This window comes from Equus przewalskii, chromosome 26 (genome assembly GCF_037783145.1).
Source record: "Equus przewalskii isolate Varuska chromosome 26, EquPr2, whole genome shotgun sequence".
In the NCBI taxonomy this organism is placed as follows: Eukaryota; Metazoa; Chordata; class Mammalia; order Perissodactyla; family Equidae; genus Equus; species Equus przewalskii.
The window spans coordinates 5,759,926-5,903,199 of NC_091856.1; the positions used below are offsets into that span (position 1 = coordinate 5,759,926).

The 143,274-nt window shown below is 44.5% G+C and overlaps 3 protein-coding genes across 7 annotated transcripts; 2 read left to right on the top strand and 1 right to left on the bottom strand.

Moving 5' to 3' along the window:
- The first annotated feature begins 236 nt into the window (after nt 1-236).
- On the top strand, nt 237-67,611 carry TGFBR1 (transforming growth factor beta receptor 1). Of its 5 annotated transcripts, none has more exons than XM_070595951.1 (10): nt 238-416; nt 25,692-25,937; nt 28,864-29,106; nt 33,985-34,215; nt 38,015-38,182; nt 40,391-40,547; nt 42,236-42,360; nt 43,386-43,516; nt 46,684-46,805; nt 65,297-67,611. In XM_070595951.1, exons 1-10 carry the CDS (start codon nt 332-334, stop codon nt 65,298-65,300), a joined length of 1,512 nt encoding a protein of 503 aa, XP_070452052.1. In that variant the 5' UTR covers nt 238-331; the 3' UTR covers nt 65,301-67,611. The 5 variants fall into 5 exon arrangements, with proteins under 5 accessions (XP_070452050.1, XP_070452052.1, XP_070452051.1 ...); XM_070595952.1 differs by having other exon boundaries at nt 239-416; nt 28,876-29,106; XM_070595949.1 differs by lacking the exons at nt 46,684-46,805; nt 65,297-67,611 and adding an exon at nt 43,698-44,008 and having other exon boundaries at nt 237-416.
- Nucleotides 67,612-102,695: 35,084 nt separating this feature from the next.
- ALG2 (ALG2 alpha-1,3/1,6-mannosyltransferase) lies at nt 102,696-107,008 on the bottom strand. The gene is made up of 2 exons (XM_008526692.2): nt 106,634-107,008; nt 102,696-104,191 (listed from the first exon to the last, which is right to left on the bottom strand). The coding sequence occupies exons 1-2, from the start codon at nt 107,006-107,008 to the stop codon at nt 103,289-103,291; spliced, it is 1,278 nt and encodes a 425-aa protein (XP_008524914.2). The 3' UTR covers nt 102,696-103,288.
- A 221-nt stretch (nt 107,009-107,229) lies between these two features.
- SEC61B (SEC61 translocon subunit beta) lies at nt 107,230-115,561 on the top strand. Its single transcript, XM_008526690.2, has 4 exons — nt 107,230-107,450; nt 107,637-107,734; nt 112,289-112,390; nt 115,278-115,561. Exons 1-4 carry the CDS (start codon nt 107,448-107,450, stop codon nt 115,363-115,365), a joined length of 291 nt encoding a protein of 96 aa, XP_008524912.1. The 5' UTR covers nt 107,230-107,447; the 3' UTR covers nt 115,366-115,561.
- Nucleotides 115,562-143,274: the final 27,713 nt, after the last annotated feature.

Here is a 143,274-nt window from a genome sequence, read left to right on the forward strand (position 1 = left end):
CTGCTCCCAGCTGCGAGCGGCTGGGGCTGCGGCCGGGCTCTGGCGGCGCGGCCCGGGGGCCTGGGGGCGTGGCCAGAGGCCGGGCGCCCGCGGCTCGGGATTGGCTGCCCGCGGGCCCGTGGGCGGGGCTCCGGTCTGGGCCGCGCGCGGCCGCTCGCCGACGGCCGGGGGCGGGGCCGGCGGGAGCCCGGCAGCCAATGGCCGCGCGGCCCCGCCGCAGTTACAAAGGGCCGGAGCGAGGCGGCCGCGGCGGCGGGGAGGTGGGGCGAGGCGAGCTTGCCGAGGCGAGGCGGCGGCCGGGCCGGGCCGGGCCACGGGCGGCGGCGGGACCATGGAGGCGGCGGCCGCGGCTCCGCGCCCCCGGCTGCTCCTCCTGGCGCTGGCGGCGGCGGCGGCGCTGGCCCCGGGGGCGACGGGTGAGCGCGGCGGGCGCGGCGGCCGGGCCTCTGGCTCCCTCCGCTCTTTCTCAAACATGGCGCGGGCCGGGGGCGCAGGTGGCGGCGCCGGGCCGGCGCGGGGCTCTCCCGGCCGGGCCGCCGCCACGCGCCGCGGCTGGGCGGGGCGGGGGCGTGTGTCCGCGCGGAGGCCGGCCGAGCTCCCGGCTCGGGGAGGGGCGTCGGGCGCGGCGTCCGGGGCGGGGGCTGCCCTTGAGGAGCGGGGGGCGCGGGCCGGGCGGCGGGGCCGGGCTGCTCCCCGCCCCGAGCGGTGGGTGCGCGCGGCCCGGGCCGGGCGGGGCCGGGGTCGGGGAGGCTCCCGGGCGGCCGGGCTTCCCCGCGCTGGCCTCGGGCGCCGGCCGAGGGGGGCCGCCTGGGGCCGGGGCGCTCTGGGAGGGGGCTGCGGAGCTTTGTGTGAGGCGGCGGCGGCGGCACGAAGATGCGCGGGGTGCGGCGTCCTTCGTGCGTCTGGGGGTGTTGAAGGGGATCCAGGAACCAGAAGGCTGCAGATTGTTTTCGTAGTAGAAACTTGAACGTTTGCTCACTCTGCGGGGTTTGGAGAGTTTGAATGGGGACGACTCTGTGAAGTGATCAAACGCCTTTATTTCCTCGAAGGAACGTCGCTAGTGACGGTCCTTCTTCTTGAGTGACAGTAGTTTGAATCAGTCGTCTGTGTAGCTGGTTTTCAAGGGAGAATGTCTGCTCCGTTGTCCAAAATATTGAATCAGGACAGGGTACGTGGTCCTCACCTACCCCCGTGGAAAGAGGAGCGAAAAACTTTGTTAGCATCCAGACTGAAATCTTAGAAACTCAAATAGAGAACCTTAATGTTAGCAACTAAAATACAGTGCCGGTACGTTTCTGTTTATGAAATGAATACCAAATGTTTTAAAAAACAAAAAGGTCGAGACTGAGCTTGCCAGTTGTTACTAGTAACTCTTGTCTGTTGAGAGTTTACTGTGATGTGGATGCATGAAGTACACCTAAGTACATTCTCTGATCCTCACAAGGAAGCCCTCAGGGCTAGTGGCATGTGCCCCATCTCACAGATGAGAAAACTGAAGTGCGGAGAAGTGAAGTACTCAAATACTAAGAGCCAGAGTTAGGATTTGCACCCAGGGTTCAGTGTTTCCGAAACCTACACGCCTTAGTGTATACACCTAAGTGTCTGCCATAGCCCATTTTTCTTTATCAGTCCTCCAGTGAGCGGTTGATCTTTACTATTCACTTTTAGGTTTTGCCGTTACAATTTGAAAATCAGGTTGACTTCTTTGTGACACGTAGTACATTTATGGAGTCCCTTCACACTGGGCCTACATTAGAGGAAACAGTGGATTTTTGACATTGGTCTAAGGAGAGGGGCAAGATAAATGTGTGGACAGGTGGGAGAATCAGTATAGTTATGAGTGAAACATAAATAGCATTTCCACACCACTCTTAAATAGCATAGTTCACTCTTTTCCACCTAGCCTAGCACCGAAGTGTTCAGGTGTTCGAGTAACAGTATTCGACTTAATTGATGTACGGATTGCTCAATCCATGCCCTGGAGGAACTTACACATGACAGTGGCATGCAGACAATACGGAGCTGATCCAGGTGCTGTCACTCTGAAGTCTAGACTGCCTCACCTGGTCTGCCTGGCGTCGTTGGTTGTGCTGATGCTTCAGGTCATCTTTTCATACATTGTGAAGAAGCTCAAATGCTTGTTTCTAATTTGGCTTCCTTTTTTAAGAGCTTGCAGTTGTTCCTTGCTGTCTGGGTTGTCAGTTTTGTAGTTCTCTGCCCAGCTTCTGCTCTCTCCAGTATCGATTCTTTAGGGAAATTGGTTCCCTCTCCCTGGGACACAGTTTAGTCTCACTACGTCTGCATATATAACCCATGTGAGAGGATGCTGTTTGCTTCCTTTCTGCCATTTCATAACTTTTTTCTTTGAAAACATGCCTAAAACCCAAATCTTCTTTATAGTAATGCCTCTTGAATGTTTCTCTTTGTATGCAGCCATCAGTTTAGTCCTGCCTCTTATCCCTCAAATCCAGTTGCTTTCCAGTGTTTCTCTCATCTAGGCTTTTCTATAGGCTGCTGCCAAGCTAATCTTCCTCAGCCACCCCCACAAAGGGCTTACGAGATTTCCCATGTGTGTTCGGCGCTCAGAGCAGCCCTTGAAGCTTATGATTAGGGCCGCCTCAGAGTATCCACCCAGAGAGCTCTCTTCTCACTACTGCAAACCCGCAATTCCAGCGCTTTCTGTTTTCCCACTGGCTCGTGACTTTTCAGCCTTTCACTACATTCTTAATTTTGCCCCTGTTGGGAGTATGAGGAGAGAAGTTCTCGGACCCGACCTGCTGTACTGGTTTAGTTCCTGAACTTTCTGTTCGTCTGAGCCATATAGCACTTACAGTTTGTGCTGTCCATTTCTACCGTCTTGCACTGTTATTTAACTATACTCTTGAACATGTTATGGGTACCCAGAGGGCAAGAGCCATGCCGTTTATTTCCTTTTTGCTCTCAGAACCTAGCACTGTGGTTTGTATTCACTTCCACTTAAATGCCTGTTGAGTAAATGAATTCCATTTGACTGAACATTCCTTTAGTATTTATACTGTTGTATGTACAGTTTATGCAATATTAATTGATAATTCTGTGTATATAATCAAGAAAAGTTGTGTGATGTGGTGATAGAAGCAGTTGGTTATTACATTTGGTTATGAGTCCTGACTTTACCTCGAGTTATGCAGAAAATGGGGATGTACCTACGTTTCCTAATTCGTGAGCTGGTCAAGGTCAAATGAGAAAGTCCTATTGGAGTTGGAGGTTGCTCTTTGTATTGGTGATAATAGGTTGGACTGACGTTCACGCGGCGATTCCCACTGAGCCTTGTGTGTGTGATTAGTCAGACATCCTTTCTGATTGGTTTGCCATCGTGGTACCAGTTGTTCAGTATTTTTACTATTGCCCTGCAGAGAGACCTCAGGCTTCAAGGAGGGAAATGATGGATGGAGCTGAAATGGTTGGGGGAGGCTCCCTGGACTCTTGAGGACTGGAACCGACTTTGAAGGGTGGCTGGAATTCAGAAGGACGGAGATGGGGGTTTGATGAGTGTCAAGCGCTCTCTCTCTAAGCTGCGTCCCCTGCCTGTCCTTGGGCCTACCCCAGGGCAGGAACCAAAGCTTTTATTGACTGGCTGGCAAGTTACTCTTTAGAGTTAGTCTTTTTTCTATACTGTGGAGTTTGGATGTATTAACCACTATTATTTTTTTTTCAATTCTAATAACTATAGTATGTGACTGGAAATAAAACAGAGAGGTAATCTAAGTGGGGTGAGTGGGGGAGAATAATATTATGGGATGCCCCCCAGGGCTGGGCATCCTAGTGGTGAGTTGTAAGTCACTTCAGTTTACAGTTGGGAAAACACGACTCAGAGAAGTTAGGGGAATTTCTCACGGTTAGGCAGAACCCAGACAGGAACTTTGATTTTCTGATTCCAAATCTTGTGCCCTATATGGCCTTTTAAAATGTGAAGGAATTGGGAGCGGGGGAGGAACAGGGTTAGTGGAGTGACTTACCTAAGTGAAGTTCTCTTGAGTTTCACAGAACTTAGGAAAAGTGACTTCTGAAGGTGGGAGGGAGAGGGAGTGACTATAGGTTTTAAAGTCCTCAAGAGAAGGTCCGTATCTTTTTTTATATTGCTCATGAAAGGACCTGGTATAGTGCTCATTGACTGAGAAAAGTAGGCTTATAGTACTTTGGAAGATGGTGAAACGGTTTTGGGTTTAATTAAAATGAGACGTACTTGAAAGGCCTTGCAGTACAGGGTTAGGTTTAGAATTTTAGGTCTACTTCGTTGTTGAAATTAATGGGGAACTGACATGATCAAAATCAAGAGGGAGATAAATCTTGTTCCTGTGGGGAGAGCCTCTCATGTGGAGAGGGCCTTTGTTGAAATGTTCTTCTCGGCCTAGCTGAAACAGTTATCTGAACTCAACACCATTCTTGTAGTACCATTGTCTTGCATCAGACACGTTCATGTCTAATGAAGTGGGTTTTGAAAATGCCATTATCCTGTGGATGGCCCTTTTGATGTGACGACTTGTCTCCTCAAACCGTGGAGCCCCCCACACATGTCGACAGCCTGTGTGCCTTTTGCCGTTCTTTCCTGGTCCTGGCTTACGTAAGGCAAGTTCCCTGAACAGATGGACTGTGGTTTGATATCATGTGATTGGGTCACATCTTCGCTTCCTGCTTCTGGAATTGAGGGCAGATGCTGGCATGGTTCTCAGGGATTTTCATGCTCTGTCCCATAGAACTGGCTTGAGCAAACTTTTGGAGTCTTCTCAAAATTTATGATGTGTCTTGACTTTCCCTAACTCCAATGCTAAGGATAAAATATAATGCCTTTCTTAACTGAATCTTCTCAAATCAAATCCAAGCAGTCTGCATAGACATTAAGATTTGCTTCCTCTCTGACTTAGATCCAGTTTCAGCTGCACAGTTGGGGCCCAGATAGCGCAGGTGGGTTTCTTTTGGTACCTTTTTGGCTGTGAATTTAGGATTGGTTGACTAGCAGGGTTTTTTGCCTTAAACAAACACATTCTCAAACACTAGTGGAGTAAGTCTGATTGGTTTAATGGGTCCAGCTTCATAGATCAGGTCTGGCTTTTTGTAAAGCTGGTCCCTCATTTTGGCAAAGCAGTACACGTTATAAAGGAGGATTTCTAACTTTGGTTACATATTGGTTGCTTTGACATTTCTTGAAGGTTCAGTGGTCCTTGCAACATTTTATCAATCTGAAAGGAGTACACTATAGGAAGGTACCAGGGATTCTGCCTGCTTTGTCTTACTTAGTTCTGGGAACCAGCCCTGGATGGTAGTTGTTATAATGGTACAAAAGCTTCTTACTTATGTACCAGTTAATTTCCAGAAAGCTCTTTTTAAGTCTGTTTGTTCCCAGGTCTAGGTGACCAGTGCTCAGGAGATCACTCTAGACTGTGATGACATTGACTCTAACCCAGGATTCTTTTCAGCTTTTTTAAACATTATCCAAAGATGTTAATATTTTGTCTTTCGTTTTTTAATTATAAATGTATTTATAAAAGGAAGACCCTGCTTCAGATAGAGCAGATCCCTGTAGACGACAGCAGTCCAGCCGCTGAGACTCAAATGGTTGTGCCTCACCATCGACTCCATCCCCGTCCCCCTGGGCAGGCAGAGTTGACAGGATCTTGCTCAGGTTGCAACTTGGTTGTATCTATGGAAGTTTGTAAACAGAAGAACTTGTTTCCACTTTACAGAGGAGGAGGCCAAGGTCACCATGTTAGTGGTGGTGGAGCCTGCGTCTGGGCATCCCAGAGTGGGCGCTCTTTCCCCTCATCATGGTGCTTCATGTGCAGTAAATATCTTGTTATGGTCGCTTCATCAGGAAGGTTTTCTTTTTCTTTTCTTTTTTTTTTTTTTACGCCAGGAGAATTTGCTTCAGCTCGTCTTAGTGACACTGTGCCTCTTTGTAACTGCAAGTTACTCGTGCGTGCAGCAGTCAGAGCAGACCTGGTTTTTTAAGGTAATTTGAATCTCTCCAATGAGTCTAATTATAGTTGATTACTCACTATTTGAATTAATTTATATATATTTATAGCAAACTCCTTGCATCTCAAAGTAACATAAGCACAGACCTGCAAACAACTAAAATTTTGAATTAGAGAAAAGAAAAAAGCTATCACTGTTCGTTAGTAACACTTTGGCTCATTCTACCCCCCATGCATTTTTTTTTTTAGTCTAATAAAATCATTCTTTAACCATTCTGTCTCTTTCAGTAGTTTATCGAAGCTAATAAAAGTGTTTTTAAGTTGGCAAAGAGCTTCAGCGTATAGAAAAAATAGCTCATTTAATCTTAGCAGATCTTTAGTAGTGATCAACACAATGAGAAGTACAGAGAAAGAGACAGACTCGCTCTCAAGAAATGTGATGCTGGGGAACTGTGCTGAGTGCAGATTCCATGATAGCAACCACAGGGGCTCCTCATGGGGGTGGTGAGGCTTGATCTCTGTGCCCTGCAGGATGGCTAGGGTTTAGCGTGAATGAGGGGCGGAGGAGAAGCATTTCTAGGCAGGGGAGAATGTGTGTGAAGAAGGAGCGTGCTAAGGTTCAAGGATATTAAGGGGAGGAGTGGAAGTTCGTGATGTAAGGGGTGCGTTCAGAGAATTACGGGCCTTGAAAATCAGCTGGATGGTTTTAATGTGGAAAAAGAGCGTCTAACCGTGCCATAGAGGAAGTGGAGCAGGGCGGCTGCCTAGGAGATTTGGAGTTGGTGTGATGGCATCAGAAATGGAGTGGAAGGCGGCTCGGTGACACTTGAGACAAAGAAGTCGGAGACACTGGTGGCCAGGTTTTTGCATAGCTGTGTCCCTGGCTGCGTGCTCTTCCCTCAGGTGTCTGCAGGCTTTCTCCCTCACCTCGTCCACGTCTTTGCTCAGATGTCCCCTTTGCTCATCGAGGCTTATACTGACCACTCTTTTGGAAAAAACTGCCATTATCTTACTCTGCTTTTTCTTTTTTTGTAGCGCTTACTACCTTCTGAAATACTGTGTTTACTTATGATATTTACTTATTTACTATGTTTACTCTCTCCTTCCTACTAGAATATAGCCTTATGAAAATAGATATCTTTGTTTTGTTCACCACTGTACCTCAAGTGCGTAGAAAGTGCCCGGTGCCTCCTAGGCACTCAGTAAGTATTTGTTGAATGGCAGTAGCTGTTGTCTGTCAAAGGGTGGAGTACAAAAATTAAGAAGGACTCCACGAAATAAAGGAACAACTCCAGGGGCCAGCCTCATGGCATAGTGGTTAAGTTTAGTGCACTCTGCTTTGGCGACCCAGCTTCACAGATTTGGATCCTGGGCGTGGACTTACACCACTTGTCAACCATGCTGAGGCAGTGACCAACATATAAAGTGGAGGAGGATTGGTACAGATGTTAGCTCAGGGCTGATCTTCCTCAAGCGAAAAAAGAGGAAGATTGGGAACAGATGTTAGCTCAGGGCTAATCTTCCTCAGCAAAAAAAAAAAAAAAAAAAAGGCTCCAGGGTTTTTACACCTGGAAAATGCCTTTAACTAGTGAGAAATTTAGTGAGTGAAAGATTGAGGGGAAATGAATACTGGTTTGAGCCTGTTGAGTTTGAGGTGCGGGATAGCCAAGTGGGATTGTTTAGTAGGCAGCAAAGATCTAAGACTGAAACATGGTAGGAAATGGGAGAGAGCCCGAGGCAAAGAAATGATTATCAGCATTCACCTTCTGCTTCATTCTCTTTTTCTTTTGGATTCCAGTGCCCTAAAAAGCCGTCTTAAGTGGAGTAGTTATTTTGGCCCTGAACGTCTAACCTAGATCTGGAGCCTCGCTGTGTTCGCTGTGATGTTCCCCCTCCCAGTTTGCAGGTCCGTGCCTTGTTTCCCCCGCCCCCTCCAGCCCCAAAGAAGAATGTGTTCGGAATTGTTTGAGATGTTCTGGCTGTGCTAAAGCCGGCCTTCAGGCTGGGCCGCTTTCTCTGCAGCAGTGTGGTTGACCTCTTGGGAAGCTGCTCTGGTTCCTGGCTGAGGTAGAGGAGAAGAGATTTCCTGTTTGGGGCCCGCATTTACACTGCTGGCTTCCGGTCATGGTTGCGATGTTACAGGTGTCACCTTTTCTATCTCCTGAAGCTCCCTGATGGCTGTCTTGTTAAATACTTCCCATGCTGCTGTTTTTCTCCGTGAACCAAACACCGGCGCAGTTGTATCTCTAGGCCATCTTTATTTTTCTCTTTGGGTTGATCTAACTTGATTGTTTTCCTTCTGATTTTGAAGGCATTCAAATCATGTGACTTGGCTGCCTGAAATTTAATAAAATCTTTATTTATGGGAGTAGATAAAAAATTCTACGTATTTGTCTGGAATTGGATTCTAATCACTGTATCTTTCTGGGACTCACTTCTCAAAGGAGGATAGCACCTAACGTAAATGATGGCTGTGAAGCTAGTGTGTAGTAGTGTTCATAAAGTGCCCAGCACATAACCTGATACCAGCAGATATTCCACAGGTGAGAATGATTATGTATTTAAATGAGTGCAGGGGTGTCCTTTGGAGGAGGAAAGCTGTGTCTCTGTAGTGAGGAGCCACGGTGGGTCGGTGCCCAGACATATTTCACTCACCCCAGGAGGAGCTGCTGTCTCCGGGAGCTGCCGTGAAGTGCGGCGTTAGAAGGCTGGAAATACTCAGGCAGAGGCTGGATCGTCTGCTGTCTGAGAAGCTGTAGGAGGAATTGCTTGCGTTGGGTGGGAGGATGGAATTGGTTATCGCCAAGCTCTGTTTCTGCTGTAGAATTCTGTAGTCCAAGCTTCCTTGCTCCCTGTTTTTAGCCAGCGTACAGGCTCTCAGCCTCCCCAGCATTCACGGCTTCCAGATGAACACTGTTTTGTAACTTTCTTATTGTAGTGCAAACATTTATTTATTGCTTGGCTTGTACTCTGGCCATTTTCCAGAAAAGAATTTAGGAAGCTTGAAGTAAACATACGTGCAGTAAGACCCAAACTAACAATCAGAAAGGGAAGAACAGGTAAAAGGGGAAAGAAAGAGAACAGTCATCTCTAACTTTAGCTGAGGAAGCTTTAGTCGCTGAGCACAGTAGTTACCTCCGAGTTTTCTGGCAGTCAGGGCAGTAGGGAAGCTGGCAGTGTGCGTGGGTCTCATTGGCTGTTAACTGTGAGTTCATGAGGAGGGTGCCACCTTCCTTGGTACTGTGGAGCCCCAAACTCGAAGATTGCAGTGCAGGGAGAATCTGCAAATGGTGAGGGCTCCTGGGGCTGGCAGCCGGCCGTCTTATTCAGGCTTCCTCTTTAACGTGTATTGAGGCTTCGCTTCAGCACTGCTGCTGCCGTTTTCCTTTCCTCACCCGGGGGCTCTGCTCCCAAGTGTGGATGCACTAGTCTTACCCTAATGCTGATGGAACAGCTGGTGTAAGGCTGGGACATTTGAATCAAGCTTTGTAAATGCTGGAGGATAATGAATAGGGAGCAGTATGAAACTGTTCAGCCTGGCTTACAGAGACATTTTCCTCACGTCCTTACCTCCTGGCCTGTCTCCATTTGGCAGACATCATCTGAGTACTGCCACTAAAAGTGTCCAGAGCCAGACGTTTACCTGTCTTCCAGCAGGCCCAAGATAGCAAGGTCCGAGAGGATGTCTGCTTGGGCTTCCTGTCTGAAGAGCTGCCGCCTTGCCGGGTAACGGACATTGGGAATGATGACTTCCTTTAGGAAAGACCACACTTACTCAGAGAGTGACCTGATATATGTAGGTTGCATATAAAAGATACTCACATGTGTTACCATGGTTCTTTGGCTAAAGACACGCTGATTTCATTGGGAAAAAGAAGTTTCTCCCTGCTCTCCAGCAAGATAGCAGTCTTTGTATAAGGGGCATCCGGTAATACAGTGAAGAATTTGGGTTTATCACTCTCCATGACTCGAGTGGATTCACTTTCCTGCTTTATTCTGCAGGTGCTGAGCTACTTTAAGCCTCTTCTGGGGTTTCCTTGTTCTGGCGAGCAGGGCTGAACCTCCTTATTTCTGTTCACTTGCTTCAGGATAACCATTCCGTGTAGCTTGCCTAGGTGTGAACCTCGCTGATTACATAATAGTCTATATTTATAGTTCCAGGACACCTTGTGCAGGCTTCCTGTTACATTTCTGCAATATCAGATCTTGAAATATGCATTGAAATACAAATAGCTCCAAAGGAACAAAGCGAAAACAAATGGCGTTTTCTACTTGAAGTGAGGACTAATAGACATGTTTGGGAGCACTGAACATGGAGGAGGTCGTTAAACCTGAAGACCAATATAGACGTAGAACAGCGATAACTGTGGCTTTTTATTTATACAAACACATACAATATATATGTATGGGGTTTTGGCTGTTTTTGCTTGATGTATTCATTCCCAGATCGAACCATAATGTGCTCTAATTGAGTCTCTTTGTTTAGCACATGGCTGTTGATTTGAGTACTTTCTCCAATTGAAAAACTGACATTTTAATTTTGTTATTCAATGTGCAACAGATTTAAATAAAAACACCAAGATTGTGTATTGTAGATTTCCTTCAACAATAATTATGTGTAATTATTTTACCAAAATAAACAAGTTAAAGTAGTTTTAGCTATTTTATCTCATTTCACATTTGGAAAAAAATGACAAACCAGGGGCCAGAGTTTGCTCATGTTTCTCAATGAGGAAAGATAATTTCTGATTGCTAGTTCCACCAAAGCAGTGTCAAGTTGACGCTGGTAGAGAGCACTGGAGGTGGGGAGGGGCAGCACGGCCAGAGCCGAAAACAGCTGCTGGTTTCGTGAAGGCGGGCTCTCAGAACGGTTAAAGGAGCTTTGAGCATTCGGTGAGACTGCACACATAAAACTTGCAGCATGCTTCCTGGCACATAGAAAACACGAAGTACATGAGAGTTATTATTAAGAAAATTGTTTTTCATAGACATTTTAGACTAGAAAGGACCATGACTAAGGGGACCATGGTTATCATTTTAGCCCACTTTATTTTACGGGCGAGGAAACGGGCTCAGAAGTTCTGTGGTGTTTCAGCATAATTTCAGGATAATAGTTCAGCGAATGGCTGAACAGGAACCTGGCTCCCTCCTCGCTTAGAACTTCATTTAGCATCCCTTTTCTGACCCACGCCTCCATTAGGGGGAAGCATTTTTTAAAAATCACCTAAACTTATGGGCGACCTCTTTAAAATCCTTTCAAAGCAGACCCCTGACAGATAGATGCAGACTTGATAAATAATGATAAAATCAATATAGCAAAATAGTAACAATTATAGAACTTAGGTGGTAGGTATGTAGGCGTTCACAGTTCTGTCAGTTTTTCTGAATGTTTGACAATGTTAAAATGCTGGGGGTGGGGGCGGATAAAAACCCTACAGGATCTTCTCACCCTAGGTGTGTTTCCGTTTCTCATCTCTGTAGACAGATAGACCAGCAGTACTTGCTACCACCAAGGAAATAAGACAGCCTGGGGCCCAGAGCCCCTGCGGGATCCTGGGCGCACATTCTCGGCCCTCCCCTTGACATTCTCCAGGGACTGAGGACCATGGGTTGGTCTTGACATTCTCTTTTCTTTTCCTTTCTTTTTCCTCTCTTTTTTTAAAAAACAAATTACAAATGATAGTTGTGCATTGCAGATTTGAAATTCCCTAAGCACAAGCAAACAAGCCAATTAACACAGTTAGCACTGTAGATCACTTTCCTATGAACAAATGCTGTTTTTTTTCTTTCCCTTGTTTTGCTTTCTCCCTTCGCTTGGTAAATTTTACTTTTGTTCTCTTCCTTCTTGTTTTTCATGGGTTTATAAGCTGGAGTCTTTCTTCTCTCCTGTAGTCTTTCTCTCCAAGATCACAGTGGTTTCTTCCACTTTATCCTTTTTTTAAAAAAACAAAGCCACCTAAATATTCTTTTGGCTAGGGCCCTTCCACCCTTTCTCATCAGTCCTTTAAGTCTTGTCAGGTCCAGCGTCCCTTTCCTTATCATGGGAGAAGGGGAGGGAGGGTTTCAGTAAATTGGGTTTTCGGAGTCAGGCAGAAACCTTAGGGGATGCTCTTCAGGGACCACCAGGCTCAGAATTAGCTGTTCCATGCAAACAGATGGTGCGCCCTGAGGAAATAGCTGCTCTCAGCAATTGGGGGCTTGCATATACTTTAGCTTAGAGATCCTGGAACTGGGAAAAAAGTCTCCTGGAGCAACTGCGTATAATCACCTATGAACCATTCTAGATTGTAGCTAGGGCCTACTAATTACTGACTTGTGTCTAGATGTCATAATTCTGTGCTGCACATACATATGCTACATAATTCTGTACAGCGTCTCTGCTGTATCCTCAATTCTCTGAAGGATAGATAACATCAAGCCCTGTCAGACCCTTATTTTTGAATAATCGTCCTGCTACTAGAGGCCTTCTTCACTAAACACAGTGCTAGCATCAGTGCTGCCAGCAACTTGACACCCGTACAGTCCTAATGCTAAGTCTCTGGACATCTAGATCTTGAGGTCTGGAAGGAGTTCAGACAGCTCTAGATGCTTGCATCCTCACGCCCCAAGGGATGCTGTGGATTCAGTGGTTAGAAATCTTATAAAAATATGAATATTGTAAAATAGTATAAAAGTCCTTCCATTTTCGCTGGGCTTTTCCCTGGTTGGTTTGATTTAGCTATCACCCTCCAGGAGACGGCAACCAGAAGTGAACTGCTTGCTTTGACATATTGTTTGACAAGGGGATGAACATTTCAGACTAGGGAGGGCAAGAAATTAAAGCTTGTGTAGTTCACCGAATCTCGGAGATTTCTAACGGTATCATATTTCTTTTGGCTAAATTCAGTAATTTTTTCTTTGTTCTCCAGAGGGGTGGAAATGACATAAAGCTAGACAGCAAGAGACTCAATTGAGTGTAGAAAGTGTGATTGCTCCTTTAGAGCAGGAAATAGGAAGGGTGAATGTTGGGGACCTGCTACCTTTTTTGGGGGGCTAACAGTCTCGTAGAACTGTTTGATACCTTAAACTCTATACATATGTAACTGGGATAAAAATAAAATCTGAGTTAAAAAAATTAATGTTAAATATATGGCGGTTGTAAGTGATGAATTCTTAGTAGATATGAAGGATTGAAGTCCGCTGTTGAAAAGACAGATTCTGGGGCTGGCCCCACGGCCGAGCGGTTAAGTTCACACACTCTGCTTCGGTGGCCAGGGTTTCGCTGGTTCGGATCCTGGGCGCAGACGTGGTACCGCACGTCAGGCCACATTGAGGCAGCGTCCCACATGCCACAACTAGAAGGACCTGCAACTAAGATATACAACTCTGTATTGGGGGGATTTGGGGAGATAAAGCAGGAAAAAAAAAAAAAAAGATTCTTAGATTGCATTAATAATACACAGAGGGGCCTGCAGATCTAGCTGTTTTTTTCAAGAGCTACTTAAAGTGACATCCAAAGGTTGAAAATAGTGTAATAGAAACACGCAAATCTGACAAAACAAAAAGGTAGATATGGTAAGATTAATATGTGACAAAATAAAATTCAAGCTACAGAAGGAGTAAAGGGAAGAAAGGGGTGTATTTGTTTTTTTTTTGAGAAAGATTAGCCCTGAGCTAACATCTGCTGCCAATCCTCCTCTTTTTGCTGAGGAAGCCTGGCCCTGAGCTAACATCCGTGCCCATCTTCCTCTACTTTATATGTGGGACGCCTACCACAGTGGCTTGTCAAGCGGTGCCGTGTCCACACCTGGGATCCGGGCTGGCGAACCCCGGGCAGCCGAAGCAGAACATGTGCACTTAACCGCTGTGCCACCCAGCCGGCCCCTCAAAGGGGTGTATTTTATGTTGATGTGGTAGCCTCTCTCAAGACATGTCATGAATCTTTATTCGACTAATAAAGTAGCATCAAAATATATAAGGCCAGAACTGTTAAAAACACAAGAAAAAGTTGATAAATTCACTGCTTGTAGATTAAGAAAGCAGTATCGGAGTAACATAATAAAGATTTAATGTATTCTAATTTTGTAATCATGAACAGTATTCTTTTAAAATACTTCTTGAGTTTTCTAGGAAATTGATATGGAGGTTTATAAAGAACACCCAAATTAGAAGTTAACGACAATCAAGAAAAAGCCAAAACAAATAATATATCTACTTGGAAATAGAAGATGATTATTCTGAATGATCCCTGGGTTAAAGAATAAGTCACAGTTGTAATTACAAACCGTTTAGAAATGAACAGCAACAAGAGCCCTACGTATCAAAACTAGTGGGAGTTTGCTACAACAGTTCCCAAAGGGAAATGTGAAAGCAAGAAGATTGAAAATCAAGCTAGAGAAGGAACAGCTAAGTAATACAAAGAAAATAGGGATTTAGAAAAAAATTTAAGAAAAATAGATTTGATCCATAAAACCCCAAATTGGTTCTTTATAAACAAACACGTTATTAAAAGGGACAAATATTTGGCAAATCTAAAAAAGAAAAAAAAAGACGCAAATAGCAAAATGGCAAAGAAAAACGGTGTCTTTTTGATGAACTTTAATGTAGTCCAACTTGAGTTTTGTTTCATTAAAGTTAGTGGTTTTTGAATCCTATTTGGTTAATTTTTCTGGACCCAGTGTCTTGAAATGTTTTTCCCTTCTTTCCTCTAAAAGGCTTTGTCTTTTACCTTTCACACTGAGATGTGCAGTCGGTCCATCTGGAGTTGATTTGATTATGGTAGGGGATGTGTTTGAGATGCATTTCTTTTTCATTTTTGCCCAGTTGATCCAGCACGATTTGTTGCTAATATCTTCCTTTTCCCAGTGCACTACAGTGTCACCTTTATCATACATCAAGTAGTGCTATATGTGAGAGTCTGGAATCTCTATTCCGTTGGTCTGTTTGTCTTTGGGCCAAAACCACACCGTCTTAATTGTTACAATGTTATGATGGGACTGGATCTCTAGTAGTGTGGGTCTTCCAAAAGCATTGTTTTCCAAGGTTGCTTTGGCTATTCTTGGGACGTTTTTCCCTAAAAATTTGAGCATCAGCTTGTCAGTCCCCCAGCCCGTGCAAACCTGTAGGATCTTGATGTGGTTTTGTTGAATCTGCACATCACTTTGCAGAATGTTGACATGTTTACAGTGGTGAATCTCCCAGGGAGGAGGCTGGCATGTACCTCCATTTATAAAAAAGAAATTTTATTTTCTATCCTTCATAGTTTCCATCAAGTAAGTAACGCTTTGAAGCGTCATTGTAGAGATCTTGTCTTTTGTTAGATTTACTCCTAGGTATTTGATTTTTTTGGTGCCTTTGTATATGATATATTTTTGAGTTTTTGTTTTCTATTTGTTGCTGGTTTAAGAAAAGCTGATGACTTTTTTTGTATAGTGACTTTGCTGTTTTATCATGAATAAGTGTTGTTTTATCAGTTTGTTTTTGTTTACATCAAGATGATTATTTGGTCTGTGTACATTTAACTGCCTAACTGCCTTATCCCTCAATCTGTGTACAATACCTTCATCATCTCCCTGGAACCACCATCCTTTCTTCTGTAGCCTTCCTTAAGCCTCAGTTTAGGTGTCATTTCTGAGGGTGCTCCCTTTCCTGTGCTCTCTCTGCACTTGGTCTGCATTACCCTTTATCTGTGACATGTTCTCTACGTTACATTGTGAAGTCCTTGACAGGAGGGCTCCCGTCCTCGTCGTCTGTGCTCCCGAAGGTGGAGGTGTCTTCCTAGACAGGTTGTGCATACTGTTCTTGTCTGGTGAAGGGTGTTCAGGCCTTACTCTCTGCTTGTAAAATCACTAACCACACAGTGCTGTCGGCTCACTTCTTCACCTGGGGCTCCGGTAGGTTGTGCTGTTTGTTGGCCCAGGTAACTCTCCTCTGCCCTTACCTCTCAGGCAGCTGGTGGGTGGTTCCCAGGTCCTTCTCTTTACCGTAGTTCTCTTTCATACTTCATTCCGCTAGCCCAGAATGATCTGCCACTCTCATTTGGCATCATCACTCTACCTCAGTATCTGTGCTGCTGAGTCACAATGTCTCCTGCTGCCATGCTTGCTTACAGAGGGAAAGGCTTGAGTCTTTTGTCATCTACTTGGGGGAGATCACCAAAGATTATCTAATAATCCCTTTTTTTTCTTTCCGTGCTTTTAGAATCAGTGTAGATTATGTTGATGTGACTCCTAGGGCATTTCTGTTTCCTTGTCCACAAAATGAGGGGTTAGGATCAGGTAAGTATCAGGTTCCTTCCAGCATGAACTGGTTTATGGTTAATGAGCTGTGATTCTTAATTAGTGAGGGGCATTACATATAAATATACACGCTGGATGTGTTCCACCAGTTTGTTAATTTCGGTTGGAACTGAAAATATACTTCCCTGTAGGTACCTCTTGTGCTAATACAGTGAGGTTCTCCCGCTGTTAAGTCGTATTGCTGAAAAACTCTGTATGGGCATCGGTGAATGGAGAGAGAGAACCCGCTACCGTGACTCTTCGCTGCTTTATGCACACACTGTTTACTTTGTATTGTGTGTCAGCCTTGCCTCCCACAGCTGGATAAAGGTCTGCTCTGAGTCTCTGTCCTGCATCTAGAACAGGGACTGGCACATAGTAGGTGCTAAATAAATACTTGCTGACTGAATGCATAAATGAATTTTTGAGCATTTTATTATGTGCCAGGCACTATGCTGAGTATTCTATGTATATTACCTCATTTAACCCTCAAACCTTCATTTGTAATTTTGGCAGTGTTGGGTTGCCCTCTGTTTAGATGGGGAGAGAGGTTATTCTGGACAATGGGATATTTTACGTCAGATGGGTTTGAGGGAGGTACCTAAGTGGGAATTTTGGATAGTTGAAAGGAGAGCACTGAGAGATGGGGAAAGGACTTCAAAAATGAAGATAATAAAGGGTAAAAGAGAAAATTTGCTTGCTTGGCCATTTTACTGAGGACCCTAGTGGTAGGAACCACCCACATGATAAAGAGATATTCCTTGGATATTTATGCAAGAAACACACATACTGCATCTCTCCTGTTTGCCAGGATCTAGAGATGGAGAGATGCGTCAAGCACTAAACCAGTCTCTGATCTGAAGGCGTTCACAGTTTAGTGGAGGAAATAGATAAATAAGCAGTTGTGAAATGAGGTGCGTTGCTGTAATTGCTGTACGTTGAAGATGTTAAGTTGAATTAGTCAAAAAATGGAACATGGATGTTTAATATTTGATGTAACTTGTAAAATAACAGAATCTTGGTATTGTACAGTTTTAGACCAACCTTTCATTTAATGCAAGATATCCTTACTTCACGAACTCTGACTGTTGGTCCTTAAGCCTCTGCTTAAATATCCCTAATGACAGAGAAGTCATCACCTTCTGAGGCAGCCAGTTCCATTGTAGGGAGGAGCTGTAGTTAGGAAATGAATTTTGGTGAAACAGAATTTACCACATCCTGACCTCATGATTTGATTTAGTATTGGAGTAAGATAAATTGACTCAGTTGCTGCGTCTATAAAATGCGGTGATTTTGTCTTCACAGCTAGGGTACCTTTCAGATCAAACTTTGTTGAATTAATTCTGTGAATCTCTGACTTATATTTACATGGCAGATTGATATTCAAGTAACACTTGCCGATTACATATAGGACATTTGTGAGATTTTGTACCCAGTTCTCCCTCTCTCTCCCCCATTGCCATGGCTACAGTTAACAGTAAATGCTGTTGACTCTCTTTAATCTGTTGTTAAACAGATTCCCCAAATCTGCTAAGCAATTATCCTGTACTTGTGCGGTTTATTTTATTTTAAACCTAAATGAAGGCCTTTGTATTAATTGCCCCTATTAAATCTCATTTTGCCATTTAGGCATCCTATTCTTAGTGTGGTTTTTTCTGATTTCAGTTAGCATTGTATCTGCCAATTCCGTGGAGGTTAGGAGACTAGGAAATGGAGGTATTGTGGAAAAACAAGTGATTGAGAATTTAGGAGTGCCCCCATTCTTCCAAGATGGAGGTGTCTGTTGAATTATAAATGATGCTGCTTAAGTGTTTTAAAGATGATAGAAGTAAATGGAATTTATCTGGAGAAATGTCTGGGTAAATCAGATTTTTGTTTTGAACCCCAAAATTTGGGAGTGAAATGTTACCTGGGCTAGAGGAGAGTTTACTTTCGTGTTGTCACGTTGTGTGGTGCTCGGTATTTTGACGCGCTCACTTTGATGTTACTGCCTCGGGGTAACCCCAAGTGGGTGGAGTTCAGAAGAACCGCTGAGGCGTTTGAGGAACAAAACCCAGGGCAGTAGGCTGGGGGGAGCTGGTGGTCAGGGTTTTAGCTTTGTTCACAGAGATATGCAGCATATTTTGAAAAAAGAGGAAAAGAACCTATGTGGTATGCTTTCCCCAGAGGCAGAAGAGGGAGAAGAGAAGCCAGGCCTCCTTGAGAGGGCGCATGGTGTTCGGGGTGCAGAGGACAGAGGGAGGCGGATTACTCAGGAGAACTGGAGTGGAGGAACAGACTAGACGGTAGATGTTAACGGGGGTTGACATCAGTACCGGAAAGTCTTTGCTCTAAGTTCTGACTTTTGCCTTCGCCATTGCCGCAGTGGTGTGATCTGCTAAGCACACTGAATAAAGGGCATGTGCACCTTAGGCCCTCTCCCTACATTTTGGTGCGTGTTTGTAGTATTTGGAAATATTCGCTGTGTAGGAAGGCATAGTTGTGCTATAGTAGGCAGGGTGAGGGAGAGAAGGGTCGTCACCAGCAAAGTCGGATGGTGAAAAGACTGGAATTCAGTCTCTGTGAGAGAATCTTCATCCCCCTCTTCCTTTTTCACTGCTAAGCTGTCTCAGCAAGAAGAAACCTAGGAGTTCTTCCAGGATTCCAAGGGGCTTTTTTTAAAATCACAGATACCACTGTTAGAGGAATGCTGCTGTATTTGGTTTGAAAATGTTGACTTTGCGCTAAAAGGCAAGTCAGGCAGAGTGTTTCCTGGAAGGCAGTTACAATAGGAGTTGGGAGCACAGGTGCAAGGCCGGGAAGTTTAGAGATGTAGATCTGAGAGGGAGCAAAGGGCTGAGTGTGGAAGTCGGTTGGGGAAGTGTAGTGTCAGGTCCACTCTTAAAGAAAGAGGTGTCAGTGTGTCTCAGAGCCTAAGCAAATTCAGAAAGAAGATTGAATTTGCCCGAAGGGCGTTACTAGTGAATCTCAACAAAGTGTTTCAGTTGAGTTCTTGATGGGGGGCCGGGGAGGGAAGATGGGTGATGGAAGCCTAGAGAGACCAAGTAATAAGGGTTGAGAAAGGAAAAGAGTATTGAAGTGTATGCATAAACGGGGGCTAAGTTGCATAGACGCTGTCGCTCTAGGCCTGGGAAAGCAAGGTTTCTGGTACTAATGTTTATTTAGTCAACAACGCTAATAGAAATGTGTGTTCCATGTACTATTCGCAGGCTGTCTACATTTCCACTTCTCTAGCCAGATATATGGCCTTGTGAATCAACCCTTGGTTGCCCTGGCATGAGGGAGAAAAATAGTGTTTCGATGTGTGACCTCCAGACACATTGAAATGAGGCAAAGATGGAAATTTCCCTTATTGTTGGGACCAAGAGCCAGAATCTCAATTTAGGATTCATCACTCCGATACTATTATACAGCAAAGATGGTAACCCCAAGGGTCCTGCTGTCCCTTTACTGCTGTCACTTCCTTTGACAGCTAGATGTTTGGTTTCTGACCGTCCTTCACATCCCACCAACATCTTCAAACTTTGAAAATTCTGTGATTTATTCTGCAGGCTTTGGGAATTTCTACTGCTAGTAATTGTATTTCCTGGCACAGAACTGGCAATTTTCTGTGAACACAGTAGCGTTTCATCGCAGTGCTAAATCATAGTGAAATCTTTGTGAAGACATTTTAATGGGGCTCAAGCTTAGGTTAAATTTTAGTTGCAGGAGAGCTACCAATGCAAATGATTCAAGTGATGATTAAATGAATTATACCTTCCATGCCTAGCCAAGTTTGCACATGCATAGGTTGCAACAACTACATCATGTCTTACCTTTCTGTCCAGAGGCTGGAATTTTCTTTTGACCTTGATTGTGAAATGTATTCAGATTTCAGAAATGTTAAAGTGTGGGGGAAATGTGCATCTTAGAGTTGAAGACGCTGTGGCCACCGGTAGAGATTGGGGCATGGAAGCAAAGGTGGCCAGGGTAGGACAGAGATACTAAACAGGGAATCTGGTTCTTACCTTTACTATCTAGCAGGACAGTCAAGCTCTAGAGGTCCATCCAAACAAGAAGCTGTGCTATTGAACCACCAGGGAGTCTCGAAAGGTTGGAGTCACTTACCATAGGGCGCAAGTGCAGAAGAGAGCCCACATATAGTTTATTAATAGTGAGAATTCATATCCAGCTCTAACCTGGGTGGAGTATTGTTGCAAATCATTTTGGTACTCTTAAATTTTGGTTTCTTCATTAGTAAAATGATAGAACTGAATCAGAACCAGCTCATGAAGATTTCATGCGGTTCTGTCAGTTTAGGACTCTAGTGGAATTTTAGGCAGTCTTTTTGGAAAGAGGTGTTTTTCTTTGGTGGCCTACAAATAAAAACCATGTTTGGAACAATGCCATTTATTGTATGCGATAATTCTGTATCTTCATATAATTTTAAAATGTGTTAATGTACAGTATCTTGTTCGACGATTTCAATGAGGTGTTGAAATAGGTCAGGAAGGTATTAACGTTCATGTTACTGGTGAAATGAAGCCATTGTGGTTAGCATCTTGAATAGGTATATAAATCTGATGATCTTATTAACATTTGGGGACGCCAGCCACCAAGGAGGAAATCCTGCTACTGAGGAGGAAAACCCTGTCAGGATAGCTTTCTCACCTTCATCCATCTAGCAAGTTGACATATTCTCCAAGTTCTGAAGTTCTGACTTGACTGTCCTGTGAAGCTTTTCCTGATCTGTCTTCTACCTGGGCAGAGGTGAAGCCCTTTGATTAGTTTCCCGAAGACTCTGGATTTTAATGATCTGTTTAATGTCTTACTCGTCCACCCTGGCAAACTCCTTTAGTCCAGATGCCTTGTCTTCTTCGTTCCTGCACCCCGTAGCCCACATAATACCTGGCATATAGAGAGCTCGATGAAAAAGTGCCGAATTAAGTGAAAGAATCGAGTGGCTGGGCTGGTGTTAAAAGATGCAGCAGAGTAGGGCATGAAACTCGGGCTCTGGCGTGGGAGGAGCACATCAGGGTATAGTGCTTTTAGAGATGGTGCCCTGTGCGTGCATTTAAAAGCTAAAAAACAACCCCTAGTTAATAAAAGAGAGGTAGCGAGGGGTCAGATCTATTAATAAAATAAATTTGAATTTTAAAAAAATGGTAATTAAAGCACATGAATTCATGGGAATTTTTTAATTCCTGTTTTATTTTACCCTAAACTATATTACTATATCATATACATTTAACAGCAATCTTATATTCAATCATGACTCTGATTTAGAGTGCTGAAATAAAATTTTTAAATTCCCGCAGAAAATAAACCCTTATTTGGTTAATTTTTGTGTTATATGATGTTTATATTTGTCTAGTAATCTGTTCTTATTGAAAGACTCTTGTTAACAGAAGCCCTTTGGCACTGACTTTCTCAAACTTGCCATAATGTAATGGCCCCTTTGAAAGGAAACGTGCAAAATGTCTTTTTCATAATGTTACTTAAATTGTATAGACATGAAACTAGATATAAAACTTTTATGTTTTTGGCTCATTTACAACTATAAATCAAGTCTGCAAATTAAATACAAAGACAACTACAAAACTAGCAGAATTCAAATTAATACAGTTATTCAGCGTGACAGATGATGTTTAGGTTTCACAGTAGGCAAAAATAGCCGTAGGTCTGATTGCATTTTAAATCTGTTTCTGTATTTTAACTGCAGTGAGCCTGAAAGCTGCAGTGCCGGGTCCGTAAATGCTGTTGTGCAGAGTGCTGTTCACGACGTCAAGGCCTTGTTTGTAAGTTCAGGATGGTCAGACCTCGTACCTAACCAGAACACTTGCCAGCAAGCCTTCCTCAGATACCAGGTTTTATGTGGTGTCAGCTGTTGTGTTCACTTGAAGATGAGGTTAACATGGTGACATTGCTGAAATCTTTATTAAATGTTTTTCTAAACCAATTAAGGCTGGAAGTGAGAATGGAAAACTGTCATTGCTTACTTACAGCCGCATTTATCGCTAATGAACTTTTTCAGATTTACCTCAAAGATAGGACCTGTGTAATACTTGTAGCTTGTGTATGGTATTGGCTGTTAGACTATTGGCTTCTGAATATACCGTGAATATACCATGCCTGTATCACCATACGCTCTGATGATTCAAGTTCCCTGTGGTTTTCACTCTTTCAATTACAGTTACTGTGAAGCCTTTGCTCACGCTGTGCACCGTGAGGACCTTTGGCCTGTAGGAGGTCTTAGCACAGCTGGAGAAGCAGCTGTGGAAGCCTCCTGACAGTACTTGTTTAGATAGTGGTTACTTATGTTCCAATTTCATTTTAGATTATCTTTTAAGTGAAAATATTTTTTAAAATTTGTACACAGTTCTCAGACTCCCCTTCTCCCTCATATTTGTGACCCCCTGTTTGGGAACCACTACTTTAACAAATATTTTTCTTATCACCATCTAGGAGCCCAGGAGTCAAAGATGGGAAAACAAAACAAATTTAATAAAACTTGGCCCTTCTTAATACAATGAGAGACATTTTTTTTTTTTTAAAGATTTTATTTTTTCCTTTTTCTCCCCAAAGCCCGCCGGTACATAGTTGTGTATTCTTCGTTGTGGGTCCTTCCAGTTGTGGCATGTGAGACGCTGCCTCAGTGTGGTCTGATGGGCAGTGCCATGTCCACGCCCAGGATTCGAACCAACGAAACACTGGGCCGCCTGCAGCGGAGCGCGCGAACTTAACCACTCGGCCACGGGGCCAGCCCCACAATGAGAGACATTTTAATAGCAAACTATAAGTAGATTGATTTGTGCTATCCTAAGGTAGATTGATTTGTGCTGTCCTGAGGTATGGAGAGAGGGCTGTGGGACCACTGAACCGAGCTGCCGAGTTAGCTTAAAGGCAGGGAAGAGGTTTAGAGCACATGATGGAAAAGCGTTTGTTTGCATAGGGTCTTAAAGGATGAGAGGGTGGGTCTAAACTAGGCAGAGAGATAGTGTGTGTAAAGACCAAAGTCATAAAAGACGTGATTTTCATAGTGGTGAGAAGTGTGTGGCCCTAGATGGTGTTTGTAATATGAGTGGTAAGCTGGAACCCAAAGTGGAAGTCTTAATTGTTATACCAAGTGTTTAGCTCTTACTTCGCATCGTCTGTGGGAGCGGTGAAGATCTTAGCACTGGGAGTGTATTCACGGCGGTGTTTTTATATAAAGCAGTCCCCACAAGGTATTGTGACATTCTCCTTCACGAGCCATTGGAGCTCTTCGAGGGCCGTGACCATGGGTTAGTAACCTCTGTATGTGAAGCTTTGGGTAGAGTAGCTGATAAAGCTAACGTTTGGAAAACATTGGTTGAATAACTAATCATGAGTAAAGAGGGTTCAGGAGAGAAGGATGACAATCTCCTGTGGTGGTGGTGGTTTTAATCTTTTGTGGGTGACAGACCGCTTTATGGTTCTGTTGAAAGCTACACACTTTCTCCTTGAAAATCCAAATACGTACAACTTTTGGCTTACAGTTTCATGGGATTCATGTACTCCTGAAGCCAGTTCATAGGTTTCTGCTTCAGAATCTCTCCTTAGGAATTATACCCAGGGAACCTATAATCACAACCAGACCTCACCGTGAGTAACTACTGTCTCCTTTAACAGTCTTTAAATGTCAGATTATGATTGTGTCTCTTTCTTATACTTTTCTTGAGTTCTTGTCTTGCTGGAGAGGAGTTAATTCAAATAGCTGAACTATCTATGAAGAAAAACAAATTTTTTATAATGATCAAGGTAAAACTTGGGTGGTCTGTAAAGATAATAGACAAGTGTGCTAATTAAGCCAGAACCAAGAAGCAGCTGCTTGAGGAGGTCCTGGCATTCCTGAATTTGGGTTTAACAAGTCAGTGGGGGGTCCCCAAGATCACCCTCAGACTCGATGATTTGTTAGAAGGACTCAGGAAAGCTGTTATACTCATGATTATGGTTTATTACAGTGGAAAGATACATATTAAAATCATCAAAAGGAAAAGGCACATGGGACAAAGTCTAGGAGAAACCACATGCAAGCTTCCAGGTGTCTTCTCGCCATTGCTCAGCAATAGTGTGACACCATGCGTGAAGTGTTGCCAACCAGGGAAGCCCACCAGAGCCTTCATGTCCAGGATTTTTACTGGGGCTCAGTCACACAGCCTGGCAGCATTCTTATCAGGGAGAATCTTTCAAAGGATCAGAGCTCATCTCCTAGGAATTGGCCAAGGGCCAGTCCTGAAGACAGGCCTGTCTTGGGAATGCGCAGGGTTTGAGCAGTTCAGGCCTGCTGAGTTAACCCTTTCCTGCACACAAGTTAGCTGTTCAGAGAGTTAGCTTTCTTCTGGCCTGCCTGTCTGCCTAGCCACTCTTTCTAGATAGAGTAGACCTCCTTAGTCTCATCGTACATGGCTGTTCCACATACCTGGACTCGTCCCTGTTTTTCCCAAGTGATTGGAAAGTTTGATTGGAGTTAAGTACATATCTGTGCTTTGCAGTTTCCTGAGATCATAGAGCAATGTTAACTGCCCATTCTGTCACTCATTCAGCAAGTACTTTTTGAAGGCTGCTATGTACTAGGCTGAGTGCTAGATGTGGATTTACAGAAATGATTAATATGGGTCTCTACCCTCAAGGAGCTTAGAGTTTCATAAGGAAGAGAAAAACAAAAACAGCGATTCTGGTAAGCAGTGTGTGTTTTGGGGAGCAGCTACCCTCGTTGGAGAGCATGGTGGAGAGTGTGTGTGTCTGTGTACGTGGGAAGGCGTTGAGGATAGTTGGGGAAGACTTCCCTAAAGGAGTCACTCCATGAGCCGTGAAGATCAAGTAGACACACGTGGGCATGGAGCTAGTGTTCTCTAGTCATTTCTGTAGCCAGGTTGCCTGTGTGGTTGGAGCATGTGTGTGTGGTTACTGGTACAGTCTTGTTAGCTTGCTGAGAACTACCCTCAGCTACAAGATACATGTCTTTCCAGGGTTTGTACAAAAGAAAAGAGTGTCTAGCTCAATATGTATCTATTTCCGTTACTCCATTGCCATAAATCCGCCTAAATGACATTTCCAACCTGCGTTGAGTAGGTAGTAGTATTTTCACACGTTGCTCCCCGGGGTGGAGTATGTGAATGCACAGTTTTGGGCTAAGAATGAGTGTAATCATTAAAAATTTAAATGTCCTTTTTTCAGATGGGAGGGCAGAAGCTTTCCTTACCTTGATGAAATTGTATGTAACAATTTTTCTATACTTAGAAGCAAAAAAGTTTTAGGAAAAAACCTGGGTCGGAATTTCATCATGTTTGGCTCCTACATATGTATGCTCCCAATAGAATTTGGAATTTCTAAGAGTAATAGAGTTTTGTTTTTTGAAGAGTACAAAGAAATTGTATGATTATAACAGGATTAGGGATGTATTATTGTAGTGAATATGGGGTAATTTCAAATTGTTAACCTTGAGAATTTTTTGTAATAGAATCTTGTTCTCTTTTTCCAGCATTACAGTGTTTCTGCCACCTTTGTACAAAAGACAATTTTACTTGTGTCACAGATGGGCTCTGCTTTGTCTCTGTCACAGAGACCACAGATAAAGTTATACACAATAGCATGTGTATAGCTGAAATCGACCTAATTCCTCGAGACAGGCCGTTTGTATGTGCACCGTCCTCAAAAACTGGGTCTGTTACTACAACGTATTGCTGCAATCAGGACCATTGCAATAAAATAGAACTCCCAACTGTTGGTAAGTTGTTGTGTAAGGTTTTTTTTCTTGACACTATAAGAAAACCTCTTAGACTCTGACTATGATTTTAGTTATGGAAGGGATCTTAGAAATCATCTACCCCAGCTTGTTCAGTTTAGAGGCGAGAAGTAACTTGTCCATAACTGAGAGTTATAAGAGCAGCCAACATCCTGACTCCTGGGTGTGTGTTCGAGAATGTGGGTCCAATAATAGGCCTTCTCTGAGATCTGGAAGGCTTAAAAGAGGAGCCTCTTCAAAGGGAACCCTGACAAAGCCCACCACCGCGGGATGTCCTCAGAGTGTCCCTACTTTGTCCTCAGAGTGAATTTCTTCCTCCTTGTATAATGCTCCAGCCTTTTAAAGCGATCGATTATGGGTGGGAATTGAGAGCAGCACTCAACAGTCCAAATGCCTTCGTTTTGTAATTTCACCTTGTCTTATGACCTTTATGTCTAAATTATTGTGTATGGTTTGTAGGTTTTTGGTCCTTCACCGTAGTTTACATTTGAAAATGTCTTGACAGAGCCAGGAATTTGGTGGCTTCATAAACTCTCAGGACTGGATTAATTTTAAGATTCTGGTTTAAGATGTTAGTTTGAGCTCATGTATTTAACCTTCTATCACTTTCCTCAAATCCCAAATTCCTAACGTAATAATCAAAGCAATATAAACATGGGGGAAACATATTAGTGCTAGGAGAATTAATGGAAGAATGCCACTCACACACCTACACTCGTAAGGAACTTTTCCAATTTATAGTGCAGATGACGTCAGACTAGTGGAGAATCGAAAAGAAGCGTTTTAAGTATTTAAGTATTTTAAGAAGAATTTTACTATGAAAAGAAGTGAAAGGACCTCTTACAACATCCCACCAGCACCTTAAGCTGAGAGGCTGTGGGTGAGATTAGGTTACAGGGGCCCAGTCGCACTTCTCCTTTCGGAAGCACCTGGTGTCAGCGCTCCGTGGGCAGACCTCAGCGCTCACTTTTCTTCCACTCAGGCAGGCAGGTGTCGTGCTCTTCACGTCGGAAGCACCGCTGTAGCCCAGAGGAGAAGAGCCTGCCCTACCTGTTACAGAGGGGAGGCAGCCCTCCACCTCCTGCGGGGGCCACAGCGAGGGAGAAGCACATCTTCAGCATGGGGGAGCTCCCCATGGCAAGGCTCTGTCAGACTAATTTTTCTGATTTTGATGTAGGCATCTGCAGTTCTCATACGACAAAGAAGATGATAATTCCAGAATTTCCCATTTCTGTTATTTGGCCTTGAAATATCTGAAAGGAGACTCATGGACCTTGTGAAGAACGCGCTTCGTTGCTAATGCTAAACATTTATAAATCCCGCATCCCCAGTTCCCTGATAAGCAAACAGCAAAAAAATTACCAAATGAAAAGATTGAGTGGTTCAAAAGGAGTGAACTGAACTGGATAAATCAGAGTAGATGTCATGCTATGAGACAGGCCTACCACATGATAGGGAAGAACTTTCAGGCGGCCCAAAGTCTGTTTTCAGTTATTCACTGTGAAATGAGACATTTCACAGTTGTTAAAGATCGCTTTCAGATGAGAAGCGCAATTGATGAATTAGTTTTGAAAAGGCAATATTGAAAGTGAGCAGCAGACTGGATCCTGTAACTTTATAGTCAAGCGTGAGACAAGCTTAAGGCAAGACAAGCTCGAGAAATTGTGTTACAATTCAGAGAAAAAGACAGTTGGAGAGAGAGAGGACAGATCGAGGTGATCCAATATGCTTAGTTTAAAAATTTCAGAAAAAAACACAAAAGCAGACAGAAGAGGGACGAATACTATGCAAAATGAATGAAACAATATTTAACCCAAATACATATAATGAAAAAAATATCAATTTCAAGAATAAAGAAAAAAATCAGTATACGCATTCAGTACGAGTGAACACTGGTTACCTATACAAGGGGAAAAAAAGTTAAGATGTTTTTGCTTTTTTAAATAACAGAAGGCAATGGAACATCATATATTGTTACCCCAAATTCTTTAGATAAGCCAAGGTTTTTCATATAAAAAGGCAACCACCAGCCATCTTTAGATAATTATTAAATGTGTAAGGATCCATATACTCTTTCTGAAAGAAATTGCTAGAATTAGGATTCTGTATCATGAGAAATCAATCCAAATAAAGATCTCAAGAATGGCAAAGACTTGATATGAAAGAAATGGTGGTGAGCAATGAATCTTCAAGACTCAAGATGAATGCCAAAGTAGTTGTAATTAATGTTTCTAAAACAGTGCAAAACGTTAATTATTAAAAGATTATAAGAAAATAAATGATCTTGAATTAGAAGTCCAAGTAGTTAAAATAGACTAGAAAGTATACACATGCAAACTCTATTAAAAAAATGACAAAGGATATATTTTGCGTGAACAAAATTGATGGAGATATATATACACACACACTAAAATATGAGCTGTTTTGGGGTGGAGATTGTTTATTTTTTTACTTTTGCTCATCTGAATTTATACTTTTTTTTTTTCCTGCTATGAGCTTATACTGGCCTTGGAATAAGATGACAAGCCAAAAGTACTTAAAAAAAAAAAGACAACTTAAGAAGATGTTAATAAGACTTGTTCCAGATGATTGGTTCCTTCATTAGTCACCTGAGAGTGACAAATGTTGCTAGTCCTAGAATGTTGCTGGGAGCTGACCTTGTTCTTTAGACGAGGGCTGAAGAATACAGGAAGAATAAGTGGATACTGACAGAGCTGGTGGTCTTAAAAGGAGGGCGAATGGGAGAACTCTGAACCATTCACCTGTTTTGGGTTAGAGCCCTTTGGGCTCCTGTAATGAGGCTCTGTCACTAACGGTGGTGTGGCCAACTGCAGGAATTGTGGAGGCTTAGGAATTGTGGATGCCACCTACAGTGTCTTTATTGTTGTTGATGTTTATTTCACTTGAGGCCCTTTTTCAGGAAAGCCATCATCTGGCCTTGGTCCTGTCGAACTGGCAGCTGTCATTGCTGGACCAGTCTGCTTCGTCTGCATCTCACTCATGTTGATGGTCTATATCTGCCATAACCGCACTGTCATTCACCATCGAGTGCCAAATGAAGAGGATCCTTCATTAGATCGCCCTTTTATTTCAGAGGGCACTACGTTAAAAGACTTAATTTATGATATGACAACATCAGGTTCTGGATCAGGTGATGTAATTGTTTTTCCTTGTTCCTAAGAAGCCTTGTTAAAATTAACTGTATTATTTATTTTATTAGTTGGCTAAGCCAGTTGGCTTAGTTCATTGAAACTTGGGATAGAGTGAATACTAATCCAGCTTTGAGCCTAATCAAGGTCTTTAAGCTTGGTCTGTATCTGACTGTGGCTAGTTTAGACAGATCAGAACTTTTACTGTTGAAATAAGTCAGTAAGTCAGCTTCAAGTGTGTATAAATTTCAGAGCATTCTCACCTTCTCATGACTCCACAGATAGTAAGAATAAGGACAGTTATTCTCATATAGGTGAGGCTGAAGTTGAAAGATGTTCAAATGATCTGTAGCTACCCATTCTATTCAGAGTTGTTTAGCTGCTTTATTTCTGTGTTTGAAAGCAGGCATGACAGAAAATGTGTTTGCAGTTGTGAGGGTTGTTTGCCTTTTTAACAAGAAATTGCTGTCTTTTGCTCAGGGCTAATTTTTTATTAAAATAATGAGTTTTTAGTTATTTTTCTCACTTCAGAAAAAAGTCTAGCCACCTTGTTATTTCCTGTAGCTTTATGGGTCCACAGCCCCTGTGGTGTTGCTCTCTGCAGTTCCGTTTGTTGGGTTTTGTGGGGTCAGAAATAGCCCGGTGAACTGCCGGCATCATCTCCTGAGGTGCGTTTTGGCATAGCAGGGGTTCGCCTGTAAACCGAAGGGGATTTGTCTTTTACTTTTTCTTGCCTGTGCTTTGGAAGGATAGTAAGAGAGGAAGACCTCTGTCCTTTACAATGTTGTAATTTGACACTCGGCTAGGAATCAAGAGATCTAGATTCCACTGCAAGCTTTGTCATTGATTGGCTGTCTGACCTTGGTTAAACCAGGTTTCCTCTTTGGGCTTCTGCTTCCTCATCAGAATATGGAACAGGTAGTGTTGGTAATAATACTTAAAGTGGTTTGTTAGGACTTTTAAATGAGATATACTGTCCTTTGAAAAGTATAAATCAGCTTCAAATAAGGGGCTAGATTCATGGATAAAATGAAGATTTGAAAAGAGAGATAATGAAAATTTCACTAATTTTATAGTCAAGTGACTAAAGGAACATTAAAGCAGAAATTGTGACTGGGGGAAGAATATGACTGAAGCACAAGGTCACATCTGATCAAACAGAAAGTTCACGCAGTGACAGATGTCTCTTTGTTTTAAGGAAATGACTATATATTGATGCATATCATATCAGTTCGTTCAAGTGTGGGGAAGCCAGTTTCCTGACCTGAAGTCTTCTGTGGAATTCGGCCGAGTATATTCAGTAAGGGAGTTCTGTCCGTGACTGCTGGGACGCAGACGGGCTGGCGCCGGGGCCTAGGTCTCTGAAGGCAGCCTTCAGGGAGCCCTGAGACTGGTGTGAGGAGGGAGGCACTGAGAGGTTGGCTCGAGATGGAGCAGCCTTAGTACTGAAGGTGTGAGCCTTTGGGCAGCAGTGGTGGAGGAGTGGAGAGAGACTGTGGAGGGCTTCCTGAGGTTTCCCATTGATTCTGCGTTAGTGCAAAGGGTTCCCAGAGAAGATCGGGCCCATCCTATAAGTCATGCTGGACCAAAAAACTATGACAAGCAAGAACCAAAGTCACAGCAAATCACGGTGGCTACAGACCATTTGGAATTAATTCCCTAGACCTGTTCTCTGGTTGCCAAACTTACATCCAGGGAAATCAGAGCCGCTCATGCCACTGGGCACAGTGGTATGCATGAGGCCTCAGGGGAACAAGCCTACCTAAAGAATTAAAAGGGATTACTGTCTGGGTGGCAGTCGACTTCTGAATAAGAGCACATTCATTTACCTTTTAAGATATAGACATGAAGTAAAGAATGGAATTATTTTTCCATTTTATCTGTATCTCTAGATCCATCAGGGCCCACAGCTCTGTTGTCTGAAAGCGTCTCCCCCTCCTTTGTGCCTTAAGCCCGAGAAGCTTGTCCCTGTGGTTTGCTGGCTCTCTGGCTTTGCACAGTTAGCTGATGCCTCTTGCCTGAGTTCTCTCATCTTTAAAATGAAAGTTATGGACCCTGTCCTGTGCTCGTCGTCAGACTGTTGTGAGCTTCAAATGGGACAATGTTCGTGTGAAAGCATTTGGTAAATTGTGAGGTTATGTCCAAATGTCAGATGTCACTCTTTTTTTATTTTTTGAGGAAGATTAGCCCTGAGCTAACTGCGCTAATCCTCCTCTTTTTGCCAAGGAAGGCTGGCCCTGAGCTAACATCCGTGCCCATCTTTCTCTACTTTATATGGGGGACGCCTGCCACAGCATGGCTTGCCAAGCAGTGCCATGTCCACACCCAGGATCTGAACCGGCGAACCCCGGGCCGCCAAAGCGAAACATGTGCACTTAACTGCTGTGCCACCGGGCTGGCCGCAGAAGTTACTCTTATTGAAAAGATATTTGGAAGAAAAATCTGATCTACATTATCAATTTACTGTGTTGTACAAAAAAGCTTAGTTTAAGGCCTCCTTTCCCTGTCCTAGTTCCTTGTGTGCTGAATGCCTCCAGATTTATCCAGACAGAAGCTAGCTTTTGTTGAATGATAGCAGAAAATGCCGTCTCTTTCCCTTCTATTCATTATAAAGCCTTCACACCACCTTGTGCGTGGGACTCACGCCTGTGAGTGAGTACAGTGTCTATTCATAATACCCTTTTTAGTTCTTTCACTCATTGAGGGAAAAGTAAAAGTAGACGTTTCGTGTTGTGAATTCACATATTTAGCTCAGTACCGTGAGCATAATTGAGGAAAAGCCGTATCTGCAGCTCTCAGAGACCGTACGTTTTAACTCGGGAACTGCAGGGAAGACGGTGGGGAGCTGGGGTCTGGCAGCTCAAACCTTGAAGCTAACCCATGCCCATTGCACTAATTTGAATCACAGGTTGTGCATGCACCTTATTTAAGCCGCCATTAGATTAGAAAGTGTGTGTGAGCATGCGCACATGTGCCAGTTTTTGAACGAGAGTGAGTCTGCCAGGCCAGTGTTCGTTATGTCTTGTTCATGCTTATGATCTCTTATAAGGTACACGTGGTGTTCAGGTTTTATTTCTGTTCACTGCATGTGAAGCTGCTTGGACTGTTTCCCTGTTGAAGTTTTCTCTCAAGCAGTTCTAAATGTACAAAAGAGTAAAGCGGAGAATATAGAGATATGAATTAGGCCTGTTTATTTTTGTCTTTAGAAGAAAATTTACTTTTAAAAAATGCCCAGGTATTCATGTGAGTTATATTAACCAATTATAGATAATATGATGAATCTAGATTTGGCTTTTAATTTTAGTTCTGCGTCTGGAATCCAGTGGTGGGGAAGACAGGAACTTTCCTTGTCCTCTTGGCCTTTCTTGACCGTCCCATTTTTGGGAGTCCTGAGTGTGTCAGGCATTTTCAGCCTCCAGTCTGCGATTCCTCTTGCTGCTTTATTCCTTGCCTTTCTAACTTTCAGGGTAGCCTCCTGAAGTTAACTGTTAAGTGTACGTTAAATCTTTAAGTACATGGTGCGGCCCTGTTCAGTTAGCGAATTAGTGTCTACGCTCAACAGCATAATTAGGATTCAATTTATTAATACAAAAGAGTTCCTTGATTTAAATAAGGATTTTTCACAAATCTGTTATTAACTAGCAGTCTCCTTATAAACATAAAAATAATTGTTTATAATTAGACTGCTGATTACTTCATAGGAGATGGGGAGGAAAGGACCCATTTGAGAAACTTAAAGATGAAAAGAGAAAAACTTCTGATCAGTTTGAAGACTTAACATTTGGATTTATAAGCGTTTCACATCAGGGAACCAAAGAGAGCTGATAATTTCATTTACTATCATTGGGTTAATTTGATCAAGCAGGGAACTCTGAATTATGTCTAATAGATTGTATAAGTGACAGACTAGTGTGGAACATGCTATACGCTAGTATTTTCGTTGTCATCATTAGTATAATTTAAAATGTCAGTTCCTTAGTCCTTGGGGGTATGATATTAAGTTAATTGGCATAGTCCCAAATATAGTGTTACTTAAATGTTGTAGGTAGTTAGCAAATTCTTTTCTGTAAATGAAATGTGTGGCAATATTTAAAAATATGTATTTAAGAGTAAGGCAAGTTCAGTTGGTGAAAAAATGCCAGTGACCCGTTACCAAGGTAAGTTACTCGGCATCATTCTTTGAGCTACTAGTGTTGCCTAGGCCTAGTTCCTAGCACGTAAATTGCTTGTCTTGAAATGGTTTCTGTGATAATTTTTACTGATTAAAAGTTAGGCCAGAATTTACTTCTGTGTTCCTGGTGTTCACATATTTTCTCTTTCCATCAGTAAAACCGTTACCATATTCATCTTTCTAAAAGAAGACTTTTAACTTTCTTCTCATTCGTGGCCCCGTTTCAGAACTCTTTACTGGTTCGTCTTTTACCCACAGCTTTCACTCGTTGCCTTGCGCCTGGCATTCACTCTTCGTATTCTGGTGATAGCTTACCTACCTTCTGTTCCACTGCTTTGCCACATACATCCCTTTCCTGTTGATCTTGCTGGTTCCCTAACCTGTGTCCTTCATTTCCTCCTACCTAAACATGTTACTCACCTCCTCCTTTTCTCCTTCTGTAAAAGACAGGCTAAATTCAACTTTACAAAGCCTACCTTGCCTGTCAAGGCAGGAGTTTCTGGATTCTTTTATTGTATTTATTATTTTCCTTTTGTCGTGAGTTACTGTTTTCGCCAACGTAGTCTGTGACTCCTCAGTGAGGTTGTAAATTCCTTCCGGGTAGAGCTTAAGGGCTTATATGTTTCTAGTCACCCTTTAATGCCTGTCATGGTGTTAGAAATACCATATTGATTGATTATTATCGAATACTGTGTATTTTTATCTTTAGGTTTACCATTGCTTGTTCAGAGAACAATCGCGAGAACTATCGTGTTACAAGAAAGTATCGGCAAAGGTCGATTTGGAGAAGTTTGGCGAGGGAAGTGGAGAGGAGAAGAAGTCGCTGTTAAAATATTCTCCTCTAGAGAAGAACGTTCATGGTTCCGTGAGGCCGAGATTTATCAAACTGTAATGTTACGTCATGAAAACATCTTGGGATTTATAGCAGCGGACAATAAAGGTCAGTAGCGTTCGCTTCTCCTCTGAGTATAACAAGATCCACTGAAGGCTTTTTACAGGGATGGCTGCTAAAGCCTGTCAAGTTTGATGAGAAACAGATGTTTGTTATGTAGATTAGATCCCTCAGGTCGATTAGGATGTCTTAGGAGCCTTTAGAAACAGGAACTTCAAGAGTTTCTTGACTCTTGATGCCGTGTTACTCAATCTCTAATTGTTTTATAAAATGTGAAGAGCTTTAAAAAGCCTGTTTCCTTCTAATCTCTTCCTGACCGTTAGGGCATTCTCATGTACACTAGTGACCCTATTTATATCGAGAGGAAAAATAACTTCTTAGTGTATTCTATGTTTTCAGTTGCCTGGGGCTTCGTAGATTAATCTGTTAGGTAAACTCAGTTAAATTGAGAAGTGGTTTCTCCAAAACCACCTTGCCATCGGTGACCACGTGGACACTTTCTTGCCTGTGGCACAGATGCTAGAGGCCGAGGACAGCTCAGATGCCGGGGACGGTTCAGATGCCGAGGAAGCAGGGAAGCTGAGTGAGCGTCAGAGCACGTGGGGCCTGAGCAGTGGCTTCAGCCTGGACTTCGGCTGCTTGCTTGCTTCCTTACTGCCTTTGTGCCCACGATTCCTGCTTTGATAGCTGCTGTCGGAGACTGTGTCACAACTCTCCTCATTGTCAGCCTGAGTCAAATATATTTCCCAGCTTTCCTATTTTTAAAAAAATGCTATTGTTATCTTTTGTAGGTTGGCCAGACCATAGTCGTGTTTTTTCTTCTGTCCCTTCCCATTTTCTTCAACAATGTTTATTGCTTCAAGATGTTAACAGTGTTTAATCTCAGTGATTATGGGTGATTTTATGATTTTTCTTTTTGTTTCTCTGTATTTTCAAATTTATTTACAACGAGCATTTATTATTTATTTTTTAAGGTTTATTTATAGAAAATTTCCAATATCTAGAAAAGTAGACACTAGTATAATGAACCCCCATCACCCATCTTCACCAGTTAAGTTCACTGCCAGTCATATTTGATCTCTGATTCTACCTACACTGCCCCAACTAAATTATTTCAAGCCAGTCCCAGATAATGTATCTTTTCATCCATAAATATTTTCAATTTGTATCCTTAGATTATGAGGAATCTTTTTTATGAAACAACCGCACTACCACTGTCAATTTTTAAAATGACATCAAATATCTAGTCAGTTTCAAATTTTTGCAGTTGTCTCCTATTTTTTTTTTGTAAACAATTGGTTATTCACTTTAGGATCCAAAGTCTACACATTGCATTTAGTTGATATTTATCTTAAGTCCTTAAAGTCTGTAGGTTCCTTCTCCATCTTTTTTTCTTCTTTCAGTTTATTTGTTGAAGGAACTGGATTGTTTGTCTTGTCGGGCTTCTCACATTCTGGATTTTGCTAATTGAGTTCCCATAGTATCTGATCCTACTCCTTGTATTTGAAAACTGGTAGTTAGAGACTGAATCTGACTTAGTTTTCTGGTTTCCTGAAAATATTGTATACTTCCGATCTGCTGTGTCCTTTCTACCGTGTCACACCAGTAGGCGTGTAGTGTTTGGTTACCTCTCTTCTGTGACTTGGGGCAGTGACGGATGTGACGGATGTAGGCAGCGATTATCAATGGCTGCTACCAGTTCAGTATTACTTAATTTAAAAACAAAACAAACAAAGCAGTGATCCTAGTCTGACCAAGTCTTCCGTTTTCATTTTCTTCTGTCTTTGAGACTAGGTTCTCCACCTCTCAAAACAACCTTTATTATGTTCTGTGACTCTAGGCTTCCTTTATTTCGTATTTCTTGATAGTCGTCTTTGTTTTCTGAAACTCTTCTTACTGATTCGTGTAAAGTGTCTAATTCTACAAATAGTCATTGCTCCCTTAAAGAACTCACCCACATTTGTGGCTTGATGCTCCACCGTGGTGGCAGACTTCCAAATCTGCATTTTGAGCCTCAAACCTCACCCAGGCCCACCATATTTTAGGCATGTTTCATGTTGCAAACACACTAGCACAAAACGGTCCTGCTGCTGTACGCGGAACTTTCTCTTCCCACTTGCTCAAGCAGCAGCCGAGCTGGTGCTGTCCTCTGGTGGTCACCGTGGGAACCAGCTGACCCTGCGGGCTCTTCCCTCCCCTCTCCTTTCTTCTTTGTCAGGGTTGGCAGACTTTGCCCAGAACCTAGCCCCTCCACCGCAGTTCCCTTTTCCTTTACCCTCCGGACTGAGTTAATTCCACCTCAGACGACCCTTTCTACGTGCATAGCCTCTTATATCTCCTTTCTCCTTCTGCCTCTCTCGTCAGTTACCTCAGTCTCCTTTCATCCATCTGCCTGTGTTATTTATTTCTTGTATTTGTGAGCCTTGCACAATTCAGTCCTTGTTAATAAGCATGCGCATAAAGCCAGTGATGCACCTGTCTCGAGGAAAAGAAAAGGTATATGTTTGAACAGAATCAGTTTATAAGGTTTATGAAGAACAAGTTTATAAATATCATGAACCTCTAAATTCTTTTGAAAGTACCCAGAAATCCCCTCCACAGTCTTCTGAGAACATCTTCTTCCTTAATCTCTTCTGATCAGAGTTGCTTTCCTTGAAGTAAAATAGAGACGTTGTTTTATGTCATTTTGGGTTTTTTCTTTTTCTTTTTTTTTTTAGAATAATGAAGGAAACAGCACATTTTAAGTTCTTATGTGCCATGCATTGTACTAAATGCTTAAAAAAAATCTATTATCCTCTTTTTTAAGTCTTCTGAACTGTCTTGTAAAATAAGGTATTCTTGTTACGTAAGAGAAGAAACCGAGGTTCGTTGGTTAAGAAACTTGTCTGAGGTCCCGTAGTAACAGCCAGACCCTGATTCCACCCCAGGTCAGAATGACTCCAGGTGTGCATGTTGCGCTGAATTGTGCTGCTTCCTGCTATTGTCATGCTTTTTTTTTTCATGGTTTCATGAAATAGTAGGTTTTCCAGCTATTTCTAGGTTAAATAGGCTCTTGTGGACCAGCCTAGCCTACAAGCCTAGCCGGAACCTTTACCACGATTCCCATGGGAAAACAAATTCACGTATCCACTTAGAAACGAACTTTTGGAAGGTGCATTCCTAGTTGTTGAAGTTCAAAATCACCTTGTGTAAAACTGGGTTCACTCCCAGCTTTTTCTCCTCCTGCCACTTAATTTCCCTTCTCAGCTGCCTCATGTGTCAGGGATACCCCACTGTTGTTACATTTTTCTAAGCTGGAAGCCTTGGAATCATGGTCGTCTTGTCTGGCTTCTTTGTGAACTATATACAGAGTGTGTCATTAAAGCTTGCATTTCTTCATTTAAGCTCACTTTCAGTTTTGTTCCATACTGTTGCATTCCCACTGTGGCCACACTGGGCACCACATACTTCTCACCTTCCTCCCTCCCTCCTTCCAGAAACAACCATTGAGCACCTAAGCTGAACCGGGCATTTTTCTAGGCACTAAGGAGTCCCAGCTCTGCTACTGTCTGTGTGGACTCAGGATCGCCGTCTTTGAACTATGATGCCTTGTCTCTTAGATGGTGTTAGTTATCCTTGCCTTATCTCAAGAATGAGGGGCTTACTCTGAGGATCTAAAGGATATGTATGTAAAAGTATAAGACAAACTGAAAATAGAAGAAAATATGAAGGAAATATATACAAACTTAAAGTACTATCATTTTGTAGTTGTGAGAGTCAAGATTGAGAATAAAAAGTGATCACTTTTGAATACATAAATAGTAAGTGTTCTCCAACCCATCTGAAACATTGTTATTCTACTTTGTAGACAACGGTACATGGACTCAGCTCTGGTTGGTGTCAGATTATCATGAGCATGGCTCCCTTTTTGATTATTTGAACAGATACACAGTGACTGTGGAAGGGATGATAAAACTCGCTCTGTCCACAGCAAGTGGACTCGCCCATCTTCACATGGAGATTGTTGGTACCCAAGGTAACTTACAGCAATCTTGTTATTTAAGCCTTAAATTCCCATGAATCTAATGTCTGTTCAGAAAATTTTTGTAGGAAGTTAGCCTAATTGGAGATGTTTAAAAGTTAGAGGTTTTAGATGAGAACATTTTATCTTTCTGTTGAAAATCTCAGGTGGAGTTAGGAATCTGGGAATTTGTTTAGAGCTTCTCTAGTCATTGTAACAACACTGGTATTTTTGTGAGTTCTTAAAAGTAGCATTCAGTCATGGGATTTTGAGGATCTTGATTTTAAAATTCGAGTTTAAGAGAATGTATTTTTATGTGTAGTGTCAAATGAAATGTGAAAATGCTTTGTAAGTATCAACATGCCATATAAATGTTATCTGGTCATCTGACAATTATATTTGTCCCTGAGATAAAGAGACTGCATGAGATACTTTTGCAGTTGAAAAATTAAATACTAAGTCTTAGTTATGGAATTCTTATGCTGTGGCTTCTGTGCTGTGCAGGGGAACAGATGCTAATGCCTCTCCACTCTTGTCGTTATCCACCTGCTACCTGAGGGCCCCCGCTCCCCACTGCACCATACATGTGCCATTTTGTGTCTTAGCCAGCCCCATCTTTGTAATTATTATCATTGTTGATTATAACAACTTTATTGAATTATAATTAACATATCATATAATACACCCACTTAAAGTATACAATTCAGTGCTTTTTAGTATATTCACAGAGTTGTGCAACTGTCATCACAGTCAATTTTAGAACATTTTCGTCACCCCAAAAAGAAACCTTGTCCCCATTAGCAGTCCATCCTCCTTTCCCCCGAACTCCTCAGCCCTAGGCACCCGCTCATCTACTTTCCATCTCTAAGATTTGCTTATTCTGGATGCTTCATAGAAATGGAATCATGCAATATGTGGTCTTTGAGACTGGCTTCTTTCTCAGCATATTGTCAGGGTTCATCCGTGTTGTAGAATGTTTCAGTACTTCATTCCTTTTTATGGCTGGCTAATAATTCCGTTGTATGGATTCATCACACTTTGTGTATCCATTCATCGGTTGATGGACATTTGGGGGCTATTATGAATCATGCTGTTCTGAACATTGGTGTAAAGTTTTTGTGAGGATGTCGTTTCAGTTCTCTTGGATATATACCTGGGAGTGGAATTACTAGATCATATTGTAACTCTAGTGGTTTGAGGAACTGCCAGACTATTTTTTCCAAAGAGCCTGTACCATTTTACATTCCCACCAACAGTCTATGAGGGTTTCAGTTTTCTACATTGTAATAATTTTTTTTTTTTTGAGGAAGATTAGCCCTGAGCTAACTGCTGCCAATCCTCCTCTTTTTGCTGAGGAAGACTGGCCCTGAGCTAACATCCATGCCTATCTTCCTCTACTTTATATGTGGATGCCTACCACAGCATGGCTTGCCAAGTGGTGCCATGTCCTTACACGGGATCTCAACCAGCGAACCCTGGGCCACCGAAGCGGAACATGCGCACTTAACTGCTGTGCCACCGGGCTGGCCCCTAATTATTATTTTTTTTTTTTAAAGATTTTATTTTTTCCTTTTTCTCCCCAAAGCCCCCCGGTACACAGTTTTGTATTCTTCGTTGTGGGTTCCTCTAGTTGTGGCATGTGGGACGCTGCCTCAGCGTGGTCTGACGAGCAGTGCCATGTCCGCGCCCAGGATTCGAACCGATGAAACACTGGGCCGCCTGAGGCGGAGCGCGCGAACCCAACCACTCGGCCACGAGGCCAGCCCCTGGCCCCTAATTATTTTTTAATAACACTTTTTCTAGTGGTTAGTATTCAAGGTTGTACATTTACTAATGAGTACATTCCAGTTTATAGGCAAAGGAAATGACCTAGATTCTTGGTTCTTGGACTGAAATATCAGTCTGTGACTAGGGTTCCTATAAATAATTCATAGGGTTTCAACAAACAAACTAATATCTTTAACCCCCAGTCTTTGAGTTGTTAAACTTACATTTTTTGAACACTGTCGTTTGGAGCATATCATTTTCTTTGAAGAAATGTAATTTCAGGAACTTTTTTGGTATAACAGTTGACTTGAGGTTGCTAAGTGACAGCTCAGGTGTTGTGGGTGATGTGGGCTGAAATGCTTGGTTCTGGGATGAGAGGAGAGGCTTTGGAACCTAAAGTGAGAGTTGTGATTGGTATTGCCTTTTAAGGAGTCATGTTTAATTCTTTTTCTTTAGGAAAACCAGCCATTGCTCATAGAGATTTGAAATCCAAGAATATCTTGGTAAAGAAGAATGGAACTTGCTGCATTGCAGACTTGGGACTGGCAGTAAGGCATGATTCGGCCACAGATACGATTGATATTGCTCCAAACCACAGAGTGGGAACAAAAAGGTACACTGTGAAGGAATAGTGTTCAACATGTTCTGGAATCAGTTTCTCTTCCTTTTTCTTCTCATTTGTATATACTTATCTTTTCTGAAACTCAAACTTGTACTTTATTAGATTGTCCACGGGTAGAAGATCTCATGATCTTGCCTGCTCTGAAGCCAAGGCTACCTGACTTAAAAGATGCCTGCTGAGGAAAGGTGGCCTTTCCAGAAAATATTATCATTAGTTATGTTATTACAATAGCAGCAGTGGCTAATGTTTATAGGGTACCTACTATGTGCCAGTCATTTTAACGAGCCTTTTATATATATTAGTTCATTTAATTCTCTCCTCAAATGCTGAGCTGTAGGTAACCAAGCTGTGTTCATATTTTCACTTCCTAAAAGTATGCCTTTTTCTCTTCCTTAGAACTTTTGCATGTGCTGTATCCTAGAGCATGCTTCCCCCTACTGTTTCCCTGACTTGTACTCACCCTTCCTTTCTCTTTGGAAGCCTTTCCTAGGCTGTTAGGTCTTCTTGCCAAGAGCTCTCCTAGCACGTTGAACCGTTGAGGCACTTACCATGTTGTAACTGTCCATTTATTTGTCTGAATATTCCATTGGATTGCAGGCTGCTTGAGAGTGGCCTTGTATTCCCAGCATCCATCACAGTGCCTAACTTATAGTAGGTCCTCAGTAAACATTTGTTGAATCCATGAGTCCTCAAAAGAATCTAACTAGGTAGGTGTTACTATCTGAATTACTCTTAATTCAGACAAGGATACTATCACGTGGAGGTTAAGTAATGTGGCCAACCTGATACAGATGGTAAGCTGAAGAGCTGAGATTGGAACCTGGGCCTTTCTGCCCCAGGCTTGGCTCCGTATATCACAGCATGTTGCCACAACATGTCTTCAGGCTGCTTCTTTAGCCTTGAATAGAGCCACGCTTTATTCTGTCTAGTTGTGTTTATGATTTCTGGCGTTAACAGGGACTCTCAGAACCCTCACTCAGGGTTCTGGGACAGTGGTTGCTGCAGGTCCTCATGCATCCTGATCTGTATCCTTAGTAGGATTTGTAAAACTTCAGAACCCTGCAATGTGGCATCAGTAGGAGGACGGGCATTCATTTTAATCTATTATTTTGTTTCCTCGAGTATCCCTGCCTTTCCTTTCATCCTATTGGATGAGAAGACGTCTCGATTATAGTCCCTGCAAAGGACATGACAAAGTACATTAGGACACTTGTCACAGTCACAGTTGTTAAGTGTGTGTCTGTCATTGAAACTGAGATGAGGCAGACAGCATGAAATGCTGTTTCAGCTTCCCCTGGGCTTTAGTTGACAGCATTAATTTGCAAACTAGTGTGGATATATATTTTTCTTGAGTCTAATATGATCTCAGTTCTGTAATATTGTAGGTATATGTCTGTCTACGTACAGAGAGATGTCTGCAAGGATGTCTATCAAAATGTTCACACTGTGTGGTAGTAATGGAATGATGTTTCTCTTTGTCCTTTATGTCCTTTGGGAAAATTTCCCTAAGTAGTATGAGTCATTTTAAAAAACAGCTAAACCATGCTGAAAGGGGAGAAAAATCTTAAAGTTAATACTGATTTTTCTTATAACTATCAGGAATAAAAGAAAACTTATGAAACAGTTCAAAAGTAATGTGGCCACCACTCCATTAAATAAAATGCTGACTTCTTTTTTAGGTACATGGCCCCTGAAGTTCTAGATGATTCCATAAATATGAAACACTTTGAATCCTTCAAACGTGCCGACATCTATGCAATGGGCTTAGTGTTCTGGGAAATAGCTCGACGATGCTCCATTGGTGGTGAGTTGCTCCCCCTTCCCCAGCGGTGTGTCATGAGCAGAAGTTGTTCAAGAATTGCCTTCTTTTTTACTGGCTGAGATTATACACATCAGCAGTCTGAAATCGTGTTCACTGGGCGATCACTGAGAGAGCCAGAGAGAGCAAAGGAGAGAAAACTTGGAGTGAGGGGCCTGCTTCATCCTAGTGTGTTCTTTTCCTGTCTCTGCTTGAATCTTGGGAAGCCTCAGAAACCAACCCCTTTTTTCTTGGAATATAGTTATTTAGAATGGATGAACGCTTGAGAGGCCACCCAGGAAGCTGTTTCTAGCATGTGCTTGGGTCAAACTAACTTTTTTCCCCTGAGATTGTGGTTCTTTTCTCCGACTTTTAGCTAAAACGAGATATACAGAATGCAGTTATACTGCCATTCCATTCCATTCCATTCCTGTTAAAAGTAAGTTTTAACTTTTAAGTTTAGTTTTAGATTGAGCACTCTTGATGTTTACTCGAGACATCTCTCTTCTCCCTGGGGCGCAGGCGTGGCTGAGACTCGGGCCTGAGGTGTTTGAGGCCGCGGGGCCGAATCTGTCTCTGCATGGTGGCAGATAGGGCAGGTGATTGGCAGTGCAAGTAGAGGAAGGGCCTTGCACCTCAGGCTGGCCTTGTGGGAGTCACAGCTCGGTGATAGAGTGTATACCCCTGTACCACCTGAGAGGCTGTGCACTCAGAATAGAAACTCGTTTCTTGAACATTAGGGCTCTAGGGAACACGTCAGTCTGGGATCACAGCTCATAGTTAGGCATCATTAAAATAGCCTTTGCTGATCCCTGGTGGTGTTTAGTTTCAAGGTGTGGGCCCAGTACCAGCTTGGGGAGGTGGGTTGTGGAAGCAGATAGACCAGGCTGTAAGGCCGGTCCCGCTCGCCTGGTTTAGTGGGACACTATAATAGGACTCACAGGTGTTCCTTTTCTGTCTGGTCAAAGAATGCTCTAGCATTATCTCAGTAAATTCTTCAAAACAGATTTTTTTCTTCTTGGCCTATATAGGAATTCATGAAGATTACCAGCTGCCTTATTATGATCTTGTACCTTCTGATCCATCAGTTGAAGAAATGAGAAAGGTTGTTTGTGAACAGAAGTTAAGGCCAAATATTCCAAACAGATGGCAGAGCTGTGAAGTGAGTGTTTCTTCTGGATACTATGTGATTTTCTAAACTGCTGCTGCTTAGGAATTTGCTAGGAAATTTACTGTTTTTCTTTAAGGAAAACAGACACAAGGATTCCCTTTTCTTTCCTTTTCATGGCAACTAAACCAATGAGTAAAAAGAGAATAATTTGGCTTCCATGTTCAATTTTAAGCACGTTGGAAAGGCTATCATTGCATCAGAACCGTGTGTGGATCTGCCGGTGAGCCGAAGCGCTTCCCTTCCACCCGGGCAGCGGAGTGCTGGACGGACTCGGAGACCTGTGTTCCAGACCAGTCCGGCTGCCGTTCAGTCTGCTTGCGGCGAATCACTTTCATTCTCTGGACGTCAGCGTGCCTTTTTGTAATATGAGGAACTTGGATAAGATGATTTCGAAGATGATTCAGACGCTTTTACATCGTATTCGTGTGATTGCCCGTATGACCGTTCCTGAGGGATTTGGGGAAAATGCTTTCCAGCAGTATCCGAGCTTCTCAGCCATAGCTCTTAGAAAAGCTTTACAAATGTTTTTGTAGTTGTAAATTTAAAGAGTTCATAAGCCAAATTTTATTTAATCTGTCCTTAATTGCTAGCTGTTACTATTATAATATTGGTGAGGCAGGGCATTTCCTTCCAGATTTGAATTTTGTAGCTTAGGAAGAGTAAAAAGCTGGTCGCTTAAGTAGTTGATTTTACATTTTAAAATAATGTAGGACTCACCAGAACCTTTGACATCAAGAGAGCTCCTTAGCTCCTTCCAACACAGTCAAGTATCTAGGCCCAGATGAAGTGCATCTAAGTGAGCTCAAGGAATTTGCATTTTTAACAAATGAAATTGGGCTCTATTTTGTCTTTTAAAAATTGGATCTTGATACTGCAAAGTATAAACTTGAAGTATGTGTGCACTCATCCAATAATTAGAGCAGATTGGGGCCGGCACTGTGGCTGAGTGGTTAAGTTCGTGCTCTCTACTTCAGCGGCCCAGGGTTTTGCCACTTTGGATCCTGGGCAGGGACATGGCACCGCTCATCAGGCCGTGCTGAGGTGGTGTCCCACATAGAAGAACTAGAAGGACCTACAAGTGGCATATACAACTGTGTACTGGGGGGCTTTAGGGAGAAGAAGAAGAAGAAGAAAAGAAAAGATTGGCAACAGATGCTAGCTCAGGTGCCAATCTTAAAAAAAAAAATAGTAAATTATTATTAAACCGATGGCTTTTTAAGCATGAAGAAAAGTTAGCAGTTAACATTAAGAGCACACTTAGAACTTGCAGTTACTATCACATCATGCTGAGTTAATGCCATCTCTGTCATTTTTGGGTATCCTCCGTTTGGTTAGTTTTCTGTGTACTTTCATTAATTCAATCTTTTACTTTTCTAGGATTTTATAAATCTCCTCTCAATAGTTGAAACACATCAAGACTATGAAACTGATAGAATGCCTAAAGAAGTGTCTTCCGGAACCTTCTGGCCTTTTCCAGTCTGGACTGGCTGCTCTTAGCCAGCTGTACAGCTTTCATTTTGGGCTAGCCCTTGCCTTTCGTCCTGGGGTTCCCTTGACCTGTTCTGGTGAAGCTGCCTGCACTCCATGTCTTCCTGTTTCTTGGTTGCCTCATTTCTCCCTCTTTCAGGTCTCTGCTCAGATGTTACCTTGTCAGTGAGATGTGACCTCTATACCTATTTAAAATCGCACCCTCCTTCCGTGTCATATTTTATCTCTTTCCCTAAGTGATGTTTCTCCTTAGCACTTAACACTGAAAGTCCATGTATTTTATTAATTAATTATATGCTTCGCACTCTAGATTATAAGCTTTGTGAGCACAGAGATTTTGTCTCTTGGTTCACTGCTGTATTCCCAGCATCTAGGATGGTAGATGGTAGGCACTCAATAAATCTTTGTTGAATGAATAGAAGTATGTGCTGGGCACTTGGTCCTTTTTATCTGGAGATGAATGTTCATTTCTAGGAAATGTCCCTGACCTGTGTCTCTGATTTGTTCCCTCCATTTTCCTCTGTCCTCTTTCTTCAGTTCTAGTTAGGAAGTTGGACCTCTAGTCAGACCTCCTGGACAGGACTCTGATTTTCTTATCGTTTCCCTCCTATTGTCCATTTCTTTGTCTTTTTTCTCCACTTTCTGGGACGTTTTCAGCTTTTATCTTTTTTTTTTTTACTAGGTTTTCCTTCCAGTTCTGTAAAGTTTTTCCAGAGTCAAGCCAGAAACAAAAGCCCATCCCTGGTAGACCCTGCATCAGTGTTGTCTGATCTCTGAGCATAGTAAGGATAGATTGTTGGTGTTTTCTTCTCTCTGTGCAGCTTCTCTTTCTCCAAGTTGCTGTTTTCTGTCTGTGTCAGCTCCTGCATTTCATAGTACTTTCCCCAGGTGTCTGATAGTCTCGTGCTGTCTTCATGTTTAAGAGCGGGGCCCTGACAGCCAGGAGGACGCTCGTGTGCTGGAGGCGGCTCACTGACCATGGGCTTGCGGGAAACGTCACTGGGTTGCTTCCTTGGGCTGACACTGACGCCGGTGTCTTCAGGCCTTTCTTCTTGGGCTGCTCACTTTGCCCAGAGAAGATTCTCCCGGCCTCTTCCCTGGCGGAGTGTGCACCAGCTGCTGCCTGTGTTTTGGGGAGAAAGCGTACGGTCTTAGCATTTGGTGGGTTGTCAGTGTGGAACTTTGCCCTTCCGTTCCCCAAGCCGGAAAGCTCTGTTTCACCCTCTCAGATACAAACCTCTGCTCTTCTGCTGGGGTGGGGGCAGTCCCCCGCTCTGTGAAGGTGGGAGGGGCGGGTGTCTGGGGTTCTAGCTCTTGTGGTCGATCCTCCTACTTTTAGCCTGAACTTCACCCCACAGGTACTTGATGCCTTTGAGGGGAGTTTCAGTGTGAGTCAAGTTCCTTCTTTGCCCCAGCACAGCTCTGGTTAGGGTCCAGTTTTCTCAGGTCTGCTCAGTCAGTGCCCCCGTCCGCTGCTTTCCAGCTGCTCGCACCAGTACCCTATTGATGAGAATTTAGGTCATTCCTATTCTTTTCCTGTTACAGATAATGCTGAAACAAAAAAAACTTGTACACACATCATTTAGAAAGAAACTTTACAGGTAAAGATTCTTATCCAAATCAGTGGAAGTGGTGTGTGTGTTAATTATTTTTCCTGTGTTTTCTTCTAGGCTCTGAGAGTAATGGCTAAAATCATGAGAGAATGCTGGTATGCCAATGGAGCGGCAAGGCTTACAGCTCTGCGGATTAAGAAAACATTGTCACAGCTCAGTCAACAAGAAGGCATCAAAATGTAATTGTGCAGCTTGGCCTGGGCTCTGCTTTTCCTTCAGATCTGCTCCTGGGTTTAATTTGGGAGGTCAGTTCTACCTCACTGAGAGGGAACAGAAGGATATTGCTTCCTTCTGCAACAGTGTAATAAGGTCAATTAAAAACTTCCCAGGATTGCTTTGGACCCAGGAAACAGCCATGGGGTCCTTTCTGTGCACTATGAACGCTTCTTTCCCAGGACAGTTACAAAATGTTGTGTAGTCTACCTTTATCTTTTATTAACACAAAACTTGTTTTATTAAAACGTAATTGCTGGTCTTAACTTTAGGTAGCTCTGCTGTGCTGAAGATCGTCTTTAAGGGTAAAGGAACTGGATTGCTGAGTTATACGAAACATTTCTTATTTTTAAAGAAAGTGATTTACTCCTGGTTAGTACATTCTCAGAGGATTCTGAACCACTAAAGAGTTCCCTTGATTCAGACTTTGAATGTACTGTTCTATAATTTCAGGATCTTAAAACTAACACTTATAAAACTCTTATCTTGAGTCTAAAAATGACCTCATGTAGTAGTGAGGAACATAATTTATGCAATTGTATTTTGTATACTATTATTGTTCTTTCACATATTCACAACATTACATGCCTTCAAAATGGGATTGTACTATACCAGTAAGTGCCACTTCTGTATCTTTCTAACGGAAATAAGTAGAATTGCTTAAAGTCTGTATATGTTAAAACCTGAAGTGTTTTAACTGAAAAAGTTTATTTATCTGGGTAACTCAGACGTTTTCTGTTTTGTTTTTTGGAAGTTTTGTGGTGTGTCATTCAGTATTCCATTTTGAAAATGCCTTTCTCCTACCAAAATGTGCTTAGCCCACGAAAGAAGTGAAGTGTCATTAATTGGTAAATTATCATGGTCATGTTTGAATATTCTCACATCCAGCTTTTGCATTTTAATTATGTTGTCTAAGTATACTTAAAAAAATCAAGTGGCACTCTAGATGCTTATAGTACTTAAGTTAAAATTTGTAGCGTACAGGCTAATTTTTCTCCAAGGGAAAATCTGTCTAGCTACTTGTGAAAAGTTGTGTTGCATTCTGTAAGCCATTTTGTTCTTTATCTGATCAGAGACAGTGTTATTTTTTTAAGAAATGAATTACATTTAAAATTAGAATATGGTTAATGTTAAATAATAGGCCTTTTTCTAGGGAGGTGAAAGTAGTGAATAATTTGAGTAGATGACAGGTGTGCGAGAGAGTCACCTTTGTTTTGTAGGAGTCGCTATTCGGTGGGTTTTGTCTTTGTAACAAGGTTAGAGTAGCGTGTTCTGAGGTCTCACCACACTCTGAGGAAGGCAGCTCTTCATTCCGTCTTTCCTTCTGCACACGGAGTGCGGCTGTGTGGTTCCATGGCCATGTCATGAGTTCAGTGCACCCTTGATATTTGGGAGAGAGGAAGCTAAAGAATATTCTGAGTACAGGTTCTCCATTTGCGGATGTTTTCAGTCAGATTAGATGTGTAAAGCAAACTGGTCATGGTCTTCTCACATTAAGTTGAAATTAGCTTATAATGACTGGTTTTTATTTCCAGTGCTAAAAGTCTTTGTAGGGCTTGTACCATTTTCAAAGTTCTCTTATCACTGTGATCTTATTCTGAGGGAGGACAAACTGTCATAGCTGTGAGGCAAGACATTGACTTTATAGGACTATCGATTTCCATTTGAGAGGGTCAGAATAACCCTGACAGCATTTTGGTCAGAAAGAGACAATGGCCATTCACGCTGACTGAGCTGCATTCTGATAATGTCTTATCTCTTATACGTAGAATCAATTGAAAGACTATTTGGTCTTAAACCAAAGTAATTTTAGAGTGAATGACATATTACATAGGAATTTAGTGTCAATTTCATGTGTTTAAAAACATCATGGGGAAAATGTGCTTAGAGGTTAATATTTTGACTCCAAATTTGAGTTTTTTCTGTAGTTACCATGATTTCATCAAAGCAAGTGAATGAGTTTGAGAGGTTTGTTTTTATAATTGTGTTATATTTCCTGTTTCATCTCTAGCTCTATGATCAGGTACTTTTTTTTTTTTTTTTTGGCCATTTCTAAGCCTACCAGATCTGCTTTATGAAATCCAGGGGACCAATGCATTTTATCACTGAAACTATTTTTATATAATTTTAAGAACATACCAAAAGTTCCTGTCTGATTTAAAGTTGTGACACGTGATTTCTCACTTTCATATAAGATAATAAACTTTTGCTGAAGGTATTGAGTCAAAGATCGAGTTACAGTTATGGTGTTCTTGCCTAAATGGATAAAATGTACTTTTGATAAATCAGGGAATTTTTAAAAAGTTGGAATTTAGTTCTAAATTGGGTGTATTACTGCAGCTAATTCCTTTTTTGGCTAATGATGGCTTGATAAACCCCAGCTGTCTAATATTGAAAATGAAAGTAACTTAAACAATGAAATAGATCATGATTACTATGGCCATAACTGCAGATAAATTTGACTAGAGTATTAATTTTGTTATTTAGAAACAGAAGCCTTTATTTATACTGCCTATCTTCAGATGCTCACCTTCCAGGATTCAGCTTGGCTGAAATACACCTGCAGGCAAATTGCCTGTCCACATCCATTTTGTCAGTATCCCCAAGGAATAGGGCTGGACAGGTGTCACTTGGTGGGGCGCAGACATCCTAGCCCTTCCTTTATAACTTCAGCTGTTTCTCCCCACCTGCCTTCCTGCTGGCCCCTGGCTCAGAGGCCACTCTCTTATACCACCTGCCCCGCCCTGGCCCCGCAGCAGCCTTTGACTGAATAGCTGCTTTTGATATCTAAGTGAATGGTGGATGGATGTTGTGGGGTACTTCCGCTTCCTGGAGCCATTGGATGTTGCTGGGAGGGGTCTCCACGTTTGGAGATTGGATGGATGAGGGCCCTACTGGCTGCCCTGCTTTGACTTCAGCCGTGGCCAAGGAGGGGGTGGCAGCCAGGTGGCGGCTGAGGGACAGTGGGAGTTGTGCCAGAAGCAGTGGCCAGTTGTATCCTCTGTAGGACAGGGTAAGTCCCAAAGAGCTGAGCCTGTAATTCTGCTGTAATGATAGTGCTCAAGAAGTGCCTTGAGTCGTGTACAGTGCCGTGCCACCAAGAATTCCAAATTTCAGTTCTTACTACAAAATTTAAGTGGTCACTTGGCCATTTTGCAGTTCATGCACGAGTTACCTTTTTTCCCTCTACATCTGAGAACTATCACGTAGAATATTTTGTAAAACAAGATGGCAAAGTGCTAATTAAAATGGACAACAGAATCAGTACCCCATTAGATGTGTCATATCGAGAGTTTATTTTTGTCCTTGCACTGAAAGAGTGATTGTAAGTCAGCTGTTCCTTTCGCTTCTTGACTGTGGCAGTGTTGTGGCTCCAAATTGTAGAGATTCCAGATAATGGTTCTGTTGCAGCTTGGTGGAAAATGCCAATTCAGATATTTCTGAGATCCTGAATAGCTCTGGACATGTACTGCAGCTTCTCGTGTCTGCTTTGGAATGCTGGAGTATCCATGGGCCCTCTCTCTGGCAATGCTGGACATTCTGAGGGTTGTCAGTACATTTAAACTTTTCAATCCCATTATGCAATCTTATTTGTAACTATAAACTTTTTAAAATGTGGTTAATAATATTCAACCTGTTTCTTAAAGCTTAAAAAGAACTTCAGTGAATTTGTTTTTATTTTTTAACAAGATTTGTGAGTTTAATTATCATGAACCATGTTTTGATAACCCTTTTTCACATTGTGCCAATGGAATGGAGTGTTTGATATTTCTTTATATGTCAAGGAGATGCTTCAAAATGTCAATTGCTTTAAACTTAAATTACCTCTCGAGAGACCAAGGTACATTTACCTCATTGTATATATAATGTTTAATATTTGTCAGAGCATTCTCCAGGTTTGCAGTTTTATTTCTATAAAGTATGAGTATTATGTTGTTAAATTACTCAAATGGTACTGTATTGTTTATATTTGTACCCCAAATAACATCATCTATACTTTCTATTTTCTGTATTTTATTGTATTTGTGCAAAATTCTTTTGGCTTTATCACTGTAATCTCTGTCCTTTCAGATCTGTACAGAAAATGTCCATATAAATTTTCTTTTAAGTTGAATGATTTTGAGAAACCTGTAAAGAGGAGAGAAAAACAAAAACTGCAGTTCCCCATAAGTTTTTTAAAATTGTATATTGTATTTGTAGTAAATTCTGAATGAACTGTAAATAGGAAGTAGAAGAGTGATACTAATGTCAAGTCCTAACACTACAGTAGGAAAATGGAAGCAATGCAAATAAATTACTTTTTTTCCCATGTGCTGGTGGCATCATTTAAAATAAAGCGCGTACGTTGGAGTAAATCCTGCTGTTAGGAAGTGCGGTGGCCGTAGGTACAGTCGGATCTTTAGATTGCTGCCCAGCACAAGTTACAGGATCGTCACGTGTTTGAGAAGTGCCGCCTGCCTAAAGGTGCGTCTGCGAGTGTGGTGGTTTCTTTCCACTTGCTCGCGGTGTTGATCTGTCGGGTCAGGATGGGACCCGTCTACCTGTGAACTACTTTACTTCTGGCTCAGCAGATGCACTAAGTTTATGTTAAAGTGGTGTTATTATTTTGATTTAAAGTTTTTCAGTGATTTTCAAAGGAAATTTCGAGTATTTTCGTGTTCTTTCCTAATTTAAGGATTTGTGAGAATAGGTACAATTTGTAGAATAGGCTTTTTTTTTTTTTAAGTAGATTTGAACAGTTGGTGTCCTGAGCGTGAGCACTTGGCTGATGAGAGCACTGAGGCAGTAGGCGTAGACAGAGGAGCTGTGGTCCGCAGACCCTGGACTGACTCTGAGAGGCTGTGCAGGTTGGACTGCGCTTGCCTTAAAGACTGGTCACTTCAATTCAAAGACTGGATGTAGGGATTTTTTTCTTTCTTCATCATAAAGAAGACATCAGCAGGATGTAGTAGAAAAAAGTGAAATTATTTTTAAAACGTTGCAGATTCAGAGAAACAGCGGACCCCAGCTTCTTCAGGTCTCTTCTGCCTTTGGTGTTTCTTAACTGGAAACAGGGATTTGGGAGACGTGGCCTCAGGGACAGATCTGGCAACCCTGTACTTTTTTTTTTTTTTTTAAAGATTTTATTTTTTTTTCCTTTTTCTCCCCAAACCCCCCCCCCGGTACATAGTTGTATATTCTTCGTTGTGGGTCCTTCTAGTTGTGGCATGTGGGACACTGCCTCAGCGTGGTCTGATGAGCAGTGCCATGTCCGCGTCCAGGATTCGAACCAACGAAACACTGGGCCGCCTGCAGCGGAACGTGCGAACTTAACCACTCGGCCACGGGGCCAGCCCCAACCCTGTACTTTTTTAAAGAACAGTGGGACTCTTCTGGAAAGCGAGTAGAAAAACTTGATGTTACAGAAGCTAGGGCTCGGTCCTGTGGGGGTCAGCCCGTGATTTTTAAGAATTAGGAAAGATACAGTTAAATAATATTAAATCATCATGGAAATAAAGGATTCTTTGTGTGAGTTAAAGAGAAATGGGAAAGGGAAGAAAGTGAAGATAACTATTTTCTGTTATGAAAGAGTGGAACTATAAAAAGGGCGATTGGCAACTTAAGTGTTTCAAAGAGGGGAAGGGGACAGAGGCAGCTGGGGGAGGGCGAGAAGAGCAGGAGCTGTGAGCAAGTGTCGGCATGGCCCAGGAGTAAGATGCGCACGCGCTGCGCCTTGCAGCACAGAACACTCAGGCTCTGAAGGTTGTAATAGATGGTGTGCAGGGAGCTTGGGTTCCATGTTTAAAGGGAGGAGTGGATTGATAGGCTACAGGAATGTTAGACATTTTGAAAGGAAAAACAATGTGGGACGGGTAGGTAAAATTAGAACTGCCGCTTGGCGCTCCTGGTACCTTTAAGAGGAATCAGGTGGTCATTGGATTCACAGGCTGGAGTGATGTGGGCACTCCATGAGTGATGGATGAAATGCACTTTTGGGATTTAATTCCAGATGCGAGAGGTGATTGGCTAATACCTAGCGTTTGAGTTTTGTCCAACTACTTTCATATGCATGATCTCACCTGATTTTTGCAACTAGGACAGATAGAGACCAACTGAAGGTGTCCTAAGGAGGGTACACAGGACTGAGAGGAGCCTGGCAATCTTGTCCTCTGGATGTGGATTTGCTAGACGGGTGAGGCCAGAGAGGGCAAGTATTGGGAGGCTCAGGAATAGCTTCCTCTCCCTCGCTGGCCTTTCCACCTTGGGAGCTTCTCTCACTCAGAAGGTAGAGCTCAGCATGTCCCCTGGGAGCTCTGATTTGGGAGGCCAGTGGCAGCTGGCCAAGCCCCAGAGCCAGCCTTGGTATTCATTTCAGTCTCAAGGATAGTGAGGCCTTCTCATAGCAAAGAAAAAAAAGCCCATGAAGCTGAACACACTCAGGATTCTCAATATGCAACATCTACCCAGATCTGCAACAGGCTAGAGCAATTATAAGCAGTGTAAGTCGAATACACTCTGGATGACCTTTAGGCTCACTTCTCTTGTTCCTGAGTAGGGGAGACACAGGAAGGGCACATGGGGACAGCCATTGCAGATTTTCCTATGCCAGGCTCAGATCTGTCCTTCCTTTTCCAACTGTTGGTCTCACAAGAGTGTAGGGAAGGTGACTCCTGCTGCCCTGAGCTCCTGTAGCCAACTCAGAAGGGGTGGGCATCCTGGGGCTGCAACTCAGGTTTGGGGCCTGCAAATTCTGGAGGAAGTTGCCACTCTCCCCACTAGGCCCCAGAATCTCTGATATTCTCACATCCAATCTTAACGCCTGCTTGGGATAACTATCTTCAGATCTCTGAGTCAAGACCACCAAGGACTCGGTGCTCAAGAGCGATTCCCATACTTTCAGGAAGCTCCAGAGACTGCTGGTTGGGAGCATTACAGGATTTGGACACAACTAGCTTTCAAAATGAAGGCAGAAAATAAAAGAAGATGGCAAAATAAAAAGATAAAAAGACTAAGACGATTTGTTGCCTGTGGATCTGCCTTACAAGAAATATTACAAAAAATCCTTCGGAATGGAAATAAATGACACCAGATAGTAACTCGAATCCATAGGATGAAATGAAGAGTACTGGAAATGGTCTGTATGTGAGTAAATAGAAAAGACTGTATGAATGCATTGCTGCCATAGCAAATTACTACAAACGTACCGGCTTAAAACAGCACCCCCTATGATCTGACACTTCCATAGTTCAGAAGTCTAAGTATAGTGTGGCCCGGTTGGTTCTCTGCTCCACATTTTAGAAGATCAAAACCAAGGTTTTGGCTGGGCTGCATTCTTCTCTAGAGGCTCAAGATGAATTGACTTTCAAGCTCATTCAGGTTGTTGGCAGAATCCAGTCCCTGTGGTTGTAGGACTGAGGTCTCCATTTCCTTGCTGACTGTCAGCCAGGGGCTGCTCTCAGCTGCTAGAGGCCGCCCACCTTGCTTGGCTGTTGGCCCTCTTCCCGCATCTTCAAAGGCGGCGGCAGCAGTTTGAGTCCTCGTACTGCATCCCTCTGGTCTCCCCATCTGCTGCATCTCCTCTGCTTCTCTCTTCCGCCACATCTCTCTCTGATGGACTCTTCTGCTTGCTTCTTCCACTTTTCAGGGCTCATGTGATTGCATTGGGCCTGTCTGGATAATCGAGGATAATCTCCCTATTGAGCAACCTTAATGTCATTTGCAAACTTCTTTGATGGCAGTACCTTGATTGAATAACCAGAGGAGGAGGGTCTTAGAGAGACGTTTGCCTACCACAGTAAATAGATTTTTACTCTTCTTTAACTGGCATATTATTATATAAAGCAATAATAATAACACTATATTGTTGGGTTTATAACAGATGCAATGTATATTACAATAGTAGCACAAAGGAGGGATTAGGAAATGGAGCTATATTGGAACAAACTTTCTATATTTTGTTGGAATTATTGGAATTACTTCAGTATTAATCTGAAGAAGATGGTGATAAATTGAAATGCATGTTTTTGTAGTCCCTAGAACAACCGCTAAACACTCAAAAAATACAGTTAAAAAACAACAGAAATTAAAGTGGTACTCTAAAAAATGTTTAACGCAAAAGAAGGCAGCAAGTGAGGGAAAGAGAAGCAAAAAGATGAGACATTTGGAAAACATATAGCAAAACGGCAGCAATAAATCTAACCGTACCAGTAATTTCATTAAGTGTGATTGGACTAAATACTCAAAAAGTAGAAATTGTCAGAAGGGATAAAAAAGCAAAGCTCAACTATATGGTGCCTACAAGAGACACTTTAGATTCAAAGATACAAATTGAAAGTAAAAGTATGGAAAAATATATACCATGTCAATAGTAATCATAAGAGAGCTGGAATGACTATATTAATATCAGACAAAGTGGGCTTTGAGACAAGAAATAGTACTAGAAATAGCACACATTTCAAATAACAAAAGGGTCAATATATCAGGGAGATATAACAAGTATTGTTATCGTGCAATTATTAATTGTACCTAATAGAACCCCAAAACACATGAAGAAAAAAGTGACAGATTTGGAAGGAGAAATAGACAATTCAATGATAATATTTGGAGATTTCAATATTTCTCAATAATTGAGGGAACACCTTGACAAGAAATATATAAAAGAGAACACTCTCAGCCAACTTGTCCTGACATTTGTCGAACAGCATTCACCAACAGCAGAACACACATTCTTTTCAAGGCCACTTGGAACATTCTCCAGGGAAGACCATGTTCTGTGCCATAAACAAGTCTCGATGAATATAAAAGGATTGAAATCATGGAAAGTATCTTCTCCAACCATGATGAAATTAACAGTCACCAACAGAAAGCAACTTTGCAAATCCCCAAATATTTGGAAATTAAATAACATTTCTAAATAACCCATGTATTAAAGAAATCACAAGGGAATATAGAAAATAATTTTAACCAAATGAAAATGAAAACATATCAAAATTTATGATATGCTGCTAAAGCAGTGCTGAGAGGGAAATTTATAGTTTTAAATACCCTATTTAAAAAGGTATTTAAATCCCATCAAGATAGATGCAAAAATCCTCAACACAATATTAGCAAACTGAATCCAGCAACAAACAAAAAGGCTCATATACCAGGAGCAAATGGTATATAAGCTGCAAGCTTGATTCAACATCCCAAAATCAATGTTTTACACCATATTAATAAAAAGGGATAAAACCCATATGATCAACTAAATAGACACAGGAAAAGCGTTTGACAGAATTCAACATCTGTTCATGATAAAAACTCAACAAACTAGGAGTAGAAGGCAACTTTCTCAACCTAATGAAGGATTTTCCAATCTATGATAAACCCACAGCTGACGTACTTAATGATGGAGGAGTGCTTTTCTCCTGGAATCAGGAACAAGTCAAGAATATCCCCTCTCATCACTCTATTCAACATTGCAGTGGAGATTCTATCCAGCTCTGCTTTCCCTCCCCCTAAAAAAGATTAAAGGCATTCAAATTGGAAAAAAAAAAAGTAAGACCACCTTTATTCACAAATGACATGATCCTGTAAGATCCTAAGGAATCCACCAAAAGAGCTACTACCGAATTTAGCAAGCTTTTAGTTTTCAAGTTCAATATCCAAAAAGACTGAAATTTTCTATATTAGCAATGAACAATCCTCCAAATTTAAAAAATTTCCACTCACAATAGCATCAAGAAGAATACAAGAATACATTTATTTCACTGAAAATACAAAAATTGCTGAAAGAAATTAAAGATGTAAGCAAATGGAGAAATATTCCATGTTTGTGGATTAGAGGATTCAGTACTGTTGTAATGGCCATTCTCCCCAAACTGTTCTGTATACTCAACTCAATCTCTATCAGTATTCCAACAGGATTTTTTGTTTAGGAATTGATACACTGATCCTAAAATTTATATGGAAATGCAAAATATCTAAAATAGCCAGAATTAATTTTGTAAAAAACAAAATTGGAGGAACTACCTTACCCACTTTTGAAACTTACTATAAACCTGCAATAATCAAAACAATGTTTATTGGCATAAGATAAGCAATATAGAGCAATGGAACAGTACTGAGAGTCCAGAAATAAACCCTTCCATATGTGACCAACTGATTTTTGACATATGTGCCCAGACCATTCAATGGGAGAAAGGACAGTCTTTTCAATAAATAGTACTGAGACAATTGGATAGCCATATTAAAAAAGACAGGAAGGACGGGAGAAAGAAGGTTATTTAGACCCTTACTTCATCATAGACCTAAAGGTAAAAGTGACGGCTATACAACTTTTAGAAGAAAATGGGAGGAAATCTTCCTGACCTCGGGATAGACAAAGACTTCGATATGACACCCAAAGCAAAATTCATTTAAGAAAAAACAATTTGATAAATTAGACTTCATCAAAATTGAAATATTTGGGGCTTGAAAAATCACTGTTCAGAGAATGAAAAGGTGAGCCACAGATGGAAAGCATTTACAAATCATCTCTCTGATAAAGCACTCAGAATACATAAAGAATTCATAGCTCAGTCAGAAGACAAATGATCCCATTAAAAAATGGTCAAAAGGTTTGATAGGCATTTTCCCAAGAAGATATGTGAATGACTAATAAAGACAATTTCTTAAAGATTTGATGAAATTAAAACCACAATGAAAAACCACTCTGCACGCACTAGAATGGCTATAAAAAACCAACCAAACAAAAAAAACCAGACAATACCAAGAGTTGTTGAGGATGAGAAAAACTAGAAACTTCATACATTGCTGGAGTGGAAAATGGTACAATCCCTTTGGAAAACAGATGGGCAGTTTCTTAAAAAGCTTAATATTAACCTATGATGTGACCCAGTAATTCCATCTTTAGGTGTCTGCACACAGTTGGGTTGCCAGACAAAATACAGGACATCCAGTTAAATTTGGATTTCAGATAAACAATTTTTCAATATATATATGTCTCATGAAATATTTGAGACATACTAAAAAATTGTTGTTTATCTGAAATTCAAATTTAACTGGGCATCATGTATTTACTTGCTAAATCTGGCAACCCTAATCCAAGAAAAATGAAAACATCCACACAAAGAATGCTTGGTGAATGTTCATAGCAGCATTGTTCATCATAGACTCAAATTGAAGCAATCGAAATGTCCACCAGCTGGTGAGTTCATTTTTTAAAAAGTGTTACATCTATTCAATGGTTTACTATTCAGCAATAAAAAGGAATGGACCACTGGTACATCTTGCAACATGGAGGAACCTCAGAACCATCATGCTAAGTGAAGTAGGTGGGATGCAAAGACTGCCAATGGGTGTGAGGCAACTTTTGGGGGTGATGGAAATGTTTTAAAACTGGATTTTGGAGATGGATGCACAACTCTATAAGTTTACTAAAAATCATTCATTGGAGCCAGCCCTGATGGCCTAGTGGTTAAAGTTCAGTGCTTTCACCACTTCAGCCCAGGTTTGTTCCCCAGTCATGGAACCACACCATCTGTCTGTCAGTAGCCATGCTGTGGTGGTGGCTCACACAGAAGAACTAGAAGGACCTACAACTAGAATATACAACCATGCACTGGGGCTTTGGGGAGGAAAAATAAAAAAGAGGAAGATGGGCAACAGATGTTAGCTCAGGGCAAATCTTTCCCTGACAAAAAAAATCGTTAATTGTACGCATATAATGGGTGAATTATATAGTGTGTAAATTGTACCTCCATAAATCTGTTGAAGAAATAAAATCTCCCTCTGCCACTCTTCCCACCCAGCATGCTGTTGAAGCACCCTCGTGTTCCCTGACACACCCTCCTTCTCGCCTCTCTGCTCAGGCTCTGCCGGAGCTGCACCTTCCCCTCCTCTGCCCTGCGAACGTGAACCGCCCCCAGGGCCCAGCTCAAATGTCCTTGCCTGCACCCTTCACTGTCCTGCCTGTTGGCAGATCACTGGTCCTCTGCAGTATTTCCAAATCACTTGCTCAACCTCTAACCGCACTTCATTCCCACCTGAACCCCCTCACGGGGTTTTAGGGCTCTCCCTCTTCACCTTGAAGGAAGCAGATGGCTTTCGCACCTTTCCCTTTCCGAACACCTAACGTAAGAACTAACAAAATAGGTTCTGTGATTATGGGGAGGCTAACTCCGCTGGACCCTTGGGCTCTCAGGGAGCACAGTGTGTTTGGGGTGCCCTGTCAGAAGCACAAGACACTTCTTGGGGGAGTCTTCTCTCTGTAGCTTCCCGCCACGCTCCGTTTATGAAGCTGCGTCGTATAGTACGTGTGCTTCCCCCTGAGCCCCTGTATCAATGTTGTGTCCTCGATTGGTGCCGTGACCTGTCCGTGCAGCGAGATATGGCACCCCGAGAACAAGGGTCATGTCTCATTCATTTCTGTGAACCTGTTGCCTAGCCCAGGTTTCACTCAGTGCAGTCCCCGAGAAGAGTTTGTGGAATGAAGGAATGTCCGGTTAAAGGAATCCTAAAAGCACAAACTCACCTGAGAGAGTGCAGCCGTACTGCTGGATGTTTACTTTCTAGAAGCAAAGTCCTTCACCCTGGGCTCCCCAGATGGAGGCCGGCAAGCTTTTCACAAAGGTGGTCCAGCCCCAGCTTCCCCTCGTCTCGGAGAAGACCTTTTTGTGTGCTTGCTCACCACCCCACCAATCTCTAGCTTCCCTCTTGCTATTCCATCTACTTATTCCATCAGCTACTTCCATCTCCTTCTACTAGTTTGTATTTTTCTCCTACTAGATGTTGTTTTTCCTAAACAATGGGCTCTCCTTGGAACCCAGCACCTTTTAGTGAGATGGAAGTTTGGGGCTTTTTGATTTAAATTATTGGAAGTCAAAGAATATTTTTATATTCTCAATATTTATTGAGGATTGACTATATAACAAATCCTATACATGTTGTTCACCTCTTCCCATTTCTTTTCTTGTACTGTCCTTCCAAATGAAAAAGCTACCAGAATTCTTATTTACAGCATTCCAGACTCAGCCCAGCTTATGAGTTTAGTGAACCAGATGATTTTAGAAATCTTTCCAGCTCTAATATTTTGGGATTTGAATATGGGGTTTACTTTATGCTTCTTTTTTAAACCAATAAATGAATGAAATCTGCTTTGATCTTACTGGGATGTTAATATTTTCAACCTTTCCTTTAAAAAAGAACGAGAGTTTGGTTCATTAGATTCCAGGGCCTGGGTTTTAAGGAATGTGTCCTCAGCGTGGACAGTGTGATGTGGAAATCCAGTGCTTGCTGAACACAGGTTGGGTTTAGCAGGATGGCCCACCAGGTAGAGTGCGGTTCCTGTTGGACCCTTTGATGCCGTAGCCGTGTCTGAGTCATTCTCAGAGCCACTCTGTGGCTCTGTGACTCTGGGTGTAAGGGCACTTGCACAGTTTTTGATGTGTGGTAGGCACCCAGTAAGTGTTTGTTGAATGCCTGCATGCCAAGTCCATGTGGTCTAACTTCTCCCAGAAATGCAGACATTCATTCTATAATTTCCAGGATAGAGGGTCACACTGCGTCTCTCTTTACCCATTTTCGGTGACCAGGGGTGCATCCACTATTTCGCAGGACAACCTAAGTTATTTTTGGAAAGTAATACTTACTAAAGGGTCTTTCTAGTACCCTATCACTCCTCTTCATTGGGCCCACACACCAAGCCTTTGCCCCAGTACAGCCGCATCAGAAACTTGAGACCACGTCCCTTGGGTCAGCTCTATGCTTGGGGACAAAGCATCTCTCAGACTACTGCCTGTGCTTCCCTGAGCACCCCTCTGTGTGAGCCTGATTCCTTACTTACCTTGCTAGGGATCCATGCGCCCTGGAGAAGAGAAACCGGATTTCAGGTCTGTGCAGGTCTCAAAAGGAAATGTTATTTATGAAATTAAACGAAAAGCCTTCCCAACTCAGCCTGTTCTCCAAGAAGTCTTCAATAGATGGCAGTGTTGGTCTTTCATTGGTTTTTGGTCTGTGGGTTTTTTGTCGTTGTTTCTGTTTTTATGATTTAGAACAGCTGAGGTCCCGGTCTAGCTTTAGATTGTGGGTTCCACAAAAAGTAGTTCTTTTTACTCAATCAGTCTTTTTTGTTCAGGGCCTCACCAAAAACCCTAAGTCGCCTAGGCGGGCTAATAATTAGGTAAATCGTCAAACTAATATTCTATTTAAAATGTTTTCATTACAAAAGTTGTACATGCTTATAAAAATTCAAAAGATACAGAAGTGTAGGAAGTAAAAGTGAATGAAAGTTTTCCTATGCATGTAAATTACATAGACAACATTACATATATAAATATCGTTCTGCAACTTACGTTTGCTTCTACGTAGTGTGCGTTCCTCCACGTCAATACAAAACATCTTCATTCTTCCCGCTTTCAGAGTTTATCACATTTACGTTCTGTTCCAGAACTACAGTCAAGTCTTTTAGGCTTGAACTCCTGAGTACTTAAACGCAATAAAAATAGCACTTATCATACTGTGGTTCTGTAAATATTAATCACTGCAGAGCAAAATGTGATCAGATCTTTAGAGGAAGAAAGCCAGTCCCGTGGATGGAACCCCTACCACACCACCGCCAAGGTTCAAAGCTGTCTTTTCACGTCATTTTTATTTTCCTCGGCTTTCACTGCTTTTTATTAGTTTGTTTTAGTCTCATGTTTCTTCAAATCTCATTCTTACATTCCTTTTGCTTTGCTCAAGCACCTCCTTGGGTAATTTGTAAATCGGAGCGCATCTGTCATACGCTTTCCCTGCATAGCTGAAAATCTCTTCTCCCCTCTCATGGCTGGTTTGGCCTGGAGTGTCATTTAGGCTCAAATTCATATCCCACTGGAATTTTAAAGGCATGGTTTACAAGTATTTGTAATATGAAGTCTGATGTTAGTCAGATTCTCATTGCTTTGTAGCTGACCTATTTTCTTCTTTCTGCAAGCTTTTAAGCCTTTATCGTTTTTCCTGGGGATCTAAATTTCCACAGCTGTCTAGGTCTGGATCTTGTTTTTATTTATCCTGCTTAGTACCCAGTGGGCTCGTTTAATCTGAAGATTTGTGTTTTCTCCAGCTCAGAAAAATTTTATGTCTGATTTTCCTCCCTCTTTTTTTTTGCTCTTTCTTTCTCAATCTCCTATTGAATGAATGGATGGTGACCTCCTGGATCTTTCCTCTGTCTCTGGACTTTTCTTGCATTTTTCGCTGCTTTGTGTTTTTCCCATGTTCTAGGAGATTTCACTGAATTCTGATAACCAGTCTGGTTTTTGGTCTTGGCTATTCTATGATTTGTTCTGTTTCCTGGATTTTTAAATTTTGACAATCATTTTAAATTTCCAGAAGTTATTTCCTGTTCTCTGATGGCTCCTTTTTAATGGCTGCCAGCTCTTGATTTAGAAATTTAATATGCTCTCAAATCCCTCCAAAGATACTCAGAGTTTTCTTCTTTAATATTCCCTACTGCATCTTGCTTTTTTCCAGGATGGCTCCTTTCGTTTATTTGTCTTTGTTTAGCTCTTTCATGCTATTGGTCTTCCTCAAATGTTTGGTGACCCAGGGCTATTGATCCTCTTTCACAAATGAAGGACTGGACAATCTGTCTAGAAGGCCGGTGAGCCCCATTTCCCCGCGAGGCCTCTCCCTTGAATGGAGGGCTGGCTACAGGCCCCTGTGAGTGGTTGGGCCATGTTGTCAGCAGGCTTGCTCCAGACTGCAGCCTGGAGGGCCACGTGTGCCACTGTAAGGAGAGGGTAAATAATGGACTGCAGCACATTGCTAGGTTTTCCTCTTGGCAGAGCAATGACCCTCCCCTTGCCATATATGTGTGTTGGGATGTCTAGAATGATTTTAAGCTCTATTCTACTTCTTGCTTGAGTTTCAGCACTCATGTTAGGAGCCCTTCCTGGATAGAGCACTCATGTTTTTTTGAGAATAATATACGGGTCCTGGGGCAAGTGGCTCCTTATGGGTTGAGGGTATGTTGAGGAGTAGGGGGAGGAAGAGAGGTGGAGGCCCCAACAGGCCCAGCCACTTACATGCAGTGCTTTGCTCAGTTATTTAGATGAGTGCCCTGTGGCCTACTCTTGCTGTCTGTGTCTTGGCTCTGAGTTTGGCGTTTTTCTGGAGCTACCTCGAGAGGGGACATTCTGGGTCCTGGTGTTGGGGCTGGTCTTTACCGCTGGTCTTTCTCAGTCAATCCAATCCCATCTACTTTCTAGCTTCCCGTATTTTCTCAGACTTTCTGATCTGCTGGCATCCTCTCTTGTTTTCTAGCACCGATGTGATTTAATTCTTTTAAAAATACCTTATCTTTTATTCTAATGGGTCCGTGGTCTAGTGGAGAGGTAGATGTATGTGCTCAATTTGTGACTTCCAATATAGTATATTTTTCAAACTTAAAATTTTTTCTTGGTTCATGTGGTTGAAAAGGGATAAGACAGATCTATAAAGTGAAAATGTGCCTTCCATCCTGCCTAAGACAAAGACTACTAGCCCCTTATATCTATTCTTACTATTCTTTCTTTAGAAACAAAGCCCCAAACTTTGGCTGGGCTCATGACTGCTCGACAGAGGAGGGCACTTCCTAGGTGTGGCCAAGTGACAGTTCCGGCCAACGGTCGGTGAGCAGGAGCAGCATTCTCAACATCCGCCCAGCTCCTCAAGGGCAAGGATGTGCCTTCTGCTCCTGGATTTCCCGTTTCCTATTGGCTAGATGTGGATGCTGTAGGGAATCATCCTTGTCTGTGCAGAGGAGGACCACACTGTAGGGGTGGCGAGCAACAAAATGGAGGGAGCCTGGGTCCCTGGCACTCGGTTGCCATTATACCAGCCCTAGTATATGTGTGAGACAGAAATGAAAGGCTATCTTGTTCAAGCCTTGTATTTTGAGGTCACTTCTTACAGTAGCCTATCTCCCACTGATGCAATCTCTGGGCTACTCAGTTCTCCTCCCTGGAGGCGTCCAATGGGAACATATTGCTGGATCCTTCCAAGGATATTTCATGCATAGATGAACAAATACATATATGCACGCATGAATGCGTATGTATATATATACACATGGATGCATGCATGTATATATATGCATGCAAGAATACATGCACATGCATACATACAGATGCATGCATGCATGCATGTATATGTGCATGCATACACATACACCCAGATGCATGAATGCATTGTGTATACGTACATGCATGAGTGCATGCATATACATACACATGTGGCTGCATGCATAAACACACATGCAGACACATATGCATGCATGCATGTGTATAGCCCCCTCTCCATTTCTACATAAATGGTGCTGTGCCAGACAACTATTCTTTAAAGAAGAGGCCAAGCTCTGTTTGGAGCAGGAGTGTTGCTGGTGGCAGCCCTCAGTTCAGCTTCTCCTCTTCCATCCTGACAAATTGAGCTCTGCCTCAAACGTACACACTGCCCCCTAATGAGACCAAAACTCAACCCACTCCACTCTGAGACAGTTGCTTACTCAAGCATGTCCCTCAGAGGACTCATTACTCCTGCCCCCTGAAGAAAGAGGTAGGATAGTAACTCGACTTTTGGTCATGAGCACTTTGTAGTGTATACAGATGTCAAATTATAATGTTGTACACCTGAAACTTATATAATGATATACACCAATATTACACCAATAAAGAAATTTATTGAAGTGTTACAGCCACAGAGAATAATCTCCTTGTGAGGCGTTCCAGTAAAGTCATCTTTTTCTCCCCCTATATCTTTCTGGGGTCTTCGTGTGACAGGAGCTGGTGCTCCAGGTGGATGCCCAGTGGCCCACCCGTGTTCCATGTCCGGTGCTAACTGTGGGAGCACTGAACGTGGATGTCTCAACTGAATAATGAAGCTGATTGTTGAAGGCCCCCTCAAATGGTCTCTTTTCTGTCTGCCCGTCTTCCCCTGCCGCACGTCCCAGTGTTGGGTCCCAGTGCCCTGAACTGATCTTGTGAGACAAAGTACTAGAGATTGGACAGCGTCTCTTCTGAACTTTCTATCCTTTCTAAAAAGAAGGGAGAAGCCACGAATCCATCTACGGTGGGGGAAGGGAAAAGGTTTCTGCGTGTGGGCGGGTGGAGGGGATCCATCTCAGAGCAGAGGGATGATCCCGGGGGCTGCTGCCCGTGCAGCCGTGGCAGCCACAGTATTGTCAAATCTGTGTCTTCTCAATTTTCTTTCCTCCTTCTGCCCGTCTGACTCCTGCCTGGCTCAAAACCCGTATCCTCCCCTCCAGGTAGCCCCTGTCTCCAAGCTGAAAGTGTCTGTCTGTCTTTCTCCCTCTCACACACAGACAGACAGACAGACACAGACACAGACACAGACACACAGACACACACACACACACACACACACACAGGCTGTTTCTAGAGCCCATCACAAGGGTGCTTAGTAACTTAGGAGCTTCTTGTGGAACCAATATCCTTTTGAAAATGTTATTTTATTTTTTGAATAGGTAATGCACTTCAAGAATCCGCAAATGGTATGGCCCCTCTGGAAAACAGTATGAAGTTTCCTCAAAAACTGAAAAATAGAACTATCATATGATCCAGCAATCCCACTTCTGGCAGTAAGGAGGTGAAATCAGGATCTCGAAGAGATGTCTGCATTTGTGTGTTGACAGCAGCAACAGGCAAGATATGGAAACAACCCAAGTGTCCCTCACTGGATGAATGGAGAAAGATGTGGTATGTTTATATACAACGGGACATTAGAGAAAGAAGGAAATCTGGCCGCTTGTGACAACTTGGAGGAAGCTTAAGGACATCATGCTAAGTGAAATAAGTGAGACAGAGAAAGACAAATTCTGTATGATATATATTTCATATGTCTATCAGGTGTATGTGGAATCTAAAAAAGCTGAACTCACAGAAACAGAGAGCAGAATGGTGGTTCCTGGGTGCTGGGGCGGGGGCGAGGAATGGGGAGATGTTGGTGAAAGGGGACAAACTTCCTGTTATAAGATTAACAAGTTCTGGGGATCTAAGGTACAGCATGGTGATTATAGCTAATAATCCTGTATTATACACTTGAAAGCTGCTAAGAGAGTAGATCTTAAATGTTCTCACCACAAAAAAGAAATGGTAACTGCGTGATAGGAGAGAGGGGTTAGCGAATGCCATGGTGGTGATTATTTTGCAATAAATATCAAATCAACACATTGTACACCTTAAACTTACACAATAAATATGTCAACTATATCTCAGTAAAAATGAAAAAAAAAAAACAGAAGAATCCAAAAACCAAAGTTTCTTTCCCTGAGAAGCTTGACTCTCCCCCTTGTTCTGTTCCCCGTCCCTCCGCTCCCGTTGCGAACCGTGTTGATTAGTGTATCCTTCCGGAGTTTCTTTATGTAAATGTGAGCATGTATTCTTGTTCCTCCCTCCTTTCTTCCACAAAAGCTGTCTAATGTTCTGCTTTTATTCTTTTCCATTATTGATGTGGATTAAGGCTGCCCCAGCTAGAGAAGCCCAAGGTGACCTGGCCTACATGCCAAACTATATGACCCAGTGGATTTTTTTTATGGTATGAATTAGGACCGCCCCAGGGAGAGAAGCCCAGGGCATCCTCACCTACATGCCGATCTATATGGCCAGATTCGTATCTAAAGTTATATGACCGCCCAATAACCAGGCCCCATCTGCACTGAAATCATTCAATGACTTTTTACATCATCTTTTCTTTTTCCAGTAAAAATAAGTCACGTACCCATGCCTTATAAAATTAGCCCTAACCCTCAACTCAGGGCAGCAGCAGGAGCTCTGACTGCCCACAGGTCCTGTCCCCATGCAGCAGCAGCAACAGCTCTTCACTGCCCATGGGTCCTGTCCCCATGCTATTCTGTACTATTCTCTAAATAAAAGAGCACCACTGCCAGACCTTGAGAGTCCAAGAAATCTTTCTTTCGACTCCTTGGCTCACCGACCCCGCATCATTTCGACCTGGAGGTTTTTAACTTAATAAATTAAAAATTTGTATACATTTTCATTTTCACAATAAAGCATTTATAGCTGTAATCCCATGCTTGCTACAGTAATTTATTTTTTTAAAAAAGAACAATGTATCCATTGTTACCCCTTCCTGAGGTGTCAGGGGAGAAACTGTCCTGGTGACAGGTGTGGGGACCTGGAATTGGCCACCCCAAGATATGTCTCTTTGGTATCAGGACTATTTGAGGTTGATTGCTTTTGATAAACTGGGACAGGGAAGGAGGCTCTGAGGAATGGAACTTGCCCTTTGTTAGGACATATTTACATCTGTAAGGTAAATCTCTATCTGTAAAATGTGCCTCCCTCTCTGTACCAGGAAGAAAAAAGGAGATGACGTTCTCTCTAAAAACTCTTAATCAATACCAAAGGCAATGACTTAAAATCTGCATTTTATTGTGCTAGTCTGGTAACCTCCTGTAACTGACTTCCCTCCCCCTCCCAACTTTGGCATTTCTTTAAGGATTAAGCATCTTTCTTTAGGCTGGGAACCGATTGCAGCGCTCATCTGTGACCCCCCCCCCCCCCAGCCCGAGGCAACACACCTGCCACCCTGCGGCGTTCACTGGGACAGCAGACCTATCTGTCGTTTCCATCCAGTTCTGTGCTGACAGAGCGGCCTCGTGACTATTGTAAAAGGGACGTTTCAATCACATGTGAAACACCCCGTTTGGGGGCTATATAACCACTCTGTGCACCCCACTTCTTCGGTGCCCTTTCTTCCTTCGGGAAGAAAGGCCCCGGGCCATGGTTCCTCATAAAGCTTTGTTTAATTTTCTCTTGCTATTCTGTGTCATGTGAATTTAATTCGTTCTCCGGCCAGACAAACCCCCATTTGGGGAGAGGAAATGTCCACCTCCCCTACACAGGAGAATCCTTAACCACACAGACAGGTGGGCTTTGGAGGCTCCGGGCCCCCCAGGGGTGAAGGGCTTTCTTATGAAGGCTCTGCCTGCTGGGAGAGGAGCGGCCTCATGTCTGGGGATGCACGTCTGGGACAGGCACGACTTGGAGGACTGTCCCCAGCCCTGAGCGGCTTTAGGTTGTGTATCAGTCGGTTCCATCATAACCTGGAGAGGAGGTTTATTAAGAGATTTATTGCAAGGAATTGGCTTCGATAATCATGGGGGCAGACTAGATGAGTCTGAAATCCGTAGAGCGGGCTGTCAGGAAGGGTGGCTGGGATGCCCGGGTGTGAGCCGAAGCTGCAGGCCACGGGGGGAATCTCCTCTTCAGGAAAGCCTCAACTCTGCTCGTAAAGCCTTTCAACTGATTGAGTCAGGCCCACCTACAATAATCTCCCTTCTCAAAGTCAACTGATTATGGACTTTAATCACACCTACAAATGCTTAGATTAGCATTCGTTTGAATAACTGGGGACTGTGGCTTAGCCAAGTTGACACATCCGACCGACCATCACAGGTTGACTCAGCTGAACACAACCGACATAGAGCAGATATTTAGTGAGGGGTGTTGGGTTTTTTTGAAAGCGACTTGATTTCCTCAGGTGATGATAACTCGGGCTTATCACTGGTCCAGTTAGCTGTTCTTTGTATCGGGGGAATGAAACCTTTTTGCCAATGTCATCTTGATGAATCCCTGACTCTCATAACATCCAGTGGGAGGAGACCCAACCGGCCAGGTTCGCGGCGAGGAGTGCAGCACGAGACTCGCTCACACACCCAGGAAGACCCACTGGGATTCTTCTCTGCCTTCATCTCGGTCACCAAGGGGTTAAGCCTCCGCCAACCCTCAGGGGCGTCAGCCTGGACTCCATGGCCATTAATCACGTGGGACCACGGCTACAGGAACAACACTTACCAGCAATTAACGACAGTAGCGGGAGCATTGTTTCCCCTGCCTGCGCCGTCTGCACACCCAATTACTCTAAATTAACATTTACCAAGCAGAGTGCCTGTTAATTGAAGGGCAGTAGAAAGAAAGGCCACACACCTACCCGTCTAACTTAATAACCTCAAAAGAAGCCATTAATTAAGAGGAAGCGTGGCCCATTCAGACCTTGTTTAGACAATTGCTGTTAACTGCCTGGCGTGTTTCTGATCCTCGCTCCGCACCGCCCCCTCGCCAGCACCTCAGGGTATAAGAAACACACTGGCAAGGAAAACTTCCCTTTGAGAATGTCCACACTGGCCGGGGTGCTTTGAGATTCCTGGAAACAATCTTATTGTCTAGATGGGGAAGCTGAGGCTGAGACAAAGGAAGAGAAGTACCCAGGGTCACAGGTTCAGGGGGCAGCAGGCTGCCTCCCGGGCCTGCTCCTCTCCACTCTGCCAGGTGCCTGTGAGGCGGTTTGAAATGCTGAGGCAGCGTCCCCTCTGGTGAGGGCGGACAGTCAGGTTTGCAAACTTTCATGTACTGAAGGGAGAAAGCAAGAGGCTCCTAGGAGGGGAGAGGGGAGGGGCGCCTGCTGACCGGTGCCCTTCAGGCAGCCTGATCTGAAACCCCTTCAAGGCTGCTCCCAGCGTCCCTTCCCACGTGTGCACTGGGCTGGATGGCACCGAATCCCCCAGCCAGCAATTGGAGGGTCCTTGAGACGCTTCTCCCTCACCCTTACCTGCCAGCAGTTCCCAGGGCCCGCCCGTTTGAATCCCTGGCATCACTCAAACCCAGCTCTTCTCTCCTGTACACATTCGTGGTCTCCACCCCGGCATGCCCTTTTATACGCCCCAGGTCGGTTCTCTCTCCTCCATTCCCCACAGCTGATGAGGATTTTAGGCTGGTTACTTTTGAAACTGCAGATGAGAAGCAGGCTCCGAGGACTGGAATTTTGCTTGCCCTTTTGAGAGATATTTGCATTTGTGAAGGAAGGGGGGATGACCTTGTAGGGACCCGAAATTGGCCACCCCAGGATATGTCTCTTTGGCATCGGGATTGTTTGGGGCTGATTGCTTTCGATAAACTGGGACAGGGAAGGAGGCTCTGGGGAATGGAACTTGCCCTTGTTGGGACACATTTACATTTGTAAGGTAAATCTCTATCTGTAAAAGGTGCCTCCCTCTCTGTACCAGGAAGAAGAAGGGAGATGACCTTGTCCCTAGAAACTCTTCATGGGGAAGGCAAGAACTTAAGTTGGTTGCTGTCTGGCAATCTCATGTAACTGATTTAGGGTGGTGGCTTCTAACCTTTCTAACCTTTATTTAATCCGATTTGATTCTTGTCTAAAAGTCATGGGATCACCCAACGACCAGACCCCACCTGCACTGATACCATTGTAACTTTTTTTCATGTTCTTTCCTTTGTCTTGTAAAGAGATGACTCACATACCCATGCCTTATAAAATTAGCCCTAACCCTCAACTCGGGGCAGCAGCAGTGGCTCCTCCTGCCCATGGGTCCTGTCCCCATGCCAGCAGGGGCAGCAGAAGCGGCAGCAGCAGAAGCTCTGACTGCCCATGGGTCCTGTCCCCATGCTATTCTATTCTCTAAATAAAAGGGCACTACTGCCAGATCTTAAGAGTCTAAGAAATCTTTCTTTCGACTCCTCGGCTCACCGACCCCGCATCACAGCGACTGGTTCCCAATTTCCTGACTTGCCTTCAGCCCCTGCCTCATCCCTCCGTGTTCCTATCAGACAACCTCTCCGCCCTCCCCAAGAAAATAGACAACACGGGGGTGGAGGGAGGTTCTGCTTAGCTTCCCTTCCTTCCTGCCGGAGCTCAGCCTCCCTGTCCACGGGGCTGCCCTTCAGTTGTGGACGTGGGCCGAGGCCCCACCTGGGCTGAGTCTGTGCCTCTCGAGACCCTGCTCCTCTCTCTCTCTCTCTCTCCTGGCTCACTCCCTCCTGGATGCTTCCCACACACTGGAAGACTCTCAAGTGTCTCCTCTCCTAAAATGGCCCTACTTTCCCCCCAGGGTCCCTGGCTGCAGCCCTCCCTTGGCTTCCGGGAAACCACCTTCCTTTCAGGGAGAACCTGCTAGCTAGTCTTACAGGCATCTCACGCTCCATGTTCACAATGAGCTCGTCATCTCCCCCTTGTCTGCTTCTCCCCCTAGGGCTTCCCATCTCGTCCAAAGTGTCACCATGCACACGGGAGTCATCCCTCCCCCCATCTCTCCTGTCCATCCATCAATCAATCACGCAGCCCTATAGTCCAGACTCTAAGGAGCCTCTGTCTTCCCACGAGTTACTCTAGTTGTGACAAATTCCAGTCTCACCTTCCTACAGCCGGAGTGATCTTGCTAAACCGATATTTTATCAAGTCACGCGCTTCAGTGGCTCTGTATTGCCCACGTGTCAAAGGTCAAGCTCTTTAGAACATCCTAGAAGCCAGATTCCTCAAGACCACCAAGTGGCATCACATGCTGGAAAAACTCATGGACTAGGACAAGAGGTCTTGTCTCAGCCTCAATTTTCTCATTTTAAAAAATTGGACAAATATCCCCTCAGCAATGTTGGTCCTTAGAACTTTGATACCCATTCCCTGATTTAAGTCTGGAAACAACACTTCCACAAGGTAGGCATCATTGTCCCTATTTTCCGGGTGAGAATAATTGTCTCACAGAGTCGGAGGTCACAAAACAACTAAGGTGGAACTTGAACTCCAGTCTATCTCAACTGTGCTCTTTCCATGATTCCACAGCTGACCCACCCAAGGGACAGAGGTGGGGGCTTCGGGGGCTCAGAGACCCCTCTGCCCACCCCGGAGGTCTACGAGGCCCTCGAACATGGCAAACGCCTCCTCCCGTGTGCCCCTGCCCTGGGGCCTGAGCTCCAGGTCGGAGGGACCCTGTTCCCAGCTGAAGGATGACAGACAGCAGAGGATCAATAGCCATCTGTCCAGGCTCCACCGACAAGCTAATCTTTTCGGTAAACATTTCATTAGCTCCTGCCGGGCTGCTCGCCCCTGCTGACAGGAGAGGGGCCTGGGGCAGGGCGGGGCCCCCTGCTTCAGGACCGGCCGGTCTGCAGGATCTCCGGGCCCCTGAGGTCCCGCTGAGCTCGGCCTCCATAGCGCTGCCACGCGCTGGCGGAATCCAAATCGTCCCCTAGATTTTTGTAAATTCCTGGAGACTTAGGTTCTTTTGGTTTCCTCCAGCTCTTCCCCAGAGAAGCTTTCTGACCCACCGTCTAAACGGGGCCGCCCCCCCTCCCGCCGCGTTATAAGCACTGACAGCTTCGGCTTTCGCTCCGTCAGGTGTGTTATATAACAGTAGCAAACAGCCGGGAGCGCCTGCCGAGGGCTCGGCGCGCTAAGCGACGTCCGTGTATCGCCTTTGGTCAGCCCACAAAAGTCTAGGAGGTGGGGGCCATCACCCAGCCCCATCGGGCAGGTGGGCAGAGTCTCCCGGAGGTTATGGAGGAGCAGGGCTGCATCCTGGGTGGGCCACCTCCAGGGCCCACGCTCTCGCCCACCACGCTGCACTTGCAATGTGAGGAACTATTTGGCGAGCTCCAGATTCGGAGCGCGTCTGATGGCTCCACCGCCGGGGCCCCAGTGCAATGATTGTTTAAAAAAAATGACACAAGGTATTATACAGGAGTTCGTTTAGCCTTCATTGTCCTCACGCTAATGGAGATTAGAGGCTGGGGTTTATTTGCTTGGGGGGCGGCGGTGTTTGGTTTTGCCATGCAAATTTACTCTTCTCCTCAGCTGCTTCCTGCAAATAGGGCTGGTTTGGGTGATCTCTCATTTACCCCACCTCCCCTGCTTCCTAAAACCACAGCATGTCCCGGCGATTTCCTGATGCTAGCCGATATCCCCCTCTCGCGGAGCTATCAACAAGCGACGCCAGCTCTGCGCCTCCCGCCTCCCGGGTGCCCCTCATTTTCAGAATCACTTTGCTGGGCCTCCCGGAGGCCAGCAGCCTCTCCACTCCCTCCTGGTTCCCCTCTTCAGTCTCCTGCTTTATTTCTACTGCTTTGGGCAGCTTTTTCAAAATGATTTTGGTTTTGGAGTTTTAAATGTCTCCAGGTTCGAGAACAATCATTGCTTTCGGGTGATTTCCAGAAAGAGAAAAGGGGGTCATTCTATACGGATAGGGGCAAATGGTGTGAGGGTACAGCCCCTGCTGCTTGTAGACGTATGGGAACACAGGTTCACTGGTACTCCATCATCCTTTTTCATGTCACTAGGAAAGGACGGAGCTAGAACTCTCTGTGTCTGACTCTGAAGTCCTTGGTCTAAAACACTACATTAGGGGCCGGCCTATGGCGGAGTGGTTAAGATCGCCCGCTCCGCTGCAGCGACCAGGGTTTCACTAGTTCGCATCCTGAGCGCGGACTTGGCACTGCTAGTCAGGCCACGCTGAGGCGGTGTCCCTCATGCCACAACTAGAAGGACCCACAACTAAGATATACAACTATATATGGAGGGGATTTGGGGAGATAAAGCAGAAAAAAAAGAAAAGATTGGCAACAGTTGTTAGCTCAGGTGCCAAACTTTAAAAATAAATAAATAAATAATAAAACACTACATTACAGGGTCTCCATTAGCCACGCTGTTGGCAGAAAAACAGAAAACACTGATAAGCTAAAATAAACAATTCAAATCACCCATCACGTCTCCACTTAGAGAAAACCACTGTCAAATATGGGATGTGGTGGTTAAAAGCGTTCAGACTTTTTCCTATGCATATATGCAATAAAAATATTACCCTACTAGGCATAGGATTCTGAAGCCAGACACTCTCACTGAGCACTATATGATGAATTTATTTCCGTGTCAACACACATACTTATCTCGTTTTTAGTGGCTCGGCGGTTTTCTCATGTTTGCCTGGAATATGACTTATTTAACTAGCTCTCTATTGATGCCCACTGTTTACTTTTTTTTTTTTCTTGAGGAAGATTAGCCCTGAGCTAACATCTGCTGCCAATCCTCCTCTTTTTGCTGAGGAAGACTGGCCCTGAGCTAACAGCCGTGCCCATCTTCCTCTACTTTGTATGTGGGACGCCTACCACAGCATGGCTTGCCAAGCGGTGCCGTGTCCGCACCCGGGATCCAAACTGGCACGTGTGCACTTAACTGCTGCACCACTGGGCCGGCCCCTATAATTTTTTAACTTGTTACACAATGCTGCAATGAATATCGTTGGATATACGTCCCTGTGTACCAATCTCAGTTTCCTCCCTAAGGCAGGGTTTCCCAATAGCAACACTATTGACGTTTTGGACTAATCGTTCTTCTTCTGGGGCTCTGTCCCGTGCACTGTAGGATATTTAGTAGCATCTCTGGGCTCTACCCACTAGATGCCAGTAGCACAGCCCTTCCTCGGTATCCTGACAACCAATATCTCCAGATTGCCAAATGTCCCCTGGGTTGCAAAATTGCCCCTGCTTGAGAATCAGTGCCCTAAGGACAAAGTTCTTAGGTCAAAAGGTTAAAGGGTATGATATTTTAAGACTTCTGTTATCTATCGCCAAATTGCCTTCCCAAAGTTGCATGATTTACTCCCACCAACAGTGTATGAGAATGCCCAATTCACCACTCTTATAAATATGAGCATCAACCTTTAAAAAAACTTGACTCATAAGACAAAAAGTTCTCACACTATTTGATATAATTTTTTGTTACTAGGGTGAGGTTGAACGTGTCGATTGAGTTGACTGACTGTTGTTTCTGTGAACTCTCTTTCCTTATAATTTGCCATAGTTTCTCTTAGAGTATTCATTGTTTTTCTTATTTTTCCATGTCGTCTTAGCTTGCTGTTTGTCTTTATGTGTTGGTGTTTGTGGCAGTTTTGTCTAAATTTTGTTCAAATTTTAAGCTAGTATTGGTTTTAAAATCCCTGAGAACCTCGTCAGCAGTTTCTGGGGAAGGTGTCTTGGCACATTGTCCTTCTCAGGGCTCTAGCCGTGTCCCTGCGGGGGAAGTTCCAACGCGCTCCGTCTTTGCCTGGGAGAGGATCCCATTTGGGTCATTCTCTTTTTCTATTAAAATCTGCTGAACGTTCGTTTGTGTTTAAGTGCAAAGTTCTGGCTCTGGAAACTCACATCTCAGGAGGCAGCCTTGATCCGGGAAGACTGACCTGGGGCTTCGCCATAATTAGCTCAGGTTAATTATTGCCAATCTGTAGATCTGCTGCACGGGGGGGCCCTCTCTTCCCCCGAGCCGGGGCCTCTGGAGGTTTCTGTTATGAGCTCTGAACCCTGAGGGAGTACTTAAAGTAATGAATTTTCCTGTAATCAGATTTGAGGGTTTGTTCCCTGAGCCATCTAGTCAGTTGGAGAATTGAGCACTGACTGGTTTATTTGGCCGAAGGATGCTGCCGATGAAGCACAGAGCAGCCGAGAACAACCCGTGAATGTATTGAAAAAATGACTTGACATTTTACTGGCACCTGTCTCTTCTGTTTCATGGACTTTTCAGCAGAAACAGTTTTATTTGCAGGGAGAGGATATCACCTGGGAGATATTCAGGAAAAGATAGGGCAGTTTTTGTTTTGATTATCAGGGAGCAAGAGCCTGATCGTCCTCGAGGGAAACCTTGTGAGTTTCACCCCATGTGTCTTCCCTGTGGGAGTAACACAGTTTATACACGTTTATAATATTCCATTTGTTCCACATTTATTCCACATTCATTCGTTCATTCATTCATTCCAGCAACAGGAGGCACTGGGGATACGGGATGCAGGACCCGTGCTGCCTGCCCGTCTTAAGGCGCGTACACGCTGCCTGCATTGTTGGGAGAAAACACACACTTCGTGTGGGTTGCTGTTATGTGCATGGGGTCACAATGGGAAAACCTATGGAGGCCCAACTGCAAAGCTGTTCAGGGATCAGAAGCTGGTTCAGGGATCAGAAGATGACGAGATGGGGCTGAACTGAAGACGAATGGTGTGTGAGGAGCACACACCGGTCAGCGGACAGGCATCCTGTGGACGCCAGGTCCCTCTCCCAGGAGAGTCTCCCATTGGAAGCTCCGGGAAAATGCAGCCACCTCACCAGGTCTGAACTAGGCTAAAAGCTTCTTGTAAATGGACTTCCCAGTCAAAGAACGGAGGGGAAAGTTCAAATCCTCTGTGTTGCTCCTGAGGCCGCAAGGCCAGCAGCAGAGGGCGCTCCGGTGGATGCGCTCCTCTCCTCTGGCAGCCTCCCAGAGGGCACCAGGCAGGTGCGCCCCAGGCCAGGGGCCGCCAACAGAGTGGAGCATCCAAGACCTGAGGCTCCGACGGCCCCTGCCGCTGGAGGCCAGCACGGAGCGGTGAGGACAGGCTGCAGCGGGGACCTTCTGCCACCTGATCCATCACTGGAGTGGATCCGGGTATCCTTCTGACTCTCGACTGTGCTCCTTTCTTGTTTTTCTTTGCAGTTGCGTGATTTTTCTTTCTTTTTCAGCAAGTCTCATGGGTGATATAACCGGAATTCTTGAGATGGAATTTACACTCAACCTACTTCTCAGGAGTCGCTCACTGGTTTCAGGTGGGAACGTAGGTTACAAAACTTCAGGAAAAAAAACTCTGAGGATAGAAGTTCTAGAAGGGAAGTTCGTTCTAGAGGGATTGGAAACTCTCAAAAATGTCATTCTGAGTTAATTCCATTCTGCAGTTAGTTACAATGAAGGGAAAAGAGAGAGGCAGCCAAAGACACAGGTGTGACTGCCCAGGACACTGAGCTGGGCTCCAGCAATGCAGCTGCCTTCTGCTGAAGGTGGGAGGAGAGCACACACACACGCTCATGCACACAGATGTGCATGACGTATGGCAAGGACATGCAGGATACAGTCAGCATGGCAGCCCAGCAAGGCCGAGATTTGCAGACAATGACAAAAAGGCTTCGCTGGTTCTGTTCTGTGTGAGTTCAAAATTGCGTTTAACTGCAGGTAACAGAGACCTGAAAAACCATGGCTTAAAATAGGGGTGCATTTTCTTCTCTTAGGCCTGGCAGCGTTGCTCTGGCTCTCCACAATGCCATCAAACCCTTGGGCTCCTTCTGTCTTTCTGTTCTGCCGTCCTTAGTGAGTTGAGTGGCTTCCATCCACAAGTTCACCTCATGGCCCATGATGGCTGCCAGTGCTCCTACCATATCTGTGTTCCAGGCAGGAAGAAGAGGTTGGGAAGAGCAAAAAGGATACCTTCCAAAGGTGTCAGCCTCCTTATTTCCTAGAAATCCTCCCATGTACACCGAATGTACTTCTGAGTACATCTGACCACATCTGTCTGCAAAACAGGCTGGGAAATGTGGTTCTGTACTGGGGCACATGGCCATATTCAATGATACAGGGATTCTGTTACTAAGGGTTCGGAGGGAATAGACCATGGAGGGCAACTACCAGTTTTTGACACAAACTTAAGGAAGACAAAGAACAAAAAAGGAAAAGCAACACCTTCCACCCCCTCAACCTGGGGTTCATGGTGCTCTTACCCGGCAAGGGAAAGCCAAAGACTCGAAGCTTTAGCTCATTTGCTTCCATCCTCTCTTTAAATGCTAGAAGAAAGTTCAGACCCAGGGAAGTCGAGGAGATGCAGCAGCATTTACAATGGTTCCAAGTGAGGCTGGCCCCGTGGCCGAGTGGTTAAGTTCGCGCGCTCCACTGCAGGCGGCCCAGTGTTTCGTTGGTTCGAATCCTGGGCGCGGACATGGCACTGCTCATCAAACCACGCTGAGGCAACGTCCCACATGCCACAACTAGAAGGACCCACAATGAAGAATATATACAACTATGTACCGGGGGGCTTGGGGAGAAAAAGGAAAAAATAAAATCTTAAAAAAAGAATAAATAAATAAAATGGTTCCAAGTCCCAGCCCCCTGGATTAGTTTCAACACGGGGCGGTGGAAGGACTGAGAACTCTTGGAGAATCTGACGAGGGAGGGGCTTGAATGGGATCACACCTTCTCAGGTGCGTCCCCAAGACGCTGCTGGATGTTACAGGAAGAGACGGCTCCCTGGTCAAAAAGTTTGGGAAACTCTGTATTAATCCAAGTGAATCCAAGTGAAGCTATTTATTTCACTGTAGAAAATGTTGGCCTCATGAATATGCTCGCTTACCTCGTGAATTTTTGTTTTTCTTTCTAAAGGGTTATTTGACTGTGGAAGTCACTTTTGCAGAGCAGCCTGTGGGATGAGTGTTCCAGAGAAAGCATTTGGGAAACAGCGGTGTGGTCAGCGGCCGTCTCCTCACCTGCAGGCCTTAATCTTCTCAAAGCACCGTCCACGGACGGCCTGCATCAGAATCATCTTAGCGCCATTCCAGACCAACTGGATCGCAATCGCGGGCCTGTGGCCTGGAAATCTGCATTTGACCAAGCTCTCTGGGTAATTCTTATACCCAGTGAAGTTTGACGTCCCCCAGGTGACAGAGCTGCTCCTCCACTTTACAAATACTATGACTTGATGGATTTACATCCAGGTAGCTCCTCCCAGCCTCCTCCAAACTCATTTCTCCCATCACCATTTGGTACCCGGATAATTTTCTCGTCTCTATTCGGAACAGCTGGCATTTATCTTTATTGCTGCCCTCTTTATTGATTTAGGTCCAGCCCTGCCATTCGTCAAGCTTGGATTGTATTTTAATCTTGTCCTCCAAAGTAGCGAGGATCCCTTCCAGCTTCGGATCATCTGGAGATCTGATTAGCTGGGTCTCCATTCCATCCTTCAAGTCATTAATGAAATATTAAATGGCCCTGGTTTGGCGCGCAGCTCTCCAGGGCTCTCAGCAGATGTGCGGCCCCACACCGGCCGCAGCCTTGGCGTGGCGCATCACAGGCTGGAGAGCACAGCCCGCGGTCCAGGTGTGGGTCACCGCTGCCTCACGTACAAACCCGTGCATGTAATGCAAACCTATTTAGGAAAAAATAGAAGCTATCAATTAATTAATTAACCAATTGAATAAACATTAGTGTGACAAACGTCTTTAGGGCACACTCTGTTTTTCCTTTCACACGGAAGGCATGTTGACCACAGGGTGAAGACACTTACACCGAGGGTGTGCATTAGAAAGACCAATTTTTATGTAAAAGGCAGCTCAGCTCCGACTCTGTGCTACAGACTCTGTGCTACACGTTCCAGGCTGAGCCAGCCTCGCGACAAGCGGCTTCTACGCAACGGTGCAGTAAGAGCGCACTTTATTGAGCATTTCCTAAGTGCCCGTGGCTGTCCCGTCTCTTTATCTGTGTTCATACATTGAGTGCTCCCAACGCTCTTATGATGTGGGTGCTGCCATCATCTTCCTTTTCTAGAGCGAGAATTCAAACCCAGGCGGTGCGGCTCCAGCGTCCAGACTCTGGGCCACCATCCGTACTGTCGCAGCAGGGACTGAATGAATGACTGGGTAGGAGATGCCCACCCAGCTCCCTGAACCTGGAAGTTGGTAGAAGGCTGACCATGGTGCTAACAGCTTTTCATCAATTGCCTCATTTAAGGTTGGAAACCTCTGTCAATCAGCATTATTTGCTCCTATTGTATAGATGAGAAAATAGAAGCGCCAAGATAACTCCCCCAGAACCAACCCCTCTCCCCCGACTCGCCCCTCCCCGAGGCTGGCCTGTGGCCCCTGGGGATTCCTTGGAGAGGTGGAGGCCACACAAGTGGGTGAAGAAACAAGCCTTTGTAGGGGAGGAAGACATTTCCTCTTCCCAAATGGGGGTTCGTCTGGCTGGAGAACGAATTAAATTCACATGACACAGAATAGCAAGAGAAAATCAAACAAAGCTTTATGAGGAACCATGGCCCGGGGCCTTTCTTCCCGAAGGAAGAAAGGGCACCGAAGAAGCGGGGTGCACATAGTGGTTATATACCCCCAAACAGGGTGTTTCACATGTGATTGAAATGTCCCTTTTACAATAGTCACGAGGCTGCTCTGTCAGCACAGCGCTTGATGGAAACGACAGATAGGTCTGCTGTCCCAGTGAGCGCCGCGGGGTGGCAGGTGTGTTGCCTCGGGCTGGGGGGGGGGGTCACAGATGAGCACCACATTCGGTTCCCAGCCTAAGGAAAGATGCTTAATCCTTAAGAAATGCCAAAGTTGGGAGGGGGAGGGAAGTCAGCTACAGGAGGTTACCAGACAGGCACAATAAAATGCAGATTTTAAGTCCTTGCCTTTGGTATTGATTAAGAGTTTTTAGAGAGAAGGTCATCATCTCCTTTCTTCTTCCTGGTACAGAGAGGGAGGCACATTTTACAGATAGAGATTTACCTTACAAATGTAAACGTGTCCTAACAAAGGGCAAGTTCCATTCCTCCTTCCCTGTCCCAGTTTATCAAAAGCAATCAGCCTCAAATAATCCTGATGCCAAAGAGACATATCTTGGGGTGGCCAATTCCAGGTCCCCACACCTTGCAGGTAGGATGTTCAGTCGCCCCAACTGTCCCCAGAAATTCTTTCTGTGGCCTCACCCTCAAACCTGGATGGTACTGACAGGTACGACCCCCACAAAGCCCACTTTTCTCCAGAGTTGCCCCATTCTCCTGTTGGGCTCGGTGGAGGCTGGGATGTGGCGGCTGGGCTGAAATGTTCTCGTTCAGCAAACTCACTGGCTCCACCCGGGCCTCATCCCAGGAGCTGACAGGACCAGCCCCTGCCTTCAGAAATGCAATGCTGAGCAGACGCCAGCCACAGACCCCGCTCATTTTGACAGAGGCAGAGGCAGAACCTGAGGTGTCGGGAGGGAGCAGGGAAGGCTTCCTGAAGGAGGGGGCAAGGGCTGGGCCTTGAAGTCGATTTTAGTGACAGCTGGGGTGGGCTGGGGCGAGTTCTGAGGGGGAGCCGACCCTCCTGGGCGGCCGGTGAGCCCTGGAGCAGCCCAGACAAACTGGCCATAGCAACCCCGAGTCCAAGTCTCACCTGAGTCGCGCAGACTCAGCCCCAGCCAGACACTCAGCTGCTCTTTCCTGAGCTGATGGACATCTCATTAGTCAGCCGGGCCACGGCAGCGGCGGCCAGGGCCCCCAGAAGAAAGAACCCTCACGGCCACTTCTCACTTGGCCAGTGAGAGAGGCTGGGAGACCGGCCGGGCTTTGTTCTCGGAGTCACAATCCGAAAGCACTTTGTCCTCTGGCCACCAGAGGGCGGTGGGCGCCCACACATCGGATGCTCCCATAGGGCCGCCCGCGGCCGCGCGGGAGCTGGGAAGTCAGGGAAGACGACCCTGTGAAGAAAGGATGAGGAAGGCTTCCCCACCCCCGCAGCTTCTAAAGTGGCATATTCCGATCTTAGGGAGCAGTCTAGCCTAAGAATGGCTCCTTAGGTACAAGGACACTCGATCTGGGAAGTCAAGAGACCTGGGTTCAGACCCCCGCTCCGATGCTCAGCCGCTGTGTTTACCCCTCAGTCTTAGTTGCCTCATCTGTAAAATGGGATAATACTGCTTGTGGCTCCTGTCTCATGGGTGGTCATGAGGTTTAAAGGAGACGAAGTGAGGGGGCTCTAAAGGACGTGGTGTGTGAAGATGAGAGATTTTGATGAAAGCTGCTTCTCCTGCTGGCGTTGGATGCCAATGCCCCTCCTGTCATGGAGAGGGAGGTGGAGATGCTCAGGATGGAGCTGCCTTCTTGTCCCGGAAGGGGCCTGCTCTGTAGCCAGAGGCACATGCCTCCCTCCATCTGAGACCTCAAGGGCCAGGGAGTTGGGGCCTCTGGGAAAGGCTTGGCCACAGTCCCCGGGGGGGAGAGCTCTGGCCTGTCCACGCGGACTCAGTGTGTGACCCAAGGCGTGTCTTGCTGTCCGTCCTGTGGGCAGGAGATGGGGTCTCTCTTTACCTGTCCGGCTCTGCCTTTCCAGTGTCCCCCAGCCTGCAGTCCTCCGGGCTGTTTTGGTGGGAGGCAGTGGCAGAGGGAGAAAGATCACCGCTATGGGAAGGGGGAGGGGTGCAGAGTAGCCCCCGATGCACAGGGAAGCTGGGGACATTGCTGTCATTCTTTGGACCTTAATTTTCTCATCTGTAGAATGGGCAGGTTGGACTGGGCAATCTCTAACCACTGTCTCCTCCCCACTTGTCCCAATAAATACACACAGAGTCCATATTGGTACTAAAATCTCCTGATTCTGATTCCATTAATAAACAAACAAACGAACAGTGCCTTGCCCTTTGGCTGTTCCTGACCTCTATGGTACCCCCAGGGCGTCCCAGCTGAGTACTGCTTGGAGAACATTACCGTGAAGGCACATGAGGCCCTTCTCCCCACTTGGCATCAGAAGGAAAATGATGGAACAGTTAATCCATCTAGACCAGGGACCAACCCGGGCTGGCGGTGAGGATGGGGTCCTAATATGGGCTCCGGGGCCTGAACGCTAAACTCCACCTTCCGGTTGCCGCTGTAGCTGCCCCTTGCCCAGCCCTGCTGTCCGTCTCCAGCTGACTGAGGCTGCCGGCTCCATGTTGGTCCTTTGTGGCTCCTGTGGCCCGTGGCACCCTGATACGTCCTGTGGCCCGGATTTCCTCAGTTTTATCTTCCAGTGCTTCCACTGATGTTTGAATTTCAGTGAAAATACAAAGCAAACTGAAGTTTATGGGGTGTAGGTAAGGAGTCTCCGTCTGAAAATTCCCCAGAGTGGCACCAGAGGTGGTAACATGAGACACCTGAAGAAAGAAACGAAGGCCCAGCTCTCTGCTTGTCTCTGCGGCGAGTAATATTTATGTGGTAAATAAATAAGAGAATTGATGTCGCTGAGGAGTATGGGAGTGGAGGAAACTTGACCAAAAATAGAGGAAAAGTGGAAAAGTACAGCTGAAAGAAATCAGGAGCCAAAGCAGGAGGACAGGAGGAAAGGGAGAGGCCGAGGAGGCCATTAGTAACAGTCTCGTCACAAAGCCGGGAGGCAATGCATAGTATCTAAAGTTGAGGGAACAAGAATTGAGGTTGAACTACGTATGTTGAGTTGCAATGGTAACTGCATTAATCATCAGTGCTGCTCACCGGGATATTTCTGCTTCCCCCTTGTTCTAGGCGCTTCCTGACCCCTGGGGTTGGATGGGGCCATGGATTACTTCTGGCAATTGAGTTATGAGCCAAAGTGATGCGAATCACTTCCGGGTGAGCATTTCACTGCTGGTGTGATGACTCTTCCTTTGGGACAGCGACTGCTTTGTGTGAGATGATGGCAGCTCCGTCAGCCTTGGCCTTTGAATGATTACAGCGTACAGATTCTGCCTCTCCTTGTGCCCCACGGGCCTGCAATAGTGCAGCATGAATCCCTTTCTTGATAGAAGCCACTGAGACAGTGGGTTGGTTGTCGCTGCAGCAAGACCTACTGCATCCTGACTAATGGGATAAAACTACATTAAAAAGAGGGGGACGTGGTGGGGGGGTTGTGGGGAAGCTAAACCCTCAATGATTAGAACAGAAAATCAATTGATAATACAGGGAATTGTTGAACCAAGAACTGGCTAACCAACATATTATTTGGAAATAAACACCAGAGAACAAGAAACAAAATCATGAAAAATGGTTACCCCTGGGGAGTGGAGCTCAGGATGGAGAGTGATGGGAAAACACTGTTACTTTGTCACTTTAAGCCTTTTTCTACTGTTTGACTTTGGAAAGTAAATTTTGTTAGTTTCTAAAATAGATGAAATAGATACAAAGGGGATGGGGGAAATGAGTCTATTTCCCCGTCCTGTTCTCCAGTCCAGCAGCAACCATTTACTGGCGTCTTGTGTATTTTTACGGAAATAGTCTCAGAGTTTAGAAACATATTCAGGCTTACGAGCTTTTATTCTCAGTTAATGGCTCGTCTTGGAGATCCTTCCCTAACAGCGTAATTACAGCTTCTTCTTCTTTTGAAAAGTAGCTGAACTGTATTCTACTGTATGGATATACTGTCATTCAACTGGTCCCCTATTGTTAGACATTTGTTTCTTATTGTTCATATTACTGACAATGTTTGGTAAATATCTTCGTAAGATATCATTTCGCACATGCGTGAGCCTAGGTAAAGGAGAAAATCTTGAAAGTGGAATTACTAAGCCTGTGCTTTTGTAATCTTGAGAGACCATCCAAATTGTCCACAGAAGTTGTACCAGCATACACTCCCTCCAGTAACGGATAAGGTGCCGAGCTTGTGACTTGCCCATAACTACAGATTTGATTTGAATGGGAGTGAAAGTGGTGGGCGTGTTTTCTAAATTAGCCCCTGAATGATCCATTGAAATAAATAAAAACAAGATTGTTCTTTAATATTGCACGGCCGTGAAGAGTTTTAGGCTAAATTTCACAAACTTCAATTCTTTTTCGGCTTTCACTCATTCCTTCATTTGCTCAACAAATATTTGTTGAGTACCTTCCATGGCCAGGGCTGGTGGACACAGTGTGAATGAATGGATGGGTGGATAAACAGACAGATAACCAAACCATATTTCAGATCTACAGCTCCAGTGATGGAGCCAATGCAAGGAAATATTAGAGATTCAGAATATTTTTTCTTCTCTTAAAAAAATTATATTTTGATTCTGCCCTGGTCTCTTCGCTGTCAAATGTAGAGCTGCAGAAGCTGTGACTTAATTTGGGAGCGAAATTGTGAAACTGTAGTATTTGCAGCTCATGCCCACTCTCTCTTCCTTCTTCCATCCCTTGGATTACCACCCCCCGCCCCAACTCCATTTTACCGCCGTCCTCCTCTTTGCTTTACCCAGCTACAGTTCTTCCCAGTTTCAAATAAGCCTGCCTTTGCTGCTGGGTTACAGCAGGACACAGTCCTGCCTCCCCATTCCCTGTGACACCAGCACTACCTGCCTCCTGGCTACTTTCTGAAATGAAGACTGGATCCCACCATTCTCTTGCCTAAAGCTCAGTGCCTTTACACCCTTTGGATAACGCCCAGTGTCAAGGCTCTTAGGCTGTCATTACTTGGAAGAATGGTAAAGACTAACATTTATGGAGCTTTCGGTCTGCTAAGTGCTGTGCATGTTACCGTTCTGTTTCATCCTTACAACCCTCTTAAGAGGTGGGCATATTATTATCCACATTGTGCACATGGGAGGATTGAGGCACTGAGGAGAGACCCAGGCCTCAGGCCACCTAGTTAGGGAGGGACTGTGCTGGGATTTCAATCCTGTTTCAAATACTCCCGCTCAACCTCATCATTTTGACAAGCTTTCTGAGATTACTCCCAAGGGACAGGACTCAAGCTTCCTTCGTCTTCACCTGCAGGTTTCCTTATTATGGTCCTCCTTGAAAGACACTTTGCCTTGTGCCTCTCTGCTCTGTGACTAGATTGGGAACAACCTGAGCACAGGACCACGGCAGAGATACTCAGAAGACGTTGGTTAAATTGAATCCTCCTCCATTCTGGTAGCTTCCTTGCATCACATCCCTAGTTTTCATATCCACTTCAGCAACCTCTCTGCTTTCGGGCTTTGCACAAGTCTCCAGGGGCAGACATCCTTGTGGCCACATACAGTGTCAGCCCTGGACCCTGTTGTCCCCCCTTCTCCTGGCCTAAGCTCTCTCCTCCTCGTCTCCAGCACGCTGCCCATGACTGGCCATTTTGCCTGTGACAGCTTCTTCCCTTCCATCTCCATCCACGACTCTCCTCCCCAAGTCAGGGGGCTGTCTACATATTTGTCCTCACGGGTGCCCCATCCCGAGTGCGTGTCCCACGCACAGTCCATCCTGGGGGCTAGGAGCCGTTCCATAAACGGGAGCTGGATGAATATGTACAGGGAAGTAGCAAGGACTATATTAACAACTTGCATGGGTGTTGTGATGACCCACAGTGAAATATTCCCTCAGCTCTTTGCAACATTATCATTCCAAACCACGGAATACATTAGGTTTTATGATCTACTCGCTTCTTTGGGGAAATATAAATCTTGAATTATCATCTTCATATGACAGGGCAAAGGGTCCCCTGGGACACAAGATGTTTAAGAACGTTAACGGAGAATCAGAAATAGTTGGCCATTAATATCGGGGTTTTGTTTATGGGTACAAATAAATCACAGGTCTAGGGCTGACCTGTAAAAATCTGCCCACGATGAAAACTCTGATTGCAAATGATGGAATGGGAAAACAATCTGAATTTAAAGAGGTGATGTGGGGGCAGGGTTGCAGCATTTAGGAGCTAATATTTTCTGACAGTAAATTTGTATAAGGTTCAAACATTCCTAGTCACCAACTAAGATAAATACAATAGAAACTAGAATTTATATTGATGGTCTTCAGCCATCTGAGCTCTGTAAGTAGGTCAGGCTTGAGGGAGCAGTTCCTTTCTCTACGATCATTGAAAGGGGCCTCTCATCCTTCTTCTCTCCCCATTAAGGCGAGGAACCAGTGGTGATGCTCGACACACGGGGCAGAGGAAGGCGCGGGGCATTTGGAGCCCTGATGCCTGGAGCTGGGATGGGTCCTCAGGGGAAGAGCGCTGCTTTGGGGGCGAGAAGACCCACGTTTGCCTCCTGCCGGTTAGCCCTGTGTGAAACTGTCAGGTTCTTCCTTGTTTAAATCCCGTCACAGACTCCCCCTGGCTTCTAGAACAAAGTCCGACCCTCAGAATCCTTAGCCTGGCTTAGAAAATCCTCTCTGATTTGACTCTGCCCCTCTCTTCAGGCTCATTTCCCATCACGCCAGGCTCTCCCCTTCTTGGTCCCTTAACCTGCAACTTCCGCCCAGAATGTCCCTCCTCTTTGGGCTGTTTGTCGAACAACTGCTGGTTTTAAAAACATCATGAAGGTCATCTCGTCTCTGAAGCCTCAGAGGCTCCTGGAAATCGGTAGTTTCTCCTCCCACTTTCTAGTAAACCCTGAACGCCGCTCTCTCCCTCCGTCTTGTGACCTCGCAGGACACAGAACGACAGAACATATTTCCCTGCCTCGTTGTTCAGAACAGTAGGATGTGAATGGAAGAGCCAAGGCCTTAAGAGGCAGTGTGTGGTTATATTCTCTAGTGCTCTTCGATTTTCCATGAGAAGAATGTGTCTCTGGCAGGTGCTGTTCCAAGGAGAATGTGGAGTCATGTGGAGTGAATCCGAATCCAGCTGGAGGCGACCTCTGCTGACCTGCAGCCTGAAGCAGAGCTTCTCAAAGCACAGACTTGTAAGCAAAAACCAGATGCTTGCTGTTGGAAGCCACCGAGTTTTGGAGTAGTTTGTTACACAGCATTACATGCGGCGACAGCTGACTGACACACTATTCCTTCCATGTTGGGCTGAACTGCAGAGAGGAAGTGTCTGTAGAGGAAGCCAGCTGCTAAGTTTGGAGGAATTAAAAACATCAGGGCTGGTCCTCTCAGCCTCAGAGAAGCCTGCCTTTGGCACAGCACCATGTCTCGTATGGCAGGGGAGTGGTAAGGCTGCACCAGAGGGGCGAGAGGGCTACAGAGACAGCGCAGAGACAGTGCCCCTGGGCGCGTAGCCCATTCTTGGGTAGAGATCCACTCCTCGCCGGCCTGTGGGGATGAGGGACCTCTGGGACAACTGTCTGGTTTCTGTAGATTAGAGATCAGCACGGAAGCGAGAAAGTACAGGCCCTTGGCATCTCAGGCTACGGAACGTCTTCAGCTATCAGCCAGGTACCCCCAGGCCAGACAGGACCAGCGCACCCCAGGAAGATCCCAGCACAGGAATCCTTCAGTGTGAGGACATAGTAGTGGAGAATGAATGTATGTCGTTTTAAGCCACTGAGTTTGTGCTAATCTGTTCAGCAGCAATAGAAAGTGAACACAAGCTGGAGGCAGTGTAATGATACAATAGTGGATTGCGTGATAGAATCCTGTTTTTGTAAAGAAAATGATAGAGGGTTATGGGAGAGAGTATGGAGTGGTGGTTACAGGTTCGGGCTTTTGGGGTAAACAGATCTGGGCATCTGGCTCTGGTTCTGTACCTACTAGCTGTGTGACGCTGGGTTAGTGACTTACCCTCTCTAAGCCTTGATTTCTTCATCTGTAAATCTCATATTCATGCTCTGAGGACTAGAATAGCAAGCACCTGTTAACTGGTAATATGTATTATTATTATACAAAAGGACCTACAGCAATGTGACAGTCATCTCAGTGTGAGGATGGCTTCATTTTTCTTGTCCTCATTTTCTTCCTTTTCTATAATGGACAAAATTTTCTGTGGCATAAGGAAAAAGCAATAAAAGATAAATTAAAACAAAGAATCTGAAAATAATTAGAGTTTTAAAAAATGTCTCATTCTTTTTTTTTGGTGAGGAGGATTGGCCATGAGCTAACATCTGTGCCAATCTCCCTCTATTTTTATATGTGGGTTGCTGCCACAGCATGGCTTGACGAGTGGTGCAGGTTCACACCCGGGATCTGAACCTGTGAACCTGGGCCACTGAAGCAGAGTGCACCGAACTCAACCACTACACCACCAGGCTGGCCCTTCTAACTCATTCTTAAACGATGAACTAGAATTCATTGCTTCTTGGGTAATATTTTCGTTACTTTAATATTTACAAGCTAGTTGGAAATAAATGTTTTCCATTGACAGTTCTTTTAAGTCTTTTTAAAAATGTGCAATGTATATTCTTTTTCCATCAGATTGCTTTTGCCCACATGGTTTGCTCCCGAGGTCTTGAAGTGGAAGGGACTCTTGAGTCGGGGCAGCAGGAACACAGCAGTGGGAAGAGTGTGTTGGGCGCAGGGAGACGGGTCTTCTGAGAATGGAGCATCAGGCTGGGGCATCCTAGGACAGAGGGCACATGGGACCTTGCTTGATACTAGACTCTGGGAGGAAAAATCAATGTTAAATTGTGGTTTTAAGCAGATTATGTTTACTTAAGAAGAAAGTAATTGGTTGTGGGTATTTCTTTGCAAATGGCTTGAAACCACATCTTTACTTAGTTATGCAAATGTTAGCAGGTAAAGAGAATTTTATTTTTAATGTTAATTCGCCAAACATCTTGAGTGCCCACCATGTGCCAGGCAGACTAGAGAGCGGATTTGGGCCTGGAGTGGTGAGTGGGTGAAGAGAAACCCAAAAAAGAATAAATCAAGGTCACTAGTTTCCGTGAGCTTGTTACCTACTTCAACATTTTCCATATTTGCTTTATCTCACTTTCTGTTTTTTAAAATTTTTTTTGCAAAACCATTTGAAAGCAATTTCTAAACATCATGACTCTTCATCCCTATAAATTTCAGCATAAGTCTCCCAAGAATAAGAACATACTCCTATGTCACCATATACGATTATTACTAAGAAAACTAATAAAAATTCTATAGTATCTAATATTAAGTCAAATTCAAATGTCTCTAAAATGGATTTTTTTTAGCCGTTTTGTTTTAATCTACTCTGCTTTTGTTGTTGCTGTTGCTGTTTTTAATTACCTGGAGTGAAACTGGCCTTCGATCACTGCAGCCGTTGGCTTCTCGGTGCGTCACAGAGCTTGCATCGCAGAGCCCTGTTGGGAAGAAAGTCACCAGGCTCCGCAGGGCTTGCCCGGCACCTTCTTGTTAAGTGACAACAAATACAGTGTCTGCTAAGGAGAGCTGGTCCTTTCTGGCTCCCCTTCCAGCTGCACCCAGGAAGAGCTTAGAGCCACCTAGTATCTACTCAGAGGGGATTAAAGAGCTACAACACATTAGGTTCTTTGGCCCCTTGTGTGGTTGCCAATTTCATACTGATACCTTTCAACTCGTCAAACATTTGTTAAGTGTCTACCACACTCTGGGCCCTTTCCCACGTAGTATGTGGTTAAATGTTCATAGAAACTCAGCAGAGCAGTGCAGCGGCCACGCATCTCAGACCAGAAGCCCAGGGTACAGGAAACAGTACTATTCTTTGTTTCCTTTCAATCAACTTTGGACTCTGAGTTCTTTCTGTTACCATGATTATTTTGCATTTCTGCTTCAGTTATTGTTGGGGTCCCCGTCCCTGTCCTCTTCCTTCCCTCTTTCCTCTCTCCAGCCCCTCCCACTCTCCCCTCCTTCTCTGTCGTTCCCGCTCGGTTCTGCCCTTGTCCACCTCCCCACCGCATCCCTCTTCCATCCCTCACCCTTCCTCCTCACCCCCTCCGATCTGTCTTCTCAGCCACATTGAGCTCCCTGAGGATGGGGTGACAGTTCATAGTCATAACAGTAAATTCCCATTTATTGAGGGCTCACTGCATGCCAGGCACATGGATGATTTTAATTAGTCCTCACAATAACCCTAAGAGGCAAGTTTATCAGTTATTGATGTTTTAGGCTGCAAGTAACAAGAAAACCAACCAATGGTGGTGTGAACCGTGAGGACATTTATCCTTTCCTTAATAGGATGTCTGTAGGAGGATGTTGCTGTTCTTAGCTTAGCTGTCTAATGGTGTCATCGAGGACTCCAGCCTTCTGCTCTGCCCTCCTTCCTTGGGCTTTTCCCTCATGACTACAAGATGGCTATTGGGTCTTCCATCTACGTTCAAAGGCAGGAAGCAGGCAGAGGTCATGGTTGTGAGAGTCTTTCTTTTCCTGTGCTTATCTTCAAAGAAAGGATGTCTTTCCCAGGAGCTCACCTGCAAACTTACTCATCTCAACTCATTGGCCTAAAACCAGTTATGCGGCCACTACTCCCGCAAGGCAGGCTGGGAAACTGAGTATTTAGTTTTTTTAGCCTCTGCAATGGTGAGAAGAGAGAAGGGAGCTGAGAATGTCCATTGGGCAGCCATTTAACAGTGTTGGCCTCATTATTGGTCCCACTCTTAGAAGAGAAAAACTGAGACTCAGCATAGTTAGTACTTGCCCAAGGGTCACACTGCTAATGAGTGGCTGAGAAGGATTAGAATCCATATCTCTTCAAGTTCACAAAAGGTTTTCAATAAGCAATTCTTATTGACTGAGGGCACTTGATAAGGCTCATAACTCTGCATCATCCTCATGCACACATCTATTCAGACATCTCTGTGTGCTTACCACGTGCTAACCCTCGGCTGAACACCGGGGGTCCAGAGATGAATGAGGAGAACACCGTCCCGTGGGCTCATGGACGCATCAACAGATGATTCCAGTACAGAGTGGTAAGTGCGCCAAAGAGCTGGAGTGTGAGCGCAGATGAAGAGGAGAGTGAACAGATAAGGCTCAGAAACATGCCTTGCCCAGTGTCACCACCTAGGAAGGGCAGAGCAGAAACTCAAAACCGGAGTTGTCCCAGTTAATAAGCCACTATTGATACATTATTATTATTAACTAAAGCCCAAATATTATTCAGATTTCCTTAGTTTTTACCCATTTCACCCACTATCCTTTTTCTGGTCCAGGATCCCATCGGGATACGTTACAGTTAGTCATCATGTCTCCTTGGATTCTTCTTGGCCATGACAGTTTCTCAGACTTTCTCTGTTTTTGATGATCAGTTGTGGGGAGTACTGGTCCTCTGTTTTATAGAATGTCTTTCTATTGAGATTTGTCTGATATATTTTTTCTCACTGTTAGACTGGGATTATAGGTTTTGGGGAGGAAGACCACAGAGACAAAGTGCCATCCTCATCACATCATATCAAGGGCAATCCTACCTACATGACTCATCACTGTTGACGTCGACCTTGATCAGCTGGCTGAGGTCATGTTTGTCAGATTTCTCCACTGTTAAGTTACTCTTTTTCTCCCTTTCCGAACTGTTCTCTTTGGCAGCAAGTAACCACACGAGACTCAAAAAGTAATGAGTAGGGACTTACTCTCCACCTCCCTGAGGATGCACTATCTACATAAGTTATTTGGAATTCTTCTGCATGGGACGTTTGTCTATTCTATTCTTCTCCATTTATTTATTTATTCAATCATTTATTTATATCAGTATGGACTTATGGATGTTTAGTTTATACTTTGGGTTATAATCCAGTATTATTTTATTTATTTCATTGCTTCTGTGTCCCATTGACATACCCACCCCCCCAATAAATGTGGGTTTAAAAAATTTGTTTTGCACTTCCTTATTTTCTGGCATTACAGCATGCTCTAGGCTCATCTTGTACATTTCCTGCGCCATGCCAGCATCAGCCAGTTCTCTAAGGAGCCCTGGTTCCTTTTACTGGAGAATGGTATTAGAAACCAAGATTTGGGTACCAGGTGTGCTTGTTGCTACTGAGTTGTTGCTGCTGGAGTGTCATTACCTAGGCCCCCTCAGCTGAGAGGGCAAGGAAATATATGTGTGGGTACTGTGTATGTACACATATCTATAGTTTCTACATGTAACCATCTGTATCTATACTGTGTTACACACAAATTCATACTGATGTCTCCAACTCAAATCCATTGCCACATTGATCATTCCAGCCTCCTCTCTTACCTGCAAACTCCCACTCCAAGGATGACAAGCTTGCCTCCCATCATCTGCCATCCTTCTACTTAATCGCTCAGTTACTTCAGTACGTTATGATGCTAACTAACCATCATCCACAGGCGTGAGGATGGAAAGGAAGAAAGAAGGTGAATGGGGTCAGAGAACATCGTCCCACCACATGCGAGGCGGTGAAGACAGACTGGGAGGGAATCAGTCACACCACAGTCCAACAGGATACAGATTTTCCAAAATCAAATCACCCAAGGAAACAAAATTTCATTCGCTTTTAAACATTATGTTCCTCAAATTTCTCTAGTATATTTATTTTTAAAAATCATCAAAATATTGGAATGCTTTGAAAAATTACCCACTCTTCCCCCAAAGGTGATCTAAATAACATTCTCATAATAATCCCTGTGGCTCTGGGGTGGGGGGTCTGAAGTTTGAAGTGACATCCCTCATCAGTTCTGTCCCTGGGGATGAGGAGGCAGCCTGACAGCTGATCACTTCTTGCCTTTGCTAAGCACCTTTCTTATTCTAATCACACCTTCCCCTAAAGTAACTTTTGCAGCTTCCCCCCCTCAGCCCACCCCTTACATCCCTGTTTCAAAGGAACCTATTCAGACAGCTTGCGAACAATGATGCTTTGGGATGGTTTATTCGGGGAAAGGAAACCTGTAGTGGGTCTTATCTAGGGTGAGCGTCTGAAGCAACCAAGATTATCTCCCTGTCACCTCGTGCCCCATCTTCTTCATGCCACCTTTTAATTTTGGTAGCAATTACGGTGTATATGGATAATGGCCATTAGCATATTCATGGTCATCTCTTCATATTTATTGTCCGCACAACTCATTAATCTTCATCTACTTTGTGTGCTTGACAGCTCAATCTATTTTGCAATCTCTGGGAAGCAGCCATAGCCCCCCAAAGCCTTTGTTTTCCTGTAAATAAACTGTGTTGGGGACCAGAGGACAATGGTGCATCCTGTGGTGATTGACACCAGCCACGGCTACTAATCAGGATGGGACTTCATTGCCAGCTGAGTCGAGTGCATTATGGGGCCATTGTTCCAACGCTGCCAGGGCAAGAACACACACAGCCAGTCACCTTCGCAAGATGGGTTGATTGTTCTTCAAGATTAGACCGAGTTGCCTTATTATCCATCCCAGACAACAAGGCATCTCACCCAAACAGACGCATTTGCGGAACGGCCGGCACACAGGCCAGATTTGAATTGCTAATGTATAATCTGCCCGGCACAGATGTGCAATGAATATTTGGACGTTGTTTTGCCCGTCGGTCGAGGAGGCTGAATTGATGAGGTGATGAGTATTCAATGATGGGTCCTGGACGTTGGCCAACGCCGGAGTTTGAGCACTCCGCCCACGATAATCAGATTAACCCCCCAAAGTGCCTTTGCCGTAATTCAACGGCAAATTCTGTTACAGAGACATTTAGGTGGAAAGTTCCCTTTTCTTTTTGGTGCAATGGGATGTTTGGTTGATTTGAGACAGGTATAAAAGTTGCCTGTCTGGAGCCCTTACCTGCCAACTCTTAAGGCTGTGAGCAATGGGGAGCTGACCGCTCGGGTTTGAATTCGCCGTTTTCTAGTTTATTTTCTTAAGCTCTCTGTGCTTCAGTTTTCTCATCTGTTCAAATGGGTTTAAGAGTTCTATCCACCATATTGAGCTGCTGTGAGGATCCAGTGAGTTGATACTTGCAGAACAAGTCCCAGAAGGCTAAGTGCTCCATCAGTGTCAACTAAGAACCTATCATTGGTCGTTTGCGTTTTCTCCGTATTGCTGTGGTCCAACAGCTTGGACACACTGGAGATAAAGTGAAACCTCTTCGTTCCCTCAGGACGTCTCATGGCCTCTACTGTGATACTCGGCTGGGTACATTTCCAGTTGAGTGGAGCATTTCCCATGCTTATACGACCACGGAAGCCTTTTTCCTGAAGCATCTTTTACAGCTTCTTTTCCCCAGAACATACTATAGGAAAAGCTGCCCTAGAAGATGACAGTACATTTGCAAAGCTTTGAAAGAAAGGCACGTGATTCAAAGATTTTATACACAATCAAGCTATTTATATGGGGAGGCAATGGGAATTAATGATGCAAATGCATGTATTCTCTCTGAAAAATGCTCCTCCAAGGTGTGTCACACGTGAAGGGAATGATGACTCTGAAGTAGAAACTCGAGGCTGGCAGACAAGAGCTTGCAGAAAGGAGTGAGCCCAGTCGACTGTATTGAAATAATTCTGAACAATTGCAGCAAATATCTGGTCCAAACTGATATTGAAAGATTAAAATATCTGAAAGGGGGGCTGGCCTGGTGGCGCAGTGGTTAAGTGCACACTTGGCGGCCTCAGGTTGGCAGGTTTGGATCCCGGATGTGGACATGGCACCACTTGGCAAGCCATGCTGTGGTAGGCGTCCCACATATAAAGTAGAGGAAGACGGGCACGGATGTTAGCTCAGGGCCAGTCTTCCTCAGCAAAAAGAGGAGGATTGGCAGCAGTTAACTCAGGGCTAGTCTTCCTCAAAAAGAAATAAAAATAAAATATCTGAAAGGAATTATTTATATTGAAATAATTGGGTAAAGCTTACATCAGTGCAGATCAAAGGAGTGAAGGAGGGGAATGAGAAAGCAAGTGACTTTTTTAAGAAAAAAAGGACGGTAGAGAGGATATATATCTGTTTATATAAACAGGTAACAAGAACAACCCCAGTAGTCATTAATAAAGACTTAATTAAAGTCTAGTAAAGCATTGAAGTCCAATACACTCAGATGAGGGGGAAAAAACCCCTAAATTCAAGGTTTCTCTGCTTATTAGATAAACCAAAAAAAAAAAAGAGAGCGAGAGAAAGAAATATTCAACGTTAAAATATGATTATTTAAATGTGAACAAAAAGAAAGTCAGGTCTGGGAATACTGATATCAAACAATGCAGAATTATACAAGCCAAAGAATATTAAACTGTTAACAATTTCATTTCTTTATCCCTAGTTCTTTGCACAAGGTTGGTCGTAAATAGATATTAGCAAGATTTATTGTGGAAGTGGAAACAATGGGAAAAAGGCGTGTGGGAAGGCCCTTGGCTGCCAGGGCCCCTTGGGTGCAAGGTTTTAAGGGATCTCCATGTTTTCTTACCGGAAAGGACACCTACTTTATCTTCCCAACTCACCTTCTTCTGGGAACTGCTTCCTCCTCCTTCCTCTGTACACCCTGGGCCCCTTTCTCCCAGCTCTGTGAGGCCTGCAGCTGTGTGAGCCTGGATCCTGGCCACAGCTGGTGGAAGCCGACCCGAGCCTGGCAAACCACGGCACCTTCCCCTCGACTTGCTTCATTCAAAAGGAAAGGCACCTGAACCAAGGATCCGTATAGTCCTTCACTGATGTCTTTTCAAACTCGGGAAGAGCGGGCTGGGTCCTCTTGGTGATGCCAACAGTAAGATGGAGGTTCTTGGCTGCTATTGGTGGCCATGTTTCCTGTCCTGAGGAAGAAACTTGTCTATGATGAAAGACAGCGAAATTTTATATCAAAAGTGGCATTCTGATGGCGTTTGGAGTCTTGGTTCTATTTGAAGGTCAGGCCTAGCCGTATCCCTGCGTTTTCCCTGGTTCAGTTGTGCAACTTTTCCCCAAATGATCCATCCCTGTAGCTTCCTAAAAATGTCCCTTTTCTGCCTAAGCTAGAGTTCTGTCACTTGCGACCACAAGAGTCCTTACTAATACAATTGCCTTGTTAAAATTTTCAAGTGGTGGTCCATACGTCCTGACATATGATACTGTATCACTCTATTGAACTGAAGTGTTAAGTTAGGCTTCCAGCTTCCACAATGCAAGAGGAGCATACAATTTGGCTGAAAGCAAGCTGGTCAACGTGGTAATTTGCTTTGAAAATAAACATCACCAGTTAGAGATTTTTTTTGATTGCTATTTTTTTGGTGTATTGCTAGGCAGTTTTGCAATCTTTTCATATGCCTGCCTTTTTCTGTTTTTGGTTTTTACTTATTTTTATTTATTTTTTGGTGAGGAAGATTGGCCTTGAGCTAACATCTGTTGCCAATCTTCCTCTTTTTGCTTGAGGAAGATTGTCGCCGAGATAACACCTGTGACAATCTTTCTCTATTTTATGTGGGATGCCACACAGCATGGCTTGATGAGCAGAGCTAGGTCCACACCCAGGATCCGAGCCTGCAGATCGAGAGGGCACAAACTAACCACTACGCCACTGCCCCAGCCCATTTTTGCTTTTTCAATTTGCTTTTTCAAAATTTTAAATATTTGCTTTTAGAATTTAAAGTCAATTATTTTTTCTCTTAGGCTGCTTGTAGTAGCAAAAAGTTGGAGCAATCTTAATATATAATAATGAGGGATTAATTAGAACAACTATCCATCCCAAATAGGGCAAGAGTTGGAAATGTTTAAAAATATGTTGTAAAAACATAAGTGACCCATAGGATTATTTTATACTTTATTTTATGTTCAAATTTATTTTTTTAATGAAAAAAACCTTATGGGATATCAGAAAATATAAGCAAACAAAACAAAAATTTAATGCATACTGATAATCACATCCCCCGGGGACAACCACGTCACCATCTTGGTGAATGTTCTATTAGAAACTTCTATAATTACATACACATATATACACACTTGCTCCTTTAGAAGATCTTTTCTTTCCTATAAAAATGGGACTATATCACATGTGCTTTAAAAAAAAATCACCTTTGTGAGGTATAATTTACATACAATAGCAAGCACTCATTTTAAGCATATATTTCATTAGTTCCGACAAATTTATACACCCTTATAACCATAATAAAGATATGGGACATTTCCATCATCCCAGAAGTTTCCTTTACGCCCTTTCCTTGTCAATCTCTGTCACACCCTGGGCCTCAGGCAAATGGTGAGCTGCTTTCTGTCACTATAGACTAGCTTTGTTTTTTCTTCTCTGTAAAGTTTCGCATGCATGGAATCACACAGTAAGAACCCTTTTGTGTCTGACTCCTCTCACTCAGCACGTTTTCGAGATGTATCCACATCCTTGTGCTTACAGGCGTTCATTCCTTTGATCGCTGAGAAGTATTCCATTGTATGAATGGACCACACTTTGCTTATCCATTCACTGTTATGGTCACTCGGGTTGTTTTCAGTTTTTGACCATTAATTAATAAAGCTGCTCTGAATATTTGAGTAAGTCTTTGTTTAGATATATGTTTTCACTTATTTTAAACAAAATAGCTAGTAGTGGAATTGCTATTACATGGTAGGTGTCATGATTAACTTTATAAAAATCTGTCAAACCGCTTTCCAAAGAGTTTGCACCATTTTACGTCCCATCATAACGTGTGAGAACTCCAGGTGTGCCACATTCTCTCCAACATTTTTACTGGGAATCTTTCATTTTATGGGTGTGTGCTGGTATCTCATTGTGTTTTTTTTTTTTATTGAGGTCACACTGGTTTACAACATTATATAAATTTCAGGCGTAACAAGAAAACACTAATTCGAAAAGCTATCTGCACCCCTGTGTTCACTGTGGTTTTAATTTGCATTTCCTTGATGGCCAGTCACGTTGAGCATCTTATCATGTGCTTATTGGCCATTCGCATATCTTCTGCGAAGTGACCATTCAGATCTTTCGCCCATTAAAAAATGTGGGTTATTTGTCCTCTTACTATTGAGTTATAAGGCTTCTTCATATATCCTGGATGCAGGTTTTTATCAGATACATTAATTACGAATATTTTCTCCCAGTCTGTAGCTTGGTTTAAAATTTTTTTAAGTCCGTGTCCTTTGAAGAGCAATTTTTAATTTTGACAAAATTCAACTTGTCAATTTTTTCCCTTTAGGCTTTGTCCCTTTTGCATCCTATCTAAGAAATCTTTGCCTCCCCCAAGGCTGTGGAGATTTTCTTCTGTTTCCTCTCTAACTCTGCAGTCTAGCTTCTGCCTTTAGGCCCATGACCGACTTCAAGCTCATTTTTGCCTAGTGTGAGATAGAGTCTGAGGTTCACTTTTTCCCATACAGGTATCCAATTGTTCCAGCACCATTTCTTTAAAAGACTATCTTTTCCCCATTGAATTACCTTAGTACCTTTGGCAAAAATCAATTGGCCACATATGTGCAGACATATTTTAGAACTCCCTTCATTTGTCTGTCCTTACCTCAGTACCACACTGTCTATAGACTATTGGGAAACCCCTGACATTGAGTTAAGCATTCCACAAACTGAGAGGGAAATACTCCCGATGGGGGTTGTTTAAGCCATCTCTCCATTCCCCCATGACTTCCCCTGGCGTAGGCTGACTTCCAGTGCTACTCTTACTGGGGTGGTAACAGACTGGGGCAATTGATACTGCAGGGGAGGAAGACAAATCCTCTACGCTCTAGGTCCTTCCGGTTGGCCTAAGAATTAAATTCAGACAGAACAACAGGAGAAAATCAAACAAAGCTTTATAACATGCATACACGGGAGAAACCCCGGAAAACTGAGCAACCTGCCAGAATGGCTGAGGTCGCCGCCTTAAATATCATCTTCAGCTAAAGACAAAGGAGGGTGTTAGGGGTAGTGGTTTGGGGCTTCAAAGGGGAGGAATGCAATTCACATGGAGATGGAAAAGCAGCTGTTTGTTAGGTAGAACTTCCCTAGAGTGGGCTTAGCAAGGACCCTCACAGTCCACCAATACCCGGAGTTATCTATGGTGATGCCTGTCTGTCCTGGGGCCAGGCCTTTTATCTTAAGTTCTTTTAAGTAGTCACGGGGAAGGTCAAAGTTTCTTTCAGAGTCTTTTGTTATTAGAAATAATCAAGGCAAAGAGACACATTTTGGGGTGGCCAATTCTGATCCCCCACAACACAGACCTGTGAAGGACATCCTGCATCCCTAACAAGTTCATGACACTCTACAGTTTACAAATCAGCTTCCCATCATTTCTCTCCCTCATTCATGTACTGATTCAGTCCCTCTCTACAGTGACAAGTCCCTCTCCACAATGGACAAGAATTTGTCCATTCTTCACAACCACCCTGTGGGGTGAGCCACTCAGATCTGATTATACCCATTTTACACATAAGGAAACTTAGACTTTAGGATTATTGTCATCAAGACACCTTCTCAATAGTTGCAGAACCCTGGAATTCTCGGTTCAGGAACACAGAAAAGCAAAGGCCAGTCTGAGTTCATCATCTTAGCCATCTGTTCTAATTCTGCCTGCCAACTTCTTGGGTGAGTGGGAGATTACAAAGGTAAGACACACCTGTGCTACACCTGTTGTCTCCCCCACTGACCCGCAAATCACAACCCACACAGACACACACACACATACGCACAACCCCCAAGAGACTATTGTAGACTATATTTGTCTCAAATGACAACAGTGGCTGGCCTCGTGCTTCCTACAAGACATTTGATTTGTTCATGGTTCTATTTCTGGGTCACAAGGCCACTCTGCCCTTACCGTGAGCCCCACCCAATCTCCAGGAGTCTTGACAGGACAGAGCGCTGGCTCCAGCGGCCCTTGAGCTCAGGAGTCAGCTTGGTAGAATTCCTCCCAAGGGTACTGTTTAATCAAAGGGGACAGGTTGGAGTCTGTCATCGGGAAAGCTCCCCACCCCTCAGCGAGCAGGCACGAGGGCACTGGCATCTGGGTGGTGGCAACCTCACGGGCTGTTGGGGACAGAGCTGCAGGGGGCTTAGGTTAGGACTGAAGGATTAAGGAGTGGCAGGAGATAAGGGGTTTTTGATAAAAGTGGAGGTGGTGTGAGGGGGTCCAGAAAGAAATGAGAGGAGGGCTGTGCTGTCCCACTGTGTGACCTCGGGCGGGTCCCTTTCTATTTTTGGGCCTCAGTTTTCCCATGTGTGTAAGAGCAAAGTTGGTCGGTTGACCTCTGGGGTCCTATTCAGTTCTGAGTGGATTTGATTCTGGGAGTTGGAAATGCAAAGAAAGGAAGTAACAGGACATTAGTGATACTGGCAGAGGTGACAGAGAAGGGCCCTCTGTCATGAACAGAGGTGGGGAACAAGCAGAGAGCAGGGCAGTGAAGTGTTCAGGTGCCTCGTTTTCCTTATGGAAGGAGAAGAGGCAGAACAAGACAGTGGAAGTGGGATGGGCGTATTGGGCAGGTAGAAGGTGGTGAGGTATTTCCTGAAGGGGCTTCTGCAGTCCAATCGCAGGAAATGTGATCTGGGCTCAGACAGACCTGGGTTTGAATTCCTGCTCCAGGGCTTCCTGGCTGTGAGCCTCAGCTTTCCTACTGTCAACACGGCCACAATAACTACCTGGAATGATGCTGCAGAGCAAATGAGACACCCGGACAGAGCTTTGTGAACTCTAAAGGCTGTCCCAACGGGGTTCCCATGTCCTTAGTCATTGGGTCACTTTCAAACAGGATGAACCAGAATACTGCTCCCCCTTAGCTGAGTGGGTGGATCTCTTTTCTATGTACATCACGACTCCCCCCACACCACACCCAGGCGCATTGTGTGTGCATGCGCACGTGTGTGTGTGTAGAATTTCAGCTGACTGGTGGAGATCTCTGCATCAATGGAAGGTAACGAAGGCTCAGGGGTTGCACCCACGTGCACAGGTGAGCAAGCAGACACAGGAAAGCAGTGACCTCCTTGAGAGACTGCATGAGAGAACTTTCATCTCCAGTTCACCAGTCCCTGGTGGGGCATGACTGTATTTTCCAGCTTGGTTCTTTCAAACACCCAATTCTTAAAACCTTTTGTGTTAAACTAGCTTGAATCTCTGCTTTGTGCAGGTCAACGACCCTGACAACCCCACTAGGACTCTGAAAGACCCAGTGTCTGCTACAGTGAGGGCAGGCAGCATGGGCTCAGCATGGTGATTCTCATGGAGTTGGGACAGGGCGCTGGGATGGCTGTGGGACATCAGCAGCCCTTTCAGGGTCAGAGTACTAATTTGAAGATGGAAGAGCATCCCGTCCCTCAGCTTTGATATGACTCACAATGCTGTACTTATTTTGAATTTCATAAAGTATTGAAGGACATGCAATATTTATGCTTATCCAAGGGGCGCAGGCTGAGAAACTCTGGCTTGTGCAGAGACCTTGCGTGGATCAGGCAACCTCGGGTTGAATCCTGGCTGTCACTTTTCAACTATGTGTCTTTGGGCAAGTCTTTCATCTCTCTGAGCTTCTTTCTTTGCATATAAAATGGGGAATAATCATACCCACCTCACAAGATTGCTCTGAAGGCGAAAAGGGCAAGCGAAAGCGAAGCCTTTCTAAACCTGAGGAGCAGAGAACGTGCGACTGCAGGTGCAAGGGGGTTTCACTGAACTGCCATAGGGGGAGCCCGGTTCGGGCGGAGGCAGACTGAAGAATGCTAGAGTGGCTGGACCTGGGCACCAGAGGGCCTTGAGCCTGCCCGTTCCTTCAGGCTGCGCAACACAGGCAAGTCGCTTAACCACACTCATCTACAGAGGGGAGAATACCTACACCTCATATAACTGCTAGGATTCAATGAGTTGTCTGCTATGCACCTCCTATCATGCCGGGCATGTGCTAAGTGCTAGAAGCATTAGTGTTGATAAGGTTTTGGACAATTCACTTGTGTTCCATGCTACTTTCCCTAACTTCAGCTTAGTTTTGGAAGCTGTGAACACCTCTTGTGGGCAAAGCTCCATCCATGTCTGGGAGCCAAGAGTTAATGCACCAGAGGCTGGAAGCTTATGGCAGGCAGGGCTCTGAATCCCTCCCCGATTTGTGGTCTTAATGTCACCTGCTGGGGCTTAAGACAATGAAAGGAAGTTAAAGTTAAGGGGCATGAACCCATGTAGTCCATTTTGGAAGGATCTGCATAAAAACTGTCAAATGGGCAAAAGTTTTAGTGCTTGGAATGTGTAAGCACCAATTATGGATCAGAGCAGGACTGAGTCCATTGGTCCTAAACGCAGTGGTGAGGGCCACCAGGCCTTTCTGGTGTGGCCATTTCATTTCATTAAAATACTCCTGTGATATAGACTAACATGATAAATTACAACCTGAAATTTCAGCCTCTAAAGAACCCCGAAAGAACAATATTGTAGCACAGCATGAACCCACGTGGAACTTCTACAGTCATTTTCAATATCCCAAAATTGAAAAACGGCAAACACGTATACAGCCCACACTATGCGGCAATGCCGTTTTAAGTAGAGTTTACATACACGTATTGGGGTGACCCGTCACACCCACCCTGAGGAGAGCGGAGCAGCGGTTATCCCACCTCACAGATGAAGCAGCTGAGGCCGGGATGAAGCAATGTGCCCAAGGTCACACAGGCTGTCAGCTCCCTGGCCTGTGCTCTTAGAGGTGATTAACGTGGAGTCTTTGGCTAGTGATCTTTGCTATTTTTTAAAAATGAATTTAGCTTTATAGGTATGTTGAAAAGTGCTTTACGCTTATTTGTACTTAGACCACAGGTAAATAATGAACCTAAGACTGGTCAGTGCCAGGAAAGGGCTGGAGTACGTGAAAGGGGAGGGTCAAGGAACGCTTCCCAGCAGTGGCACTGAGGCAGGCCTTGAAGAATAAAGAGAATTTGTGTCTTACACTCTGTAGGAGCTTACTCAATACAAGACAAAATTAACAGAGCTGATGATGCAGAGAGCATTAGGCAACAAACCCTAAACAGGATGCACACTGCACGCGTGACAATACGCCCTCTCCACTTCAACATCCAGTTTATCCTAGTTTCTGACTTCAGGTTTGACTGTGTACATTCCTAATAATACCAAAATAGATCACGGAGGCCAAGATCTAAAATTTTGTCTCTTCCTATGATAAACATCTTTTATTGTCTTAGTGTGGGAAAACACAATAAATCACATTTGTAAAAAAATAAAGATCACTCTTGCCACGGATCCAGGCAAAGGTATGACTAAGCAAAATTCCTAACAGAGGACAGTCAACACCCAGGTGGATTGATTCTGGGAACTACAGGGACCCTATTCTCATTACGAAGCCAAACAATCAACTTTGATGATGATATACTTAAATTATTAAAACAATTAAGGCACAATATGACTCAAAATTCATAGGCAGAGCAACAATAATCTAGAGAAAATATAATTAAAATATTCTGCTGAACGTGGAACTGTACCATATTTATATCTTAATCAACACTGGTAAGACTCAGGATTATTACAGCATAAAAGATACTATTTTTCTGAAAAAGCAGACAGGGAGTTGTGGTATATAGGAAGGTGGCTCAGGTTCAAGATTCAAGTGCATATTTTTTAATCCCTTCTGCATTAGATTCTAGGTTTTTTCTCTTTTTGGTTTCAAAACTGAGTCACGATCTACAAAAATGGTATTAATGAATGTAGCATAAAGACCTTAAAAAACATCCCATTACACCAGCAGCCTGGTGACACATTGGTAGAGCTGTTCCGTAAACGCTTCAGAGGAGAATTTCTCCTTCACCCTGGCTCTCCCAGCCAGTCCCATGGTGGCTTTTAAGGAAGGTTCCCGGATGAACCTTTCTATTGCTTCCGAGAAGCACACTGGGTCGGGCTCACACAGAAACCCTGTGACGCTGTGGACAACGGACTCCAAGGGCCCGCCGGAATTAACAGCAATGACCGGGCACCGCATGTACATGGCCTCCAAAGGGACGATGCCAAAGTGCTCGTTGCTTGGTGTGTAAAGCACACACGTGCAGCCGTGGAGGAGGGAGATCTTCTGTTTGTCTGAGAAAGACCGCAGGAAGGTCACAGACTGGCCAAGGTCAGACTGCTGGACCATTTTCTTCAATTCCTGGTAGTGTTCCACGTTCTCCAGGACTCTCTCGTCGTAGCCACCTGCCACGATCAGATGGACCTTGTCCCAGTCTCGGGACGTCAATCTCGCACGCAGCTTTACCAGGGCTTCCAGTGCCAAAGTCAGATTTTTCTTCCTTTCGTATCTGTTGATGGAGAGGAACAGGAATTTTTTCCCCTCGGGCACTAGGTCATCAAGTTTTTCAGGAACAGCTGAGTCAAAGCTGGTGACATTCAGAGATGGGTAGAGGATATCGGGCTTTATGTGAGACAGGGACTTGAACGTTTGCTTAAAAACGGCAGCTGTGAACTGGCTATTGACCAAGACGCAGTCTGCCATACCTGTGGTGTATTCCTCCACCCAGTCAATCGGGGCCCTGTACAGGCGTTTAAGAAAAGAGTCTCTTCTGGTGAGAAGCAGATCCGGGAAGTGACAGTAGAAGAGGATCTTCTTACGCCGTCTGGCCAGTTTGAACACTGGGATACAGGCAGAAACCTGGCCAAAGCAAAAATCGACAGCAGATAAAGTGACTCGTCAACTAAGCTTCAACCAAATCAAAAGCACAGACACCCACCCTGCCTGTGAGTCAGTGGGCGCCTCGCAGGCAGTGTCTGGTTCAGCTCTGTGTTCCCCAGACTCTCACCCAGTACCATGCCTGGTGTACAGGAGGCGGGTACATGGTTTCCGGATGCGTGCTAAATACTTAAAGCTGCAAGGCCAGCGGTTTCCTTTAGAACAGCACTGTCCAACGGAAATAAAAATATAGTAATCACATGATGGTTACATTAATTTTAATGTACTTCATCTAAAACAGTATATCAAAATGTAATCAATACTAAAAAAGTTAATGAGGTACTTGACACTCTTTTTTCCCACATTGTCTTTAAAACCCGGTATTTCCCACTTACAGCACATCTCAGTTCAGACTAGCCACATTTCAGGTGCTCAGCAGCCATCGTGGATGGAGCAGCTCTAGTATCTTTCTCCTCCTAAGGAACTGAGTGAACGAACTACAGTAGATTAGAGTGCAGGCTCTGGATCAAGACTGCCAGGGTCTGAATCTCAGCTCGACTAGCTAGCTGTGTGACTACCATCAGGTAGTCTACCTCTCTCTGGGCCTCAGTTTTCTTTTCTATAACATGGTGACAATTATAGTACAAAAAAACCCATACGGTTTTTGTGATTATTAAATGCACTGGTATATGTAAAAGGCTTAAGAATTTAGCACAGAATATGTGCTCAATAAATGTTAACCATTATCATTACTGATCACGAGCTATATGCTGGCATCACTAGAGACCTTCCTGTTGGGTAATCTTTCCACGTCACTTAATCTCCAGCTCACTCAACATCTGCAGAAGGTGAGCTTTAGGGATGATGAGGGGTTTATCCAAAGCCACTGAGTTAGAAAGTATCAGACATGGAACTGGAATCCAGGTCTCCTCCTTCCAAGCTCAGTTTTTTCTCTATCCAGCCTAATCTCAGCTACCTCACACCTAATGACTAGTTACACACGCAGGATGTTTGGTAGATGTCCATATTTCCTAAAAAAAAACAGCTTTCACAGAAGCAAGCAGGATCAAATGTAACTCAGGAATAATAATTAGAGAAACATAAATACAAACACGATGTCATGCCCACCTGTCAGTTTGGCAAAGACTAAAAAATGGTTGATAACATCCGACGTGCACAAGAGCATGAAGCAGGCTGTATCACACACTGTGGGAGAGTAGAGACACAACCTCTTTGGAGGGCAAATTTGGCAACAGCTATTGACATTTAAAATGAACAACTCTGATCTATCAATTTTATTTCTAGGAATTTACTCAAAGGACATGCTTGCAGAAGTACAAAAAAAAAAAACGGTACAAGGATGTTTATTACAATACTGATCTATACACAAAAAACTGGCCACAATGTTAGAGTCCTTTAACAGAAGAACGTATAAATTATGGTACAAACAAAAGCGGAATTTCCAGCCACTAGGAAGAATGAAGTGAATCTCTAACACTGATATATAAGGATGTCTCAAACAGAAACTTTTGGTGAGAAAAAGCAAGTTGTCCAATAGTAGGGTGTGTCATAATCCTAATCATTACAAATAAGGAAATATATCTATGAACAGACACTCACATGCTGGTGTAGTCACACTTTCTGGAAGAATACAGGAGGAACTGTTAAGAGAGGCTCTCTTTAGGGAGTGGACGCGGGACGGGAATTTTACATTACACTTTTATACTATTTAAAGTTTTAGTCCTGAGGAAATATTACTCTTTAAAATAAATTTTTTTGGGGGCGGGGGAGGGGAAGAAAAAAAAAGACGTAAGAAAAGTCTACAATAGCTAGAGCCCAGATCCAGGTGGACATTATTTACCAAGCTAAAGAACTTGGAGTTTTCTTCAAAGACTAATGGCGAGCCATGTTACAGTTTTAACAGGAACATGACATGTTGACCTTGGCGTTTGAAACACACGACACTGCGAAGGAGCGGGGTGGCCTGGCTGCAAAGGTAAGAGACGGTGGGATGCAGTGGCCTGGAAGGAGAGTCAACAGAAATAATGCAAAGGGGGAAGACATACGAGTTACTAGGAAATAAAAGGTGACCAAAGGCTGACTTCTAACGCTTGTGTTTCTTAGAGCGAGGCCCAAACTCATCTGCTTCAGAATCACCCGATGATCCAGTGAAAATGCAGATTTCGGGGCCCCACCTCAGGACTCCAGGATGAAAAAACCTCCGAAGGTGGGGCCGAGTAATCTGCAACTTGAATGCGTCCGCACTAAAGCCGGAGAACCAGAGTCTCACTCCCAGCTCTGATCTCTCCAGATCAGCTCCGCTCTTTCCAAACCGCAGACGCAGACAGGTCACCCGAAGTCATGCAGTGCGCCCTCCATAAAGATAGAAGGAGGCGCGGCGAGGGCCGGGCGTGGCCGCCTCACCTGGTCGCACACGACCACGTCGAACTCCTCGTCGGCGAGGAACAGCACGTAGAGCGCCAGGAAGATCATGCGCACGTAGGCACAGACGGCGGCGCCGCGGCCGCCCCAGCCCAGGCTGCGCGGCAGCCAGTCCCCGGCGCAGCGCACCGGCAGCTCGCGGCTCTCGGCGAAGCAGTGGCCTGGGTCGTAGTGCGCGGTCCAGATCCTCACGCTACATCCGCGCGCCTGCAGCGCCAGCGCCGCGTCGAGCACCAGCCGCTCGGCGCCGCCCACGCCCAGGTCTGGGTGCAGGAACAGCACCGACGGGCTGGGACCCGGCTCCTCGTCCCGATCCTGCTTCTCCGCCATGGCCCGGAAGCCACGCCTGCGCCCCATCCCCTCAGGGGATTCTGCGCATGCTCCTTCCCCCGGCTCCCAGCGGGCCACTGCGGGGGCCAACCACGCCCCGCGACGCGCGCGTTTCTTAGGCCACATCAGCGCAAATATGTGGGCGCCTAGTAACTGCCGGAGAAAATTTCTCTTCTGACAGTGGTTATATCTTCCCTTTGGTAGGGACCGAACTCTAGGAAGGACGTTGTGACCCAAAGGAAGGAGAAAGAAGGTCTGTGCTTCCCACACAGAAACTGGCCAAGTCGCCTGCAGCAAAATTTTTACAGGCATATGGTGGGACAACCCAGGAGTCCTTGGATTCAGCGAGGACCCTGCCAACACGTCTGGGGGCGGGGCCTGAGCCAGTCTCTCCAACAGCCGGTTGTTAAGGCTCCTCGGCTGCTTGTCCTCCGCTCCAGCTCTCTGCTACCGGCCTGTGTCCAGCATGGTAAGGCCGCCCCAGCCTTCCCTCCTTGCTTCCCGCCTCTCCCAGGCGCCCCGACTCCTGCCTGACGCCGTGGCCTCCTTCCGTGGCGCCCTTGCTTTCCTCGGCCTCCCGTTTTAGGTGCAGTCTCGGCCGTCAGGGCCTGGGGCCGGCGGCGCTCACCCTTCTGTCTCCTTGTCTCCTCTGCAGCCTGGTCCGACCCCCAGTGGCACTAACGTGGGCTCCTCTGGCCGTTCTCCCAGCAAAGCAGTGGCCGCCCGGGCGGCGGGCTCTACGGTCCGGCAGAGGTAAGGATCCCTGCGACCCTCGGCTATAGGCTTGGAGAGGTGGGGCCCAAGAATTCGCTGGTCTTCACAAGGAGCCCCCGGGATGTTAGGACTTAGAAGGGCAGAATAAGGTGCAAGTGACGTGGCCGTATGGCTAAAGACCTTTGGAAGTCTTTTATGTCTCGAGAGGGAGGCAGCGTTTTCTTTGCTTTCCTCAGTTTTGGGCAACACTCTTAAAAAAGGAAAGTTAACAAACTGGAACAGGGTTAGAGACAGTTTTGAGAAAACTGTTATTAAACTGGCGTCTCCTGACCTGAACTCTGGACTCGACATTTCCATTTGAAGGTCTCATACATACTCAGTTTAGCGTGACTTGTCAGGCCAAAACTGAGCCTCTCCTTCCACCCCATCCCCTTCCTCGCCCCGAGTTATATCGCCTGCTGCTGTAAACTCGTTCACCCAAAGCCGGAAGTTCAGCAGCATCTTGGATTTTTCTTATGGTCTTTTATCCAGTCGTTTGCGAGACTTTAAACTAGGCATGAAAACCTTCTCATCAGTCCTTTCCTTTTCCATTTCTGCTGCCTCAGTTCAGACCTCAACTTCTCTCATCTAGACTTTTGCATTTTCTGCCTAACTTTTCTCCTCTCCAGGTCATTTCCATTCCAGTCCATCCTCTGCTCTGATTCTGTCACACTTCCTCTTAGTTTCTCTGTTAGTTCCTGGTTGCTGGACTTTGAAAAACAAAAAAAGGAATACCAGGGCTCTTGGTGGTCTTTTCAGCCTAACTGCCTCTGCGCTGTGCTCTAGCAACGGTGAACTATTACCGTCTTCTTAAGGCACTGGACACCCCCACCCTTTGTGTTTATTCCTCAGGGTTAAGCTCGGGTTATTTCCTCGTGAGGTCGTCTCTGACTCTGAAAGCAGCAGTAGCTATTAGCCTTCCCCTTTGTTCCTAAAGCATTTTGTTCACATTGTTGTAATAGCATTTATGTTTCCATATTTGTCTCTTTCGTTAGATTTGAGAGATTTGAGAGCCACTGCTCGAGTCACCTCTGTCCTACCATGGGGCCTAACACATAAATGAGGACTGAATCAAGTGACGTTGTCTTGGGATTTTTGAAGGAACTAGTGGGGTTTTATCTAGAGAGGAGAAAACCTGGAAGGGATTCATGAAAACTGTCCTTAACGATGTGAAGAGAAATGAGAATTTTCTTATGGGCTAGAATAGGTAAATCTAAAACTAATGATTTGAACTTACATGAGACAGCTAAAGGGAATTCTAATGGAACTGTCAGAAACGGTAAGGTTATCCTGAACAATCGTGAGTTCCCTGTCACCAAGATGTTCAGAGCAAGGCTGGGATGGACCAGCTGGACAGTGTGTCAGCTGTGGTTTAGGTTATGTGTGCTTGGAGTGCTGTCTCATTCCCCTCCTGAATTTCAGAGATTCTTGGAGTGGGAAACATGTGCAGTTCCTTTGGGTGAGGGTCTGGTTAATCAGAACTGGGAGTACTGTGGTAGGGAAGGTTGGCCATCTGAGAACTTTTGAAGAAAAAAAGGGAAGTCATATATTTAACAAACGTAGATATGATAATGAAACAATTTATTTACTTAACAAATAAAAATGAAATAGGTGAAATGGAGAAACTGAAACATTTGAGGACAGAGGCGTCCTTTCCAGTTGTGGGTGTTGCTGTCTTCTAGGATTCCGTGTGACAGGGGCTAGCGTAACTAGACAGATCACGGTTGTATGTATTGAGTGTTCTCCTCTAGAGTTTGACACTCTTCAAGTGTTATTTCATGAGTGGAATGTGATAGGTATTGGCTGTCGAAGGCTATATCCCCACTTTGTAAGTGTGTGTGAAGCAGTTGAAGTTGATGGTTTGCACAGTCGAAGGCAATGCTTTGGATTGCGTAGTCCGCAGATTTCTGTCCTCTGTCCGTGCTCACTGAGGTGATAGAGGTAGTGCCTTGCAGAAGAAATGGTGTGGGATTTGAGGCCAGGCTGCGGTTGGAGTCCCTGCTCTGCTTAATACAGTATAAAACGGAACTGCCGTGAGGATGAAAAGGAGCAGTAATGCACTGTGTCTGTAAGGCTGTCAGGTGTTACCCTGTTCACACAGGGTACGATGGTGGGATAGCCAGCGGTATTAAGATAATCATCAAATAGTTATTAAGGGAACATGCCAGGCACCATTCCAGCTCTGAGAGTATATGTGTGAACAAGATAGACAGGACCTCATGGACCTTATATTCCAGTGTGGGAGGCTGTGAGCAAGGCAGATAATGCACTTTCAGGCAATAAGGGCTGTGAAGAAAAATAAAGCTTCGTAGGGCATAGAGAGTGGTAGGGGGAGGGTGTTCCGAGCAGCTGACATTTGAATAGGGACCTGAAAGAAACAAGGGAGCAAATCGTGCAGTGGTCTGGGGAGGAACAGGCTTCCTAGCCGAAAGGAGTGGCTGAGTGTAAAGACTCAGATGGGAATGAGCTTGGCTTCTTCAAGGAAAGGCCAGAAGGCTGTCATGTTAAAACAAAAGTACCTAAAAGTCAGTTATGAAAACCATCATATTAAGGTGTCAGAAGAGGGAGGCGGTTACACAGTGGCCAAAAAGGAAGAGTAAAATAGAACCCAAATAGAAATTTAAGAAATTAAAATGGGCTCTATTAACCTCTACCTACTTTCCAGCAGGGGAATGGGAGGTATTTTGAGTACATTTTGGGATTTCTAGGGGTGCTGATTTTCAGATCCTCTGCTATGTCCCGTGTGCCAGCATAGTAAGAAATCTTAAAAGAGGCCACGCTGATCCCTTCAGAGCTCCTGTAATTTCAGAAGACTTTGAAGACAGGAACTGTAGTTCAGGGGTTGTGGACATAGTGGAAAGTGCATGGGCCCTAGTCCTGGCTCAGCCGATGACTTACCACATCCACGCTGGCCTTACTGTCTGGCTCAAGTTCCTTTTTATGAATGAGGAGGAGAATTTCAGGTACCTGCCCTGGAGATTAAATGATGTGTGTCTGTGTGTGTGGAAGTTCTTCTAAGTGTATGAATTACTCTGTAAATCCCTGTACAAGTCTGTTTGCTATGTGCAATCAGTTTTCTCATAAAATCAGTCATACAGATGGAGTTCTAAGTTCCCGGGCCACCACGTAGCCTGTAATTAACATGTTTGAAATATAACCTTTATAGTACAATAGACCCAAATCATTGTTTGACACTGATTGCTTTCAGAGTTCTAGCATGAACACAGCTCTCTTTGCTGGAACCCAAGCTGGAACCAGGACTCCACTTCTCCGTTCCATGCAGCACAGCAAGCTCCCTGAGCTCTAGACCAGTGCTTCTTGCATTTGGAGTGTGGGATAAAGACCATGGCAGGGTGAGGTGGGGAATAGGACCTGAGTTGGGAGGGCAGTGAGAAGAGATGGTGTGGATAGGGTTTTCACTTCTGATTTCTCCCTATATGTCCTTCTCTTTTCAAAAATCCAGAATCAGCAGCCCACAGATACTGGAATGGGATTTTAAGGGAGGGTGACCTGGGATTTGGTTAATGGTGAGGGGCAGTGTTGAGACAGGGCTTTCCTTCTCTCCTCTGCCTTTCCTCTCACCTGGGATTTCCAAGTTGGTGATAAATGGGCTGAAGAAGATTCCTTGTGACTTGTCCTCTCACCATCTCTTCTTACGTTGGTGTTGTACCGCTCGAGCACTGGGGCCAGGATTGGAGTAGTGCTGTGTGGGTAGGCTTCCCCAGTCACTGAGGGATTCTCCCAGAGAGGAGGGGCAGGATTCCCTGGGCCTGTTCCTGGCCAGTGGTGTAAGTGCTGTTCAGCTACTTCTGTATGCCAGGGCTGTGTGCATCACACAAGCGTTGATCCCCTTTGAGGGACAAGTTCTGGCTGCGTGTTTTCCGTGTTTCTTCATGTCTTATCTCTCTGTTAGATATGTGGTCAATGTAACAAAATAGTGAAAAAAGATTATAGAATAATTTTTTATAAAATGTATACTTTGGGACCTGGATACAATTAAAGGTTAATGTTTTTTGTCTCTTTTGTAGCAAATGCAGTGATTTAAGACATATTTTAAGATTGCCATCTTATAATCAGACTATATGGATTCAGGGCTTTTTTAAGCAGGGATTTATTACTTGACTTCACAAAAATGTGAAGAAAAACTGAAATGTACTGTGCAAATGAGGTATCCATATGTGTGGGCAAGCAGATGGACTCTGGCGGATGAACTCTGGCGTCAGGACCGGGTCCACATCCCAGCTCGGCCACCTGCTGGCTGTGTGGTCTCAGGCACTTAGCTTCACCTTTTCTGAGCCTCATTTCCTCATCTGTAAGACGGAGATGGTGACTACTCTTTAGGGTTATTGAATGCATTAACGTAAGGCAGCTACTCAGTTCGTGTTCGTTCGTTATCATGATCACTGGAGTCAAAGCAAGAATTTGGGGACAGTACTAGCAAAGAAAAAGTTTTTTCTTTTTATTGGTTCTTTACCAATGTAATGGTAGCATATGTTATCATGCTATTATAAGGGGTTCCAAGAAAAAGGTGTTTGTAACATTTTCCTCTTGCAGGAAGAATGCCAGCTGTGGAACAAGGAGCGCAGGCCGCACGACCTCAGCAGGCACTGGGGGAATGTGGCGATTCTACACAGAGGATTCACCTGGGCTCAAAGTGTAAGTCTGGGGGAGCAGACCTTGTGTTTCTGTCCGGTATCCCGGAGCTCTTTGGCAGCGTGCTCTCTCACTGCCGACAGCTGTGCTTGCTTTGATGAGATTTACAAAACACTGCAGCTTTGTTTGTGCCAGGTGGGCTAGGTTTGGTTTGCCCGTATGTCAACCAGTTAGTTTAGGCCCTGGAATGACATCTCTTCATGGATTGAGTGAAAGCAAGGGGAGAGCTTCATTTAGCGAGGTCAAAACAAACGACGGGAACAGAGAGAACCTGAGGGAAGACTGCTTAATTAGATGAAATTGCTCTTCATTTGGTGTTCTTGTCCCGCACTGAGAAATAGGAGTAACCACTTGAATAGGAATTGGGTGATTTTTTCAAAGCTTTCCTGGAGACATAAGCTGATATTATTACAGCCTAATGGAAGTTTCTCCATTCAGCTGTTACCAAAAGTTCTTTGGCCTCCTTGTCTTTGCTGGGTGGTGAGTAGAGCCTGGAGGGTGAACATACCACTTTCTAAGTTCTGAGGCCTGGGAGGGCTCATTAGGGGATGGAAGTGGGCATCCAGCAGGCCCCTGTCCCCATGCCTTGCTCACTTCATTTTCTGAGGTTTCTGTTACTGTGTGGCAGACTTAATCCCACAGGTTTCTGATCACATGGGCTCCAGGACGCCACTGATTACAGCTGTTTGCTGACTAAACCCTGTGGGTGAGGAATTAGAATGGTGACAGCAGCTCTCATTTGTGCGGCTCTGCAGATTCAGAAGCTCAGTTTCAGAGAGGAAACGTTACGAGTCCAAGACACACAGCAAGAGCTGGAGGCAGATCTTCCACTGTTGGAGCCTGTGCTCTTCTGTGCTGCCTGTCTGCTGGAAAGGAGACTAAATTAGGCTTACTTGGGTTAGTTTAATTAACCTGACCAGCAATTTGACTTGGATTGCAAATTTAGTTTATGGAGACTTCCCTAGAACTCTTGAGATATGGTTTTATTGATTGAGCTTTTTTTTCCCTGTTATCTTGAAGACCTGTATGGTAAGGTGAGAATGTATTTAGGAAGTAGTTCCTGGGGCTGGGGTCTGTGAGTTGGCAGCTTCTGACAACCTTTTGGTTTTTGTTAGAGGTAATTTTTCTGAGTATCTCAGAGAAATTTTGAAGCCTTACGCTCTTCAGAGTATCCAGGGGACACATTTTAAACCCTTCTCAGCGTGGTAAAATTTGTTCTCCTGTGGGTGTCTGGCTTGTGCTTGCTCTGGGCTTTCTGCTGTTGTGCAGGCGGGCGTGCTTGGTCGTACTGCTTGAGTCCTCCCAGGAGTCAGAAACCGCAGTCTCATCACACTGGAGAGACATGCTTTTGGTGAAGGGACACAGTTGGGAATTCTCATCCACAAACCCATGTCTTGGCGCAGTCAGTCAGCACCGTGGAGCTTCTTGTTGGCTCTTCCTAGGAGTTGAGAATTTCTTTCAGGTTGATAGTAATAGCATTTCCTGTAGGCTTAGTATAAACCTGCATTGTGTGTGTATTAATTTACTTAATACCTCAGAAACCCTATGAGAGAGGTACTCTGATTATCTCCACTTTACAGAGGAGGAAGCTGCGGCTTGGAGCAGGTAAATCACAGGGCCATAGTCACAGCTCATAACGTGACAGAATTGGTTTCAAAACGCCAGCACCCTGAGTCTGAGAGCAGCTCTCCCAGCTTTCTGCTCTATGGCTGATGTTACTGTAACGTTTCTGTAAAGTAGCGGGGTATGATCAGGTACAACATGGTGACCATCTCTTCCTATGTCCTTTTAAATTTGTTGACTCCTGTAAATGTACACATATTGGACGAACGAAATAGTGTAGCAAGGACTTCGATCTTTATTTTTTGTTTATTGTCCACCAGTGGACTCTGTTATCCTGCTGCTCCACGGGGTTACTCCACGGCCTTGATGATTATAAAGCTTTCTGGGGTCTTTTCCATTGTCCACTCTCCATTTGTATGTGGGAGGTGAAGCGAGACATCTTGAATTCTCCAAAACTGATGTTTCACTAAGGTCAACATTCACAGGTTGTGTAAAATCCAGTTCTCCCTTTAAGAAACCTATACACTACTTCACAATTTGAAAAGCGTTTGCTTTTAGGGAGGCGCTGATGAGTAAAATCTATTTCTTTCCTACAATAAACTTATAAATATTAAATCAAGCTTAACACATGTTGCCGAGAACGTTTGCTCCTTGAGGATGGGAACCTTAAAGCAGTAAAATGAGCAATATGTCCCAAGTCAGAAAACCTGAGTTCAGATCTCTCTTTTTCCATCCTGGCTACGTGTTCTTAGGCAAGTAATAATTAGTCTCTCCAAGCCTCAGTTTCCTTATTTATAAAATGAGGTTAATGTTTGTTTCACCTATGTCCTGAGTTTGTTGTTCAAATGGGATCATGTATTTGAAAACACTTTGTACCTTATAATGTGATATTCATCTTTGCATGACGTGTGTATTGTTGTTAGACAATAAAGATTATCTTTAAGTAGATCTTAATTTGAAATAATAGTTTGGTAATTGGATCATTTGCACTTAAAGAGTCTGGGAAATTTTTCTTACTACTTTTTATTATGGAAAATGTCAGATACATGAAATTAGAGAGACTTGTGTCCCCAAGACATCAGATCATTTTATTTGTATATTGGTATGTTGTACTAAAAGATAAAGACTCCTTCTTTCTAAATAACTACAGTGCCATCACCACACGCTCAAAATAGCCACAATAATAATTTTGTGAGTATTTTAAATGATGCAAATAATATCCTTGGATGAGTCTTAGGTGCGCCCCCCTTTCCCCAGGCAATCTTTAGTATTACAGATATAATATTGTATTGTTACTAAAAGTAAGCATGCCTTCTCTTCTTTGCAGTGGCCCTGTTCCAGTATTGGTTATGAGTCTTCTGTTCATCGCTTCTGTATTTATGTTGCACATTTGGGGCAAGTACACTCGTTCATAGATTCAGCTACATCCATCTGTCTGTCATCTGAAGAAGAAGGAAAAAACCCAACGTATCTTGGACCAAAAGCATAGTGATTTTCTGTTCACGAGAAAGAAATTTTCTGTAAGCTTACTGTTTTACAGGGAACTTAACAAGAATTGATTTTAAGGAATCAGTTTTTTTTCTATGGCTAATAAACTTTTTAGTTCATTTATACCAAGTCTAATTGCTGATGCCTGACTGCTAGGGCCCTTAGTCTCCCTGCCTTTAGATTTTCAAGTAAATATGTGGAAAACGTGTCTTGTGGAGATTGTTTTCTTCGTTGGATTCACAGTTCCTTACGTGACTACGTAGTCATTCAAATCCAAGATACTGTAATTGGCCTTGGTTTGTTTTCTTCAAGGTGCTTCTGTCCTGATGATTGTCATGTAGGGTGTTCTGCGGTTTTCAAGGAGTGTGCCTATGACTCCATCAGGCAGATCTGTTCTCAAAGGCAGCTGGTCCCCAGGGGAATAGTCATAGAAATCCTAAACCAGAAATCTTGGATGAAGTGTTTGCTCATTCTGTTCTTTGTCTCTAAAACGATAGATAATATTTTTGTCTCTTCTCTCCCCCAGTTCTTAATTATGTGAGTGTAGACCAGGGCTTTCCATCTATTTATCACTTATTGGTAAACGTTTTTTGAAAGAATTCATTTGATAAATTGGATTTATCAACTAAAATTTTGTTTTCGTTTTGAAAATTAAAGACCTTTCTAATCAGAGTGAAACACCAGCTTTTTTAAACTGAGCTGATATAATTCCAACCAAAAATAAAATTTTTTGAAGTTTCATTTAGCTTATGCTGCCTTTCTAGGTATACCTTCTTAGGTGGACCCTAGGAAATATCAAGAACTGCTCAAAGGTGCATCCTCCAGGAGCTGAGGACTCTGAGCCAGAATTTCTGAAGAGTGAGAGACCCATATGAATCCGGCAGAATCACAAAATGACAAAGAGGTGTGTTAGTTAAAAGACGGATAATTAAAAAAATATCTTTCATAAAGTAAGCCTATTTAAAGAAAAAATTGCTAGAACAGCTAAGCAGTTTTGTAAGTGTTTTTCTTAAATCGTGGCTGTAAGGTAATTTTAGGTCCAAAGTACCAAATTTAAATGACGGAAGTATGTATCTTTAAAAAAGACTTCCTGGGGCAATATATGGGTGAGTGCGCTCATTTAAATCCTTATGAATGGCAGATTATTGGGGAAGAATGAAAAACTGCTTCCCTTGGATCCTGGGAATTGCTAATTGCATGAAATAGATTATCTTCCTTTTGAAATTCATGGGGAAAAGCCTCAATTTCATTTGGAAGAAATTAAAGATGATAGTATCTATAGGAATTTTTTTTTCTGATGTTCAGGTTGATGGTACCAATAACAGCGAAATCTGTTCCTCTGTCCAGAGTCTGGTTTCCTGTGGGGGACATGCTGAAGCCACATGGGGGCACTATTTGGTTGTGAGGGTGCATTCTCCACTGCAGTGCCCCTGTGAGCCCCAACTGCCTAGCAGTGGTCTCTAGTGGACTGATGGCTGAAAGTCACTGAAGTTTTTCAGCTAGAGATTTATAAGAAAATGCTAGTTTTCAGTGGCAGAGCAAGGAGATGCTTCATTCAGCAGAAGGAAAATTGGGGGTTGGGTATAAAGATGTACATCATCTATTATGTAGCTACTTTTGGCTGTGATGATACAATGCTAATACCGTGGCTGAGAATCTTCGCGTTCAAGCTGTTCCTTTCTCTTTTTTCTCTTTTTTCCAATTTTTAAAAAAATTGTGAAATACTCATAACATACAATGTACCATCTTAATCATTTTTAAGTATGCAGGTCAGTGGTATGAAGTACAATCATATTTTTGTGTAACTCTCACCACTATCCATCTCCAGAACTTGTCCATCTTGCAAAACTGAAACTCTAAACCAACTAAGCAATAACTCCCCTCCCCGCTCTGCGTAGCCCCGCGACTGCCCTTCTACTTTCTATCTAGGAACTTGGTTCTCTAAGTCCCTGATGTGAGTGGACTTGTACAATATTTTCTCCTTTCTGTGCTTGACGTATTCCACTTAGCATGATATCCTCAAGATTCATCCATGTTATAGCATATGTCAGAATTTCCTTCCTTTTTAAGGTGAATAATATTCCATTGTATGTATATGCCATGTTTTGTGTTCCTTTGTAAATAAGGATTCCCACACTTTGTTTCCTAAGCCTTAGGGGACCGTGAGCCATTTATAGTAATTCCGAAAGCCTAGCAAACTAGATCTTTACTTGAGTTAAGGTCACCTTGGCGCAGAGAATCCTCAAGCTCCCTTGACTATGGGCTGTAGTTCTGAGCACGTCTGAGTAGGTCACAAGCCAGCACATGTTGAGCAGAAGCTCTAAGTGGTTAACCTGGGAAAATGAATTACATTATAACCGCAGTTTGGGCTGAGCCTTTTAAGTCATTGGGGGAAAACATATTAGGGAAGGGGCCCAAGAGTCCCTGCGAGTTGTGGGATGGAAAGACTGGGATCTCTGGGCCCAACCAGTGTCCTGAAACTTTCGAGGAGAGAGCTGCTCCTGGGAGAGGCTCAGCATGCCACAGCTTCTGTTTTCACCCCTGGCCTAGTCGAGACTCCAGTTTTTTTTCCCAGCTGCTCATGTCCACATAAGAAGAATTGAAGAAGACATTCTTAAACCATGCAGATGTTGTCATCCGGTTAAAATGGCTGAAAATGTCTACAAAGCTGGCTTTGTTCAACAGAAAATACAGTGTGTGGAGTTGGTACGTGCATGCTGCCCCTTTGGGAGCTCTGGGGCTGCCTCTCCCCTCCCTCGGGTGCTGCAGGAGGAAGGTTCCGGCCAGCAGCAAGTTTGTTCGACTCTTTGGGTGTGCTAGTAGGACTTCCAGACTTACTGTGCTTACTACCCGTCTTCCAGGCTTGGGAGTGTTCCTGACCTGGGTTCACCTGCTGGCCCTGCAGTTTACCAGCTGTGTGACCATGGGTGGCTCACTTCCTTTCTCTGGGTCTTGTTTTCCTTAAATTATGGGTATAATTTCCACCAAATAGGAGAATTAAATGACAAGAAAGATCCAAGAGTGCTTTGTTAGCCAACAGTTAAGTGCCTATTATCAATAATTTGAGATGTAGGTTTCTTATTATCACTCGAATGAGGAATTTACTATTTGCCCCATTTTACACGAAAGGAAACTGAAGCTTAAACGCCTCTGCTTGTCAGTGGAAGAGCTGGGATTTAACTCCGGTCTCTGACTCACCCACTAGCGGTACATAGACCAGATTAGTAAGTATTCTGGGTGAGGGCGAGGGAAGGGTGTCATGACAATAGAGCTTTAAAGAATAACATGATTCCTGGAAGTGGCCACATTGTTGTTTGGTGTACTTCAGGCATTACATAGCTTTAGTTTGAGATTTTCAGTTGTGCAAAAGGATTGGTTTCTCTGTTTCAGTCCTGAGCTTTGTTCATTCTTTGGAACTCATGTGTTTATAGAGAATGCATAGTGTTTATTCATTCAACAAACATTTCCTGAGCACTGTGTGCCGTGCCCTACTGTTGGGGTCTTAGAAATGACCTGGTGAGATTTCTCATAGCTTAACAGGGCTGGGCATTTGGATGCTAGGATCCCAGTCCCACCTGGGGCTGTGAGTTCTATATAGCTATGTGATGATGGGAAACTGGACAGGGAGCCCTCTCAAGGCTGCCTCAACTACTGGTGAAATCGATACTGGGACCACAGTTTAAGAACTTGTGTGCTCATGGTATGTGGGCAGTGGTGCCAGGGAGAGCAAAACTGGCACTGCCTCCCAGGAAATCCACTCTGTGGGTCACTTGTCCAACAAGAAAACCAGGGAACCCTGGGGTTCCCTGGCTGGAAGCGCTGAGCGTTTGCTGCGTCCTTCCCACTGTACCACAGAGGACTAGGGCCCAGAGACAAGGGGCTTGCCCAAGATTGTGCAGCGGGGCTATAGCGGAGCAGAGGCCAGAACCAGGCTTCCTGCTTCCAGGCCGGGGCTCCTTCCCAGAACTGCTCTGTGCAAGTGGTTTTGAGCCTGTGCGTAAGCCAGCCGACCTGTGACTAGAGGCGAGGCTCTGGAACCAGATACACCGAGCAGTGGGCTTGGATTAGTGGGCGGTGCTCATCAAAGGGGAGGAGTAAAGGCTGTGAGGTTAGCTAGTAAAAAGGAAATGAATCCTGTTAGTGATCTAGGAGAAAGCGGGTTCCTGAGGCTCCATGGGGAGACAAAATAGGGAGAAGCAGGCAGCAGAGCGGCACTGTTTTGCATTCTTGTGACCACAAATGTTAGATGAGCCAAGGACACAGTGAACTGACCAAGTAGGGTTAAGGTCAAGGCTAAACTGTTTAAATACTATTCCTGGTCGCTCTGGCAACTAGGTCTCTTCCCCATGCTAAAGGCATTACAGTAAAATAAAACATTAACTAAATAGGAATCAAAGGTGTAGTTATACGTAGTCTACATGGCTCCAATTTGGGGAAAGGTCTAGAAATTTGTGCCTCAGAAAGCAAATGGAGACATGAGGGGAAGAACTTGAATTACACATCGAAGAGGTAAACTGGTCCTGCACGCATGCTCGTCTTTCTTCCCTGTGACTCTGTCTGGGCGATGCAGATGAGAGAGCCTGGAGTTGCACCTCCCTGCCCTCTCACCTGTTCTACTCAAGAGTGTAGTTGCTGGTAAGAAAACGGAAGCTCATTCTCCTGTCTGTCTAAATTGGTTTGGGTTGTAGACTTTTAAGTCAGTGGTTCTCCAACTTCAGCGTGCATCAGAGTCACCTGGAGGGAATTGTGGCTGCTCCCTAGCAGATTTGGCCTGCTCCAGACTGGGAGGCCTGGCAGCCCTAAAACAGGAGTCACAGCGTGGGGCCAGGGGCGCGGGGCCTGCAGTTTATTCCAGCCCTGTCACCTGTACAGGGTGTTACATCTGTCCCCCGGCTCTTCTTTGAAGCTTTACCCCTGGTGCTATTGCTGCACAGTCTGCACTGTCCCCGGGCAAATTCACCCTGCCTTCTGTGGTTTTGCATTTTGAGTATTTGTAACCTGGCGGTACGCACGGCTAGCGAGCCGTGGTGCAGGGTGGCCCTGATTCTCCCTCCAGTTCTCTCGCTGACTCATAGCAGGGCCTCTTTTTATAGAGGCCGCGCTGCCTGAATGAACAAAACAAACCTTTGCCAGACTTCCTTTTGTAGTAGGCTTACAGCACTGAAACCTTCCGTTGGCTCTGGGAGGCTGTGAGAAAGGTAAGGATCTAGCCGGCAAGCATTCCCTTACTGGGCAGGCCATTAAGTACCGGTGTGGATGCCCCCGCCCATCCGGATGGTGTAGAAGCCAGGGGGCCGTGGTTCTGTGCTCCTCCACCCAGCTCATGCCTCTCTGGGGGGAGCTGCTGAACCTACCAGGACTCTGAGACACAGGGGAGGGGACCAGGGAGCTCTGAAACATCCGCATTAATGCTGTGTGCATGCTTTGCACTGCTTGTTGGTAGGTTTAGTAGTAAAGCGAAAGAAAAGCACACTGAGGTGAGTGGTGAGTTGTCCTTGTCACCAATCTGTGAACCTGTGCAGGCTTGGTGATGGGACCTAGCTCACCGCTTCTCCTCTTTGTTTTCCTCCTTCTCCTCCTCCTTCTTTTCTTCTCCTTTTGGTTTTTGGTTTTTTTGAGGAAGAGTGTCCCTGAGCTAACATCTGTTGCCAATCTTCCTCCTTTTTTCCCTCCCCAGAGCCCCAGCACATAGTTGTATATCCTAGTTGGAAATCATTCTAGTTCTTTTATGTGGGATCTCAACACAGCATGGCTTAATGAGCGGTGTGTAGGTCCACACCCGGGATCCGAACCAGCGAACCCCTGGCTGTTGAAGCGGAGTGTGTGAACTTAACCACTTGGCCACAGGGCCAGCCCCTCTTCTCCTTTTCTTCTTACTGCTCTTCTTCCTGACCCTCCACCTCTTCCACCCTCCCATTACTCTCTTCTGTTCTATACAACTCAAATGTTCCTGGGCTATTGTGCATACAAATAAAAGTGTGCAAAGAAACACAGTCTTCCAAGAAAAGTTATTAAAAAGTAATTCTGATTTTCACTTAGATTTTTCCAATTTATTATGAGTTGACTAGTGTCCCCCCAAATGCATATATTGAAGTTCTAACCCATAGAACCTCAGAATGTGACCTTATTTTGAGATAGGGTCTTTACAGAGTTAATTACATTAAATTGATGCTATTAGCATGGTCTCTAATTTGATATGACTTGTGTCCTTCTAAGAAGGGGAAATTTGGACACAGGCAGTACAGGGAGAGCACCATGTGAACTTGAAGACATCCATCCACAAGCCAAGGAGAGAGACCTGGAACAGACCTTTCCCTTGCAGCCCTCAGGAGGAACCAAACCTGCCAGCACCTTGACTTTGGACTTCTAGTCTCCAGAATTGTGAGACAATACATTTCTGTTGTTTGAATCACTCCATTTGTGGTGCTTTGTTATGACAGCCCTAGCAAACCAATACGCAAATATGTTAAAGCGGAAGCCAATCGATAACTCGCAGCAATGCTTTTGAAAATCCCGCTTCCTGTCTTCTGGCTTCTTTCATATCTGCAGCAGCTATGGAAGCTCTAAACTCCAAAAACCCTTCCCTATCACTAGCCTGCAAGACTTGTTTTTCCAGCCCTTTTCCGCTTTGGAGCAAGAAATCAGCAGGCTCTGATTCACTGCTCTGGTATCTTGATCTTGAGAAAAGTGGTTCCCCAAATCTGAAACATAAGCATTTTGTGCCACTAGAAGTGGAGGTCTCCCACTGTAAATAAAAAGCTGGTCTATTTTATGTGTGAGGGTAGCACTATTTCTATTTAGATTGTTTTGTCTGAAGACTTGTTCATCTCATGATGAACTGAGAAAACCCCAGTGTTCTGACTCAAGAAACTAAGAAGACCTTGGTTGGTGGTAAATTCTTGGCAGGGAATTTGGTAGTGACCAGAGCTCATTTAGCAGAGTGGATTTAGCATTCATACCACCACCAATAAAGCTTGGACCAGTGAAGGCCTGGCACAGCCAGCTGGGAGATGATAGTCTACACAGCAGCTTGGGGATCCAGATTCAAGTTTTCACTTATGTATATTATCCTTGCATTCCAAGAATGAGCTTCACTTGGTCATTGTGATGAAAAGAGTTAATGTAGGAGGCTGGACACTGGTATTTTTAAAAAGGTCTGTTTGCAAGGTCGGCCCTTGGCTGGTGGTCTGGGGCCTTGGCATCTGAACTGTTCCTGGACGGATAAGGCTGACTGACAATGTGATTTAGCCTGCACACCAGTGTTCCTTCTGAGAGTCTGGAATTTGGGTAGTTGCCAGGCAGAAGATGCCTTTGCAGCCACGGCCAATAACAGCTAAGGGCACTGAGTCTCTAAAGGGCTTCCTGGGTGGAAACATTGCACACCTGATGGCATTCTTCACTGCTAGAGAGAGGGACATGCTGGATGTGTCCCTCGCAGGAGGGAAAGAGTACGAGAAGCCTGTGCATGGATTTCTCCTGACTACACCTGTGCCTCTTTCCTCTGATGCTCCTATTGTGTATCCTTTCACTGTAGTAAACCTTAGCTGCGAGAACGACTATATGCCAAGTCCTGTGAGTCATTCTAGAAAATCATCAAACATGGGGGTGGTCTTGGGGACCCCTGAAACTGTCATGTTGTATTATTTTTTAATGTGCTGTGGGATTGTGTTTGCTAATATTTCGTCTGTTTCTTTACCAGTATTCTTGAGTTCAACTCCTATTTATCAAGCTTTTACTTCATGCACACTTTTCTAGACATGTTGACATATAGCAACTTCTTTGATCTTTTGAGGTACCCATGAAAATTCATTTTACAGGCGAGACACCTGAGGCCCACAGAGATGGAGCGACTCACCCGAAGTCATGGGGCTACTGACTGCACAGCAGAGCTGGGGACCAGGGCTGTCTGCCTCCATGTTTTGGTGACCAACCATCCCAGTTTGCCCTTCAGTAAGGGGTTTCCTGGGACATGGCCACACGAGTACTAAAACGGGGACATTTCTAGGCAAACTGGGACAGTTGGTCACCTACTTCAAGTCTATGGATTTTTTTAATACTTTTTTCAACTGGATACTTCTATTTTCCTAACAGAGAACTTGATCCCACTAGGAGTTGGGCTTCATTAGACCCAAATTGGAAGAGCCAGACACCTGGTGTCTCAAGAGCAATTTCCAAATTCCTCTCCTTAGTGCCAGACACCCTGCGGCTGCCCACCTGCTTTGCTCTGTCTGCCCTTTCCTCTTCTCCACCCAGCCCTCTCCTCCCCCCGCTCTGCTCACCACATTTTTCAGCATTACTGGTTTTAATTTCCTTTACCATCCCCTTTGCAAAAACTTCTTTCCTGATTTAATTACTATTTGTCTTAATTCAATTTTATTTTCTTGATTGTCGTTAAACTCCTAAAGTTGTTTCTCTGAAGAATGTAATGGTGAGGCCCTGTGCTTAGAGATTAATTGTTGTCATTTTGCCTTCGGTCACAGGTACCCTCTTTCTTCTCTTCACTTATCTCTGGGAGAAAGGGACATGCCCATCCTTCTTCCCAGGGCCTCTCTGAGAACAAACACTGCTGGGGGCTGCCTGTTGAGAGAGAGAGAGAGGGAGAGAAAGCCAAGTCTCTTAAATTTGTCTTCCGCCTTCTCTTGAGTCTAATCTCGGCATCTGAGAGTAGCCAGAGAACCCCAGGCTCCTCAGGAGGCCCAGGCAGTGGACGGGTGGGGGCCTCTGGGGGCAGCAGCCCAGGCTGAGATGACGGCTCCCTGCTAGGAGGCATTTGGGATGTGAGGAGGGGAACAGGGGCTGGCTCTGGCCTCAGCATCCTGCCTGGCAAAGGCCTCTCAGAGGAACTAAGGCCATGGCTCCAAGGGACAGAAACACTTTTGGCTAGAATTTCCCTTCCCTGGAACGTCTCTTTGAGGAAACCAAAGCTGCAGTGTTCTACCCTCCCACCATCTTGCTCACCTCCTCAGCACAGCAGCCCTTTGACCTTTTGGAGACTCGCCCACTCCAGCCCTCAAATTCTCTTTGCCCAGTTCCATCACCCCTGAATCTCCCCTGTCTTTGCATACACACCTTGAAAAGTTGCCGGGGAGGAGGGGCAATTCCAGGTGGGGCTCTGGCCAGCTTCCTGTATGATCCCGCTGCTGCAGCCCCAGCCCCTGTGTGGGCGAAGCCCCCTTGAGAGGCAGGAAGCCCAGACTCTGGGGTCTGGGACCCAGCCTGCCACCTAGGAGCTGTGTGATCTCCTTGCTCAGCCGCCTGGACCCTCAGTTCCCTCCTCTGCAGATACTTGGATACAGTCCTGTGTAAAAGGGATATAGGCTGAGTTTTATTTTATGTCAGGGTTAAATGAAAGGATTCAAGTGAAGTGTTCAGCACAATGCCCGGCATGTAATAAGCCTTAGATAACAAGTAGTAGTATTCACACTGAGTAGCATTTGGTCCTGTAGGTCGTTGAATCCCGAACTTTTAGGACTGAAAAGAAAATTGAATACCCTTAGGACACCCTTCCCCCATCCTCCAATTTGAATATGAAATCCTCTCTTCAGTCTCTGACCCTACTTGGATACCTCCTGTGATGGGGAGCTCACTGCTCTTTAGGAATCCTTGCCTTCTTTGGACCACTCTATAATTGTCAAGTAGGAGCTCTGTTTACAGGTCTGATATATTTAAACTGCTTTCCAGTTTCAGGGAACAGGAAGCCTTTCCCTAGTCAACTAGAATAATGCAGGCTGCCAGAGAACAGGACCGAATGATCGTTTAGAGGCTAATTCAGCAAATAAGTCAGTGACATACTCACAGGTGAGGGTTCCAGACGTTAGACTCCCCTTACCCAGTTCCTGGGCGTCCAGTCCAGCTGAAGACAATGTCCTAAGGATGCCCAGTGAATCCAGGCACAGTTTATAGACACAGCCTCAAAAATCCCAAAGGATCCTTTGAAATCACCTTTTTCCCGGGTTCACGAGGACTCATAAGTGATGCCATCTATCCCTGGTTATTCATGCTCATTAAATGCCAGAATAAAGAGCTTAGAGCTCACAAGGGGCTCCATCTCCGTTACTCCAGGCTGCTTGGCTGCATTTATGATGAGAGGGCCCTGGGGTGTTCAGTAAACTACCCAATTTGTCTAATAAAACCCTCCCACAGCCCTGCCGATGTCGCCAGCTCTGTGTCACACATTCTTGTGCTTTGGGGATGGTGCCAGAATGTATTTTAAATTCCCGTGGTGTCTGTTTAATTTTTACTTAAAGGAAATGATTTTCAAAGTCTAAAGCAGATTTTCCAATGTAAATGCACCTACGTACATAGGTGTGAAGAGCTAAGAATGTGCTGTCGTAGGCATGAAGACACTGAGGGAAGACTGAGGGACGAGCAGCTGTACTTTCACAGCCCGTCTCATTGTAAGTCTGTACCGTTCTCTTAAGACTTGCGATTTTTGAAATAGTGGATTCCCACTGTTATGTAGCATATATTTATATAAAACAACTTATTCTCGTATAGCACTTAATAGGTTTAATCTTACTTTAATGACATGTTTATATAGGCTCCTAAGAGGTTAGAGTAGGATTGGGCCTTAGAACTTAATTTGACCAATGCCTCCTGTTATAGATGAAAAAATTGAGACCCCGGGAGGTTAAAGGGTTTGCCCAAGATCACACTTAGTGATAAGTGCGCGGCTGAGATTCAAGCCCAGACTGAACAAGTTCGAAGGAGGTGTCCTTTCTACCATAATGTGAATCCCTTGCTAGGCCTATATGTCCCTGGCTTTCATAGACACCCTCCACGGGGAGGCACTGGGGACATACAAACACGTGGTTGAGAAGGGAGTCTGGCTATAGCGTTTGTCCTCATTGGCCGCTAGGATCCACATGGCCCACCTGGTTGCTCAGATGACCATTCTCTTGCCCGCCTCGCTGCTCTTCTTGAATCCCAGGTGCAGCTCTGGTATAATAAAGAGCAGGCAAACCTTGAATTGGAACAGCGGGCTTTCAAGCAGCTGTCACTTCACCTCCCTGGCCCTCAGTTTCCTCAGCTGTGAAATGGGGCTGCTTCCTCCTGTAACCCTCACGTGACCTGCAGTACCTTATGTCTTATGGATGCAAATGGTATTGGTTCACAACTCACCACACGTGTGGTGAGACGAGCTCGCCAGCAGCCTCTCAGGTACCAAAGGGACATCAAGGTTTCCTCTTCCTCTAGCTCTGACATTCTGTTGATTCTGGATTAATTTGGTGGACGGGTCAACTTGCTATCTCACGTGTGCTGTCCCTCCTCACACCACATTGATGAAGAACCACAACCCCCTTTCCTTGATTTCCCCTCATGTGCGCACAAGGCATGTCCATGTCTAGCAGAGTGTATAGAAGAAGTGAGGAAACAGAGAGATTTGCGTCACCATATTGCTTGTTTCTCCCTTTTTTTACAGCACCCTTCTGCAGAGTTCGTCTCAGAAATTCTGCCTCTCACTTCAAAACACAGAATACCTTAGCTCATTAGTTCTCTATCATTTAGGACCTATGTTTTGCCACGGCAGAGACCTATGAAACAATACCTTAAATATTTCCCCTTGTAAAAGAAGTCTGGAGGTAGGCATCCCAGCACTGGTATGGTAGTGCTATAATCTCATCAATGTCCTAACCTCCTCTTGTCTTTCTGTTTTGCTATTCTTAGCATAAGCCTGCTGTCTTCCAGCAGGATCACCTCAGGATTGCAAAATGGCTGCTGCAGCACCAGTCATTACATCCATGTTTCAGGCAGAGGAAGAGAGAAGGCCAACAAGGGGCCTGCCAAGTGAGTCAGTCCGTTTTTCAGGGAGCATTTCCAGAAGCCCTTTACTACAGTTTATTCCTTTATTCCATTGGCCAGAAGTTAGTTACAGGGCCACTCTTATCTGGAAGGGAGGCTGGAAAATCTAATTTTTCAGCTGGGCATGTTGCCACCTCCAACAAAACCTGAGCCCTGTGTAAGTAAGAAGAGAAGAACAAATTTTGGGTAGGCAACCAGCAATGTCTGCCACAACCTCCAAACCAGCTGTGACCTAACTTTGCATGGCCCATGACTCATTATTCTATTAAATCTCAGAGGCCATTGCACTGCTGAAGGGAGGGGGCTGGAGTGAAAGAAATGGACGAATCTTTCATCTCCTGTCTTCACTAAGCCTCTGCAAGTGGACGGGGCAGCAAAGAGATTGATTTTCCCATTGATAGGAAATTTACCACCCTCCTTAGGAGGCAGAGACGGTTACAGCTGCCTTTATTTTCCTATTGCTACGCCGGAGGGTTGTTGTGAGAATCAAAAGACAGATATGAGAAAGCATGTTAGAAACTATAAAATGCCATTCAGTGACAGCAGTGATCCTTTGTCATTCTTATGAGTGTTGTCATGTCTCCTAAAGCTGCCTGCTCAGTTGAAGGAAAGGGTTTTCTGAGAGAGAGTAGGAGTGAGAGCCAAAGAGAAAAGAGAAGGGAGGGGGAAGGGTGGGTAGGGAGAGGAAGAAGCAGCGGGGAGAAGGGGGAGGAAGAGAGGAGAACAGAGGGAGGGGAGAGGAGGGGAGGCCTGGTCGACGTCAAAGGCAGAGCAAAAATATCTGGACACTGGAATCCCGAGGCTGACCCAGAGACACACACACTCTCTGTGTAGACACATCGCCCTCATTCCGAAGCAATGGGTATATATTGAAGACTGTGTGAAACACGCAAAAAGCATGAGGAAGGTTATCGGAAAAACTGCTTTATTGATGTACAATTGACATACAATAAACCGTCCGTATTTAAAGTATATAAAGTGATACTTGTTGACAAAAGTGTATGCTCAGGAAACCATCGCTACAATCAGCGTGATGAACACGTCCATCCCCTCCATGTGCCCTCCCTCCTGGCCCTCCCGGGCCACCCCCTCCCCCCCAGGAATCACTGATCTGTTTTCTGCCACTTGAGATTCGTTTACATTTTCTTGAATTTTATACAAATGGAATATAAAATTCCATATATAATGTATGTACTCTTTTGCCTGGCTTCTTTGACTCAGCATAATAATTTGAAAAAACTCCCTCAAATTACAGAAAATTGTACTTAGTGATAGAACATAGACCTGCCAGGATTGAGAGCAGTTACTAGTTTGTCATATTTGCTTCGGCTTTCCTCCTGGTTTTTTTTCTTTTAGTAAAGTGATTTATACAAGAAGAAAAGTTTTAAAAAGTTATGGGTTTTATTGAATAATTATAAAGCAAACCCCTGCGTAACCACCACCCAGGTGGGAAATGGTGCGAGCACCCATCATCTCCTTTGTCCCCTCCCTGACGACCGCCCTCCCCTCCCCGTTCCAGCTCTTCACTGTCCTCCCTTCTGGGGGAATCATTGTCTTGCTTTTCTTTCTGGTTTTTTGACCTATGATCCATCCCTGGTAGAGCTGAGGCACCTGCTTGTGAATTTTATAGGAATGAAATCATACTGAACGTCTTTTTCTGTGACTTGCATTTTTTAGCATCATGTTTGTGAGGTTAACCATGTTGTGCATGTGGCTATGATTTGTGGCTTTTGATAGCTGTCGAGTATTCCACTGTGTGACTATCCCGCAGAGTGGCGCAGCCACACTGGAGAGAAGCCTTTTAAATGTGATCAGTACAGTTTGGCCTTCGGTTGGTACTCAAGCCTCGTAGCCATCAGACGGTTTTCGCAGGATAGAAACGAGCAGAACATGCTCCACCCCTATGCCCGGTCCCTGGACCCCCACCCTGTGTCCACAGAAAGTTAATCCCGTAAATATTCACATATGTGAACCATATGTGTTTATAACATATCTTATGCCCTGACATAGTGTTCTCTTTGAAGAAGCAAGCACAAAGTAGCTTTTTTCAAAATCATGGAGTTTGTGTCATTGTATTAGTTAGCTCCGGCTAATGACAAAGCACCACAGCCTCGGTGGCTTAACAACAGAAATGTATTTTCTCACAGTTCTGGAGGCTAGGGACCAACGTGTGGCAGGGGACCAACGTGTGGCAGGTTCGGTTTCTTCTGAGGCCTCTCTCTTTGGCTTGCAGGGGGCCGCCTTCTCACTGTGTCCTCAGATGGTTGGCCCTGTGTCATCTCACCATCTCCCCTCTGTGCTTCTCTGTGTCCTAATCTCTTCTTGTAGAGACACTGGTCAGACTGGAATAGGGACCATGGTAAGGACCACGTTTTACCTTAATGACCTCCGTAAAGGCCCTATTTTCAAGTGCGGTCACATTCTGAGGTACTGGGGGTTAGGATGTCAGCACGTGAATTTTGAGGAAACACAATTCAGCCCATAACCATTGTGTTGATCTTAATACAGCCAGTTATATCCTCAGTGGAAAAAAGGAAAAAGAAGACGAGGTTAGACAATCTCTTTCAAAAGGCTGCTCTTGCATTTCCACTGTCTTCCTCAGGCCTTCAGTCCAGAATTTCCGGGCTCATTGCCCCTAAGGCCATTATTCGCATTGTTCTTTAAAAGATGCTCTCACTGTAAATTATTTAGGCAGCATAAGAAATCAAAACCTAGTTTTATGTTTCTCATGTATAAGAAACATTATAATAAGAGTCGTTGAAGTCAATGCTTACAGCCTGAGACTTTTTTTTAAAGGATTCAGTGCATTCTTCATATTTAAAAAAATTGATGATTCTGATCCTGGCCTGTTTCTAACAGACAGACCACATCGCCCTCCTCACTTTCTTAAGAAGTTCCTTAGTTCTCTGACACCTTAAGTGTCTGCCGGGGTTGGTTTACAAGCATGTTCTCACATGGTGAATAATTAGATCCACCCAGTGAATAACTTTAATCCCTGTTGTACACGTGAGATAACCAGAGCAGAGAATGTGGGATTTTCAAGGTCATGCGGCAAGAGAGTCGCAAGGCCAGGTTCCATGTATTGGTCTAGGTAAATATGAATCCCACAATTCCACGTTGCCTTCTCTCCCCAAAGTGGGGTCTGTCCATCAATTTTTAGATTTAAATTGGAGTACAGTGGTGCTAGTCACTGGGCAGGGGGAGGAGGTGAAAACAGCATGAGGACTTGGAGCGGCCGATGGGAAAGTGGCCTTTTCAGGAGGTGGGAAGGCGAGGCAGAGCGGGGCCAGCAGCACCCTCTTCTGGGAGCAGGTGTCCATTGGTTTCCAGTCAGCACGCACACTGGCTCCCACTCTCTCTCTGTCTTCTGTGCTGTCAAGGCTTTCTTTTTCCTTTGTATTCAAAACTCATGGAATTTGTTTTTTCATTCTTTGTACATTTAGTAGTTGTCAGCTCCACTATAGAGAAGGACTTTCCTTTCTCCTCCATTTATTTGTATATCCATTTATTGTTTTATATGGCTGTCGGCTCATGGTTTCTTATTTTATTCAATGGGTCCTTATTTTATTTCATGGGTTTTGATGATCAGACTGTACTAGATTTTGTCGGTGGGAACCCCTTCATTCTGGCTCCTGTGTCCTTTTGGCATGTTCCCATAATTCTTTGAGCATATCCTTATTTTTGGTACAAAAAGGTATTCCACACTTATCTTGTACTTTCACTGCTCCAGCCTTAAACTCATCATATTTTGAGAATTGGTGTTAAAATCCAGAATCTTGAGGCATTGTAGGAGCCAAAGAACACGATTTTTAGCCAAAGGTTATGACTCTTCTTAGCCTTTAAGTGAAGGGATTAGGAAAACAATTGTCCCCATAGTGGCATCTGCTTGCAATTCATCCCAAACCGATCTGTTTAAGTGTCTTATGACGTCAGTTTTGTGGAAGAGAATTTCAAAGCGAGCTTCAGATGATCCTAGGTGGGAAATGGGAGATCAAATTTGTGGGGGTAGGGCCCTGGGAGAGCAACACGGAATGGATTGCCTCAGTTTCTAACGGTGACCCTTGCCCACTGCAAGCCTGTCCTGCCCAGGGGCCCACAGTGTGGGGGAGCTCTGCGTGGGGCGGCAGAACTGGGAGCCACAGAGACCTCACGAATTCGGGGCACAGAGGACTGTGTCACTCCTTATTCCCAGAGCGGGTGTCCTCATCTCCTTGTGCCTCCCTGCACTTAGAGGTGCTGCCAGAAGCTACCCAAACAGTAGACGGTTTTGATCACGGCTCCTTTTCTTTTCTTTTTGATTAAGAAAGATTTTAATTAGGAAGGATTTCAAGCTTACAGAACATTACAGAGAATAATGTCATAAACACAAATGTCCCCAGCACTAGATGGAAGAAGTGGTAACCTTGGCCTTAGATGCTTTTGGAAAGAAAGTAAAACTACAGGTGAAGTTGAAACCCAGTTGCCCCCTCCCAGACCTCTCCCGCTCTCCCGGGTGACTCTCAAGTTAGTAGCAGGTCTCAGACCTTGATGTGGCTTTGTGTTTATGTCAGTAAACACCGGTACATAGCATTGTCCTGTGCATTTACAACACTTCATAAGCAGTGCCATCCTCCTTGTCTCTTTTTCAGTTTACTTTTGTTTTTCACTCAACACCGAGATTTATCCATATTAATAATGTAGATCTTGTTCATTCATTTTATCTGCCAGTGTTTTGCTGTGTGACATTTCTACTCTTGTTAGTTCTAGTGCTTTGTACCTTTTCTTGGATTTTCTTTGAGGATAATAAAATCACTTGGAATAATGACAATTTTGTTTCTTACTTTCTATCCCTAAACCTCTTATTTCTATTTTTAGTATAACATTGAATAGGAGTTCAAGTGGGGATTATTTTCCTGTTCTTTTTCCGGTTTAAAAGAGATTGTACTGTTTGCATTTTTAGGTATGATGCTTGTGGTAGGTTTTGGGTAGTTACCTTTTTATCAGGTTAAGGAGCTTACATCCTATTACTAGTTTGCCAAAAGTTGTTTTTCCAAATACCCGTTCATGACTGACTTCATTAAGTTTCTTTTTCTGTATCTATTGATATGATTATGTAATTTTCTCCCTTTAATTTCCTAATTTAGTTAATTTCATGAATAGATGTCCTAATTTTAGAGTAGTCTATCGTTTTTAGGAAAAGATAAGATAGAGGACCATCGTCTATTTGGTTGTGATGTATTTCTTTTCATGCATTGCTCAGTTGTTTGCTATCTAGCTGACTGTCTGCTGTCTATGTATGTGTTTTAAAAATTCTCGTATTTGTGCATGTGTTTGAGGTGGGGGGCCTGTACATCCTTCCCTCATAATATCCTTGTCTGGTTTTGTTATCCAGACTATATTAGCTTCATAAAATAAGTTGAGGAGTTTCGTCTTTATTTACTGTCGGGAAGAATTTATATATAGTTGGAATTATCTGTTCCATGAAAGCTTAGAGGATCCACCTGGAAAACCATCTGGAACCCATAATTTCTTCATGGGAAAATTTAAGAACTATTAATTCAAGTTCTTATTTTGTTATAAAACAATTGCATTTTCCATTTCTTCTCAAGTTAGTAATGGCAAATGGAGTAACTTAGATCACAGGTGGACCAACCGTGGCCTGTGAGCCGAAGGCAGCTACTACCTCTTTTTGTAAATAAAGTTTTATTGGAACACAGCCACGCACTTTCACTTACATATTGTCCGTGGCTGCTTTCCTGCTACAAAAGTAGAGTTGAGTACTTGTGGTAGAGTCTGTGTGGTCAACAAAGCTGAAAATAGTTGCTATCTGACCCTTTACAGAAGAAGTTTGTCAATTCCTAAGCTAGATTATTATTGTTCCCAAGTATTAGCTGCCCCTCTCTGGGGGAAGGTCATACCTCCCCACACCGCTGACTTTAGGGTTGACCGTGTGACTTGCTTTAGCTGATTAATGAAAGTGACACATGTCACCTCCAGGCAGAATCTTACAGAGCCAGCGTGTGACTTGCCATAATCTTTCTCTTTCTCCTTTCCATAAGACTGATGACGTTCTAGATGCAGGCTGTTGCTTTAGCTTGGGTTTGAGTGAAGACAGATTTGCAGCTGATCTTTGATGGGCATGTAATGTGAGTGAGAAAGACATCTTTGTTATTGGAAGGCACAGAGATTTTGCAGTTTTTGTTATAGCAGCATAACCTAGACTATCCTAACGAATAGATTATATGTAACTTCTGTTGATCAGGCGAGGCTCAAAGGGTATAACTAGAAAGGCTTTATTTTTCTCCCATTATCCCTTTCAATCCACTCTATGGGGGTAGTTCATCCTTTGTCTTTGGACGAAAATTAAAAATTGCCCACCATTGTTCTGATTGCCCCTGGGTAATATAAGCAGATTTCTGGTGACTTTAAGTGATACAACATTTGAAACATTCTCTGTTTACTAATTACAATATCCTATCCTATCCTATACAGTGCTCAGAACTTCAAGCCTGATATAAAGATAAAACTTCTTTCCCTCCAAAAGATTGGAAATCTGCAGTTGGGGAGGGCAAGTGATGGTTTTCTCTCTTTTCCTTCCTGGTTTGTTTACTGTCCCCCCCCCCCACCCCCCCCAACGCTGTCTTGCTTACTTCAGTTTCTGAATCCTGCAGGGTTGGTATTTATGTAGGAGGGAAGAGGTAAGGGGAGCAGGAAAGATTTTATTTGACTGGTAGTGTGGTGGCAATCTAGTGTTTGTGTCTGCATTTGGTGGATGTATTGACAATATCTCTTGGCACATTTGTGGTTCTTTGAGACTTCCCAATGGCTGAGAATTTTTCATTTGTTTCTATTTTGAAATGGGCAAGTCTGTGTCTTCCAACTGGTTGCATCAACCCCTTCTTTAGCCCCTAGATAGCCAAAGGTGTTTAAAGATCTTTTCTTTCTTTCTTTTTCTTCCTGAGGTCCCTTCACCCTTCTAGGTGACCCTCTTAGACATGATATAAGATAAACCTATGTAGACTCCTATGTCATGCATGGTTCATGTCTATTCTCATATAAACACTCTCATATCCATCCCCCAACAAACTGGGAGTGTGGGGCAATACTCACCTTTCAGAACCTTTTCCTTTGCTCTCCTGTCAGAACCAGTAGTTGACCAGTTACTTACTCTTTAGATTTCCTAGGTGTGAATCAGATACCCTTGTACTGTGTTCCTCTAATCAGTCCCCACCACCTACTCTCTATCTCCTTCAACCTCAGCCCTTTTCAATGCTCAATGTAGATGAGGAGTTTGAGTCAAGTTTTAAACTCACTCCATCCATTTGGTTACTCATCCATCCATCCTTCCATCAATGAATGTTTATTGAGTGTCTACATTCTCCACACTATTCTAGGCACTGGGCATATAACAGTGAACAAACAAGTCCATGTCTGCCTTCGTGAGGCTTACGTTCAAGGGTGGAGACTCAGACAATAGATAAATAAGATACTAAATATACAATAAGCCTGGTTTATCTGGGAGAAGGAGAGAGGAAGTCTTTGGCTACCATTTGCATTTCTGTAACATTTTTTGGTCTATGTAAGTTCTCTATTTCTTTTTGTATCAATATTGGCATTTTATATATGTTAGAATTTATCAATTTCATATAGGTTTTCAAATTTATTAGTGTAGAGAGTTTTATTTTTTATTTTCAACTTTTTAATCTTATGGTTTAAATTTTCTGTGTAGATAACGTATTGTTGGACCTTTTTAAAAAAGCCCCATCTGACAGTTTCCGTCTTCTAATTGGAGCATTTAGCCCATTTATATTTATTTTCTATTTGGACTTAGTTGGCCATCTTATTTCCTATTTTCCATTTATATATCTTCTTTTTTTCTTTTATTCTTGCTTTCCATTAGATATATTAAATTTTCATCTGCTGGTTTAAAAGCTATACTCTAATTTTGTACACCTGATAATTGCTTTAAACTTAGGACTAATATTTTTATTTTCTCCTACTAACGTATTAAACTTATAAGTATTTATGTCTTTCCCCTAGAAAAGTAAGTACTCTAGTCTACTCTCATGTCCTTCACTCTCTTGCCCACCCCATCCCCTTCTTATTTTCTTTTTTTCAATTACTAGATTTTTTTGTTACCTTCCTGAATTTACCTCTCTTAGATTTTGAGTATTTTCTCCAAAATTATTTTCAATGTGTGTTTGTGTGCTTTTTTGGTATCTTGTATTCCTGAGAATATTTTTATTATCCCTCATATTTTAGTGCCAATTTCTGGATATAAAGTTCTAACTTCCAAATCATTTTCTTTCAATTATTTAAGAAGATTACTCTTTTGTCTCTTTGTATCCACCACTTCTTTGGAGAAGACTAATGTCAGTCTTTGTGGGTGGTCTACTCTTTCTCCAGGTAGGTATTCTCTACTCTCTGGAGTCTTCTAGGATTTTACCTTTGTCTTGGGACAATTTAAAAAATATCTCTATAATGTATCTAGATGTGAGTTTTAGTCTCTGTCTATTTTCAATGAGAAGTCTTTCATCTTTGGTTAATTCTAGAAAATTAATGTCCATTTATTTGTTCAAGTATTTTCTCCTTTCTATTTTTGTTTTACTTCCTCTTGTTAGAACTCCTATTATTTGGATGTTGGAACTTCTACTTCTAATCGTTCTACATCTTATCTTAGATATTCTTTTTTTCCTTTGTATTTCTTTCTTTTCTTTCCTTTTTTTTTTAAAATTTTCCTGCTGCCCTCTGGGAGAATTCCTCAGTCTGATCTTTCGGGTCACTAATACATTCTTCAGCTGAATCAGACCTACCATTTGATCCAATGTCAATATTTCCACTTGGTTTTTAAAAATAAATTGTCCATGTCCCATAATGCAAATATTTGTTATATTTATTTTAAATTCTTGGTCTATTCTTCTGCTTCATATGGTAAAGAGTGTTCAGCTTACTATTTTTGTTGTGTTTTTTTCGTAGTCTTACTTTTCAGGTGTCTAGCATTTTTCCCAGTAAGCACATGCTGCCCTGGTAGCATACTTTAGGGGAGTTCCAACAGAGGGCTCTCGTCCGTGTCTGTCCTTGTGAGTACGAAGTGTGGGCAGTGGATAGTGGCACCACAGAGCCACAGTTGGTCACCCCTGATTGCTGACTCCCCATAAGGCAACTCTTTGGTTCAGGTTTTCAGCTTTAAACCTTTAAGGCCTAGATGTGATGTGGTATCCTGCATTAGATCCTGGGACGGACAGAATAAGGACATTAATGGAAAAACTGGCCAAATCTGAATAAAGCTGGTAGTTTCATTAATAGCAACATACCAATGTTAATTTTGACAAACGTGCCACAGTTTTGTAAGATGTTAACGTGAGGGGAAACTGAGTGAAGAGTACACAAGAAACCTCTGTACTAACTCTGCAACTTCTCTGCAAATCTAACATTATTCTAAAATAAAAAGTTTTTATAAATATCTTTGAAAATAAGTGAGCTGTATACTCATAATATGTGTATTTATCTATAGGTGTATTTTGCTTAAATAAAAGATTTTTAAAAATGTAAAACACACACGTGCACACACACATGCACCCCACCCCCCCCAAGCCCTTTAAATACGAGCACCAGTGGGTGGACAGAGCCCCCTTAGTTGTAACCTCCAGCGTGTGAGGGCTGAAGGCAGAGAGTGGAAGACTGAGAGCTCAAGGGAGCTGGCCCCTCTCTGCCAGAAGCTGTCCCAGAGTTCACGGATGCTCTTCTTATTTTCACAGGTTGTTTTTTCTCTGTTTCATTTTGCGGAGGTTCTACTGCTATGCCTTCAAGTCCGCTAATCTTTTTTTCTGCACTTTCTAATCTCCCATTAATCCAACCAGTGCCTTTGTCATCTCAGACATTGTGGTTTTCATCTCTAGAAGTCCGATTTGGGTCTTTTGTGTATTCTCCATGTCTATTTAATTGTTTGAACGTTGGGAGTACAGTATGATAACTGTTTAAGGTCCTTCTCTGCTGATTCTGACATCTGTGTTAGTTCTGAGCTGGTTTTGATTGATTGGCCTCATTACGGGTCATGTTTTCCTGATCTTTTGCATGCCTGGGAGGCTTTGATTGGCTATCAGACGTAGAGGTTACCTTGTTGGTGTTGGATATTGTGTGTTGTCACTCCGGAGTTTTGTTCTGGGACGCAGTTACGTACTTGGAGACAATGTGACTCGTTCGGGTCTCACTTGGATCACTTGCTGGGAGGTCTAGAGCAGTGCAGTTTAGGGCCGGTTACTCCTCACCACTGAGGCAACAGCTTCCTGCCTGCTCTACTCCACGTCCTGTCACTTAGGAGTTTTTCCAGTCTGGGTGGTGGCTGTGGACACCGTTCCCAGCCCCCTGTGAGCACTAGGCTTTGTTCCCTCTAATCCTTTCAGGTGGTTCCTTCCTCCACCTGAGGACGTGTTGTTGATGGATGCACGGATGGTCCTCTGCAGGTTTCCGAGGTTCTCTCTGTCCAGAGCTCTCCTCTCTGCTGCTCTGTATTATGATCTGACTGCTTTGGTCCCTCTGGACTCTTAGCTCTGTCTCCTCAGCTCAGAGAATCTGCCAGGTTGTGCCTCAGTTTCCCCTCATGGGCCACAGCCGGGAACTCTCAGAAGGCATAAGTTGGGGCAACCATAGGGCTCACCTCATTTGCTTCTGGTCTCTCAGGCCTGGGTGTCCTCTGTTGTGTCACCACCAGTGTCTTGAAAACAACCGTTTCGTGTATTTTTTGTTTCTTTTTGTTTCCCTTTCTTTCTTTCATTTTTGCTTTTGGTGTTTCAGACAGGAGAGTAAGTCAGTCCCTGTTCCTTTGTCATGGCTGGAAGCAGAGGTCCTGGCATTCTTTTTTGTTCTCTATATTTCATTGAGATGTGCTTTCTTGGTCTGTTTAGGGAGGTGTCTGTGATGAGGGCAAAGAGAGGTCAGGACAGCTGTCCCGGTTTCAAAGCTCAAGGGCTCCCTCTTCCGTTGTTACCAAGAAGAACTCAAAAGGGGGCCTCTCTCTGTAGCCACTTCATCTCTTAGAGGTAAGCTTTCTGCCTCCTGTCTGTGTTTTCTAGAGCTCAACAGGCTTTCCCTGCCAAGGTGGGTGGGGCATAAGTCCTGATAAATAGAGCAAACAGTAGGCTGTGTTGAAGGGGAAGCCCATTTGTGAAATGGCAGGGCCGGGGGACAGGCCAGGGCAGATGCAGAGGCGAGGTGGAGGCACGGGCTGAGGCCAGGCCGATGACGACGCCAAAGCTGGGGCCAGACACAAGGCCACACGAGAACGGCGTTTAAGGAAAAGTCCACTCATTTGCATGTTCCACGTGGGGCAGGGACAGAGACAGACTGTAAGTCTGACAAAACGGGGGAGACAGCGTGTACAAGAAAAGGCCCACACATGTCTACGTAGGATGTTGAGCTCTTGAGAAGAGTTTGGTGTCTGCAGCACATCCGTGGCAGAGCTGGCTGGCTGCCCACTAAGGATAAGTGCTTCCCTTTGCTCGGCTCCCAGGGTTGTCACCATGGGGAGGCTGCCTGCTCAGGGACCACAGTCCCAGTCCTCTTTGTAGGTAGACATGCGACTTAGAGCCAGGCCACCGAATGTGAGTGGTGGTGTTGTCACCTCCCACACAGGCCAAGACCCCCCAGGGCACTCCTTGAAGTCAGTTGGTGACAACAGCAGAGCCAGCGTTATCTTGGGGCTAGCCCAGCTAACAAGGGCATGAACAAATTTGCTCTCCTGGAGGTGAAACAGCAACATCATGTTAAGAACATTCTCAGTGATGCAGTGAATTGATCATTTGGCAAATTGACTTTTGACTATCTGGGTTTTCAGCAGATTCTTCCTTGAGGATATATATATTTTTTGCTTGGCTTGCTTCCTTTGGAAAGACCAAATGGTGCTCTGAGGAGAACGGTACACTGGTTTTAGCTAAGAGGCAGCTGATTTTACTCTTGGATTTATTTCATCGATCTTTGGCCCTGTGGCAGGTGGGGAAGGACTTACCTTCATTCTCCTTCCATCCATAGCAGGCTGAGGCCCCTACAAAGCTCCCACTACTCTTCAGAGGAAGAAACGAAGGGAAGTAGGGTGGGGGGGAAGGGCGATCACAGAGGAGACGCGCCTTTGGTTGCCCAAGCTGGACTAAGCATGGACAAGAAAGGCTCACGCAGACAAGACGAGCAAGTTTCGCCCCACCTCTGGACCAGCTGTGTGTGCGCACTGCATTGGGTCATTACTGAAACGTGTCCTGTAAAGTCCTGCCCTTCCTAATGTTAGGGGCACAACAAGGAAGTTATAGGTTTAACTCCTTCGTTTCAGAGGTGGGCAAACTGAGAGCAGAGAGACACAGGCTGCCTAAGGTCACTGTTTGTAAGCTGCAGAGTTGGGATTTCCCACATTTACTGATTCCGAGACCTCACAGAGGCCGGTCCACTCCTCACGCCATGTGCACATTTCCAGCAGCTGACCTTGCCTGCCTGTGAGTGGGTGGAAACCACAGGGTGGGCCTGCAGGGAGACAAGGCCCCCCATTGCTGGGGCGTCTCCTAGACCGCATGGTGCAGGGAGAGTGACTCCGTGGAAGGGACTTCTTGCACAGGTCCCCCACCCGCGCATCTGTTCCGGGGTTCATTCTCAGGGGAATCCCTCCTGCCTTCAGCCGATGGCCCCACGTGGCGAGTGGCTTAGGTCATTCTCACCACGGCCCTGGGACGGTGACCACAGAGGGTGACCACAGGGCTGGGGAGCTGGTGCTGTCTGGAAAGCAGTTTCCCTTTTAACGTCTGTCTGGAGCTGAGTTGCTCTTCACACTCTCCCAGCTCCCGCCTGCCCTCGCCAGGCCCCTCCCGGTGGGTTTGATTGTTCTGAGCCTGGGCTGTGACCTTGTCTTTCCCTGGAGCCCACAGAATGGTGTGCAAACCCCCAGCCCATCGTGGCCGCCCTCGCCTCTGTGTGTCTGACGTGTCGGGGACGCCTTGCTGTTCCCCGAGAACACCAGTTGCTTTCGTACCTCCGTGCTTTTGCACAAGCTGTTTCTTCTGTCTAGACTTTTCTCCCCCAGCTGGACTGCTTGGAACACTCTCTCCTCATTCTCTTATTTTTTAAAATTATTTATTTTTAAAAGTTGTAGTAAAATATATGTAACATAACATTTAACATTTGAGCCATTTTTTAGTGTACAATTCAGTGGCATTAAGTACATTCACGTTGTTGTGCAACCGTCACCACTGTCCATATTCAGAGCTCTTCACTTCGCAAAACTGAAACTCTGTCCCCCTTAAACAATCACCCCCCGTTGCCCTCCCTCAGCCCCTGGGAACCACCGTTCCACCTCTGTCTCTGTGAACTGGACTACTCCCGCTGCCTCGTGGGGGTGGAATCAGACAGTGTCTGTCCTTTTGCGACTGACATTTCACTTAGCAAAGTGTCTTCAAGATTCATCCATGTTGTAGTATGGGTCACAGTTTCCTTCCTTTTTAAGGCTGAGTCATGTTTCGTTATATGTGTAGACCACAATTTGTTTACCTGTTCGTCTGTTGATGGACACTTAGATTGATTCCACCTTTCGGCTATTGTGACTTAATTTGTGTCCTAACATATGGTCTGTCCTGGGGAATGTCCCGTGTGCCCTTGAGCAGAATGTGTATGCTGTTGTTGGGAAGAGGGTTCTGTGTCGTCTGTTAGATCCAGTTGGTTTATTCTGTTGTTCAAGTCCTCTCGTTCCTTCCTTATCTTCTGTCTGGTTCTTCTATAAATTACTGAGAAAGAGGTATTGAAGTTTCCAACTATTCCTGTAGAATTGTCTGTTTCTCCCTCCAATCCTGTCAGTTTTTGCTTCATATATTTTGGTGGTCTGTCATTGGGTGTGTGCATGCTCCTTCTGGGTCGTCAGGACTCTCTCAAATGCTCCCTCTGCGGGCCCTCACCCCTGCATCCCCTGGCCCAGGCAGAGTTCTTGTACTGCGTGCTGGTTCCATTGTACCTTGTCTACCCCTCTGTGTACCTCCTTCTGTCTGAGTGAATCAGGGACATGTCTGTCTTCCCAGTTAGTTTGTCTTGGAGGACACAGAATTTTATCTCATTTATGTTTACATCTGCAGAATCTGGCATGGTAGGTGCCCAGTGAATGTTTGTTGAATGGATATTTGTTATTGAACCCAATTGTTGTGTCACCCATGTGCTTCCTGGGATAAAAATAATTATAGTCAGAAATTCTCGACACATCAATGCTTTTTCTATAAGTAAACTATAGCCTCCAAGGTGCTCGCTCTCCTCTCTCATCCAATCCTTACCACCACCCTGTGAGGGAGGCAGGGCAGGGGTGTACAGCTCCATTTTATAGGACAGAAAACTGAGACCCAGAGACTCAGGCTGAGTGTCTTGCCAGAGGTCAAGAGGGTAAGGGGCAGAGCTGGGACTTGAACCCAGGTTGATCTGGCTCCTGACCAGGGTTCCTTTCTTGGTGCCCACTGCCCCGGTAGGCTCCGCTCTTTGTGGCCACCCTGACTAGGATCACAGCCTCTGTGTGTGGGTGAGGCTGGGACTGGCACATGTGAGGGCTGAGCTCCTTTTCTCTTGGGGAATTTCAAGTTTATCTCTGGATGTGTTGCAAGGAGTTCCGAGCGAGTCTATGCGATACACCACACTAGATCCATTTTAGAGATGCTGAACACTGAGTGCCTTGCTCCCTGTGGCACAGGTAGGAGGAGCTGGGCCTCCAATCTGGGCTTCCTCAACCCCAAGTATAATGTGCATCTCATTTGATCTGAAGTACCCTGGACTATCTTGGGATCGTCAAGGAGCTTTTTCTTGTTTTGAATTAAAATCTGCCCCTTGTGACCACTCCTTACTCTGTCTCCTGGAACCTGCAGAGTGTGGCTGCTCTCTCTGCTCCCGACACCCTTCCAGGGATCTGGCCACACTGCCACAGTCCCCTGAATTTCTTCTTCCTCAGGTTTAGTGGCTCCAGTGTCTTCAAGCTCCTCCACTGCGTTTCCAGGGACCTGAAGTCCAGCCCCTCCTTCTCTGGGTCGCCTCCTCCGGACGTGCTCCTGTTTGTCTGTGGCTGGGTTTGAGCGACGCCCGTAACGGGGCCTCACTGGCTGGCAGGGAGAGACTGCAGAGGGCTCGAATCACAGCTTCCTCAAATGGACAGGCAGGTGGCTGCCGGGCAGAGAGCAGGAGGAGGAGGAAAGAGAGAACAAAAATAGAAGGGCCGGTGTTGCTGTGGGCCAAGCTGCTTCCCAGCATGCTCTCGCCAGGTGGCCCCAGTCCAGGGGAGCCCACGTGGCCCCGTGCTGGTCGCAGGGTGAGCCACCTGGGGGAGTGCCGGACGTTCCTAGGCTGTTCCCCTGCAGTGGTTGGAGAGCAGTTTTGGATGGTGTTTGGCAGAGAGTCCATACTATGGTCCCTGAGACCTTGGTGACCTGGAATTCTGTTCACAACTCTCTTCCTTCCTGTCCCTGGGGTCCTCTAGAGGTGGCTAGCTTTACCGATCCATTGACTGGCCTTGATAGTGAGGGGCAAACAAGGATGTGGGATGACCAGAGAGGGTCCAATGAAGGCCTCAGGTTACTTTTCCTATAAATGGTGATAATAATCGCACTTCCCTTATAGGATTGCTGAATATGCAGAGGAAGGCCACGCATCCAATGCTTCGTGCAATGGCCGACGCTGTAAAGTGCAATGTCTGCACCTGCACTTGGTACTCATCCTGGGAGCGTCTAGAGATGTTTCCCTCGGGACACTCAGGAGGCCTCAGTGAGGTCTGTCACCTCCGTGCTCTGAAAGCTTTTGTGGGCTGAGGACTAGACTGGATAGCAAGATCAGATTTCAGTCCTGGCTCTAAGTTGCTGTGTGACCCAGGGCAAGCTCCTTCCCCTCTCTGGGCCTCCATACCATGAAGGACTTGTGCTAGATCTTTGAGGTCCTTGGGTCCATGGAGGCTGGGGGATCTGGGCCATGGGCAGGGTGTTACTTCCTGATGCTCTTGACTCTTTGGGGAAGGGTGCCTCCCTCCACTCCACCCTTTGCCGAGCTGTTCTGCTGGTTCCTTA

Excerpts from the sequence above, each read along its gene's own strand:
- TGFBR1 (XM_070595949.1), top strand. The coding sequence starts at position 332 with ATGGAGGCGGCGGCCGCGGCTCCGCGCCCCCGGCTGCTCCTCCTGGCG. Across the intron at positions 417-25,691 it reads GCTGGCCCCGGGGGCGACGG|CATTACAGTGTTTCTGCCAC; the intron begins GTGAGCGCGGCG and ends CTCTTTTTCCAG. Across the intron at positions 43,517-43,697 it reads ACAGATGGCAGAGCTGTGAA|CACGTTGGAAAGGCTATCAT; the intron begins GTGAGTGTTTCT and ends TTCAATTTTAAG.
- SEC61B (XM_008526690.2), top strand. Across the intron at positions 107,735-112,288 it reads GGCTCTACGGTCCGGCAGAG|GAAGAATGCCAGCTGTGGAA; the intron begins GTAAGGATCCCT and ends TTCCTCTTGCAG. Across the intron at positions 112,391-115,277 it reads GATTCACCTGGGCTCAAAGT|TGGCCCTGTTCCAGTATTGG; the intron begins GTAAGTCTGGGG and ends TCTTCTTTGCAG.
- ALG2 (XM_008526692.2), bottom strand. The coding sequence starts at position 107,008 with ATGGGGCGCAGGCGTGGCTTCCGGGCCATGGCGGAGAAGCAGGATCGG. Across the intron at positions 104,192-106,633 it reads ACGTGGTCGTGTGCGACCAG|GTTTCTGCCTGTATCCCAGT; the intron begins GTGAGGCGGCCA and ends TGCTTTGGCCAG.